The sequence below is a fragment of the Mus caroli genome, unplaced genomic scaffold (assembly GCF_978045245.1).
Source record: "Mus caroli unplaced genomic scaffold, Mus_caroli_1 scaffold_3, whole genome shotgun sequence".
NCBI lineage: Eukaryota > Metazoa > Chordata > Mammalia > Rodentia > Muridae > Mus > Mus caroli.
This window is the reverse complement of record NW_028227258.1, coordinates 34,169,834-34,314,012: the sequence shown is the minus strand read 5'-3', so window position 1 is coordinate 34,314,012 and position 144,179 is coordinate 34,169,834. Positions and strand designations below refer to the sequence as shown.

At 37.4% G+C, this 144,179-nt stretch overlaps 1 protein-coding gene across 2 annotated transcripts; it reads right to left on the bottom strand.

Moving 5' to 3' along the window:
• Window positions 1-43,758: 43,758 nt before the first annotated feature.
• Ugt8 (UDP glycosyltransferase 8) lies at window positions 43,759-110,073 on the bottom strand. Of its 2 annotated transcripts, none has more exons than XM_029475273.2 (6): window positions 109,456-109,681; window positions 86,342-87,165; window positions 57,579-57,721; window positions 56,242-56,318; window positions 53,746-53,965; window positions 43,759-49,580 (listed from the first exon to the last, which is right to left on the bottom strand). In XM_029475273.2, the coding sequence occupies exons 2-6, from the start codon at window positions 87,161-87,163 to the stop codon at window positions 49,217-49,219; spliced, it is 1,626 nt and encodes a 541-aa protein (XP_029331133.1). In that variant the 5' UTR covers window positions 87,164-87,165; window positions 109,456-109,681; the 3' UTR covers window positions 43,759-49,216. The 2 variants fall into 2 exon arrangements, with proteins under 2 accessions (XP_029331133.1, XP_021014185.1); XM_021158526.3 differs by lacking the exon at window positions 109,456-109,681 and adding an exon at window positions 109,877-110,073 and having other exon boundaries at window positions 43,762-49,580.
• Window positions 110,074-144,179: the final 34,106 nt, after the last annotated feature.

Genomic DNA, 144,179 nt, shown 5'->3' with positions numbered 1-144,179 from the left:
GAGGGAAAGAGAAGGAGAGAATGGAGGATGTGATTTAGAAGACAAGAAGACATGATTACTGTGAAGAAGTGAATAGCTAAACAAACCACTATCTTTGATTGATTTAGTTATGAACAAGTACTGTGTTAAACTTATTTAAGAGAATCAGTCTACAGGCTTTTAGTGCCAATTTTGCCTCTATTATCCATCATTTGAAAAACATAAAAATCCAATCCTTTTTTACCCTGCTGATTTTTTGACATTTTCCACTTGGCAAATAGTAATTTCTCTCTCTTTCTGGTTGTTTTAATGGACATAAAGCCATGTACTTAAGGTGATTGTCTTTCTCATACCACACTTGGCACCAATATTGTTTTGGAAATGATGTATACATATTATAAGAACACTTGATAATTTCTGGGAGTTTTACTTAACTTGTTCTTTGTCACTACTAGGCATATGATCTAGGGAAAAAAAGAATATTTGGTGGGTTTGAGTTTTATCTCTGAGTTATTAGAAAAATTAAGTCTTGTTATTGGTAAATCCAGGTCAAGCTATGGGGTCACTATTGTTTACAACTTTCTAAAATTAGCTATGTTGAAAATTGATGCCCTTGCTCAATATTAACCTAGGGAACTGCAGCTGGAATTTTGGGACAAAAGCCCAGCTGGCAGCCCCAACTGGCTAGGCTCAGTCAATGTCTCAGTGCACCAATTAGTCAAGTCATGGTGAAAAGCAGAGGAAGGCAATTTAATCAATGTGCATTGGGAAGAGGAAGAGAAATAGGGCTCCAAAGATCAAAAACATCATCTTCAGGATGCGGACATGAACTTTAGATTTAAACAAGGAACAATGGAAGCAGAGAGTCAAAAGATACAGTTAAGCAGCCCTACTCAAGGTGGCAATTTTGATGATGGTTTCAGCTCTGGGTTTTTAAGATGATCTGAAATACATCTTACTGGAAGGGTCAAGCTGATTCTCAGAAGAGAATGGATCACAGTCTAGGTTGCAGTCCTGACATCATTCACAGTTTCTTTCATATGATGATAGTAGTGGGGTGCTGTTTGTGAAATTCAAGTAACCCTTAGGCTTAGAACCATAACTGAAGCTTTGGTGGGGTCTTAAGTAAGTTGACAGTTGGATGCCTCTATTATTTTCATCTTTCTGCTTTAAGTGTTGTAGGGCAGTGAGATTGGTTAGGTAAGATTGGCTTTCAGGCAGACATTTCTTGAATGATTAGTATTTACACACAGAAGTAAACAGGTAAGCAAAGTAAGGAAGACATGCAAATCGAAGTGTGAGATGCCAGATTTTCTTCCAGCTTCAGTGACCATATGGGCCCCACAGAGGTATAAATTCACTTTCATAAAAGTGTGTTGTCAGGGCTTGTTATAGAACTTATAAGTTAAAAGAATTAGTAACAGCTCTTCTGCTTTAGGTCTGTCAATTGTTCTAGAATTACAACTGGTATCGGTTTCTTAAAGTTCTCCAAAGATCACAGTAACATGTCACTAGACTTTATATTCTAGTTTTGTCTAGCCAACTTTTATGAATAAAACATCTTTAAATATCATTGATGAATCAATAATTTGGAGTCATTAAGTCCAATGAAAGTATCCATTTGGTAGAGTCTTTTGTGGAGGGAAGGCAGTCATGCTGATTTGATATTACAGGCTTACAAAATCTAGATTAGTGCCAGAAGTGAAAGATAAGATCTCAAGGGATAATCTGATAATCTGTAGTTATCATTATCAGCTTATCAGGAAAGAAAAATATACACAGAACCTAGTACCTTCTTATTACATCAACTACAACCATGCTAGCCCAAGCCACTGTCATCTCTTAAGAAAAACTCCAAGTCTCTTCTGTGTGCTTCCTTCCCTATCAAATGACTTTAAAAATGGATGTCAGCTCATGTGTGTCTTCCCATTTCATACCTAATAGGAGTCTAATCCTTCATAAAGTCACACAGGTTTCTCTCCCACACCTTGCTTCTCCCTGCTTCCTGCCCAGCTCTTTTGATTTTTGCTTCATCACTGACAATATATCATTTTCCCATTTATATAACCCTCACTTTTGTAACTCCTTCTATGGGTGTTTTGTTCCCAAGTATAAGAAGAGGCGAAGTGTCCACACTACTCTTCCTTCTTCTTGAGTTTCATGTGTTTTGCAAATTGTATCTTGGGTATTCTAAGTTTCTGGGCTAATATCCACTTATCAGTGAGTTCATATCATGTGAGTTCTTTTGTGATTGGGATACCTCACTCAGGATGATACCCTCCAGATCCATCCATTTGTCTAGGAATTTCATAAATTCATTGTTTTTAATAGCTGAGTAGTACTCCATTGTGTAAATGTATCACATTTTCTGTATCCATTCCTCTGTTGAGGGACATCTGGGTTCTTTCCAGCTTCTGGCTATTATAATAAGGCTGCTATGAACATAGTGGAGCATGTGTCCTTCTTACCGGTTGGAACATCTTCTGGATATATGCCCAGGAGAGGTATTGCTGGATCCTCTGGTAGTACTATGTCCAATTTTCTGAGGAACCTCCAGACTGATTTCCAGAGTGATTGTACAAGCTTGCAATCCCACCAACAATGGAGGAGTGTTCCTCTTTCTCCACATCCTTGCCAGTATCTGCTGTCACCTGAATTTTTTATCTTAGCCATTCTGACTGGTATGAGGTGGAATCTCAGGATTGTTTTGATTTACATTTCCCTGATGATTAAGGATGTTGAACATTTTTTCAAGTGCTTCTCAGTCATTTGATATTCCTCAGTTGAGGATTCTTTGTTTAGCTCTGAACCCCATTTTTAATGGGGTTATTTGCTTTTCTGGAGTCCATCTTCCTGAGTTCTTTATATATATTGGATATTAGTCCCCTACCTGATTTAGAATTGGTAAAGATCTTTTCCCAATCTATTGATGGCCTTTTTGTCCTATTGACAATGTCTTTTGCCTTACAGAAGCTTTGCAATTTGATGAGGTCCCATTTGTCAATTCTTGATCTCACAGCACAAGCTATTGCTGTTCTATTCAGGAATTTTTCCCCTGTGCGCATATCTTCGAGGCTTTTCCCCACTTTCACCTCTATAAGTTTCAGTGTCTCTGGTTTTATGTGGAGTTCCTTGATCCATTTAGACTTGACCTTAGTACAAGGAGATAAGAATGGATCAATTTGCTTTGTTCTACATGATAACCACCAGTTGTGCCAGCAACATTTGTTGAAAATGCTGTCTTTTTTCCACTGGATGGTTTTAGCTCCCTTGTCAAAGATCAAGTGACCATAGGTGTGTGGGTTCATTTCTGGGTCTTCAATTCTATTCCATTGGTCTACCTGTCTGTCACTATACCAGTACCATGCAATTTTTATGACAATTGTTCTGTAGTTCATCTTTAGGTGAGGCATGGTGATTCCACCAGAGGTTCTTTTATCATTGAGAATAGTTTTTACTATCCTAGGTTTTTTGTTTTTCCAGATGAATTTGCAAATTTCCCTAACTCAGTGAAGAATTTAGTTGGAATTTTGATGGGTATTGCATTGATTCTGTACATTGCTTTCAGCAAGATAGCCATTTTCATTATATTGATCCTGTCAATCCATGAGCATGGGAAATCTTTCCATCTTCTGAGATCTTCTTTGATTTCTTTCTTCAGAGACTTGAAGTTCTTATCATAAAGATCTTTCACTACCTTAGTTAAAGCCACACCAAGGTATTTTATATTATTTGTGACTACTCTGAAAGGTGTTGTTTCCCTAATTTCTTTCTCAGTCTGTTTATCCTTTTTGTAGAGAAAGGCCACTGATTTGTTTCAGTTAATTTTATATCCAGCTACTGCACTGAAGCTGTTTATCAGGTTTAGGAGTTCTCTGGTGGAATTTTTAGGGTCAGTTATATATACTATCATATCATCTGCAAATATTGATATTTTGACTTCTTACTTTCCAATTTATATTCCATTGACCTCCTTTTCTTGTCAAATTGCTCTGGCTAGGACTTCAAGTACTATAGTGAATAGGTAGGGAGAAAGTAGGCAGAGGGGGTCTGCAAACCTTATACATGGAACAACAATATGAACTAACCAGTACCCCCAGAGCTCGTGTCTCTAGTTGCATTTGTAGCAGAAGATGGCCTAGTCAGCCATCATTGGAATGAGAGGCCCCTTGGTCTTGCAAACATTATATGCCTCAGTACAGGTGAAACACCAGGGCCAAGAAGTGGGAGTGGGTGGGTAGGGGAGCGGGGCGGGAGGTAATAGGGGGACTTTCGGGATAGCATTTGAAATGTAAGTGAAGTAAATACCTAATAAATATTGGAGGAAAAAATAACCCACATTTTTAATTCTACATAATTTCTTATTTTGATTTCATTGTATCTTATCTCCCCCATTTACATCCAATAAGGCCAGAGACTCTTGTCCATAATATATATTAATCTAATATATAAGGGACTACATCTATTGGTCTAACATGGTAGATGTCACAAGTGAGGAACTATAGATTGAATGTGTAAGAAAGAAATGTAGAGTGTTTTAGGATCATTCTTTCTGATGACCACTGATAATATTTTCTAAAATATGATAATGCATGTTTGGATAGTTGTCTTATGTTTCCAATTAATTTTACATACAATATAAAGAGTATTTCAAAATCCTGGCACCCCCTCCCCCCCAGGCTTTCCTTTTTTTTTTTTTTCCCACATCGATGAAGAGATTTTTAGAGCACAGTAAATTATCTCACTAGAAAGAAAGCATTTACTTTTTAAACAAACTGCTTGTTCCTAGAACTCTTGTCACTCCTTCTATGAAAACACAACATTCCAGAACATCTCCACTTTGGAGGATTTTACTTTCCTAAGTAAAGTTAATATTCCAAAGAATTTGAGAAACATTCATGACTTCCAACATAAGTAAATACCATTGGTCATCCCTTTGGTGACAAATGCAATTGGTTTGGCTAATTGGTCACCATTTTCATTAATTCAGCAGTACAGGCACAGCCTTCAACACTTGGGTTTATTAGTGAAGAACTCAAACCAAGACCCTACCCTCCTGGGGCTCACAATCTCATCTCCTAATTCAGTCACAGCAAACTCTTTCCACTTGAGTGCGTAAAGCCTTTGAGTTTCTTTAGTTTAAATTTGATATTCCATTAAAGGTGATCAGGCAGACTTTAAATGCTAATTTAAATGGTGACTGTGATGGAGACACTTGATCTCATTAGGAGCTGTTATCCCCTAAGCACAAAACTTGCCATTAATAAAGATTCTAGGCCAGTGCATGTCCCAACTTCCTTTCTTTCCTCCTGTATAATGTTAAAATATGACTTCAATTCTCTATACATTATAGTTCCTTTACCCACATAATATACTCAAAAATTATAGTCAGAGACTTATATAAAAATCATGGAAGACAGCTCTCATATCATTAGCCATCAAATCCAAGTTTGTTACTAATCTATATAAAGCATAGATATAAAAAATTTCCCAGTATTATCTATCAGTAACACAAATGCACAGAATGAGTCATCTTTGCTAATGGAGAAAACTCAGCAAAAATTATTAGTTGATAAAGCTACCCAACTGAATTAAATTCCTTTGCTATGTGCCATAAGCTCATGCCCTCTCTCTGTTCTAGAGTGTTTGATGTGCATCTGGCTGTCCTGGACAACTGCTAAGGAATGCCATGAAGTCCTCAACACATAGCTCAGAGCCTGGGATACAACAGGATTCCCTAGATTTCATGTTAATCACAATGCAGTGAAGATCTTGTAATTTGACTCATGAAGTTCTATTTCTATTTTACAGCACAGAGTAAGTCATTTTTAGGCTTCTATTGGAAATAAAAAAAAGAGATACTTTTGGGGAAGTTTATTTAGGAAAGAAATAATCAGTCTGGTCCAAATATCCCAGAACACAAAGCAGGCCATCTGTTATGGCTTAAGCCTTTTCAATAAATTTGTTAGGTCTATAGCAACTTTGTTGATTTGTTTGATATTCTTTGCTTTGTCTTTCCAGGAATTGCCTCCATAGAAGCTATCATTTCTAAAAATGTCAAAGCATAGTCCACACAACTGAGAAAAATGAAATTGGCTTTCTTTTTTTTTTCCAGTTCTTGGCATTTATTCAAACATGATAGAAATACTAAAGTTTAGTGACTACAGTATCAGAGTTTCTAGATAGCTGCAGATGTTTCCAAAACATAAAAAGTAGCAACAATTAAATTTTGATAAATAAGATCTATGCCATCAACCATGCTTTTGATAATTTTTTAATGTTCTTTTTTTAATTGGGTATTTATTTCATTTACATTTCCAATGCTATCCCAAAAGTCCCCCACCCACTTCCCCACCCACCCACTCCCACTTCTTGGCCCTGTCGTTCCCCTGTACTGAGGGATATAAAGTTTGCACGACCAATGGGCCTCTCTTTCCACTGATGGCCGACTAGGCCATCTTCTGATTCATATGCAGCTAGAAACACGAGCTCCGGGGGTGTACTGGTTAGTTCATATTGTTGTTCCTCCTGTAGGGTTGCAAACCCCTTTAGCTCCTTGGGTACTTTCTCTGCCTCCTCCATTGGGGGGCCTGTGATCCATCAATAGCTGACTGTGAGCATACACTTCTGTGTTTGCTAGGCCCCGGCATAGCCTCACAAGAGACAACTATATCTGGGTCCTTTCAGTAAAATCTTGCTAGTGTATGCAATGGTGTCAGCATTTTGAAGCTGATTATGGGATGGATCCCCGGATATTTCTTAAAGAGAAAAGTATGGCACTGTGGTGAGGGAATGAGGGACAAGCCAGAAGTCAAGGACAGAGCTCCCACAGGGCTATTCAGTGTGTCATGTGTACGGGCTTGTGGGAAAGTCCTTCCATGATAATATCATTGATCTCTCATGAGTCCCCTGCATTAGGTTTTAACTGAAAGGCTCATTAGATGGAATTCAGAATGCTTAGAGGGAAACATGCAGCTGTGTGCAGGTGAGATGGATCAGTCCTCTTAGATGTCATCTTCCTCAACATAGGAATTCTTTGTCCATGTTATGCAGAAAAAAATCAACCCAAGAAGTAATTCAAATCCAAATAGTGTTTATTTTTATCTATCTATCTATCTATCTATCTATCTATCTATCTATCTATCTGTCTGTCTGTCTGTCTGTCTGTCTGTCTGTCTATCTATCTGTCTATATCTGATCTTGAATTTGATTTAAAAAAAAAGTTTTCCTGGGTTGCAACCTAGTTTCAAGGAGTTGTTTGTTTTTGTTTTGTTTTGTTTTGTTTTGTTTTGTTTTGCTTTGCTTTGTTTTGTTTTGTTTAGTTTTGTTTTCTTCAAAGAAGTGAGGTTGGGAGGTTGCCATCCTTGTAATTAGGAAAGAACCAGTGCCCTTAAAAAGAAGACATTAATGATAATGAGCACTGCTTCGAACAGTCTAAGACTTTGAATCCAATAAAACAGCATCTGCAGAAATGAGTATTAGCAGTAAATACTCAAAGAAATGATTCTATATCACTTGCAATATCCTTCTAGCATGTATACAGCCAAAGAATTGGTATATATAAATGAAGTAAATTTATATGTTCAGTGATATAACTGACACACTAATAAAATGCTAGATTAAGTTTAAAGCAGGAAAAGCTTCTAGTTATATCATATATGTGAGGTAGTATTAGGGAACATGGGCTATTTAATTTCATAAAATCTCTAGTTTTAAGGAGCTCACAATAATTTGCAAAATATAATTTTAAAGCTTGTCAGCTTTAAGAATATGGTAGGGAAATATTCCACTAGGTTGCCCACATTATCTTGAAGAATAAATTGAATCAAAAGCAGCAGACACTCTAACTTTCCCTACTTGTCAGCACAGCCAGGGGTGAAATGGGGCTCTCCCTTGTGGTAGGTTTTTAAGTAGATCCACCCAATTCAGCAATCATCATATCAACACACCCAAAACATTATCCTTGCCAATACACTATGTGTTCCTTCCTTTTGACATGAGGTATTATGAAACAGGCAGCATGTGATGGCTCATAACCACTGACATTCTGGTAGACTTTGGAATCAATTAGAAGATTAACCTCTTGGCATATGAAGAGACAATTAATGGTTAGGGGGAAGATCCACCCTTGATATGGTACCACTGTTCCATAGTTGGAGTCCTCTGCAAAATAAAAAGCCAACAGCAAGCTGAGCACAGCCAGCCATTCTCCTTTCTAAAGCTCAGACCAAGCTGCCTGCATCATCATGCCTCCCCGACATCGATGGAATGCACTTCTGTCAACTGTAGACCACAATAAACTCTGTCTCTCCCTCGAGTTCCTTCTGACTCAATGTTTAGTTACAGAAAACAAGAAAAGTAACTAATATAGATAGCTAAAAATTTTACTGACAGAATTGAAGTGACATTAAATACATGAAAAAAGTTAGGCAAACTGTCAGAAATGGGGATGTGAAATGACATCATTCTTTTTAAAATATTGCTGCTATCATGCTTCCCAGCAAGTTCCTATTTTCTGAAAGCACTTGGTCTCACCTAAAGTTTCTTTAGTATGAGGGCCATAATCCTTACATTATTGTAAATGAATATTGAAAAAGAAGACATTGTGGATATAGTGTCAAGGCAATAGAGGCAAATGATTCTTTTGCCTTCAGTCATGGGCAGGCTGCACCCACCAGCCGGACCATCACCCTACCTGTTAGCTCAGCTCTCTCCTAAGCTTGCATAAACTATAGCTGTTTTCATCTTTGCCCCTGCCCCAACACACAAGCATTTTGTAAATCAACTGCCTATATTTTGAAGAATATGTGTATATATTGATGGCGAAGTGGGGACTGATTTTACTTCAAGAACAGTCCAGTGCTCATGTTGGTTATATTTTTCATTTATTGTATTTTGATTTAAAAAAAAGTAAAGTGTACATATGGATTGTCAGTGATCATGACCTTTCTTTAATATTAGATAAAAATAATTTTGGTTTTATAAAATCAAAAGTTACTTTTGAACATTGCTGCCCTAAGCCTTTGTTACCAGAGACCTAACTTATGGCTGGTCAAGAGTTAACATTTATTTAACCATTTGCAGGGATAGTTTCAGGCAGGCCTGTATGTGCTGACATAAGCTGTCCTTTGGCCATTGCTGGTTGTAGTTTCTATGGAAGGCAAAAATGGGTTTAAAAATGTTTTGGGTTCTTGGAAAAGGTTATTGCACACCACCAAAACACATCAACACGTCTGTCTGTCTGCCAGCGTGGAAGGCCTGCTGCCTATTTTTAGATCAGGTGATATCAACCCCTGATTTGTCAGAGAGCACTAAGCAGGGTTGATTTCTAGTTGGTACTTTTGACATCAGTTCCAGGCAGAGTACTACTTCTCAGTACCCCCTGCCAGCAACATGACCATCCCTCTGCCAGCCACAAGCTCACCACAGCTGCCTCCTGGTGCTCCCAGCTGCTGCAAGACAACCCCTGCCAGTCACACCCTGGGGCTCTGCCAGCTACCCTGCAGTCCCAACCTGCCACATGGCTGCCACTGTACCCTGCGCAATGATCCTGCTGTCACCTGCAGAAAACTCATTCAGCATATTGCCTAAAATTAACTTTTCCACAGAGCCTATCTCCCTGAGGCTCAGGATTTGAGATAGGCTTTATATTTCTTCCTTTAGACATCTTGCATATTTTGTGCAGGAGGATTCTTCGTCTGGTAGGCTAAGACGCTTTCCTAATCAGAAATCTGATTCCCCTACGCTTGACCATTATCTTGACTCAAGATCATTAAATATAAAAAGCTGAATCTGAACTTCAGAATCCAGATGCACCTAAAGTGCAGAAGCATAAGTATACAGTAAGAGAAATATCAGTATGAGCAGGGGTCTCTAATAGCTCTTCACCCATGAACAAACATTCTGAATGGAAGCAAATTCTGCTACTTCATTCAAAGTGCTACAATGGCATCACCAGTGGGTAGTAGTGGTGTGTGTGTGTGTGTGTGTGTGTGTGTGTGTGTGTGTGTGTGTGTGTGCGTGTAATATGCTAATATGTAAATCAATAATTAAGAACACTAAATGAGTACCCAGCACAATGGAGCAGCAGGTAAATTGCCTGCCTGCCTTCCTTCCTTCCTTCCTTCCTTCCTTCCTTCCGTGTAAGCATGATAATGCAAGCTTGATCCCTGGAACTCAAAGTAAAGGAGAGCATCAACTACTAGGAGATGGCAGGAAGCCAAAAATACAAACAAGAAGTTACACAGGGACTGTGATGTTCTGAAGAATCCATCCCCTCATATGTGCCTACCGTTATTAGGAATTTGTTATCACCCAAGCCAGGCATGGTGGTGCATGCCTTTAATCGTAGCACTCTAGCACTTGGGCGGGGGGGGGGGGGGGAGGAAGACAAGTATCTTTGAATCCAAGTCCAACCTTGTCCACATAGTAAGTTCCAGGCAAGGCAAGCTAGAAGTGCATACTTGGAACTTTGCTGTGCAGTCTCTGTGCAGTCTCAGGCTATCTTGAAACTCAATCTGTAGTTGAGGCTGGCCTCAAATTCAGAGATCTATCTGCCTCTGCCTCTAGAGTACTTGTATTAAAAGATATAGCCACTACCGCCTGTTTTGTTTGTTTGTTTGTTTGTTTGTTCATTTTAGTTTCCTTGCATTTTGTTTGAAGGATTTTTTTGGCATTTTTGTTTTTGGTTTTTGTTTATTCTTTTTCATTGTGATAGTTTTAATTGAGAAACTATCAAAAATTCCAAATACTCAGACAATTATGCACAGAACGATTCTATGCATAAGAATTAGGGATTAGAATTGGAAAAGATAATACGGAAAAGAAAAGGAGAATGAAGGGGAAAAGACTACTGTCCCTGACTCTACAGGCTGGGCTTCTCATCCATGAACCTCAATGTTTTCAGTGTCTGGAGAATAATGACATACCTGGACACTCACAGTACCACCTCCCCACTCTTCTGGGATGAAGTCTGAGTACTTAGTCAAATATTCTACTTGTGCTATGCACCTTACAACCATCAGAGGATTAAAAATAAAACATTCTTGCGCCTCCTCCTCACTGATGAGGATTGCTAGCTGCTAAGTAAGCAAACACAGAAAACAGGATGTGTGTGTATGTGTGAGCAAAGTGGGTGGGGGGGAGAGAGACAGAGAGACAGAGAGACAGAGAGACAGAGAGAGAGAGATCTTTCTCAGAAAATGCTGTGAACAGTTGAAGGAAGGAGATGTCAAGGAAGAAAAGGATTCTGCATTGTATTTTCTCAGCAGGAATGACAACATTGCTCACTTACTGTGTTCAGATCCCTGATTCCATTCCTTTCAAAGAACTCCCAGTAATGCCTACGATTTGATAAGCATCTCTTGTATCCATACAGACATTGACAATCATGAAGTTTCTCTATTGTCTCAAAGGCCTATGGCGATTATTAGTTGTATTCTGGCTTCTATAAATTGTTCAACTACTCTTCTACATATAATTATGATAATTGTGACTTTAATTACATGATAATTATGGCTTTAATATTTATGTATATAATACATACCACACTATCTAGGTAATTTTATTTCTTCAGCAAAACAATAGTTGATTTTAGTGTTTATTTTAATGCTATCCCATATAGTTAATCTTCTGCAATTGAAGCCTGTGCATTCAGAATGATAAAATCCACTAAATAAAATTGGGAAGCAATGTTGGAGACTACTATCAGTAGTCTAAGAATAATTTTATTAATTTTATTTTTATTCTGAAAAATATTTGGATAAATATTAGCCATCTTAATTATATAACCACCTTTGAAGTGCTGTTTTTTCCCTAAATACATTTGACTAATCTCTTGATATTGTTTTCAAGTCATTCATCCAACCTACAATATTAGAACATCATCCTATAATCAAATTTCATTTAGAACACTAGTATAATATTTGGTCAAGAAATTTAACAGAATTCACCTAAATGTTTTTCAGTTGTTTCTGATATTATATAATAATGTATATAATATATTATTATAATCTATCATATAAATATACATATTATACTTTTAGAGGCCAAATACATATTGATCACTAAGTATTTCAGAAAAAGTAGCAAATAAAAATGAAATGACTATAGTTGTTTCTAGAGCAGCAATAGGAATAACAGTTATAGCAACAGAATTAATAAGTATTATTTACTGTGTAATTATTAATACATTATTGTAGGGCAAATATGCTCACACACATATATGTATATGTATATATATATATATATATATATACATATATATTTTTTTTTGTTTCTATGAGCTCCAAAGAAAGTAATACTATTGTTATCGTATAAGTGAGAGTTGAGTTTTGTGCTTAGCTACTTTAAGTAACTTGACCAGGTCACTGGTAAGCGGGACTGGAGGCCTATTTGAATCTATTCTAAAAGCCAGCTCTCTCCTGCATCTCCAGTCACTCATTTCAGGAATATTATCAAGTGTCAGATTAAGCTATGTCAGTGTTGCCAATACTAGTGATCCAGTAGGTACAGTAAGTAAAACAACACAGTGGACAGAGTACAGATTTGAGGCTTCTGTTGCTTCAGGTATAAATGGAGTTTAGGGGAAGAGACTTGGTTTTAGGGGTAGAAACTTCGTGAATGATATCAGATCCCACAGGAAATATACCTAGAAACTTCATGCCTATTCTACCATGGATTCTCCCAGTGAACAGCCAGCCTCCTGTGAGCCAGGAAGTGGGTCCTCCCTGGAAAATTTTCTGCCAGCAGTCTCTACTCTCTATGTGTCTAAGTCAAACAGGACACTACAGCAACCTCAACAGACTAAGATGGGGCAATAGAGGAGAGGCAATGTGTGTGTGTGTGTGTGTGTGTGTGTGTGTATCCATATATATGAATATATTCAGGAAATTATTTACATATGAATTATAACAAAATTAACTTTTTTACAGAAACATATTTAGGAAAGTGAAAGAGTTGAGCAGAGCAGACATAGAAAGCCTTACTAAAAGGCCAGTTCTAGAGGAGATAAGAATATGAAGAAAGTAACAAAGGTGGGAAGGGGGAGGGGTAAGAGTCTGTATGAGGAGACTGTTGATGACTAGACACAATGAAGAAACAAGAGCAAGAAGGTGACTGAGGTGTAATTTGGGTTTCTGAAAATAAAAGTTGATGCCATCGACCCAAGATATGTGGATGAAGGTTAGCGTTTCTGGAGTACAGGTAGGTATAAAGAACTGATATGAAAAATAGTTAATCTCCTGATTCCTGCTTTTCACGTGTGTTTAGGGAAGGCTTGAGAAAAACTAGAACTACTAAGATTAAAAAAAAAAAAAGATAAAAGGTGGGCAGAGTCTGAGGAGCCATATCTGAGGTGGTCCCCTGACCTCCACAAAGATGTGCACATGGTTTGCACACAATTGTGCACATGCAAACATAAATTCACACACAAAGAATCATGAGATTGAGATAAATATTTTGAAATTTAGGTAGAGGTAATTAGAAGGTAACTGGAATGTGAAAGTCAGGATAGAAAAGGTAATACCAACCTTTCTCTGGGTGAACCCTTCTAGTGTTTTAGAGGCTTTGTAACTATGCTTTCTCTGAGAAGTCATCTATCTCTTTTGCAATGTACAGTATGCAGCATATTAAATACTGTTCAAAATCCAAGACAGGTATTTCATTGAGCCCTTTCAACTGGAAATAGTGTACCTTATGGCGAATGTAAAATATATTTCTGACTTCTGTTCTGTCTCCATGTTCAAAGCCACTTTAACATTGCAATAACGATCATAACAACCTGTACCTCTGTTCTTCCCTCCCACTGTACATGTTTGGCCAGATCAGAAAGGAACATCAGGCAATCAAGGATGCTCCCTTTGTTCTAATTGTTTTGTGATCTTGAAAAGGGTGAGCAGGCATCAAGTGTCTTATTCATCAGAATCAAAAGATTTAACATCACTCATCACACCCTCGACTTCTGGATGCTGGAGTGTCTGTGTATTCCATTGCTTACACAGGCAGCAGTATACTCTGAGAAAGTACAACAACTCCCCCTGCATGCTTTATGGTTTTATTAGGAGATTACAGCTCAGCTCAGTTAATCTCTCAGATTTATATTTTTTGGTCTTGGTTTATTTTTTTTAAGGTAGAACTTCAAATTACCATCTGAAATTGAATACATGTATGATATACGAAGTTAATCCCAGCTACACAAGCTGGACCAAACGACAAACTATGCAGCTTTCTTATAAAGAAAACTTATATAAACATTGTCTATTACATTGCTGATATTCAAAACTACGTGTGAAATATTGAGGTTGTCAGTTCAAGGTCATCTGAAACAGAACAGTTTACAAGAGCTTGGCTCCATGTATTTCAATCTAATGAATAAAAAATAATAAATAAATAAATAAATAAATAAATAAATAAGAACAATTAAATCTAGAGGCTACAGCTCAAAGCTGGTGGCATTATGCTACACCGAGCTTGCCTTTTGGGAGGCAGATCAAAGACTCTGATGTGTAAACATAACTGATGACATCTTTAAAATTATTTTTCACTCTAGAGAAAGCAAGCTATTTGTTTTAACCTTTGTTGCTTTACTCCATCCACCCAACGTGAGTACACCCAATTCATATCCCCAGATTTTAAAACACCCAACTCTCAGAAATCACATACATGGGTGAGCTCCACATAAACCAACTGGATGAAGTCAAGCTACATGTATGTTTTCAAAGTGGGTTTATCTCACATTGACAATTCGTTTGATGAAGCAAAGATTTCTATTTACTCAGAGAAGACCTTGAAAAGCGTGTTAAAGACCTCTGTAACAGACTAAGCAAACAACATCTTCTCTGCCCACACTCAGTAAAAGCCAGGAGAGGCCTGAAACCTTACTCTGATGAAGTGGAGAGGAGCACTCAGCCCATCGAGCTTATTAATAATTGATGAGGTTTTGCAGAAATAATTAAAACCTGTGCTTAACCTGAGGTAAGGGGGAAGGACAGCCTCCCTTCTGACATTCCCTGTCACCTTCCGCCATGGCCATTACTGTATCAGGATTTGTTTTACAAGCAAAGATCTGCTCTTTCCTTTGTTTCAAAGCTTCATCCTTTTTAAATGAAATTTACTTTGAAACTGTATTGTTTATTTTACTATTTATTAAGTATACTCATAAAACATCTTGGACAGTTTGACCACTGTAATCCATCTCAGTCACACAGTTTGCTCATTTGGAAACAATATCATGTAGTCCATAGTAAATTATAGGAATAAAGAAGCACACACACTATGAATGTGTAACAGATGTATTCGGTGGAGGTGATCTTTGTTCGGGTGTTACTACTGTGTTCCACAAGGAGGTGGACTTCCAGCTGGGGCAGGGCTGGACGATGTCCTTGAGAAAAATAGCAAAGGGAATGCCATCGTATATGTATCTAAGTATGGAGAATAAAAAGGACAGTCAATGCAGGACAGCGACAGACTTGTCATTTGTAACCAGGCACCTATTTTATATAACAAACAGCTACACTCTACTGTACAATTGTTCCATAGATAGAGTCATGGGTCCACAAAGTTGGACACAACTTTCACCTATTGCTGATGCTTTATCCCTTTGTCATCTGGTCGTAGTAAAGGGCCTGACAGACGACCTAATGACTGTTGAAGCAGTATAAGAAGGATGGTCCTTTGGTAGCTTCAGCAGAGCCTCCTTGAAAACTTGTTTAGCCGAGGAACATTTACGGTAGACTATGTTGGGGTAACATATTTTTCAGATGTTAAAACAGACTGCAGTCTTTAGTTTCATTTTGAATTAGTCTGAAATCTTATTGAATCAGTGTAAAATTGATTATGAATATTCTGTATATATTAATGCCAGAAGTTAATATGGCAGTAGTTATTTCTTGGCCATCTAGTTTCCTAAATAATCCCAAGGAGAACTTTGAATGTGTCAAAGCTCAGGCCTTAGACTTTTAATTAGCTCATCCTGGTTAACCCTTTGCTTTAAGAGAGTGTTTTGAAGTTCAGATCAACTGACTCTTCTTCCGTAAAATAGCCTCATGTTACCATTTGTTTTTCATTCCAAGTAAAATAGGCCAACGATTTCCTACACTCTTCTCTTTTGCACGATTCTCCATCAAATGTATCTAATACCAACCAATAGTCAAAAACAAATGTTCTCTTTTCTAAACCTGTTTTATGGTTATGATATTAGTGGCTGTCCTTACCAGTCATTTTATGTTTACTAGATATTTTACCGTAGTAAAGGATGGATATCTACTGCTGGCCTCTTATATCTGCTATTTATAGTCCATTGCCCACCTAGTCAACCAATAGGAAATGCTTTAGGTTTTATTATAGCACCAATTCCTCTTGGTTTCTTTGATAAATGTGAAAACTAACAGTCATCATAATTAGCATTTAAACTTGATGGATTATCCCATTAAAAAAAACCCTTCTTGTCCCCACCCTGATCTGTGGCATCACACTTGGATGGCCTGCTTCAGAATCCAAGTGCATATCATTTTATGATTCTACTATCCTTAGAGTTTTGGAGTTTTCTGCTGTATTGTATCATCCACATTTGGTTTGCAGATAAAGGCAGAGAACATGAACTTGAGGAAGGAAGTCAGGCATTAGGTACTAATCTTTAATCTCGAACGATATAGGTAAGGCTAGTCAGTAGAAAGAAGCAGCCATGTTTTGAAAATAACTTCTAATTGAGAGGCAGACCAAGTAACAAATCAAAGAAAGACTTGACAGATTAAGTCAGAGAGATAGGATACATCCAACTTTCATGAGAATGACAGAAAAGAGGAGTTATTTAAGAGTTCAGTTTGTCAATGTGTGGAGAATTGAGTCAGTTGAGAGTCAGTTCACTGAGTGCAGTGCACTGGAGTTGAGCTTGTTTGTGAGTTCATATAGTTCAGAGCAGGTCAACAGAGCCAGTTGAAGCCAGAGAACAAGGAGAGCCAGAAGATTAGAACATTGAAAGTGTTTAAAGCCGGGCAGAGCAATTCACTGAGAAGCTGAGAGAAGCCAGATTGAATTGGTCAGCTTGGAGAGGAGTTTGAGCCAGAAGAGATGAGCTGAACCAGCCAGGCAGAGACAACAATTTTACAGCCTCACCTTAATATAAGAACTGAAACATATAAAGGTGTAGAGAGAATGGTAACATGAATTCTAGTTCCACCCGGTGACTTCCTGCCACACATGTTTCGAGTGAGCAGCTGGAAGTTTCTGCTTTAGCTGACCCATGGATGCTGTACCACTAAAAAGTCAAATCCGCAGCTCCAGCCTCAATGGAGTTTAGGGCAACCAATGATGTTCTGTGCCATGATAGAAACATTTCTTTCTGTAGTGAAAGAGATGCTGAGGTTTCTTTTCATACAATCACATTTCTACTATAGAAGAATTCTGTAGAGCTATAATAGGAGATTGGAAACCTAGACTAATTGGTTAGCATTTAGTGTCATAAATTAGCCAGGTGCTGTTGCATTTAGCTCTAGCAGCGGCCATGTAAATTAGGGACTTTTATTGTGTTCCATTCTGACAGGTGAGGAACGTTTAAGCTCATAAAGCTTTAATTATCTTTTCTCTTGGACTATAGTAAGTCTCAAAGCTAATATGCAAACCGAGACATATCTGATGCCAGAATCCATGTTCTTTTTATTAGAAAAGTAGATACATTGGAGATAATACTAGAGATATGAAGGCATTTAGGAAGTTATTTCAACAATTTTTGCAGGAAGGAAGGTATGTAACAGGTCATAATTATGAAGAAAAAAAAAGGGTACTGCATTTGGGAATAACCTGAAAGTATAATAAAAACGACCTGGTCATCCATGGCATAAGTTAAAAGAATGAACTAAAGATGTTTGTCTGTCTTAGGAAATATTATAAAAGCATCTTTTCTTTATGGAATCTTTATGGAATTAGTTTTGTCTTGGTTATTTTGGTTTAATTGGCTTGATTCATCATGTGATATATACTGAACAACAGAAAATTTGGTTTGAAAATAAGAACAAACCAAGTGGGATCTTTCTCTCGGGCCATTGCTAGAGATTTCTACAGAGTCAGTACCCTCCAAACTGCCCCTTCCCTTCATCCTTTACCAATAATGCAGATGGCAGCTATGAACCTTGCTTGAGACCTCATACAGAACATGAGCTTCCTCCCATTGCTCCTGCCATCAAGACCCATGGTAGAGGCATGTCCTTGTTTCTTATTGTAGATTCCAGCTATTTTACCTCCTCACTTCCTGAAAAGAGAAATCCTTAAATCCTTCATCTTGAGGAGACTTACTATAAGTCCTGCTTATTCCTGCCATCTGGTGATGGCATCTACTAGCTTTTGCTCTATAAATCTGTATAATAATCAACCCTTAAACTCAGTTTACAAAACCACTCACTCACTTGTCAGGCACATGCCTGTCTGGAGGTTGGCATTAGCTTTATAAGGTAGAGTTGGGTGGACCTGTGCTTAGGTTCAGGCTGCTGATTGCTTTCAGGTCAGTTTTAGTTTTCTTTACATTTAAGGATTCAGCTGAATGAGGAGCTATAATAATTACATAAAGTTCTTATGAGAGATGTCAAGCAGGAACCCAGGATGTCAACAAATATTGTAGCACCCTTTAAAACACCCATCCATAACCAGCATGCTTTCATTTATCTACACATTCTATCAACCAAAGTGAGAGTAACATTTGCTAAACAGAAAGAAAATCTACTCGAATAGGTCACACTACTTGAGATAGCTATTCTTAGTTATCAACTTGACTACAGCTGGAATTAACTAAAACCCAAACAGCTGGGCACTGTGAGGATTTTTTTTAAATCATTTGAAGTAGGAAGACTGACTTTCAATTCAGATCATTTGAGGTCAGAAGATCCACCTTTAATCAGGACCATAGCTTCTCTGAGAAGCATATATAAAAGACATGGCAGAAGGAGGTTTGTTCTTAAACTGTGTGCTCTTTCCCTCACTGGCAAAGTGCACTTCACTAGCCTTAGAGCCTACTTCTTCAGGATTCTGGAGTATACTGGACACCAGATGAGACATGCAGCTTCTGGATTGAACACTGGATTCTTGCATCTCCTGATAGTGGACAGGCACTCGTGCACTAGTTGGACCAGAGCCTGCAAGCCATTCTTATAAGTTTCCCTTCCATACATAGATAGAGATGTAGATTCATTCTATTAAGGTCTGTTCCCCTGGAGCACCCTGACTTACACGCTACTCTCTATAAGTACTTTACCTCATGGCTCTTTAACCACACTCCCAGGTTGATTTTTGTCATGTATAAAGGGTAATGAAATAACCATTTCAGCAGTCTGACCACCCAGTTGCTCAGATTGTTAATGCTTCATTCCCATGACCAATCTCTACATTTTGACAAAAAATAGCTTCACATTCTCTGATGACCTGTTATCTTATACATTTTCCCCCAATTTCTTTTCATTATCCCTATTACTACTTTCAATGACCCAATGTGCCACAAAGATGCCTGCATTTTAATTCGTGATATGTTACATGACAACAGGAGCGGAAGGTATAAATGTAATTAAATTACTAATCAGTTGATCTTTAAAACATGTCAATTGGAGTGGAGATGTGTTTCAGGCATAGAGCACACCCATCATGTATGTGGCTTTGAACTCTAACCCAGGATGTCAAACAGAAGATAAAGTAAAATACATTTGAAGTAAATGCAATGTCCTGGCTTATCTGAGTGGATGCAATCATGCCTACCTGGGAAAGAAAGCAACAGAAGAGTCAGAAAAAGAGACAATGTCTTGATTAAAATGGAGATGAATATTTCTTCTTTTGAAGATGAGAGGAACCCATTAGCCATGGAATGAGGGCAGCCTCCCAAAGATAGAAAATGAAAGGAAAAAAAAAAAAAGACTGGGGAGACGGCTCAGTCAGGCTGACCAAACCTGAGGGCTTGAATTTAACTTCTAGCAAAAGAAACGACTAATCCGAGCCCTGGGGAAGTGCAGACAGACAGTGCCCTGGGACTTGCTGGCTGTCCAGTCAAGCCAAATCAGTGACATCCAGTTTTATTAAGAGACCATTATAGCCGGGCGTGGTGGCGCACACCTTTAATCCCAGCACTTGGGAGGCAGAGAGAGGCAGATTTCTGAGTTCGAGGCCATCCTGGTCTACAAAATGAGTTCCAGGACAGCCAGGGCTATACAGAGAAACCCTGTCTTGAAAAGAGAGAGAGAGAGAGAGAGAGAGAGAGAGAGAGAGAGAGAGAGAGAGAGAGAAAGGAGACCATTATAAAAATATAAGATGTTAAGGGACTGAGGAAAACACCCATCATCAATTTATGGCCTCACATGAGTATATACATGCCCAAATATTGATGCCGATACACACATGAACATGTATACACTGACACACACAAACACACACATGCACACGCACATGCACACACACACACAATGCAACAGAGTAGAGCTCCCAGAAGTTCAATCATACCATCACCTTGGTTTTAGTCCACTGAGATATAGTTTATGCTAACGTTACATGAAATAATAATTATAATTTTCATTGTTATAAACCAGTAACTTTCTATGGTACCAATAAAATAGAGCCAGAATACTGCCACCTTATTCCAAGTCATTTGCCACTGACCTAGAGATTCCCCATCAGACCTCACCTCTGAGATGTCCCACAACCTTGCAATGGCATATTCATGAGAACCAAGGCTTGTAATGCATGGAAGATTTATGATAAAAACTCTAGTATTTATCCTTTCTAAATTTTTGAACTTTTTCTTTTGTCTTTCTGATTTAAAAACACTCATATTTTGATCTGTTTTCTCTCCCACAACTCCTCCCAGATCCTTTCCTACTTACTCACCCAACTTTATATTCTCTCTCCCTTATGAACAAAAACAAAACACAAGAGAAAAAAAGCAAACAAAACAAAGCAACCCCCACCCCCGGGGGAAGAAACAACAATAAAACACAAAAACTCTAGTATATTTTCCCCATTAATTGATTAATTAATTCACATTACATCCAGATTTTAAACACTCTAGATCTCCTCCCAGTTCATAACACCCTTCTTCCCTTCCCATCCCCTCCCTGTCTCCTCTAAGAAAGAAAAGGCACTCCCACCCTTGGTACCAACCCACCCTGGCACCTCAAGTCACTGCAGAACTAGGTACATCCTCTCCCGCTGAGGCCAGACAAGGCTGCCCATTTAGAACAGAATCCACAGGCAGGCAACAGAGTCAGGGTCAGCTACCAGCACTCACCTACCCCACCCACCTCTCCAGTTGTATTGAACACACACTGGTCCTTATTAACCCTACAGGTCATATCTCAGCAGTAGTTATACTCTCAAGCCAAAGACTTTTATGGCAATTTTTACTCTTCTCTGTCTTTAATCATTACACCCAATTAGTTTTGCTTTCGGGATATGTTCAGAATCTGGCTAACTCTCTCATAGCAACTGATGTTTCCCAGGTGTACCACTGCTGGGATATGGTGATAACGCTATAACTTGCCTTTTCACTGCTATCACCTAGCTCTGTAACCCAGTGGCAAAAGTCAAGGTCCATATGCTGTCCCTTCTTACCTCTCTCGAGCCAAGCTTAGCTCATGCCATTCCTTAGACAATATGTCATCAACCTTCTTTACTTCTAAGGAGTAATACCCCATTACTGGATGCTTGTTAGCATAATAATATCCTTCCCTATCTATTCTACTGATACAGTGGGTTCTTTTTCCACTATTGCCTCCCCAGAATTTCTGTGGCCTTTTGACTTATTTTTCATCACAGCATATTATTTACATATTTTACTTGTGCTCCATGACAAATATGTTTGTCTATCTTGTTGACTACTATATTCTCCTTTCTTTATTTACCTAAAATATAAATTATATCATTTCTCTCCTCCCTTGCACGTATGTCTGTGCATCACACAGGACAGAAGAGGGTGCCAGATCTCTTGGAACTGGTTTTATAAGTGAGTATGACCCACCATGTGGGTGCTGGCAGCCAAACCCTAGTTCTCCATCAGAGTAGCAAGTGCTCTTAATCACTGAGCTATCTTGTCAGCTCCTCAATCCTACTTGATGCACTTAATTTAATTATAATTGACTATTTCTTGTAGAATATTAGTAAACTAACTTGGAGTAAGAAATGCTTGATTTCAGTGTTCCTTTGTTTTTCTCCCCAGAGGAAATACCCTAGCTACTTGGATGTATAAATAAAATGAATTTGCCCATGTATTGGAACTTCATGACATGAAAGACAAAATCATACAGCTATGAAGTCACATTCTTACTTTCTCATACTGTTTTCCTCCTAGGCAGACGTGAATTCTTTGTTCTATACTTTCCATCTCCAGGTTTGTACTTATATTTGGTGCCTTATACTTTGGAATTCCAAAAGCTTGGCTCCAGGTCCCGTGGCAGTGTAGTGCAACCGCAAAACTACCAATTAGTGGGAACAGCGTGCTCTGCTCTCTGTTCATAGGCAACAAACAGCCTGCCTGGGCCAGTCTTTCTCTTGCCTTTTCCATTTGCCTAACATTTGTCCTCTTCCACTAGCCAACTTGCATAAAATTTATTGCTTAGAAATTACCAAATGATATTTATATTATATTATATCCAAAGCAATTCACTAATGGTTTCACATTTAAAGTTTTTTGTTTGGTTGTTTTGTACAAACGAATTATACAAGCCATTTTGGGGACAGTTGTCCAAGTTTGAGAATAGTGTGAGTACTCATTGACAAAAAGGGATGATATTTTTTAGATGTAGCAACGTTATTTTCAGGGTATATGTTCTCATTTGTGTGAACATGCACACTAGAAGTACTTTGAAATGAGATGTAATGTTGGTAATTTATTTCACAATAGTTCAGCAAATAAAAAGGAAGTAATAAAATAAAATATAAAGCTGTTGTCAGTTCTCAGAATAGAATTCATCTTTTTAATAAACTCCAATATTGGCATATATTATTCTAGTAATAAAGTAGTCACTGCTAAATAACTGGGTGCTGATTGTGGGCCAAACACTCTGCTATGTGTATTAGATCACTTAACTGTATGATAAAATTATTTGCTAGGTTAAAACTGTTAAAGAATTCCAGGAAAAAGAAACAATGCATTTAGTTTTTACATGTGGTAGGCCACTACTCAATATGAGTGTTCAAAAGGCCCAAAGAAGGAAAATGGATATATGAGTGAAAATTAAAATAATGGAGATCAATATAGAAAATTGAGCTACTGAGAACTAACATAGATCCATTGTAATCCCTGGTTAACACTCAAAAATATCTAAAAATAAACAAACTTGAAAGTAGTTCTATTAGTTGCCTCACAAAGAAACAAAAGACACCAGTTACAGAAGTCACAGCTGTTTCAATATTTTCTAAGTTGTGCAGTAAAACTCTTGTAAGACCACGGAATAGTTTCCATTAGCTCTATATGACCCAGAGAAGAAAAAGAAAAAGATCTCGAATCATAAATACTCAATGTTTTTCTTATAATGTATCTATAGTTTGGGCACACTTTTATGTAAGGCCCTGTTCCTTCCTGAAGGACTCTCCTACAATAAAACTCCCGTGTCACAGTAGAAATCTGTCACAGTGAAGCCATACTGACATACTGTCATGTGAGTTTTTTGTATTCCTATAGGATTCATTTAGAGTTATAGATTCAGCAAGTTTCCGAAATGTATCACAAATTGTAGTTGTTTCATTGACCTGAAACTCCATCATCTTCAGCTTGCTCATCTTCTAACCAACTGCCAAGCATTGATTGCTTTACTCTCCCAGAAGTTTTGTCTTTTCCAAAATGTGAAATGATTTGGACCATACAGTATGTAGCCTTTTCATGTTGACTTCACTTACATATGGTTTTAATATTCTGTCATGATAAATTCCCAATTTTAATAGAATCCTTAATTTTAGTGCTAGATATGATATTTAGTAAATCTTGGATAGTTTAAGAAGGTGCTTTTCAGATATCCAGATACAAAGTTATCTTTAGTAAATTGAGAATCACTAGGCATCTTAACAGAAAACATATGATGGATGCTTCTGTTTAGAAAGAAGTGCATTACATTCTGCCAACAAAATTAAACAAATTATATACATTACATGTATGATATATACGTATATATTGATATACTTCCATGACACAAGTAAAAGACAGACTTTGTTAGGAATTTTTATTAGATATTTTCTTCATTTCCATTTCAAATGCTATCCCCAAAGCCCCCTATATCCACCCCACGGTCTGCTCCCCAAACCCACCCAGATTTAAAAATACTAATACATAGGTATACCTAAACTAGAGACACAAAGCTACATGTGCTTTGATTTGATAGTAGAGAATTTTACAAATAAATCACACTTATACAGCACAGTTTTGAAGTATGCGTGTTCTTAATATCGGTAGAGACAGATATAGACTTTATACATGTGACTGAGACTCACTACATTTATCTGAGCAACCCCCTGAAGACATCGTCATGCATCCTTAAGTACATCACCTTGGCTATTTTCAGACCCCCTCATCACACCATTCTGGGTTTCTTGGAAGACATCAGATTCTCATCTCAGTTCAATCCAAGGCCAGATTCCTTTGTGGATACTTTTTATTTACTGAAATGTTTGTAATAACTCAACAGATAAAATGGATTTGCTAGTAAAAACCTTTTAAAAACACAGATCTGGTTGAGTGAATGATTGTTATAATCTGGGTGTAGCACTCTACAACTATTATCCATCTTGGCCAACTTCTTGGAAGATATGGAGACACAAAGGCCAGAGCCATACATTAAGAAAATCCCTGAGTATAGCTGCTCTCACTGTGGAAGTTGCCTTCAGTAGGCGGGTTTATGCAGAACAGGCTAGCATCCTTTTATAAAAGCTAGAATTCTGAAAAGGAAGTGAACCTAACTAGAGAGCTACACATTTTTGTTATTCAATGAGTCATAGGTAAGACTGACATTATCATCAGGTATCAAGTCCCAGTGCATTCTCCTATGGTGACAAGTAGACAACTGAGCCCTACAGTCCTTCACTGTGATGGGTGTCTGCAACTTTACTATAGGAAAATGAGTTCTTAATGATGAGCCCACACATTCTATCTCCTACATGCCAAGTGTCAACAAAATAAAAGTTTTGCTTGCTGTAATAACTTTCATCTTAGCATATTTTATTTGCATCCCTTCCTTCTGCCAGAAATTACATAGTTGGGACTATTTTATTTTAAGTCCCTTATTAAATCCTGGTGATAAATGTAATTCATTTTTCTATAAGAAGATGTTACCTTTCAATTGTTACTAGTAGAGAAATGAATATTCATCTTGAGATATAAAATATTTATGGAATGAGTTGAAATGAGGAAAGAGAGTGACCAGAATACATTCTTGCCTTCCTTCCTTTGGAAAGCATTAGCTCATGCATTAATAGCCCATTCCTACTGGCTTTGATCATCCTACTCATATTACACTGTAAATCTTTGGACATTGCCAACCAATCAATTATACCCAGTGTGATGTAATCCTTAATAATCTCTGGCCATGGATTTAAAGGCTGAGAAGACATCAGTGAATCAAATCATCAGTCTTTGGTTACTGTGGACTGTCTAGCACTAAAGTGGTACTAAAGAAAACTGGGGCCAATTCTGGAACAAAAGTGCATGGTTCTGGATGCTGCCCTAAAAATTATCTGTGTGAGCTGACAGATCATCATAGCAAATGAGAAAAGAGCATATTGCAGTATAAAATATTGATAGATGATTTTGGTTGAAACAGTTACATTACAGAAAAAATGTAATTGCAAGATGGCTCAGCAGGTGTAGGCACAGCCACTGAGCCTGACAATGAGCTCACATGGTAGGAGGAAGTGAATTGATTCCACAAGTGTATTCTGAGACACATGTGTAGACAGACACAGAAGGGATCAATGCAAAGAGTTTCTCTAATAGGATGGGCTACATTCAGAGTTAATGGGATAGCAGAATACTGTTTATGGCAAATCAGTTATGAAAAGTCTTAAATAGTCATGTAAGAAAGAAACCGCAGCATGTCTAACTTCCAGTTAATGGCATGCTATTCAGCTCAGCTTCTAGGGGTCTATCAAAAGAGTACTAGGAATCTGGACATACTGGTACATTATATCAAAGAAAAAAATTAAAACCACAGATGTGAGCTTCAACAGTTTACTGAATGGCATGCCATTTGTCTACATTTCTTTTCATGTATTACTATCAAATTTGAGGACTTTTTGAAGCAAGATTGCAAGCATACATAAATTTCCAGTGATTCGAACTTAAGGGATTGCTTTAAATTTGTATTTTTTCTAATAGCTTTCTATTCCAGTTAAAAATTTCTTGAGTACATAGTCTTGTGAAGATCATATACTAAATTAGAAATTACTAATTTCCTACAACATTACACATCTAATTATAAATGTGTTGATTAATTATGAACCACAAAATCCTGAAACACTAATCACACTGTTACAATGAATTTTAATTTATTTCTATGGTTTCCAAAACATATGACCCACATACATGTGTATAAAAAAAGTATCTTATATAAAATATATTTCAAGGAGAATTTAGGTTATTGACTTCCTATAGAGGTAAAGGGAGACAGATCTTCAAGATTCTACAGAACTTTTAAATTATAGTTCCTCTCAAATATCGCTGAAAAGACCAACTTTTTCTCTTAGGGTTCGAGATGTATGAATCTTCAATTGCTTGATTCAGATCTGTATACTGAGTCCCAGGGCAGTGAACAAAAATATACAACTTAAAGTCGTCTTTGAAACCATTCAACGTTCTCCATCTGTTTTTATCTTTAGAAACCCAGAGTTCAGATTTTTGTTTTCCAAATTTATGTATAATATACCTGCTAACTATCTAGTTCACAGTCATGATTTAAAAACTATGAATTGATCAACGAATACTTGAATAAATCATTGAATAAATGCAGTTAATCTGTTAACTATAGACAATGTATACAAGCCTATCTTTTACTCTCCACTGCAATAATTTTAATTTTCCATTAGTTTTTTATAACATATGCATTTTCTTAAAGTTTTCACATTATGGTTTAAATATACTCAATAGAACACATTATTCGTGATTAAAAGGAAAAGAAAAAATAAAAAATCTTGAATTTCACAAACCCAAAGTACTATTTGAAATGGGAAAAGCAGAACAAAAAAGAATAAGATTTGTATATATTTCTGTACAATAAAACAAAAAGTTAAAGAGTTTAGCTAGGGGTATTAGAGTTTTATACTTCAATTTTGTTTTCAGTTTTATAATCTCTCTCTCTCTCTCTCTCTCTCTCTCTCTCTCTCTCTCTCTCTCTCTCTCTCTAGCTGTCTCTCGCTGTCTTTCTCTGTCTCTGTCTCTCTCCTCTTGCATTTATGTTTTATTGATTATATTTGAACATAAATCAATCTGGCATTGGTAGGCACAGTCTTCATAGATATCCAGCATGAGTTAGGTCTGTGCTCTGCAGTTAAAATCTTTCACCAAATGGATTAGGAGCTGTGGGACTGACTGAGAGAGAAAGTACTAGCTTTGCATTAGGACTTAGTTCAGCACCCACATAGAAAGTTGAGTGTGAGTACACAAGTGGCCATAGTCTGGAGATAAGAGGATTTTAGGTGGCTAGCTACCAACCTAGCTATAGGGTCAGTAAAAAAACCTTGTCTCAGGAAATAAGCATAGATCTGGTAGACCAAGTTATCCAACTGGCCCCCATGGGTATATGAGCATATGCTTCACACAAAATCCTCCCCCTGTGAGTACAACACACACACACACACACACACACAAGTCCCCCTTCCAATATAATTCTTGAACTGTTGTTAAAACTGTGTTTGAAAAAGAATCCACTCAGCCGTGCTGGACAACATCAACATTGTATGAAAAATTATTGATTGTCCTGGGCATTCATGACTTGAGAGAAAAATATTCGTCTGCATGTGTTCTTATTTACTACACCAATATCTATCGACCTCCTTTTAAATTACTAAAACAGATATAATATGCAACATTAAAAGACTTCTTGGCAATACTGTGATGTGTTTGTATTTCTTTAACGTGAATAAACGTGGTTTAATTGGCATCTCCATTTGATGTCAGTAATGTATAACTAAAATTTTGCTAGCATTCCTACCTTGCAAGGAAAGAAATTGGTATTTTACCAAGCAAATGCAATGCTTTGTTAGGTACCTTGATATAAACAAGTAGTGATCCATTTTCTTATCCTGGCTTGAATATCTTTGTGATGTTTCCCTTTTAGCAACCCTGAGTCCAATAGGTTCAAAAATGAATGTATTTTAACTGATTTGAAAAGGACACAATCTCTTTGAATACCCTTCAAAACTGCTTACGGGGAGGTCAGTACTTTCCATGTCTGGGTTAGTGAGCAAGTTAAGATGATTAATTTTTTAAAAGGTTAATAATTTAATTTTAAAAGATACACATTTACTCACCTCGTGTGAAATAACCTGTGTGTTGATTTTGGCGGTGGTCGGCAGGAAGCTACACAATGATTTGTAAAGCAGCAAATGGAGGTATATAGGATATCATAATATATTTATTACAGACTAATGCAAACCACATCGAGTTATAGGAAGGAAAATGTTTCCCCCAGTGCTTAGTCTTTACTGCACACAAAGAATTCGAATGAGATTGTTTAGTGAAGAGGAATTTCGATGCCCACCAAGGCAAACAAATAAATCACTACCTATATTCTGTGAATGTTTTCAAACAGACCGTGTTTAATGACATGGACTGTATTTATAACTGAGTTTATATTCACGCCTTTTCTGTTTTACTTTTCAAATGTGTACCTCATGTTAAGACTGGGAATGCCAAATAGACATTCAACATAAAATGATGGGTACCTAGGTAGCTTGTCCTTGAATTGTTCTGCTAGTTCAGGGCCATAGCAGTTGTTCCTCCTAATGGTTGGAATGTGTGTGTCCATAAGTAGCACAGAGTTATCCTGTGGAAGAGCATCTCTGAAACAGTCTCAGCTCCATTACAGTGAAAAGGATGGGCAGACTAGGTAGAAGAAGGAAAAAATCTCTCCAGATTTGCAAATTGTTTTGATGATGAGTTACTTTTGGTTTTGCTCCTGAGCCAGAGTCTTTCTGCTAAATTAATGGAATGCTGAAGCCTCAATAATACAAAACAAACAAACAAACAACAATAACAACGAAAATGCAGGAACTTAACTCTTCATAGAATAATCACTGTCTTGAAAGGGTGAGGCAAGATTTCAAGAAGTTCCTGCAAGATCAACATACTTAGAAGGTAATTGTAATAAAAGCTTTGAAAGAGAAAAATGTAAAAGACAGACACGTAGACTTGATGTTAGAAGATATAAGTGTCGTTTAATGTATTGGAGTACAAAAATGTAGACAAAGTTATACAGCCACTTACTCCATTAATAAATGTCATCAATATTCAAAGCCTGTGACAATCTCAGTAGGAAGAAAATCCTGAACAAGAGACATACATGTTGGCCTTAAACAGAAAAATTCTGTAAGACGAAGAAAGTAACCACGTAAGAGTGAAAGTTGCCATTACATAAATTAATACTTCTGCAATAATTACTTAAAATACAAATGAAAATTGGCACACACGGGAGCTTAGAAAAGAGTTTGGAATAAATGAAATTTACCCTAAAAGTTTGATCTTGCATTTCAAAATATTGTCTGCTCACACAGTGAGAGGATTGAGTTGGCTGGAGCCAGGTTGACTCCATGACAGGCTGCAAGCTGGCAGTTTGGGAGACTAGGCCTAAGTTTCTCAAATCTGGAAAAGTCCAAAACAAGTCAAATCTAGGAAAAAAAAAAAAAAAAAAACACCCCTCACGAACAGCCAACCAGGAGCTGAACAAGCTGCCTCGCCACCCCACCTGAGCCAAGAGCAGAGGTCCTCCAAATCTCCCAGAGCCTTAACCCATCACAAAGGTATATCCCCTGGGGATGGAGCCAACCAGTCACAGGAAAGAGAGGTAAAAGCCGCTCATTCCTACCCTAACAGGCTTTCCATTGACCCTGCAAAGTCCACACCTCTATTCTCCATCTTGATTTACAGTGGACTCAGACTCTCTGCAGAATAAACACACTTTTCTGTTGCATACTATTTGAGTGTGGGGTATCATTCTTCACAAACCATGGATCCTTACAAAACTATGATTGCTGCAGTGGAGTTTATCCAGTACAAAGAAAATATTTTAATCTCAAGAGGGTACAGCATTTAGATCATCACATACCCTTGGTTGTCTGTCGGTGTGCAGGAAAAACTCAACATAGCAAAGTGGAAATTAAACATTGAATTTAATCAACACAGCCACATGCATGTAGACAAATGACACTATGAAATATTGTGTTTGTACTTAAACACTTAAAGTGATTAAATTAACTGGGTAATTATTAAAAATCCAACTCAACTTATAATGTCCACATAACTTATACACCCAGCTGTGACCTCCCTCAACCCCTGCCAGCTTCTTGATAGAATTTTATTCCAAAGAGTAAATAGGAGGGTCATAGAACAATAAAATAGATTGGCTTTTATGCAGTCAGAATTGCTTTCTGAAAATAAATTTGAGATTAAACAATGTTTGAAAACCACTCCTGATTTCTGTTAGCATATGCACCTTTGAAGACAGGCTCTGGCAGTCTCCAGCAAAGTCTTTCCTTGACTGAAAGGTGTTCATAGTACTAAGTGAATAAATTTGCTAAAAATATAGATAATTTTGTTTTTTTGCAGGATGCTAATATTCAAAGATTTTTATCTTATTTTATTTTCTGGTCAAGTAGTTTTATGTTAAACATACCTTAAATGGGGAATAAAACCAAGATAATTTCCTGCCATTAATTGTATGGAAATGGTTTGTTGGTAATTTCAAATAAGAAAATGTGGGTACTGGCACATTTGTGTAAGTTGGGAAATATTATTCAGGGGGATTCAACAAAATCAAGTTGGCTTGAAATAGCACGGCAAGCTTATTCTTAGATTCTTACATCTAGACTTGAAGCATAGTCATACAACTTAAGCATCAGGATAGAAAGAGTTTTAAGGAACAAGTTATTTAAAATTTCCCCTAAAAAGTTTTTCACAATAAACTGTCAACAGGCTTTGTAAATGCTGCTTTTTCTCTTTTTTATTATCAATTTATTCTTAACCATTTTGGAGGTATTTTTGATGAAGCACATAGGATTATTAAATTTCCTTGTTAGGGACTGCATTTCCCAAAGCTTTGGAAAATGTGTAAATAAATCTGTGGTTGACCACTAGATGTCACCAAAGGATTGTTCACCGAAACAGGCAAGAGGTGCCTGTCAGAAAAAACATATCCTCCATTTTTCAATGTAATTGAGAAGCGACAGTCTTAGCAAAATATGCCCTGCTCCTTGGTGTCTCACTATTATGTTTTTATGTGGAAAAGTCTTTTTTTGAAACAGTCTTTAAAATATAAAAAATAATTCAAATACTATAGAGAAGTCATTATCATTTGAGATATAGGTGACAAATGTTATAGCCTTCAGAATTATATATATGTGTGTGTGTGTGTGTGTGTGTGTATGTATATATATTCATTATATATATATGTGTGTGTGTATTATATATATAATATGTGTGTATATATGTGTGTGTATTATATATATAATATATATGTGTGTGTGTATATATATATATATATATATATATATATATATATGAAACTTCTTTCACCACAAGGCAGTTCAGTTGGGCCTGTTCACATCATAATGAGTATCACTACAAGTTGCAAGAAGCACAAGTCTAATTTTACATTTAATTTATTTAAATTATGAAAGCATAAAGTTTAATTATATTTATTTCCATGAAATAATAATGGTATAATTTACAGCATAAAGTTCTGTGGTGGAATTCCTTTAAGAGGAAATTCCATGCAACATGCATGAATAATTTTTTTTTGAAAAATTCAGTGAGTCTCCCTCTTTGATTAGTATGATTATGAGGGAGTTCCCTCAGTTGAATGGACAAACTTTCAACTGAAGAAATCAGAGAAGGGACATTTATGATAAAATTAAAATAATGAATGTGTTCTCTTCGGTGTAGATTTTAATCTTCATAATGTACTGTCTCATATTTCAGTTATTAAATATTTTCTTGTAGTGTGCTATATGGTGTCTGTTCTCAAGGTGTTTTTTTTTTATTTTATCTTTTCTGGGCATGTTTGGTCTTCTCTAAATACTCACTGATTATGCTTTAATCTCTAGGACCAGAATTATTTGTCCTTATAGTTTCTCCAACTTAAAAGTAATGTTTTGATTTTGGAGAGTATATTTTCTATGACTAGATAGAATATTTTAAACCATATATTCAATCACTGTTTCAAATAAAAGAAAGGGAGTTGTATACTTCCATATTGCCATATTTAATGTCTAGTTAAAATTTTGATATTTCTGGTATGATGATGTTGACTATAGTAATAATTATTAGGGCCATTAACAAAGAAAATAGTATAACATGTTTAACCATTACACGCTTTCGGGCATAGTTTCAGACACATAGGTGTGACTTGTATGTATTTGTTGAAGACAATGATACAAGTATAAATGATACATGGCCATTATCTAATGGGCATTTCTATGCTAATGCTCAGTCTGATAAATTTAGAAGCTGCATGCAATATTCACAAGTATAAAATGCTGGTATTGTGTCCTAGTTTGCTGTGACAAAACCATCACCACAATCAAGTTGGAAAGAAAAGAGTTTATTTCCCCTTGCAGATTACACTCCATCACAAAGGGAATTTAGGGAAGCAACTCAAGGTAGACACCTGAAGGCAGGAACTGAAACGACATTCACGGAGCATGCTGCTCACTAGCTTATTCCCTACAGCTTGCTCAATTTGATTTTGCAAACAACCCAGTGTTATCTGCGCTGGGGTGACACCACGGACCATGGGCAGGGCCCTTCCACATACAGGTCATCTTGATGGAGGAGGCATTTTCTCAATCGAGATTGACTCTCAGAAGACCCTAGCTTGTGTCATGTTCAGAAAGGGCTAAGCAGCACATAATATTTCTGTCACATTTGCAAAGAGGCAGAGATTATCATCAACAATCTATACATGGGGGAAATTGGTAATTGTAGAAACTATCATAGTAGCCTAACATAAACAGAGAGAGAGAGAGAGAGAGAGAGAGAGAGAGAGAGAGACCAACTTAGTATAAATAAGAAACCCTTCTCTGAAACTTTAGCATAATATGTCTTATTCCTCAAATCCCAGGGTTTTGTAGTACTCGGGTCCCCTGTGGCCAGACATAAGTTTGAAGGTTGTTCGCATTAAGGAAGGCATCATATACTTAGATCCAGTGTTCTCAACAAATGGAACAAAGGATTAACATTTATTCTCATCCTCCATTGGGAATGTTCCGTTCCGAACTTTGGTTGGTTCAACAGTACTTTTTTTTTTTTTTTTTTTTTTTTTTTAAATAAGGAGCACAAGTCATGCACAGGCCTGGTAACTGGGAACTGGACATTGCTGTGTTCTGCTCTCAAGATCATTGCATTCGTAGCATGAGAACGGCATATGAAGCAAATGAAAAAGAAACTCAAACAAGAACACTAGAGGGTTAGCTATTAAGTGGTAAGAAGAAATTAAGAAAGATCAATTGGATAACCTGTGGGAAAGGCGGGTTGAAACTGAGTGATCAGGAAAGATCTCACTGGGCAGGAATCATTACTCTGTACTAATAAAGATTTAAGGAAATTCATAAGATTTGAACGTTATTCCAATTGGAGGGAAGAGCAGTGCAATGGTTTCTACTATGTAGATAACTTATTGCATCAGTGAAATGAGAGAAAGAGAGAGAGAGAGAATAAGAGTAAATGATTACATTAGTAGTAGCTGCTTGTAAGAATAGCATTGTGCAGACCTTATCCCGTCTTCAGGTCTTGCATTCTATCACACCTTCTACAAGTTGTCTGAGCTACAGAAAGGAAGACTAAATGTTTTGTTTAGAGATGAGCACCTAATCATCTCAGAAGCTTATATAGGCACTGCAGTGCACTGGAAAGAACTCTCTGCCTAAAGCTAAGAATGACACAAGGTTAAGCCCATGAACAGCTAGCTGGGAGAGACTAAGGCCCTATCCATCACCAAAAACCATTTGCTGCTGATAGATTCAGGGAGAGAGGGAGGCATTGCCTTTAATCTTGAATCCATCGTTGACTTCATCAGACTCTAGTTGTTAATCCCAATCCAATGACCACACAGGTCGTCCTTTGTAAGCTACATAAGTCACTAAATAAATCTAAAAGTCATGAATCTGGGGAAAGGACAGGTAGGAAGGAGAAGGATTAATAAGGTGGGCGAGAGCAAGGGAAAACTGGGATAGGAAGTAACTAATACACAGTCTTTAGACGTTTGAGACTGTCAAAGAACCAACTAGGTAATTAAAAAAAAAATCTAGTTAAGCTGAAGCTTACTGAACTAAGTGAAAAACAGCAGGTTAGCAAGCCAAGCATGTTAACAGGCAGCAAGGGACAGATATACAGGAAGCCAGGAAGTGCTGGCAGGAAAGGGGGTCATGAATCACATTTGTAAAGAGGACTCTGTAAAGACCTACAACCAGAATCTTAGAAAGCCAAGTATGGAAGGTGGAGTATCTTTTAGGACCGTTGTATACTGGGCCAGGAAAAAGATCATCATGACGGAGACCAGGTGTAGGTGAGTTAACGGAAATGCCCCATTGGTAGAGCCAACAATAACTGACTGATCAGATATGGACAGCAAGAAAAACACATCCACCAACATGTTTAAGTAACTAATTGTTCATTAATATCATTTACAACATGTAAAAGTTGTTGGGTGAGTTACAATGCTCTTTATTCATTCTAAACTTAAAATGTTGACTAGACTAAAAATGGAGGTGCCAAGTCATAAGGTAAGTTGAGCATTGACTGGCAGAAAAGAAATGAATATGTAAATCAGGTCAACATACATAGATGAATGAAGCAGAGGAGGGAAAGGATGGGAAAGAGGCCTGAGGATGGAGTCTTAGGACATAGCAGTCTGTACAGGTGGAGAAGTAGATGCATAACAAAAGTCAAAATTATGAGGTGGTCACTTAAACAGGAGAGAAAATAGAAAAATGCACTGAGCAATATTAGCTTTCTATTTTAGAACTATTTTCTTCTTGAAACTTATTAAAATCGGGTTGGTGTTAGGGTAATTTCTAATCCTCTTAAAATACATATTAGGTAGATAGACATGGGAACTACTAAACTCTTTATAGAGAAGAGACTAAGACAGAAATTAAAAAATTGGAAATGTTTTAGGAAAGAGAGAAGAATGTCAAATATGACAAAATGCATATTTAGCTAGCCCTTGAAGGGGGCAAGATGAAAGTTACTGGGAAAACAGTTTCAATGGAATGGGTCAGGGTGGAAGTTCCATATATAAGCTGTGTAAAAAAAATAGGGGTAGGTTGCTGACCTGAAAAGACTTGAAGACTCAATAGTGAGAATCTGTTAAAGATCAAAACCTCTCTGTATGTGTGTGTGTGTGTGTGTGTGTGTGTGTGTGTGTGTGTCCCCACAGGCATAAATGAACATGTTTGTTCAGATGGAGGCCAGAAATCAGTGTCTGTTCATTTGATTGTTCTCCATCTTAATTTTTTTTGGAACAAGGTCTCTCACTGAAGCAGAGTTCACCAAGTCAGGTAGACTGTCTAGCCAGGGAGCTCAGAGATCACTGGTCTCTGACCCTTCCTCAATACAAATTGGTTACAGATATGTACCGATGCTTGTCATCAAAAGTGTGCAAAGCACATTGCCAACAGAGCCATCTTGCCAGTCCCCTGGTTTCTGTCTGCTTAAAGAAGTAAGGTGTAGAGTCATCATCTGAATCCAAAGGAAAGGGGGGACTGTACAGAGAGTTATACTAGAATGCAAAAGTAATAATCCTACTAAGAAGGTTAGAGAAGTAAATCACATTGAGAGACCAATAAGGTAGAAGTCCTTAAGCATGAGGAAAGACCTGTCAACAGGTCCCCTAGTAACACTGGAGTGCTGTGCAATAGTGTGATGACTATTCTTCATTGTCATCTTAACTACATCTGGAATGAACTACAACCTAGAAATGGTGGGTACACCTGTTCCACAGTTCTCCTAATTTGTACCATTTATTCTATAAAGAGAAAACAACAACCACATAAACTCTAGTTCTAGAGGTATGAAAATCAAAGTCCATTTAGAATAGGAGGAAAACCTGCCTACTTACAAATCCCTGGTGATATAGCTGTCTCTGTGAGGCTATGCAGTGCCTGGCAAATACAGAAGTGGATGCTCACAGTCACCTATTGGATGGAACACAGGGCTCCCAATGGAGGAGCTAGAGAAAGTACCCAGGGGGCTGAAGTGGTCTGCAACCCTATAGGTGGAACAACAATATGAACTAAACAGTACCCCCGGAGCTCTTGACTCTAGCTGCATGTGTAGCAGAAGATGGCCTAGTCGGCCATCATTGGGAAGAGAAGCCCCTTGGTATTGCAAACTTTATCTGCCCTAGTACAGGGGAATGCCAGGGCTAAAGTGGGAGTGGGTGTGTAGAGGAGCAGAGGGTGAGGGGAGGGTATAGGGGACTTTCAGGATAGAATTTGAAATGTAAATTAAGAAAATATCTAATAAGAAATTAAAAAAATAAATCCCTGGTGAATCTTACACTATTTATAAACTCATGTATAACATGTCAGTATTAACACATCAATCATAAGAAACCTTCAAACATGGAAACATTGATTAAGAAACATTAATTAGCTGACTTTCACAGGAATTGAGGCTGGGATTATTTTGAGTTTTCAATTGGGGTGAACTTATGGGTTTATACAGATTTATGTTTTATAATAACATTTCAGTGACAACTATATGTACACATGAATATATAGGTGTTTATATCACTGTATGTACAGTATTTAGAATGTGTGACAATAAGTATAGAAAAACAGTATATTCAGGTCTTAATGAGTAACATCCAAATACTATTGAGAAGCTAGGAAGAAAGGGAACTGAGGACTGAAGGGCCTCAGAAACAAGATTCTCCTTAAAGGATCAAGATTGCCATGAAGACAGGAAACTAGCAAAAGCTCACCCATTCTTCCCCCAAACCTCCTTGAGAGGAAACTGGTTAATTAGGTAATAAATCCCTCAGCTTCTGCTGAAAGCCTATTCTGTGCCAGACACTGATTGCACATCAATGAACTAGACCAACACATTCTAAGTGGCAATGAATCAAAGCCCATCAGAGAAGACAGAAGAGCACAGAACCAGAGAAAGCTAGAGAAAGCTAGCAAGTGGGTCTTCCTTGAGTTGTGGTATGACACAAACATATTTTGTTTTATCACATACAAATATGGGCTTATTTATACACGAAGGTATAATCCCATTTCTCAACATGTGCTAATATGGGAGCAATAATACAATAAAAGAAATGCTTCTTTTATTCATTCATATGATGATTTTATGTGTTTTTTGTTTTTATTTTTTATTTTTTTGCTTTGTCTCATGATTGTGCTGAGTGCTAGTGATGCAGGTGAAAAAGTCAATAACACAGGTAATTAGCTGAGGAGTGGATATACAAAGAAGCCTGGTGAATAACCATGAGGACAGTAGAGGACCTAAAAGACTGAGAAATCTTTCTCTGAAAGGTGATGTTTAGAACCCTGAGTCCATGTGGGAAGCTCCAACTTAGGAGAGGGCAAAGGAGATGCATGAGAGGAGTGAAGGAAGAGACCAGTGCAGTGAGATTTTCAGAAGAGGGAGAACATACAGCCATCTCTTGCCATCACTGAAGAGCGCACTGTCATACGATGCAAATAGTCCATTTAGATGATGGCGAGGCTGTGAGAGGAAAAACGGGGTTTGAGGATGCAGTTATGCAGCACAGAATGAAGGCTTACACACCTATAAAGGAGCTGCAAAATGATTGAGAAAGAAGAGATAGCATGATCAATTAATTGTGTTTAGATAAGTCAGCCTGTGCATGCAAGGACAACAGATTGCAAGAGAGATATCCAATTTCCCCTTCAAGAAAGGAGGGAGCAGAGAGCAAGTGAAAGGTGAACAATGACAGGGTTTTTGTTTATCACACAAGCACAGCTACTGAAGCATCAGTAGGAACCGAGTGGGACAGTCCAAAACAAAGTAGAAGGCAAGGATGGACATTCGGTTATTCTATGACATCCACATTCACATGCATTTGTGGCACGTGTCCAGCTGCACAAACACACACGCACACACACACACCACTTTCTTTTAAAGGCAGAATGATGTAGAGATGGAAAAGGTTAGGGGAGCCAAGGTGAAAGGTGTTTACCAGCATTGTGGATTGTTTACTGGTATTGTGCAGTGTATACAGTTATTGTGGGGTACGTATTGCCAGGCATTTGTAGTCCAGCACTGTTTCAATTCTTTATCTGAAGCTCTATCACAATAATCCTCATTGGTATTCCACAATCCCTTCTGGATCTTTCTTCCTGGATGACTTGATGATTCCACCACACTAAACAATTGCAAAGTGGAATCTCAATCGTGAGTGATTTGGGCTCAGGAATCTAATGTACATGTTGTTATTTTGTTGTTGTAGATTACATTTTCACTGGTACTGTAATAAAGAAGACAAATGTACATAGAAGGAATACATTCACATTGGCATCATCATTCTCAGCAAGCAATAGATCATCGACAGATATTAAAGGAGGGGGACACATAAAAATAAAAACCAAAGAAATTGGTGACGATTTGAAAAAGTTCTGGAAAATAAGAAAAAAGGAGCTTCAGTGGCACAGATAAAATATAAGACTGGCACCAAGCAATAAAGAAAAGGCTCTTGATTCCTGTTTTGTTTGGTTTGGTTTGTATGTAGTCCTGAAGAACGAATGCACCCAGAGACTCAATCACACCAGTCAACTGTTTATCTCAAAGCTACTCTCTGTTTCAGGACTTGCTTTTAGATAGAGCCTTGCATTTGGGTTTTAAATTCCTGCCAGAATTGCTTATGAATCCAGAGAGTAGCTTGATCTCAGAGATGGCTGGGCTGATCTAGGATCTGTCTTTTGTCTTATGAGTATGGCAAGACAGTAAAGGCAAGGTTTATGGGTAAAGACAATAGAATTGTTTAAGGAGCAAGAGCCCTGATTACCAAATAAGCAGGTCTTTTCGATTGAATTAAACAAGGGTTAGAGGAGTGGGTATCAAGCAGTAGAGGCAATGGGTGCTGGAAAGATAGGAAGCTGATATAGAGACTGAGATAGAGCATAGAACTTTTCAGAAATGAAGATTCTGACCTATGAGAAGTAGCAAATTTTGCATGAGGGTGATGGTCAAGAAGAAATAGAGGAAAGCTCAATTGATTTGACAGCTCCAAGGAAACGAGATACTAATTTGAGCAAGGGGTGCACAAACTGTTTAGAAGATCTTAAGAGACCCTAATTCAAACTCAATCATGATAAATCTTGGCCAAAGAGCTGTCATCATAATAGAATCACTCACCTACAATCGAACCATTTATTGCAAATTCTATAAAGCAGGCCCGGAAGAAGTCAGGTGCTTGTATTTAGGTAATTGTTATTTGTATTTTATTTTTAACTTTATTCCAGAGGATGAAAAAGAAGTGGACAAGCAGAGGGTACTTTGATTTTTCTCTTACATAAACACACGTGTTTGAAACTTTTGGAGGGAGGATAAAGACTATAAAAAACACTGTCTTCTTGACAAGCCTTTAAATTACCTTTCATTGCTTAGGCATAAATCTAGTGGCTTTATCTTGGGTTAGGTTACCTGGGGTTGCTCCATTACACTAGCTTCCTAGCTCTACACCTAAAGGCTGCCAAAACTCTCATGTTAATGGAGTTTGGAGTTTATTATAGGATCAAACATAATTACAAATATCAAGATCTATACTTGGGAATTGCCATGGCTGCTCCATCTGTTATCCTAGCATCAACTTCTAGTATAAAAACCTCTTTCATTTCCTCTCCAAACTGTGTCAGAATCTAGAAAAAACAAAAAACAAAACCCCCCTTTCATTCCAAAAGAAGTGCCATTGGCTCTGAGGATATAACAGGCTCAATGAGTTACAGACAACTGAATCCAGCATTGCAAAGGGGTCTACTTAGTAGGCATCTGAACCTAAAATCTTCTTAACTTTTATATCCCAGCCGGTGTTCTCCATCCACCAATAAAATCCCAAATCTGAGAGTCATGACATGATCAGTCAGATGCAGCCAGGCTTGCCTAACTGACGCTTTGCTTTGCACTAGGCTTCCCCAGTTGTGCTGAGGGTGTTTTGCCTGTTCTTCTCCTCCACTCTTTTGGGAAGCGTCTGAAGGTACCTGTGACATAGAACTTGGGTTTGATGTTTGGATATTTCGTTTGCTGAAAGAGATTAACAAAAACAGAGCAATAACTGTGAAACCCAACCCAAACCTTTTAGGAAGAAACAAATTGGAAAATTTGTGAAATTAGTTTTTAAAATAATTAAGTATGGTTATATGTCCAATCCTATTAGTGTGTTTTCTGTATAGAAAGTCATTACTATGGTAATTTGTCTTCCACCAAAGATATTATGTAGAGGCTAATGCACTACCAATTACTTCCAGGAAGCTGTAATCTTTCATTTGACTATTACTATCTATCTATCTATCTATCTATCTATCTATCTATCTATCTATCTACACACACACAAACACACACAATAATATATATATATATTATTGTGGTGGCACACACCTTTAATCCCAGCACTCAGAAGACTGAGGCAGGTGGACCTCTGTGAGTTGGAAGCCAGCCTGGTCTAGAGAGAGTGTTCTAGGACAGCCAGGGCTACACAGAGAAATCCAGTCTTAATTTTTAAACACACACACACACACACACACACACACACACACACACACACACACACACACACACACACAGTTTGTAGGCATGATATGAGTGTGGAGGTACCTGGGCATATGCATGTATATAGAAACTAGAGTACTATAGTGCTGTTCATTTTTTCTTCCTTCCTTCCTTCCTTCCTTCCTTCCTTCCTTCCTTCCTTCCTTCCTTCCTTCCTTCCTTCCTTTTCTTTCTTTCTTTCTTTCTTTCTTTCTTTCTTTCTTTCTTTCTTTCTTTCTTTCTTTCTTTCTTTTATTTTTTATTAGATATTTTCTTTATATACATTTCAAATGCTATCCAGAAAGTCCCCTATACCCTTCCTCTGCCCTGCTCCCCTACCCACCCACTCCTGCTTCTTGGCCCTGGCATTCCCCTGTATTGGGGCATATAAAGTTTGCAATACCAAGAGGCCTCTCTTCCTAGTGATGGCTGACTAGGCCATCTTCTGCTACATACACAGCTAGAGATATGAGCTCTGGGGGTACTGGTTAGTTCATATTGTTGTTCCACCTATAGGGTTGCAGACCCTTTCAGCACCTTGGGTGCTTTCTCTAGCTTCTTCATTGGGAGCCCTGTGTTCCATCTTATAGATGACTGTGAGCATCCACTTCTGTATTTGCCAGGCACTGGCATAGCCTCATACAAGACAGCTATAACAGGGTACCTTCAGCAAAATCTTTCTGGCATTGTGCAATAGTGTTGGGTTTGGTGGCTGATTATGGGATGGATTCCTGGGTGTGGATACAGAAAATGTGGGTATATTTACACAATGGAGTACTATTCAGCAATTAAGAACAATGGATTTATGAAATTCTTGGATAAATGAAGGTACCTGGAGGATATCATCCTTAGTGAGGTAACCCAATCACAAAAGAAGTCATTAGATATGCACTCACTGATGAGTGGATATTAGCCCAGAAACACAGAACACCCAAGATACAATTTGCAAAACACAAGAAAATCAAGAAGAGGGAAGACCAATGGGTAGATAGAATAGGGAACAAAATACCCATGTAAAGAGTTACAGAGAAAAGTTTGGAGTTAGTTCTCTATTTTTACCTGTATGGGGTTTCTAAGGATTGAACTCAAGTTATCAAGAGGTTTGTACAACAAGTGCGTTTGTGGCCTTGTTTTGATTTTTGAGTCAGGCTCTTTCTATTCAGCCCAGGCTGGCTTTGGCTTGATCTTCACTATCAGTTTTCCAAGTGCTGAGTTTGTAGGTACCAAACAGGAGCCAGCATGATCTCCTAATGTCACTGGTATTCTTGAACCTGGTGGCCGTCAATATTCCTAGGTATTTTATTATGGATATTTTAAGTGGGGGGAAAAGTTTCATAAATTTGATTTTCTGTCTGGGAATATAACTCAGTTGGTAGATTATTCACCTGCCATTCAAGAGACCCTTTTCGGTTTCCAACACTATATAAAATTCGTAGTATTGGTACATACCTGTAATCATAGGTCTAAGGAGGCAGAGGCAGGGCATGAGAATTCAAGGTCCTTTTCAGTTACCTAATGTGTTTGAGGCCAGCCAGGGCTATGTGAGACGTTAAAAAATTGCTTTTGTTGAAATGCTTACATTACCAAAATCTACTCTCCCATATATTCAAATGAAACAAACCAACCAACCAACCAAAAACACCTCTTATCTTTTTTTGTTTTGCACTAGCTAAGGTGCTATAGACAATATTATTTTTGCAGTTTTCATAAAGCCAGAACAAGTAAATGCGAGTGTTATCTTTTGTTAATCCAGTGTAGACTGAGTAAACTACATTTATGCAAACTTAGCCTAAAATTCAAGAAAGTCGATACCAACAGTCTTTAAACATTATATGACATATGACCGGGAATGGACACAGACACCGAAACTGAGCCTCCTGGGGAAAGTTACTGAGTAGCTTGTGCAAGGCTGAATGGTGAAAAAACAAAGTCAAAAGGCATGTTGAAGTCCATGAGAAAACTGGCTTTTGTCCTGGTGGAATGGTCACTTTCTCATCATCACGCACTGTCCAGTCAGACCAAACAGCCTGCAGGTTCCAATGTGTAACACTCTTCCATAATTCAGTGCCTTTGACTGCAGGGCATGCTATTCTAAGATCCTCTCCACCCCTTTTCAGCTTTGTGAATTTCCATGGTTTCTCCATGATTCACCTGAAACAATTCCCATGTGGAAACTCCCTTCACTTTCTTTCTGTTTCAAAAGCTCACTGTCCATACTCATATTACAACAAATATCCCATTGCTTATTGAAACTGGGATTGTCCTCGTGAAGGCAGGGACTATGGCTTCCTCATTCTTGTATCCCTAGTATCACATACAGTGCCTGGCACTTTAGAAACAGAAAACAATGTTTGTTTGTGTTTTAATAAAGGCTGTACTTAGAGCAGTGAGACCAAATGGATAACAATACTGACAAAGGAATATTATTTGGTGGTTTTATAAATTAAGAAATAAGATTTGATTATCTGTGACCTAAAATAAATAGTACAAATGACATCCAACTTAAATGCATGAGCCATGCTAGTATGTTTAAAATTGATAGCAAAATGAGTAGGTATTATTTTTTTGTGTGTGTTGTACTTGCATACAGCATGTTGTAATACTACTCCATTCCCCCACCCCCACCCCATTACTTTCTTTCATTTCTCCTTTCACATTAGTGGATTCTCCTTTTCCTAAATAGACCTTGGAATGTAAAATTAAAAGGAATTTAAAAACATGGATGGTAGAAAATGAATTGTGGCAAGTCAAAGGCTTGGATGGAAAGGACATGAAAAACAAGCCAGTGGCAACTTTTCTGTCTTAGAAGAACTGATGAGTATGTCAAATTTGCAATGGGAACAGATGGTGTTTTATTAAAATGTTCATATTAATAAGGAAACAGGAAAACAATAAAACACTCTGGCTTGATATTAAATCACCACGAGAACACCACCTCAAAGTCAGCTACTGATATGACTGATCAGGCAGACGATAAAAAGAGGACATCAGCTCATGTCAAGAGGAATGGATAGCAAAAACCAGAGTGTGGTAGGTGACCTTGGCATGTCTGAGAAATATAAAGGTCCACTTAATGAAGGCAAATGCTGTTCTAGAGGTTGTAAACATTCAGGTTGATGAAATATACAAAGCTCTCCATTGCCATAGATCTTTAAGTGTTTTTCTATGTGCTGACACCAGAACAAGAACAAGAGATGTTCCATACTGGTCACACCTAGACGTACTTGTACTGTGAACTCATACAAACAACAGTACAGGATCTGAGCTAGATCACCCAACACCTATGAAAACCTCAGAACTGCCTTCTAAACAAGCACAAACTGACATTTCCATCCCCATACATGTATGAAATTGGCTGAGGCATCCAAATAAATGATTCACGTCTCTTAATTTTCTGCAAAACTGCAGGTGGACTAGGTCTCATTATCATTTAAATTCAGTTACAGAAAACACTACAAATATTTAGAATCTACATATGGTTTACAGTTTAATTTTCTGGATATGCAGTTTATCACCTCTCTATACTGTAACTGCAATAACTGCTAAAACTGTCAATTGGTTATGCACCAATGTGCTGGGTTAGATATTAACTGTTTCCTCTTTCTTCAGTTAGCTCATGTTTTAGCAGAAAACTACAGGAATTGAGGAGAAGGAAGGAAAAACATAGTCTATAATATTGTTAAATATAAGAAATTCTTAAGAGGGACTATACATGAGAAAATGAGAAAACTGATGTAAAATCTTTTCAGCTGTGAAAAAAATAGATGTATAAATAAAGGCAGCCTGAGTTGTCTCAGTGCCAGCATGTGTGAACTGCACTTCTTGGTCCAAGTCTTCTTTTCCTGACTCCACACACCCTTCTTTGGATTTTAAATTGCACCAGGGCTGGACCCCAGCATGAACCAACAATAAATTTATATAAATATTTTAATTCTTTTTGAGTATATATTGGGTAACTTTTCCTGGAGAGATGTAATAAAATGTCAATTCAAATCAGCTAGGGACTGATGTATGATTTAGTCAACCAGTGACTTTGTCGGGGTTACTAACAGCAGCATAGTAACACGAAAGCATCATTCAAAGGTCACCTAGTATGGCTGACAGTCCACAAATCTCCATGGTGAGTGAATCTCTTGACTCCAGCAATTGTTGTTGCTTATATCCCTTGAGGAGCATCTTGTGAACCTTGTAATTTTCATGAGCTGTCTAAGCCTTGCATGTTTTGTTTACTTCTTGAGTCTCATAAGCCTTTCTTTAAATATTCAAACTGTTCTCATTGCCCCAGTATTTGTAAGTTCAATCTTTTGATCAAACTAGAAGACAGAATCAAGATTAGAAGTAGAACTGATGGTTTCCAACATGCCATTGGGGACTGCCATTCAGAGCTACCTCAGCACAAAGCACTGCCGAGTTGAATGCTACTTGTAATTTACCAATGGTTTTAAGCCTCAATGTCCCCATTTTCTATAAAAGCATAGAATTATGTGTACTTTGAGACAAAATTCTGAGAAAAACTGAAGGATAATTTTCAAGATAATATAGGTTAGACATTCTGCTGTACCAACTCTAAACTCTATGCTACGTAACACTGTAGTAGTTCCTGAAACTAAAGTGTTACAAGTTCCATAAAGGATGCCAAGAACAAAACTCTTCTTCATTGCATGGAGTTTTAAATTTTGCCTTTGCCTTAAAAGAAAAGATAATCCCAATATTAGAACCAAGGAATGGTTCCACAAAAGCTATCATTTGAAACTGGGTAATTAACACTGGTTCAAGGAAATCTGTGTCAGTTCTGCTCATTGCAATAGGGAATTTTCACTTATAAAAGGAAGATATGAAAAAGTAAAAGTGACAGTGGAAGCTAAGTAGGAGTATAATCCCGTTAACTCTCTACAAGTCAGTGGAAAATTCCATATTAGTTCATAAATGAAACAATTTTCATACATGAAATTTCTCTGTCCTATCAGAAGTATTGTAAATCCATAAGGCTAATGTTGGTATTGGACTTATTTCCATTAACTTACGTTTTCTCATTTTTTAAAATTTAGATATTTTCTTTATTTACATTTCAAAAGTTTTCCCCTTTCCAGGTCTCATAGTATAATTTTGCATGTGGCTGTGATTCATCAGTCAAAGCTTGGATTATACTCTAATTAAGAACTCTTGTCTTAAAAAAAACAAAAACAAAAAAAAAAAAACAAAAAAAAACTCTTGTCTTACAGAGTATATTTTCAAAAATAATTGCAGACAATAATGTGAATTCTTTCTTTAAAATCCATCTGAATGACCCCAATGATGCGATAACACTATCATGTGACTTTTTGTTTCCATACGTACAGATTTGCGCTACCTCCTACTGCTAACATCCATAAGTCCATCCCACAAACACCCCAGTAGCTGGAAACCTACCAGTTTGGAGAGTTTTCAGCTAGATAACCATGTAGATGGTTTACCTGTGTAAACTCCAAGAACTTCTTACTATAATGTGTCAGGAAAAAAAAATCTAAGTCTGCCAAAAATACAAAGAGCATATTTATAGCTAGTAAGTATAGATACTCTAGATAGATAGTATCTTTAAAAGCTGGGTAAAGTAGTCTCGCAAGCAGAACAGGAAATGCTTTAAGACTTATATTGAGGAGATTTTTAACAACAGATTTCCTATAACTTCCCCATTACAACTTGTAAGATTTTGAGTTTTCCCCTTCATATTATTTTTGATAATAATAAACATTGTTAAATGTGACATCTATGAAGTTATTTAATTACTACAGCAGAGAAATTAATTGGCTATACTTTCAATAAAACAGATCACTACATTAAGTACTTGACAATACTTTGCAACTTCCTTCAGTTCTTCTTTGGTGAGTCATGAGGGATGAGATAGTCTGGGGATCAACCCAAGGCCGCAGTATGAACAGTAGTAATTTAGGTTTTAGTAAAAGTCTGAGATTTGAGGAAAATATCTACTTTTCTTCAAGTTCAATAAGATAGTACTACTTGCAGTGAATACAAGCGCTTTCTAAAGATTTATCAAATCTTATCAAAATTCTTGCCTTATGCTATTAATGAGGTATTACCTATTACCAATTTAGAAGGGAAAAAAATCCCAGTTTTCATTTGATAAACTAGCTATGGAAGCACTTGGCTGCTACAGAGACTCTTTCTGAAAAGTAAATGAGTAAGTGCCTTCTTGAAAACTTCACTTCCTTAGAGAATTTAGCCTAAGTATAGAAAATGTTAAATCATCCTATTTACTATAACAGGCTAGTAAGCTTCCTGGGAGTCCGGGGCAGGGGAATGCTAGAGAAGAACAACAAAATGCTAAACAAAACAAAATAAAACAAAGAAACAATGAGAAGAGTTCTACTTAACATTCTTAATTCTGGGATAGAATTTAAAGATCCATGTTGATGTACTTTAAAGGATAAATCCCTGCATTTAATTTTTATTAAATATGTTCTCACATTTAATACATTGTTTTTACATTCATATATACATACAAAAGTTGGGAGGCCTTAGAAACATGTTTATAATGTAAATATACCTTTATATAATACTGTGAAATAAAATCTGAATAAAAATTTTATTCCAACAACATTTCTCTATTTTCAACTTTGTTTATTGTTTTAAGTTTCTTTTTTTTTAAATCACAGTGGAAATTAACTTATGCTTAATCATCCAGTTAGTGTCTATTGTCAACTTTACCAAATGCCAAAAGTAAAATCAACTCGTTCATACACTCTATGCTCTGTTACCACCCACCATTCATTGCCTGTTCATTTTCCTTATTGAATGGCAATGTTGTGATAAGATTGTGACAAGGTGTAACTAACAGGTTTGTATAGATACCATTTCAAGTATTCAGAAAGCAGTATGCTGTATGCATTGTGCAGTAAAAAACTATTGATATTAAATCTAAGTATATGAGACTGGCTCCTGGTGGGAGTGTCACAAAGTTGTATGTCACAGTGTATGACAAGGATTTACAGCATTCTAGATTTTTCACAACTCTGCCATGTTAGTGAGTGACATTAAGTAAATATTTCATTTCTCTACTCTCAAGTGTCAAATATGGGATTTCCAACCACAAATAAATAATGCACACACAGAGCATGTGCAGTGCAAATGCTCAGTAAACAGAGTGACATAGAATAAGCTTACAGTGTCATTTAGTAAGTGGTTCAACATGGAGGTCCTGAATTTATGAAAGTTGTGACTTGTCTCCATGTTCCAAATAGATACTGTCATTGTCCCATGTCAAGCACAATGACAAAAAAGGCTACTGAGTTGGGCTGATGTAGTGAGGAGGGAATGGAAACTCATTTGCACAAATGGGTGGTACAATTTATGTCATTTCTGTGTAGCATATAAAGTCTTATTTGCTGACAAACCTCAAACTCCTGCAGCCAAAGCAGGCACCAAGGAGGAGAACTGCAAATGTTCTGTTTGAAAGAATGATATGTTGGCACCTATATACTATATACTATATTGTGGCCCAGATAATAAAAGGAATGAAAGGTGATTATTCTAAAGTTAAAACTTTAGAAGTGATACCTGAATACTCAAAACTCAAATTATGGAATATCTAAGTCAAATAAGCATTTACACATGGCTCTGCTTCCAAGTGCTATTTAAGCAATAATCTTCAGTACTTTGAACAAAAGTAAGAGCTTTGTTGCTCTGTCCTAATTAGAAAATTCTTCCAGAGAAAAATCATTGGTAGGAGAAAAATATTAGCAAAATGTGAAAACCTTTTCACTCATTTACTTCATTGCATGTTTTCCTTCACAAGTGTCTACAGTTGGTAAGAAAAAAGCATTTACAAAAGAAAAAAATAAAAATGTCTATAGTAAACAAAAATACAAAAATTGTGCCACCCATCTTTTCACTTGCCACTTTACACCGAGTTTAGGAAACAGTTTTTGAAATACTGTTACAAGCTAAATACAAATAGAAGCTAAAACTCAATGACGTAGGAAACATACACACATCTTATCAAGAGAAAAACACCATCCCTCACCTGTAACACATACATAACATTTAAAACTAAGGTCTGACACATCACTTAATTGATTTAAATAATTAAGGCTTCTAAATGGTTCACTGCCAACTCTCTGCATCAGTATTAGAATAAAATACATTTTTGCATTTAGGGTTGTGCTCTTTACAGACATTTTATCCATGGAATTTCATTAATAAGATCTGATGAGGGCATGTTAGGATTGTTTGCTGACATTTACTTTTAGTAGCTGTTAGACTAAAGAATAGCACTACAAACTTGATCCCTTCACCTGGGCTGTTGGCTCATTTTACCTTCTTTTCATGTTTAATATGACCATTTCCTTTGTATTTGCCATTGGGGATTCCATTTTGGTAATGTCCATTAACTGTGCTATGCTTATTTTTAGACCACAGACTTTTGATTTTTTTATAGATAAATTTTGTCACATAGGACAATATGAAGTAGAGTAAGACAGCACCAAGCAGAAGCACAAAGGCAATATCCAGTAGGAAATACTGACAGAAAGAGATCTGATGGACAGCAGAACGGAGGTGATGGGCTCCGTCATGGCGAAGAATGTAGTCTATCCAATAGGTAGTCCGATTGACAGGGTGGCCGGGTTGATCCTTGTGAATTTCCGATAACTTCTGAGCCCTCTGCCGATAACTGCAGTGGGGACAAGCATGATATGATCATGTATACACAGGTTCTGTACTGACTGATATCTCAATTTAGAAATATGATAAATGACTGATATTCCTCTTTAAGCATGTAAGGGTGCTCCAAGCACTGGGTTAAATGCTTTAAATACTTACAACATCTCCATATATTTCAACCTGGTGATAACAAGCAACCCTAGCAACATGAAATCTTTCCCCAGATGAGAGGCAGATTTATATTTCCTGACCCAAGCTCTTTCCACACCACATTATATACTCTCCCCATCAGATGCTTCTAAAATGTTAAGCAAAGTGTCTCTTCAGAAAAGGGACATTTTAAATTCTACAAAAAGGATAGAGAAAAGCAGGGAAATCCCCCCCCTGCAGTTCTTAAAGGAGTAGTGTCATTTAGTTCTTTAACTTAAAGCCATAATAAGGGATGGTGTGTGGTGTTATTTTATACAGAAGAAAAGGGGTTGAGGTGCAGGATGATGTGATGTATGTACTAGAGACGAATGTTGGCAAGAATGTACATGATTATAAACCCTTCTTTGCATGGCTGATTAAAAAGAAAGACAGCTAAAATGATATATAAAGTGTAAACATTTAATTTTAATTTAAAATGTATGAAATCTCCAAATAATTAATTTAAAATGCTATGTTGGAGAATTTTTTTAAATGCATAACTTAACTGAACATTTGTGAGACAATCTGATGGATGTCTATAGTCTACTGCTTAGACAAAAGAAATAAGTTCAACTTCAAGAAAATGAAAATATCACTGAAGATATGACTCTTCCATGGGGTCCTTCCAAGGAAGACAAACGTAGGCACATGTGAAGCCCTGGCATGCTAAAGGAGGAGAGCAAAGAATCGGAAAGCAGGGAGAGGAGGTGCATTCAAAGGTAAACTCATTCCCAAGCAGTGTGTAGTACAAGGGCGTCCCATCAAACAGCTCAAGGCTATACTGAATAACAAATTATGAGTTTAAGTCATAGAACCAAATAGCCATTGTCATAGAAATTGCTAGTTTAGCCAGGCGTGGTGGCACACGCCTTTAATCCCAGCACTCGGGAGGCAGAGGCAGGCGGATTTCTGAGTTCAAGGCCAGCCTGGTCTACAAAGTGAGCTCCAGGACAGCCAGGGCTATACAGAGAAACCCTGTCTCGTAAAACCAAAAAAAAAAAAAAAAAAAAAAGAAATTGCTAGTTTACCAGAGAAGAAGATATTGATGGTAAGAGGTGCATGGCAAACACCATAGGAGTAGTCAAAATGAGAGTAAGGCCAATCAGACTGGGCAGGGCAAAGTCACAGTGAAAAAGTTGGTATGAGTTGGTTAAGAGCCTGGATTCAGCTGGGTGTGGTGGCACACTCCTTTAATCCCAGTACTCGGGAGGCAGAAGCAGGCAGATTTCTGAGTTCAAGGCCAGCCTGGTCTACAAAGTGAGTTCCAGGACAGCCAGGGCTATACAGAGAAACACAGTCTCGACCCCCCCCCCCCAAAAAAAAAAAAAAAAAGAAAGAAAAAGAAGATTCAGGATTCAATGTGAAAGTAAGTAAAGGGAATTCAGAGGCAATTACAATGCTCACAACCTGCAGGACTAGGTTAGATCTAGTGAACAGGGAGTATCCCCCCGAGGTGCAGAACACTAGCCATAGTGATAACAGTGTTGGGTATGAAGAAAGGAGAATCCAGAGAACAGGATGAGCTATCTGATGAGTGTGCCTCTACAGTGCAATCATCAGTGTACAGTGCTACATGAATTGATGTGGTGCTCCTGTTATGATGTAGCTGTAGCTTTAACTATTTAGCCTGTAAGAGACATGGTAACAAGTGAGGGAAATGAATGGAAGGGAACTAGGACTGAGGTCAGTAGCAAGCCAAGATAATCACTTGTAGGATTTTTCTATATCCATGCTATGACAAGATACAGCTTCTAAAGACACATTTACTCTGTTATAACTATCTCCTCTATAACAAGTCCTGATGAACATGACTTAAAATTTTTACCCAAACTTTATAAGCCAACCCACATTTTGCATTACAATATAACACACTTTTTGTCTGTTGCCAAAAGAAAGTGAAAGATTTCTTCTTATTCTATTTTATTTAAAAATGATATATGGATAAACGATTTTCCTTAAAACAGAAAAAAATGAAGCAAAATATTTTACACATTTTCCTTCTTGATTATAATTAAACTACATTATATTTTATGAATTTATGTAAAAGAAACTTGAACAGTAAAAGCTGACAATGACTTAGATTAGTGGTATTATAAGGATCAGTTCATCTTCATTTACGGTTTAGTTATAAGAAGGTAATAGGTTTTCATTAAGCAAAACCAAGGCTCTAGTAAAGGAAGTAGGACTGTAATACATGTAGGTTTTAGGTTTAAAAAGCCAAAACCAACCAATCAACCAACCAAGCAAGCAACCAACCAACAATAAAAATACTTTGTTTAGCAAGATTACTTGAGGTTATATAATGACATCTAGGGAATGGCAGGCACAATGAACATATCCAAGTGTACTTCAAAACTGCAGTTAGGATTTCAGTGCAATGCAATGAGTATAACCTGATCCTTCTCTAATTCATGCTGGCTCACACCTCAGAGAACACTGCTAACCTGAGCTGGGAATGGAGCTCATGGAAGAGTGCTTGCCTGGCATGTGCAAGCCCCTGGGCTCCATCTCTAGTTCCACAGTCAGAACAAATACACAAATTACCTGGCTGAACTACTTTTCGTAATGTTCTTATAGAATGACCCAAAGTTAGTAGCTCTCCAACTCTACCACCCCAAATCCTTCCTTTAGATTTTGAAGGCCTGTGGAAAAATATTTTCCTAAGAACAGTCATGTCTCAAAATGCATGAGAAATAAATATTCTAGAAGGGGTAGTATACAGGTGCCTGAGGCACAGAACACACTGTTCCACATGCCACATTTGTGTCTAAGACACTGACTGATAGATGAGGGCCACCTCCAAGCCTACAAAAGGCAGAATAATGAACCTTGGATGACTCAGAAATTTTATAATTAAGCTTCACTGCTTTTATAAGAAACCATTTTTCCATCAGCATTTCTTATAGCAATGGCTGTCAGCACAGTGTTCAGCCACACCACCTAGGTATAAAGAGAAATTTAGAATACTTTCTTCAGTCATTTACTGTCATTTGAAGAACATGATATACTAAACATCATGCCTTTAAATGAAGAAAATCACTGCTTTGTTTAAAAGTACCCAGGCCAGCTGCCCACTGAGACTCACTTGTGAAGTGGGTTAACTCAGGACACATCAAGAATTTAAAAGGCAAAATAAAGATTCTAATTCATCATTCACATGAGCAAATCCATCTCAGCCACAGCTCGTGCTGGGAAAGCCAGGCAGGATGGAGAGTGCAGAGGAAGAATCAGATAGGTCTGTCTTCTGTTCGGGTTTGAATAGCTGTGTGACTGTAGGCAAATTACTGATGTTCTTTGAGCTTCAACTGCCTCATTTCTACAGTAATAGCCAAACCTCAGATACAAGGCAGCGGCCAGTGATGGCTGATCAGCACTGTCAACTTGGGTGGATTTAGAATTCCTGGAGACACATATTTCTGTATATGTGTGTGAGAACAGTTGGGGATTTGGGCTGAGGAAAATGCAGAAAGTCAGAATGGTGGCACTATTTCCAGTCTGCTTTCCTATCAAGATGTGAGGAAGCTCCCATACCCACAGCTGTAGGCACTCCTGCCATCAGGCCTTTGTCACTGGCACCAGGTTATACTTTCAAACCAAGGGCCAAAATTCTTCTTCTTCCGTGTCACACCTTGTCAAGGACTTTGTCACAGCTATGACATGTATAACTAGTGCAATGGGTATCAAAGGTAAATGACACACCAGAGATTGTTCCCACCTTTGTTTCTCTGTCTAACAAATCTTGGTGGCAAAAACCTCCGGGTCACCATCATGGATGGCTAAATGACTGTTACATTTGACTTCACATTTTAGGAAAACATACACAAGAAATAACAAGGATATAAGAGCTATATCCCTCCATGGCGGAATTACAGAAAACTTACTGCCAATATACTGTGTAATTAAATGTAAGCATGTACGTGAACAATTGTGATAAATGCATGTATACATACTATCATCTATCTGCCTTATATGAGTAGAAACCTTACCTGGGATTATTGATAACTTTCACCAGGGCATCATACAGCTCTCCTTCAGTAACTGTATTCCATTCTAATAAGATCCCCATGCCTTTTGCCTGTACTCTAGTCATAGTATCATAATGGTCTCCAAACAGTGGGATTCCCACTACAGGGACACCATGATACATAGTTTCAAATATACTGTTCAAACCACCATGGCTTAGGAAGGCTCTGATATTTGAATGGCCTAAAAGATAAAAAGGAAAAAAAACCTTATATTATTACTCCATATTTATCCAGAACTTCTTACAAGACCAACACAATAGTAAATTACATTTTAATACATGAATTTTTAAAGAGGTCATTTCATTGATCCATTCTTTATACCAATTAAAATGATTGTTACATATATCAGCTGAAAGTCATTTTAGGTAATTTAAACATATAACATTAATCATGAAATATAAGACATTCTCTAAAGCACAAATTTCACGTGACTAGCAAAACACACTTTAATTGCTAAACATAAACAGAAAGTCAGGACAACAACTATAAGAGATGTAGTATTGTAATATTTAGCTGTCATAGGAATGGAAAGGTTAGCTGGTCAAAATTTTAAGGAGGTATTCCTTCTAGTAAATGGGGCTGTATATCATTACAGAGATGAAAATTTGCATATGAAGTGAAAGAAAAAAGTATGCTTAGGAAATGTGCTGTTGGCCAGTAAATAAATTCTATAAGGATGCAGTAATTCAAACCTATTAAATACCAGGTAGAAAACTCTGTACAAATTCTCATACTAATAGGCTCTCAGTGCCTGTGTCTCTCCTAGTGCTATATAGAGAGTGCCTAGCCCTTACTAAGTAAGGATTAGATTCAAGAGTAGTCTTGGTAGCAGTATTCAGAACAAGTCGAGTTGGTATAGGAATAAAAGGTGGACTAAGGCTGAAGGGAGAAGACAGAAGTTTAGCCTACTTCTAGTCCTGAATGAGTCTTTGACTACAGGATTCATCACGGCACCTGCAGAGGTGTCGCTCAGAGTACTGTGAAAAGACTATCCTTGGAAAAGTCAGAACACCGAGATAAGAGGAACCCGAGGAAGCTTGAGGAGGTCTTTCTCCCAGGACATTAAACAGCTGCACTTAGCTCTTGATCCACACGTAAAGGTCGGATGTTCCTAGGTAAAAGCATCATACTGCTGCACTGAGCTAGCTAATGCTTTACTTTGCTATGGATTTTGTTTTCTTGCTAATTCCTACCTTACATGGATTCTAAAGCCACCATAACAAAGACATAGAAAAGAGAAGGAAAAGAAGGGAAGCAAAGGGAAAAGATTGTGTTCGTTTTTTGCTGTTTCATTTATTAGATTTTTGAATGAGTTAGGTCGAGAGGAATTATGTATAAAAGTTTTTCACCATTTTACAGTGAAATTTTGAAATAGCTGGATTTGTGAGTGGAGATGGTAATGGGAGAATGCTTGTCAATCATGTGAGGTCCTGTACTCAGTCCTCAGTGACGGAACACACACCCCAATTATTTAACCACTTGGTGGTATACAACTATGATTCCAGCACTAGGAGCCAAAGGCAAGACTCCGAAGCTATATAGTTGAGTACAAGTACTAAACTGCTTTTAAATAAAATAATTAATAATAATAATAAGTAAGTGTCTTGCTCTTAAGACTATTGTAGCATCTAGAAAGTATATTTTAAAATAAATTTAAAGTATTTTTAAGGTTGTTACTAGTATTTTAAGATCATTTTTAAAATATGTCATTTTATTTAATACTTATTATTAATTATGCATAAGTGTGAGTCAATACTGCTCAGGTCAACAACTTTCTTATTATTTGTTTATTACACAGAAAGGGTTGACATGGCATTTAATGAATAAATTTAATAAATGAAAATTTTCACTTTTACTGTGTGTACTCATTAAACAAAGTAAAATAACATATTTATGCATAACTTAAAAGATAAGCATTTAATCAATATTATTTTAATTTTGTGTTTAAGATCAAAATAACAACAAATAAAATTTAAAACAAATGTTTCTTTATCAAAACTACCTAGTAATTTAGGAATAATTAAGGCAAATGATCAAATTCAATTTAAATATTTCCCTTATTTTTTGCTTTTTTTCAGATAACTGAATAACTGCCAAATTATCTAAGATTTAGATACATCTGTAAATGAATATAGCATCAGTTATTGTTTGTTTTTGGTTTAACTGGTGTTATAAACTAAGCTAATCAGATATGGCTTTATATATTGCTACTAGCTTACACAATTTAATGTATGTTTTATAGACATTAAAATTGGGTGATTGTTTAAAATATTTCATTAGAGATTTCAGGAGCTGAATTTTACAAATGATTTTACAACAAACCAAATTCTGGATCAGTAGTCTGAATTTTGAGAATTGAAGTACTAGTAAGAATGATGCCGCGCACACTTTCCGAACCACTCCTATACTACCATCATGTTCACATTATCAGTCAAGTGAGGTCAGCTACTGACTTACCAAGCAGGTCATTTTGAGGCAGCCATTCTATGAGCTTAGTGTTATTTCCTAGGTTCTTTGGTTTGGTTCCAGAAAATCTAAAACAGATACCAGACAACGGGTCTTTCAGAAGTGAAGCTTTATAACACACATTAATTTTGTAAACTTAACTAGTGTTATGGTATATGATAAATTACTCATATTCTTCTGAGTAAAGTTTTGGTTTAGTATCAATAAAAATATTACACATATAAACAGATAAGATAATTTTCTCATAAAGTCTATCTATTATTGTAGATGTGGGGACCCAAATGAATATTTGCAAAATTTAATTCTACACAAGTATGCAGAAAGAAGAAAAATAACCCCTGAGCTGTCACTAACCTCCACCCTTGCAAGCCAGTGCCAACACTGAACGGCAGCAGAAAGTATGCTTCATTGCCTTGGGTCCACAGAAATTGGCAGAGCAAAGCACATAGTCAGGCTGTTTCCTATGTGGTGAACATCAAATGTGCCTCACAACTATGAAGGTGACAAGAGTCCTCAATAAGGTACAAGGATGATCTGAATTAGCAAGCCTGACAGCGAAATCCCAATGGAACTGAAGTAAGAAGGGGAAGCTCTGTCCAGTCAATGCCCATTCCCTAGCCCAGACGTACACACTGTGATAAAGCCTAGACAATTCAAAGTATATATAATATCTCGGAGATCCTTTTTCCTTTTTGTGGAGTTGTATTCACTAATATAACTGAGCTCCAGGACTACAAATAAATGCATGCTCAATGAAGTGTGCAGGCTTGATTCCACGCTGCAAGGCCTTCGGTGGAAGCTGGAATGTACCTGAGTTTATCTTAACCAATATTAATTAGCTGGTGAGGTACTGAGAGTTTTAGAAGCTCAGTCTCTCAGATTAAGAGTCTGGAAATATTAATAGACATGAGACATTAAAAGTAGAGTACAAAGTACTTGGATTAATGAAGTATTTAAGTCGTTTACTCATGCATCATTAACTGCCTTATTCCAAACTGATTTGAAAAAATATATAGACAGGCATGAAATTACAACTAAAATTTAAAAACAAGAAAAAAGTGGAGGTTTTAGCTGGAGGAAACATAAAACTGACTCTAATATAGACTATCTCATTCCACAATATATTCTGAATATATTCTATACAGTTATCTTATCAACTACAGACATTTATGAATAAGTTTTACATTTCAATGCAGTAGAAATACAATAAAACTTCAAGATCATCTAGCCAGCGAATCAAGGTGCTAGGTTCTACAAGGGTATGAAGACTAAATAGGGAGATATTGGGTTTCAACAGTAAAAGCTACTCTGAATTATCATGACCTTACCTCCAAATCACTTTTTGAGGCAATCTCCCCAGAGCTCCTGCCAGTTTGTTGGCAATGTCTTCTGACAGATACTTGACACCAGCTCCAAAAGACACCAGGACAAAGCCATGTTCCTGAGCACCGTTTACCCACCTCTGCAGATCCTGCAACAAAAATATGGAAAACAATTTTATGAAGACCAATACAAGTCAGTGCCATCAAAAATGTAACTTTGAAAAGTCTTCATATAATTTCCTTATACAAACAACAACAACAACAAAGTAAGAACAGCACATGGAACTTTCCTCTATAAAACTACAAACTGGTTTAAAAGGTTTATGTCAGGAGACAGAGAAGTTTTGCAGCTATTACGGATTATGAACACTTACCACTCTTGCAATGGACTTGAGTTCAGTTTCCAATCCATACATACAACTCTGTCTGTAACTATAGTTTCTAGGACTATGGCAATCCCTTTTGATCTATACCCATAACAGGTATACAGGTATGTATAGACTGTGCATACATACATACATGTAAGAAAAACAGTCATAGTCTCTGTCTCTGTCTCTGCCTCTCCTTCTTCTTCTCCTTCACTAAATATCAACTCAAAAAAAAAAAAAGGAAAAAAAAAAACAATAGCTGAGAGGATCAAATCCCAAAGGTCAGAACATTTTAATCGTTAATCTATTGCTGGTTAGAAATGTGAGAATATAAGCAAAAGATTCAACTGACTATGTGCCAACACTTCCAGCTATACTCTTCGGTGAGTCTTTTCAAACTTTGGCTGGGGTGGTTGATATGCATAAAAATGAAAGCAGTTCCTTACATGGGTAGCACTCCTGTTAGTTATGTGCTGTAAGCACAAGTTTTAGGTTAATGCAAGTCTTCTTGAATGAATCTTTCTCCAGGTTGTAGAGGCTGTTACCGTGTGAACAGTAATGGGTCCAGCAACATTTGAGGACACAAAACTCCCTTAAGGACAACTCTGCTATCTACTGGATGGTATGCCATTGGCTGTCATCAAAAGAGGGTGGGGCTCAGTTTTGTAGTAGTATTTGTGGTCTAGAGCCTCCTATCAATGCCACTATGTAGACCCTGCCTTTCTGTTCAGTATCATTGGGTTGCAGTCTTGTGTTGTTGTAGTTTTACAGTTTTACACCACTTTTTAGAACACACTAAATCACAGCCAAGGAGTACTACATGGTAAGAGTCATGTCACACAGCAGAGCAGTGGTGACGCACGCCTTTAATCCCAGCACTTGGGAGGCAGAGGCAGGAGGATTTCTAAGTTCAAGGCCAGTCTGGTCTACAGAGTGAGTTCCAGGACAGCCAAGGCTACACAGAGAAACCCTGTCTCCAAAGGGAAAAAAAAAAAAAAACAAAAAAACAAAAAGAGAACATGTGACATACATTTTTCCTTATTTAATAATGTTTGTATAAAGGTGCGTTATGACATTTCATTCCTAGAGAAGGAAGGGATGGAATGCAGTTTATATCCCAAATGAATTAGAGAATCAAAATCCTGTAAGAAGGAGAGTGAATGGTAGAGCCCTGTAGCCAGTGAAGTAAGAACACTTTGATTGTTGGGTAAAAACCTATCTTAGCATTATTTTCTCAGAAACTTGATTTATAATTGTATAAAAGAAACAGAGCCTACCTCAATTTCAGATTAAAACTAACATTATCTTACATTTACCAAGCCTTATTTCACATGATGAAAACTTAAGCATCATATCTCTAGGTTCTAAGTAAGAACAAGAAGCAAATCTACTCACAATTTAAATTTTATGCACAGTTCTGAGGCAGACATATCTGAGACATGTACAAAGCTTCGTAGAGAACACAGCACATTTTCCTTGTCTTGCCTTCATTTAAGTTACAACCTACCACTCAATTTTAGGATCAATACTATTTGGAAAAAGTTTATCCAGATTCAGGAAGCTTCACAGAAATGAAGTAATTTCTTTCACAAAGATTTGAAACATCCCAGAGTTTTAGTAAACTTTAGTTTAAGTTTTTAAAAAATACTTCTCTAGTTTTTATTTGGCATGAAGTGAAATGAAACACACACACACACACACACACACACACACACAACTCAGCTATTAAACACAATGACTTCATGAAACTCTTAGGCAAATAGATGGAACCAGAAAATATCATCCCGAGTGAGGTCAAAAGCTCAAAATACCCAAGATACAATTCACAGAGCAAATAAAGCTCAAGAGGACCAAAGATCAAAGTGTGGATACTTCGGTCCTTTCTTCTCAGAATGGCTAAGATAAAAAATTCAGGTGACATCAGATGCTGGTGAGGATGTGGAGAAAGAGGAACACTCCTCCATTGTTGGTGGGATTGCAAGCTTGTACAACCACTCTGGAAATCAGTCTGGCGGTTCCTCAAAAAATTGGACATAGTACTACCAGAGGATCCAGCAATACCTCTCCTGGGCATATATCCAGAAGATGGTCCAACTGGTAAGAAGGATATATGCTCCACTATGTTCATAGCAGCCTTATTTATAATATCCAGAAGCTGGAAAGAACCCAGATATCCCTCAACAGAGGAATGGATACAGAAAATGTGGTACATTTACACAATGGAGTACTACTCAGCTATTAAAAAGAATGAATTTATGAAATTCCTAGCCAAATGGATGGACCTGGAGGGCATCATCCTAAGTGAGGTAACCCAATCACAATAGAACTCACGCAATATGTACTCACTGATAAGTGGATATTAGCCCAGAAACTTAGAATACCCAAATACAAGATACAATTTGTGAAACACATGAAACTCAAGAAGAATGAAGACCCAAAGTGTGGACACTTTGCCCCTTCTTAGATTTGGGAACAAAACACCCATGGAAAGAGTTACAGAGACAAATTTTGTAGCTGAGATGAAAGGATGGACCATCTAGAGACTGCTATACCTGGGGACCCATCCCATAATCAGCCTCCAAAGGCTGACACCATTGCATACACTAGCAAGATTTTGCTGAAAGGACTCAGGTATAGCTGTCTCTTGTGAGACTATGCCGGGGCCTAGCAAACACAGCAGTGTATGCTCACAGTCAGCTAATGGATGGAACACAAGGCTCGCAATGGAGGAGCTAGAAAAAGTACCCAAGGAGCTGAAGGGGTCTGCAACCTTATAGGTGGAACAACAATATGAACTAACCAGTATCCCCGACCTCGGGTCTCTAGCTGCATATGTATCGGAAGATGGCCTATTCGGCCATCATTAGGAAGAGAGGCCCCTTGGTCTTGCAAACTTTATATGCCTCAGTACAGGAGAACACCAGGGCCAAGAAGTGGGAGTGGGTGGGTAGGGGTGTGTGGGGGGAGGGTCTGGGGGATTTTTGGGATAGCATTTGAAATGTAAATGAAGAAAATACCAAATTAAAAAAAAAAGAATGACTCTGGGTATATGCTAGCTGCCTATGTATTCAAGTCAACAAAAGAGCCGGTCTCAAAAGATAAGTTGAGGCATGATTTATCTGCAATTGCATGCACGTTTATTGCACACATACCTGCACACACATATGGACAAATAGTGCACCACACAAATAAACTCATTTAAAAAATGAAAATAAACAAGAAGTCTAAGAACTTTGGGAAAGGACAGGCAGTTTACTTTTCTAGGTATAACGTGTCCCAGAACCTTGAGCAATTATGTCTCTTAATGTTAGCAAACAGGACGGAGCAATGAAGGTGGCTGATGGAGACACACTGTTGTCAGCTGTGAGCTGGAGATTTTCACCTGAGAGTAAGGGAGTTATAAAACTACAGGTCTAGGGAACATATGAGTTTCTATACTCTCACAGATCATGAATTACAGAAGGATAAAAAAAGGTTAAACGGAATTAAAAAGATGATTTATCTGTAGATACAAAAGAAGCCATTAGTTGTATTCTAGAATGGTCTTCCTGAGTCAGAGACAACAGAGGTCACAAAAGAAACAAGTGGATCTCACTAAAGATCAAACATCCCACAGAAAATACAAGGGATGAAGCAATAAACTAGAAGGAATTTAGAACATACTATGAAGAGTTAGTATGAAAACCAAATAAACAGAAATATACATAAATGACTTGGAAAAACTGGCCCCAGGGAATGTTTTATTGCACAAATATTCCAGGAAAGTGTTTCACCTTATTTCAGAGGAACATAAACTCAAAATGTTCATATCATCTACAAGCATTATATGAAATGCTAAGGGGCTGGTGAGACGGCTCAGTGGGTAAGAGCACCCGACTGCTCTTCCGAAGGTCCAGAGTTCAAATCCCAGCAACCACATGGTGGCTCACAACCATCTGCAACGAGATCTGGCGCCCTCTTCTGGAGTGTCTGAAGACAGCTACAGTGTACTTGCATATAATAAATAAATAAATCTTAAAAAAAAAAAAGAAATGCTAAGACCCAACAATGTAATCCATTTAACCTTAAACATTTAAAGAAATGGTTTTAATGTTCACTTACTAAGTGTTACAGTTTTGAAATTCTCTTTCAACTTCTTCTTTTTTTTTTCTTTCAGAAAGAGTATAATCTAAGTGGCCAAGTGGCCTCTGGGTATCCCAGTAGTCTTTTCCCACTGTAAGATTAACACTCAAGTGATATTTTTCTTTCAGTAATTCAGCAGTATGAGCTCTTTAGTGTATTAATTTTCCATCCATCTAGAACTTTAGAGATTTTCCATGGATCTAGATTTCCATGGAATAATAAGACTGAGTACTATAGTCAGTTTTGCTCCTTTTTTTTTTTTTTTGGATATTTTATTTATTTACATTTCAAATGTGATCCCCTTTCCCGATTTCTCATCCCCCCTCCTGCTTTTTGCTTTGAGGCAGGATCTTGCTATGAAGTTCCCGTAACTCTGAAACTAGTCATGTAACTACATCTACCCTCAATCCACAGCAATCTCCACATGTTAGCCTCCCAAGTGCACCATCATGCCTGCCTTCATCTTTCCATCTTTTTGTTTGTTTGTTTGTTTGTGTTTTGTTTTTCGAGACAGGGTTTCTCTGTGTAGCCCTGACTGTCCTGGAACTCACTCTGTAGACCAGGCTGGCCTCACTCAGAACTTCTCCTGCCTCTGCCTCCCAAGTGCTAGAATTAAAGGCATGCACCACTACACCCTGCCCATCACTATTTTTAATTATCTCATTAGTTTGCTTGCTCAGTACAATGTATTGAATATTTCATCTTCTCAATGATTCAAACTGTCACCATCTTGCTTTCTAAATTCTGCTCTGTTCTACTTATCTGTCATTCCTGATAATTCTGAAATTTATAGCTATTTTATAATATAATTTAATGTTTGCATGGTTCCATTTTTCTCATTACATTTATTTTGCAATTAGGTTAATTTTACATTTGATACATTTTAATTACTTTTAAAGTCAAAACAATGTTACTTTTATGCACTGTGAGTATTTATGCACATATGCATAGACTATGTATTCCATTTCATACAAAATGTAAATTTAGAAATCCTAACCATTCCTTTATATTCAGATGTCAGTACAACACTCTATACCACCAGGTGGCATGGCAGGCATAGAGCAGAGATGCTTGGCTTCAAACATCCCTATGTCTAAGACTGATACTCAAATCTAAGGGTTCTGGGAATCAAGCCCCCAGGGGAATAACTCTCCAATCTGGAAATGAAAGCTAATGATCAAAACAATGCAACAAATATTCTACATGAACATAGTAACACAGATGTTAGAGGCTACCCCACTATATGTGGATAAATAATTTCATGTCTACACAATTTAATTGCCAGATCTGTGCTAACCCCTCTCTCCCGCTCTCCTCTCTCTCTCTCTGAATATGAACATTTTGGAAAGAAGACCACAAAATAAAATAATCATATTGTCTTCTTACAGTGTTAAGTAAGTTTCCTTAAATTTTTTTACAGGAAAATATTCGTTTGTTTATAATAATCATTGCTATGTGTTAAGATATCTGCCTTGTTTAACAGCTACCACATAACTATGTAGTGATTTGGTTTCTATCTGCCAGATTCCTTTCTCTGGATCAATTATATACCAAATGGCTTGACTTGGTCATAAGAGACAGAAAGAAGGTAGTTGTATATGCTGTCCTTTTACTAGTCCACCTACTTTATCTAGTGTTGTTCAGTATGAAGGAGTACAGTACATGGGCTCTGTGATAGGAGACTGGGTACAATGAGAGTTAAAGAATATAGCAAAGTGGTGATCTACAGGTACAACAATTTCAGTAGTTTTAGGTAATACTGATGGATGTTGAAAAGTCATGGACAGTATAGGAATCTAGGTAGTTCTTCAACTTTTCAGAGACCATTACTGAATAATTGATGTTCCACTCTCTATCCAAAAGCAAACAGAAGACTGCTATTAATTTTAGATCATGTAAACCCTCAAATAACTCTTGCTGAACCAATAAAAGACTAACTAAAGATCTGATGGTGCAGTCTGCCTCTGTCTTCACTGAGGCTTCATTCTGATGGTATGAGAATCTTCCAAACTTAGAAAGGATACTCATGTCTGATGCCTGGGAACAGACTGGGTTGCAGTAGCTAGCTCTAGCTATGTCCTGCTGGCACCCAGTGATCCAAACCTATACCTTTTTCTCCACCCAAAACTGGGAGCCTGGAGAGAGGGTCAGCACAGGCAAGAAAACTTTAACACTGTATCCTTTGTCAGGCCCATGCATTCTGAGGGAAAGAATGCCTGGACTGTGAGGGAGTCCTACACAAAGATGGCAATAGAAGAAAAGGGGGAGGGAGCTGAGAGCACTTTTGTTGTTACCAACACCAACATCAATAGGGCTTTTTTTCCACTCTCTTTTACCATGTCTGATATAAAGAATGTTCTGCTTAGATCAGGTGGGCTGCAAATAATTGAAATATTTATTTTGTAAAATTCAGCAACTAGAATAACAGGAAATATTTTGATACAAAATCTTTTAAAAAGAGCTCCAGGCATCATATGATTTTGAGTACTACCAGAATAGTTTAACAAGCCTTACTAAATAAAAATTAAAGATTTAAAAAAAAAAAGAATAAAAGTTAGGGCTGGATAGAGAGCATGAGATAAAGTGCTTGCTGCATGAGGAACAGAGTTCAGGGTCTCAGCACTCATGCAAAAGTCAGATGTGCCAGGACCTGGCTGTGACCCCAAGCCTAGGGGATGAAAGCAGGCAAATCATGGCAGTCAGCATTGCCAAGACGGTGATCTCTGAGCTCTGCATCTCTAAGAGACCATGCATCATAAAACAAAAGGCACTGGATATCAATCCCTGATCTACATATACCAGCACCAGTAAGTATATACAACACACACATATACAAACACACACACACACACACAACTCAAAATGAACATGTACTAGCCACTCTTTTATGTTTGGGAACAGATTTTCCTCCAAGTCCATTCCCACTACTTGCTATGTGATGTCAATCAAGTCACTAGAAGTCTGGCTTCTTCACCTCCGTAAGTGCAGGTAACACATCACAGGACATGGAGATCAAATGAGATCAAATATTTTAGAAGTACTTTGTCAGCCAAAAACAAGCTTGTTCTTTTTCCTAGATGAGATGTCTAACAAGTAATATACAAATTAAGGGACGAAAAAGACATGCATTTCAAGGAAAAAGAAGATAGGAATAGACAGTCCTCCTGAAACAAAATATTTTCTCTATATTCTGTTACCATATTTTACATTCCTCAGCATAGAGCTAGCTAGAATAAATAAATAAAGGTAAAATATTACGATGTTTTTCATGCAGTGTAAAGTTGTCAAGTTTTCTAAAACATTCAAATGCTTTCCAGGTTTATCCAGGAATTTAAGCAGCAACTAACCTAAAGATGCATTAGAGAGATCAATGTCAAGGTGATGGCTAAGTCTTCCTAACACTGAACAATCGAGAGAATAAAAAACCCTGAAAGAGGCATTCATTCCCACGGAGATACTGAAGTATCTGTTTTCCTTTCCAGTAGGCTTATAATTTTGACCAGCACAGTTACAATTAGAAGTAAGCAAAATTTGAAACCTTTTGAGGAAAGCTACATTTTCAAGGTTCTTCAGACCTTCAACAAACTGCAGACAAGCATTTCTGACATCCAAGGATATGAGCACAGCAAGGTGCTGAGAAGCTGTGGAAAGTACACTGGGTAAGCAAAAGAGCAGATACCAAGCAAACAAACAAACAAACAAACAAAAAAAACAACTAGAAAAGCAAGTCTCTCAAAATGATATGTAAATCTTCCTTATGTTACAAGAGTAAACGAAGAATCCAGAGATGTAAGAAGGCTAGTGATTTGGAAACAGATTTGAAATGAGCATGTGTACAAGAGAGAAGAGACCAAGATGCATATGTGGTACCTTTCTTCATGAATGAGTGTAGAGTATAGCTCTGCAGCCTAAAACATATTCCCTAATCTCCTGCCAAGGTAAACAGCAAAATTATGCTATAAAACCATGGACATGTGTACTGCTTACAGTTTCAAGGCAAAGGACACAATGCCTTTATTTGCTCTCCAGGTATATTTATTTCATCAATGATGCAATCACTGTTAAACAAACTTGTATCGGCCACATTTTATGTGTGTGGGACTATACACTAGGAATATAAAAGAGCAAGATATGGTTTCCTTGCCTGGAAGTACAAAGTCCAACCCAGATTCCTGGCCTTCACTAGCAGGGAATTAACACTGCCTTTGCTGCACTACTTCCTGTGCTGACCAAGTGGATTCCTTGGAAATAAATTTTTTAATTTTAAAAAACTCACTTATGTTAAATACCTGGGAGCTACATCTTACTTTTCTACTGATTTCAGAGTTGTATTGCTGGAGAAATAATTTGATGACAATCAATTCCAGTTTGTAGGCTAAATCTTTCCAGTATCCATTAGAAATACATTTAGACTTAAATAAAATAGTAAAAAGATACTGGAAGCATAAGAACTTCATCATAAGTATTAGAAATTATTTTTCTAATATTAAGACATTGGTATTTAGTGTTTCTAAATTATAAGCCATTATAGAGCAGAACAGAAAAGTGAGAACTTGTTTAAAACTAGTCTAACACATAATTACCAAGGTAATCACTTAAGCAGTTCTTTCCAGGTTGATGGTAACAGTTAAGTTAGTTGCTCTCAAATGCTTTATGAAATAGCCCATCTTCTGCTGTACAAAGGCCATATATCCATGACTTCATGGATATTTCCATTAGCTCCTGTTCCCGTCTAATCATATGAACACTGTGTAAACTTAAGAAAGATGGAGAAAGCTTTGGTCTACTTTTTGGCAAGAATGACAATGTAATACATGCCCGTCTCCCTCTTACTCCTCACTTAGATAATAGATTTATCCAATTTTCCAGGAAGTAAACTATCTTATACAATAAAGTTAATGACCCAGCAGTAATGGTACATTGATCTCAGGATGGGTAGTTGGTCATTTCAGGGGAAGCATGTGTGCTTTGGATAGAAACACGCTGAACAGTAACAGCCTGCTAAAACTGTATATCCTTCCATGTATAACCTTATATAAAGAAAATAGTAAATGTTACTCTATTGGAAAAATAATAGGATGATGAGGCAAAGAAAAGAATGCTATCTGGATTGAGTCATGGCTATATAAATAAAGAATGAACTTCAGCTATCTAACATCACTATAACCCCAACTAGTAATGCTAGATTCCCTAGGGAAATGGATGGAAAGATCATGCAATCAGTATGTACTGCACTGCCAATTCTATAGCACTAAAACGTGAATTAGTCTCTTCTCCTTATATTCCGTGGCCAAATCATTTTGTGAATAGTGTAGGGGAGATAGAGAAGTCTATGTGAGAAATTATCATTGAGCAGACGATAACCATGGGCTTTCTCACCTACTTCCTTAACTTATTCCTGGGCCTTCTCATGAAAGTTTGCTTCCCACTCTGAAACACTATATTCGAAAGTTTTATTCGATCTTTAATCCCTACCTGATGCTCAAGTTCTCAGTACTTCTTTTTATTTCATAAGAACACTTAAACCTCTGATGGTTCGTCCAAAGATCACAATCTGTACGCCTTATTCTAAAGACTGTCCACTCTCTTAGCTTATTCTGGCTCTGCTAACTTGGGTCCTCTGCTCACAGCTTCTCTCCACATGAGAGTACATTCATCTATTCAAACTCAACAAATCATTCAAGGTCAGCTCCTAGGCTACCTACTGCACCAGTTCTTATCTGATTTTGCCAAGATTAATAATGCATTCTTCATTTCTCTTCTTTGCTACATATATCTATGGCACTATTCAGACAGGGACAGCTTATACCAAAGAAAAGAGCACGATCAGTTAAAAAACAGTTTATAAAGCATTTAAATTTTTTTAAATCCCTGAATTTATTAAGTAAGTTCATTCTGGACCCCCTTACCTGACAAATACTTTCTGAAAACTGAGTAATCCTCAAAATAAATTTAAAACTCTACTAACAGAAGTAGAAAGTACCACCAGGGCAGCAACTGTAATAGAACTAGAAAGGGCAATCGTAGCATTAGATATGCTTTTCATTAAAAGGTAAAAGCATATATTTTAAAGTAAAAATGACTTTATATATTTGTAAGAGGTAACAACAATGGAAAGAGTGTAAGTTTTTAAAATCCATCTCAAACAAAAGAAGGTTTGGATGTTAAACTGCAATGGTCCCAGAGGACATCCTGCAGGTGAGCTTATAGGCATGGCAATTCCAAAGGCACTAAGTGTAACCACTCAGCTAATCACCACAAATCCTTTGGCCCCCTGGGCAGAGGGAATCAATGATCCTAAGGCCTAAGGTCCTCTGGGGTATAATCTCTGCTGTGAACTCATCTTGGGAAACTCTCTCCATACCAATCAAATGTGGCTTAAAAACCCACTGGTCCAAAACACCACTGCTTTAAATGAATACTTCACGATTTTGAACCATTACTCACTGAATAAATTACTGTTCATTGAATTTAAATAACTGTATATAGAACAGTTCTCAAAGTGGAGGAAAACAACGTGTACTAGTACAGCCATGACTAGTAAAACGCAGCAAAAGCCATGAAGTCAGAACAGCTGTTGACACAGCCCAGCAAAGCTGAGTCCAATGTTTTTGCTACTGTGCTCCCTGTCTTTCACTTTGGGTTTCTGATCCCTACATGATGCATTTGTGGGGAACATTTTACATCATGATTCATTTATGTTTTTTTCCTCAGAAAATTATTTCTGCTCTCAAAAAATAACCTTATCTGGCTCTCCTCAGGATTCTTCCTTGCCATGGGCACTGTGAAAAGCACACAAAAAATGATTATCCCCCAATTTTTTTTTGGCACACCTGCCCCTAAGCAAACTCAGAAACAAGAGATTTGGTAACAGATCAGACTACAGGCCTCTTCCCATGTCCAGTCCACAGGACATTGCCCCCTGAAAATAGAAACTTAATAACAAGGTTACTTTGCCTAAAACAACATTTGATAATATGATATAAAATTACTATAAAACATAAGAATTTGCCAATCATAAGGACACTGGTAAGCTTCAGTGAGGTCTTTTAACTAAAAACCAAAGAGAAAATAAATGACTTGAACAAGTCAGCCTGCCGCCTGGGAGAGTTTTCAAACTTTAAAGCCAGGCTCTCACAAGTTATACTTCTATCACTGTGCACTGTTTAAGGTTTGGAAACTCATCTAGATGGACTCAGATACTTTTCTATCTGTTTAATGATGAACTTTCCTGAAGAATAGAATGTCATATGTCATAAGTGCTCACAGTCTAAAATGATTTGAGATGAATAATAATACCTAATATCTCTGTAATTGTAACACTTGTCTAGTAACAAAGTGATATGATCCGTACTTCTTTTGAAATGAAGTTTGTCACTTTTGTAGAATCTGTATAAAGAAATATCCTGGTTGCTACTCAGTCAGATGCAAGATTCTTCCAGCCATGGTCTCTGATTACCCCCTTCCATCTGATCAATGCAAGACAGCAGCCAAAAGGAGGCCATTGGAAGATGAATATCTCTTAAATTCCCGACCAATGGCCTTTATTATAAAATGCTGATGTGAGCATATAATCTATAAGACAATCTAAAGACCATTGAAAGTTTCCCACCAGAATTAAGTTCCCTACTGGCAATGATGAAGAGAGAACAATGCTGTATAGGAAGAACTTTCAGCCAGTGCTGCAGTGTTCCACTGTTTCCTATGATACATTTATATTCTCTCTCTCTCTCTCTCTCTCTCTCTCTCTCTCTCTCTCTCTCTCTCTCTCTCTCTCTCTCTCTCTCTCTCTCTCTCTCTCCCCTCTCTCTCTCTCTAAGAGGAAAGGATTTATTTTGCTTACACGTCCATATCTCATTCATTCTGTCATAGAAGGAAGCCAGGTCAAGAACTCAAACAGGGCAGAAACCTGAGTACAGAAATAATGCAGAGACCATGATGCTGCTTAATGACCTGCTCCCCATGGCTTTCTCAGCCTGCTTTCTTATAAAACCTAGGATCTCCTATGCAGGGGAATTATTACTACCCACAATGGACTGGGTCTCCTTCTTCTTCTTCTTCTTCTCCTCCTCCTCCTCCTTCTTCTTTTTAAAAATTAGATATTTTCTTTATTTACATTTTAAATGTTATCCTCTTTCCTAGTTTCCCCTCTGAAAATCTCCTATCCTCTCCACCTATCCCTCTACTTATTGGTTGTTCTTTGTTGTTGGTGGTGGTTTGTTGGGTTTTTGTTGTTGTTGTTGTTGTTGTTATTTGGTTTTTTGTTTAGTTGACTGTTTTGTTATGTTTTCATACTGCTTTAATCCAAAGATAGTATTTTACTTTCTATACTGCTACTTGAGTTTAAAAATTTGTTCCTTCTAAGTATTTTTTAAAGATCAATGAAATACTGAACTAAACTGTAAGTAAACCCCACTTTTGTGCCATAATGGCAAGATTTAAAAACTAATGTCTTTCCCTTAAACTGCTGCACAAAATCTAAATAAAAATCTCATTATACACTCTGGATCTGACTTAACTAAGAAGGAAAAAATGAGGAAGAAAAAAACTATTTTATATAGACTGTTACTCTATAAAAATGTATGTAAATCATTTAAATACTAATTTCTCATTACAAGCAAGACATTTGTCATCTTCCTTGTGCATAAATGTGTCACTTTGATCTGTTCAAACTAGCTTCAAATATGTGGCAATGGAATTCCATCCTACATATGAAGAATAAAGGGACTCAAACAGGAAATCATAGACTAGTCTGGAAAAGGCCTCAAAAGAAAGGCACTATTAAGTTGATGCTACAGACTCTCCCCAGAAAGAGAAAAGACAAACAAGACTAAGTGGTACCTACTAACTAGTCTACAAAGAATGTCCTCTGAGATGCTTCAGCAGTAAAAGTCACTCGTTGCTCTTACACAGTACCCAAGTTTGTTTCGCAGCTTGTACATTCTGTCTCCTGCTCCAGGATATAGGATTCCCTCTTCTGACATGCATCTGGTGCACATAATTACACACAGGCAAAATATATAGACATAAAATGAAATATAAAAATTAAACGAAACAAAATCCACTGTTATACTTAAATTAATCTCCCTCCCACTCCCCACCATGGAACCCTAAGTGATAAAAACTATTGCTGGGAAACTACTTTGCTCATTAAATCAGTTTTGCTGTGCTCTGCACTTTTTATTGCACAATCAAGTGGAGCTGAGGTGTTTTGTACTACACAAATAATGTATGCATGCATTCAGTGAAATTAAATGAGAAGTTACCATTTTTCTAGTAAATTTCACATAGTTAATGTCTTTTATCAACTTTTATTACCAGTAAAGAGAAAAATAAATGGACTTTTTCACACTAAATGGCACATTTGTTTTAAGTCACTAATAAAGTTCATGGGAATCTCTATTTTCTTTTACTTTTAATCTTTTATAGGATGTCTTACACTTACCTTGTTGACCATACTAGCCTTAGAATCACAGCTTTACTGGCTCAGCTTCCTGAGCACCAGGATTCTAGGTATGTGCCACTAAAACTTGGTAATGGAAAGCCCTCTTTAAGGATCACATTACATGTTTGCTTCTTCAAAAGTAGCAAGGGAACTTTAAAGCACAGCAGTTAAGAATGATCAGGAACAAAATACACATGGATTGGGTTACAGAGACAAAATTCGGAGCAGAGCCTGAAGGAATGACCATCCAGAGACTGCCCCACTTGGAGATCCACCCCATAACCAACCACCAAACCCAGACACTAGGCAGATGCCAACAAGAGCCTGCTGACAGGAGCCTGATTTAGCTGTCTCCTGCAAGGCTCTGCTAGTGCCTGGCAAATACAGAAGTGGATACTAGCAGTCATCCATTGGATGGAGCACAAGGTCCCCAATGAAGGAGCCAGAGAAATACCCAGGGAGCTGAAGGGGACTAAAGCCCCATAGAAGGAACATCAATATGAACTAACCAGTACCCTCAGAGCTCCTTGGAACTATATCAGCAATCAAAGAAAACACATGGTGGGACTTGTAGTTCTAGCTATATTTGTAACAGAAGATGACCTGGTTGGTCATCAATGGGAGGAGAGGCCCTTGGTCTGTGAAGGCTCTATGCCCCAGTATAGAGGAATGCCAGGACCAGGAGTGGGAGTGGGTGGGTTAGGGAGCAGGGGGAGGCAGGAGGGGATAGGGGATTTTGGGAGGGGAAACTAGGAAAGGGGATAACATTTGAAATGTAAATAAAGAAAATAGCTAATAAAAAAAATTGATCAGGAACAGAGCCACATGAATGACACTTTCGGACCTTTCCCATAAATTCTGCCAAACAGTAAAATTTAAGTGCCTCTACCAGAAGCATCTCCGAGCTAACTCTCTTTTAGAGATCCACTGTAAGTCTCCTGTAATATTTCTTTTTATTATTCATATTAAATATGACAAGGAACATTATCTTTGTATTCATGTGTGTTTACAACTAATTCTCTCCTAAAGAGCTCTTTGAAGGAAATGTATTATTCTCTCTTCTGTCTCTCAAACCCTGTAAAGCTCTAGCTCACAGGAAGAAATTAATAAACTCTTGCAATGTTTCTCTATCTGACAAAATGACAAAAAATTACAAATGCATTCACTCACGTAATAGGATTTTACTATGTATATGGTATGTATGTGAAAAGAGTTCAGAAATACACAAGGAAATAGAGAACAGTACTCTAAAATAATGTTACCTAAAGCCCTTCAATATTATTATTATTATTATTTTTATCTCCCCCCCTTCCCTTTTCCCTCTTATTCTGGCCCATAGGTTTTGTTTTGTTTTCTTGTTTTTTGTTTCTCATTATGGGTGGTTGTGAGCTACCATGTGGTTGCTGGGATTTGAACTCATGACCTCCAGAAGAGCAGTCAGTGCTCTTAACCGCTGAGCCTTCTCACCAGCCCACCCTTCGATATTATTAACTTAACATGTAGTGGAACATTTTTCTCTAAGCTTCATATGTGCCCTCTTTATTAGAACGAAATGGAAGGCAGAGAACTTACAGACAACTTCTTGTCATTGCAGAGTTTAGTGCTATTTGTCAATGATACTCTTGCCTATCCCAAATAAAAGTCAGGTTATTCACAGGTTGTATCTCCGGCTACTACTTAATAACTATTAAATTCCAAAATATATTTTAACCATTAATTTCTGTCCTTTTGAATAAGAAAGCCATTAGACAAAGCCATTGTCATCATTTTGTATAAAAACATCATTTTTAATATTTAATATAAACAAATCAGAAAAAAAAATCACTCTTAGCAACAGAGTCCTGCCTTGGCAGTTTCTAACTTTAGATTGTTACCAAATATATAAAATAACACTGAAGTAACAAGCACAAAAAAGGTGTTCTATTCTCATCCTTTAAAGAGAATGTCTAGCTTATGGTAATGCTTTGCAGTTTACATAACAAAATAGAGTAAGTTCTAACCACAATATGTAAAGGCATGGCCAACACATATTAGTATCATATTAACAAGATGTACATATGATTATAATTTTCAGAGTAGAAGTTTACTGATGTTTTTCTCTTCAGTATAAGGTTATACTACCAACTCTATCGTTATATCACCTTGAGCTGTAAATATTTTGCTGCCTCTACTTTCACGTGACTGAACAACTGTATGTTGTTGAATCACCTAGCCAGCACTGACAGCTGAGTAAACTCAGCACTGATCCTTTCAATAAGTAGAACTTCAATTTACTTGCCCATCCTGTCACAACTATTTAGTTTGTAAGCAACGGGATTACAGTTTATTGTTTGACTTTTGTTGGTGTATGATAAAGAACGTATTTATTTTAGTTCAAAAGGAATACACTGCTTTCAAGGCTCTTAAGGGGGCAGATAAGTCAGAGGAACAGAGTGTAATTAATTGTTTAAAATTGTTGTAAGAATAAACTTGTATTTGACATCAGTTGAGATGTGAAGGTACTAGAGACTATTTTTCCGTGTTTAAAATAGTATATTTTTCCAAGTCTAATATTTTAAATTTTAAAATAACTTTCTCATTACTCCTGCAAATTGGAATCTATGATTTATACAATATAAGTTAAAGTATGGATTTGGACTGAGCAGAGAGACCACATTGTATTTTGAAGTAACACAATTATTTGTAAAGCTATACTGCCCAAAAGGGAATAGGGGCTGGGGATGGAGGGTTATACCATGATTATCCAAGGACAAAATTCATTACAAATTAATTTGCCTCAAGTACCACTCTCTATTAAATTAACATTTTTGCCTGTCAGGTTCTTTGAACAATATTCTAACATTTATCAGAATTCTTGGAAAGAAATTATGCTAATAGTGAGATCAATGAATAAACTGTCACAAAAATTAGTGTTTTGTTTTAAGATATGCATAGTCTATTTTTTGATGATATGTTCTAAGATATATTTTCAACTTTTCAAAGAAATTTTGGCAATTATATAATCTGGAGTAAAGTTATATATTTTTTAATTAGATATTTTCTTTATTTACATTTGAAATGTTATTCCCTTTCCTAGTTTCCCCTCTGAAAATCCCCTCTCCTCTCCCTGCTCCCCAATCCACCCACTCCCACATCCTGGCCCTGGCATTCACCTATACCGGGGCATAGAACCTTCACAAGACCTAGAACCTCTCCTCCCATTGATGAACAACTAGGCCATCCTCTGCTCATGCAGCTTGAGCCATGGGCCCCACCATGTGTTTTCTTTGGTTGGTGGTTTAGTCCCAGGGAGCTCTGGAGGTACTGGTTAGTTCATATTGTTGTTCCTCCTATCGGCGGGCTACAAACCCCTTCAGCTCCTTGGGTACTTTCTCTAGCTCCTTTGTTGGGGCTGCCACCCTGAGGATCCATCCCATAAACAACCACCAAATCCAGACACTATTGCAGATGCCAACAAGATATTGCTGACAGGAGCCTGATAAATCTGTCTCCTGAGAGGCTCTGCCAGTGCCTGGCAAATACAGAAGTGGGTGCTCCCATTCATCCATTAGATGGAGCACAAGTTGTGTGTTTTTAACACTTGAATTTTTAAGTTTTGATGTGACTAGGTCAGTTACTATAAATGTATATCCTCCACCCCCAGAAAATATTGTAGAATTAGGACCATGAGGAATTCTCTTCTAAGAAATATTATTCTATGATATTTTAACAGTGACCTGGAAAGTACACTAGTATGATGTGCATTAATAAACCCAGCAGAACACTGTCCTGTGCCAGCTCCCTTCTTCTATGTGATTGTCCTGCCCTGTTTTGGAAAGAAGCTGCTTGTCCGTCACACAAAGAGCATTCACTGTGCCAGTCATTCAACAGAACTCATCTTCTCTATTTTTACAACAGAATTGTTTTTCTTACTTCAGTGAGAAAGGCATCACAGACCAAGAAAATAAAATAACTTTGCAATGATGTACAACTAATAACGGTGAAGTTACTATTAAAGCCCATGCTGGTCTGTGTCAGTCTATGCTTACTCTAGCACCAAGCAGTCTCTGCTCATAGAGATATTAAAAATAAATCAGATGCTGGAATGGGGGGAGGGTAAGAGATATGAAAAGAGCAGGAATACAAAATGAAAAAAAAAAAAAAAACAGGGGAAAATCCATGACACAAATTCATTGAAAATTAATAAAATCCCAGAAGCTACCTTTTTCAGGTTTCATGAGTGGTATTGTGCTAAGCAAAAGAGCCATGGACACTGGGATGCCCATAAGGTCAGGCCTAGAGATAGGAGGTTCTCTTCAGACCTTTTTGAGGACTGTAGTTAATTCCTCATTCAGCAAAGGCATCTGGACTATAGGCTGACAATGAATATGCATCTGTTGATAGTGGATGGTAGAAATGAGCAGAATCTGGTAGAGAAGGTAGAAGAGAGCTAGAGACGGCTTTTATTTTCTCTTGTTTCTCTTTACAAACTAGCCAACATTGGAATCCTAAAGAGTTAGAAACTGTTTAGATCGCATGTGAACTCTTTGGAAGCTTCATGTACTAACGCATCTCGTTCTGTATTCTCAGTATCTAGCAGTCTTTCATATGGAAGCCTTCAACAAACATCGTTTAAAAAGGAGATGGACTACTACAAGGATGTATATATGAAGGGCTGGTTATTTTCTTCTATATGTAGAAGCCTCGGGAAGATCGCCTTCAATATAGAACTTGGTACACCTCAGTGACCATGGATTGGAAGCTAGAAAATTTACAGTAAGAGACACATGAGGGTAACAATAGATTGGAGAAAGGATGGGGAATATTGTTGAAGCCCTGAAACCAACTAAAAATTTCCAAATAATAGTTTTAAAATCCAAACAGCAGCTACTGAGAAAGATGCACTTTCACATAAAATAGAAACTATTCAGCATGAAAAAGATTAGAATGAACTAAAATGTCAGCCATAAGAGTATCTGGAAAACTCCTTGCTCTTAGTCATGGGAAAGAGCTTTTGAATAGCAGAGTGTTGTACATGGTGACTTCAATGAATTATAATAGAAAAGATGGAATAAGAAAAAGAAAGAATGAGTTAGGATATAGCAACATCTATAATGCCTACTGGATTACATTTGTCACAACTTGTTCCACCCCACTGTCACCTGGCAACAGGCAGATAGGCCTAACCCATTATAAAAGGGGCTGCTTTCCCCCTACTCCCTCTCTTCCTCTTATTCTCTTGGTTTCTTGCCTTCTTGCTCACCCCCTTTCCCCATACTTTACCACACCTCCATAGAACATACCCCCTTCTCTCTTTATCTTTCTATAAACACATCACAACTCCCTTCAAAGACCTTACTATTCTACTCAGGATCTTTTTGTCTAGCCTAGTATGCTTGTCTACCATTCAGATCCAGAAGCCAAGGACACAAGTAGTATTGAGAACATCCCAGGACCATCACAGAAAAATCTCATCATAATCCCTGCTTATTCTCAGTTGCTCTTGATTAACATGTCACATAGCTTCAAGTCTTCAATGGAAAGTTAGGTCACTACGTACAATGACTCAACTGGGAACTGCATAAGCTGAGAATTTACTTCCTCCAATAAATTCCAATTATTACAGGATAATTGGATAATCTCACCTGTAATCAGTCAGAAATACTGGCATCGAGGACACCTTGAGTATTCTACCCAATTGTCCTGAATCACCATCTCCTACCATTTACCTTTCAGCCTAATTACGATGCTGCTATTGATTATTCTGACTCAACACCTCACTGTCATTCAACCTCAAATTTCAGCATAAAATATTTACTACATCTAGAAAGGTAATACATTAGGTTGTTCTCAGCCCTAACCATATTGCAATACATGAGCTGAACTGCTGTTCCTTTGCTATAACTTACTGCATTCAAGGATAGAGATTTGGTGGGACAGAAATATGGCTAAGGCTAGTTTTGTTTTAAATAGAACATGGATTTCTATGAAAGGATTATATTGATAAATTATTAGTAGCAAGTTAAGATAAATTGTTAACATTTGTCTACTTTATACACTAGGCACAAATACTTATTAATGAAACCCTTCATGTGTGAAGATTATTTATTTATGTTTCTCAAACAAAAATGGTATTGTATCCGATTCACTGGGTGTGCTTTGTCCAGTCTGATTTTCTCATTAGCAATTCTCTGCATGATTAAATGCTAAATACACAGCTGTGTAAAGCCTCAACTGGTAGTAACCAGTAGTGCCTAATACTGCTGTCTTAAAGGAATAACAATATAGTCAAATACTGGATGTACAAGCTTTAAGGCCCCATTCAGCTGAAAGACCTGGGGTTATCAATGTAAGTACAGATTATACATACAGTATGTGAATAAAGCTAATGTAGTACTTTTCATCCCAGTTAAAAACTTATGTGGGACAAATAGAATATAACTCCCGCTTAAGAACTTATTCTGTTGAAATGGCAAGTAGGCTAAATCACAGTATGAATTCCACTAGATGACAATTTTTAATGTGTTTAAATTTATTCCTAAGCAGATCTAGTGTAATGAACCATATTATATATTCAAACATCATTATTGCTTTGAAAAATAAGAGCAGGTGTTTGGGGCATTCAGCTGAAAGAGGGAAAAGGCCACACATGTGCTAGTACAGAAGTGAGTTCTTTTATCTTTTCCTTTCTTCTTTGTAATGGTTACCACATCTCAGCTGTTAAAAATAGCATCTTTACAGCAGCAAGTGGTTCCAAATTACACATCACATTAATTACTAATCTAAAAATGAAAAAAAAAATCTCTTAGACAAGCTTTTTTACTTAAAACTGAGTGTAAATAACTACAAGAAAAATAAAATATGCATATGAAATTTACCAAAATAAAATTTAAATTTAAAAAATATTAAAGCATTTCCCTATATTCTGAAATTTAGCTTAAAAGTAAAAATGTGAATATTTTACACAATCTTATTTTAAAAAGCCTCTATCATACAAAGATGAGATACAATTTATTTTTAAAAAATTAAATTTCATGTGTTTTTGTGTGTGTTAGAATTCTCTTTTAAGAAGATTGATCTTTATTTTTATTTATTTGTAGATCTGTGTGTGTCTTTGTGAGTATACAGAATGTGTGTACCCTTGAAAACCAGAAGAAGACACTGAAGTTATGGGCTGTTATACTAAGCGGGTGCTAGAAATCATTTGAAGTAACTCATTCATAATCACAGAGATAGCTCTTCAGCTCCTCTAAAACTTTGTTTAAGATGGCATTTCAAGAAAAACTCATGAACACTCCTTTGTGTTGTAAAAATATAAAATTATTTTTCTTGATTACTCCTTTGTCACATCTCTAATTAGGTACTTTGTTTTGTATCTCTGAGTATGTGAAACTACTAGGTAGTAGTTCTTAACCTTCCTAATGCTGCAACCTTTTAATACAGTTCCTCATGTTGAGATCATAAAGTATTTTGTTGTTACTTCATAAATGTACTTGTGGCACTGTTAAGGATCATACTGTAAATACCTGATATGTAGGATGCCCACAGGCCGAGAATCAGTATACTAGGGATTCTTTAGCTGTTGATCTTCTTTAATTGCATGGTCACTACCGAGAATACACTCACTTATTTCAAATTTTCTACATTTGTTGAGATTTCTTTTGAGTTGTAAATATGGTCTGTTTTAGAGGAGCCTTTATTGGCTCTAGTAAAATGTATATTTTTTAGTTTGAGGTTTAATATTCAATAGGCACCTGTTAGGTCCATTTGATGTACTATGGCATTTAATTCTGTCTCTTCATTTATTATTGTCTAGATCACCTGTTTATGGGGAAATGTAGGGTAATGAAATCACTTACTGTTACTGAATTGCAATTAATCCCCATCTTGAAGCCCAGTAGTACACTTATTATGAAATTGTATGCTTGAGTTTGATGCATACCTGTTTGCCTAAGTAATGTCTTCTTGGTTAACTTAGTGGTTTCAACTTGTAATTAAAAGTTTTAAAGTTACTTTATTTTCTATTTAAAAATTTTTATAAAATATATTTTGATTGTATTCTTTCCCCTTCCCCAACTCTTCCAACCTTCTGAACCAACCAAATTCATGTTATTTTCCCTTTCTCAAAGAAAGAAACACACACACACACACAATGAACTAAAACAAAAAATAAAACAAATAAAAGCATACAAAAAACATGGAAACTGTATGCAAAGCTATTCCATTCTACAGGTATTTATTTAGAAGGTGTTATATTTATTGAACTATAAAATTAGGCCAACATCAGTAAGTTTATTTTACTATATTATAGATCCAAGGAGTTAAATGAAAAAAATCAGAAGGAAATAAAGGGAAAATATTATCTATGAAGGAAAATTGGTTTCTCTCTTGTAACTGAACATAATAATTTTCCTTAAGTCCCAATCAAAACCAACTCATGAGACACTACATTTAAGTCAATGGCCCCTCTCACAGAAGGAAAGACATGCTTATTTGTCTTACTCTGATCTCAACACTCACTTCTCATAACACTTTCCATAATGTATTCTCTGTTAACCAAATAATAACTGACTACTGGTTGAATCAGAATACTTACATCTCCCAATAAAAATGATTCCACAAATAGCTACCTGTGCTGCTTTACTAATTATTCCTTGGCAAGCCAGGCATGCTGGCTCCTCCCTACATACCCAGTATTCAAGAAACTGATGCAGAAGGACCATAGCGCTGAGACTACCCTGGGCTACACAATAATTTCTAAGTCAACTACAGACCTTTGTCCCCCCACTACTTCAGTAAGAAAACAGATATAGGGGTCTAGATAGACTGAATAAACTAAAGCCATAGAAATTTACACTTTGCCCTGTAAAGTAGAATTTAAGGTCGGAAGCTTAAAGAGAACAGTAAACAAAGATTGAAATAAGGGGTTTAGGTCTTCACATTCAGATGCATATATACATATTTTGGTATAGGAAAGCAAAAAAAATCCATATCTAGCAGAAACGATGTCTAATACAAAATCAGTAAAAATACACAGATCCCATGGGTTGAGAACCATTGGATCTCAAGAAGTAGCTTGTCTTTCCCCACCAATAGCTTTGGATCACCAGGAAACCTGAACAATTTTTTGAACATCCCAGACTTAGTAAGTTGCCTGCACTGGTGTACTGACATGAACATCAAGCTGAGTGGTCAACACTTAAGAGTTAATGAGAATATAAAGAGTACAAATACACATTCTTGCATGAATGCAAGAATTCATAATGTAAATTTGGTGTGGCTAATGAGTCTGGACCCTTAATCTTAGTAAAAGGAATATACTTACTGTTTCTAAGGTTTCTGGACTAAAATAACCAGTTTAAATATAATAGAGAATTTGGTAGGATTCCTGTCTACATCATTAATGTGCATAAAATTTACCTCAGCTTTCTCAGGTCTGAGAGGCACAAAAAGGGGAAAATGGGCATGTGTGGAGCCAGCAGAGAGGAACCTTAAAAAACAAAGATCATGCCTGAGAAGTTAAAGAGTCTAGTACCCTGAAGCACCATGCCAGTACTCTCCCATACTTAAAGCTATTCTAGAAAGTTGTCATTTCTGCTCATTATAAAGTCACTTCTGGATAGCCTAAGGACAATGAATCTCATTTACTGTTTTTTTTTCCTTCTACTTTAGTAAGAAAACTGATATAGGTTACTAGATAGACTGAATAAAAATAAAGCCAGAGAAATTTACACTTTACCCTGCAATTCCATGGCTCCCCTAAGATTAAGTATGGCCATGGGTGGTTGTCATCTACTAACACACATAATGTGATAACTGCTGTTTTTGCACTAATAAAGTTGAAGACATGGCAACAACAGCATTAAAACAATGGACCATCACCTACTGAAAATTTCATGTTATGCAATTTTCTATTTGGTACAATATTGTCAAATAGTATCTGGGAACTTAGTATAAAATATTCCTCAAACACAGCCAAAAAGTAGGTTGGTAGGCCTTGGAGGTACTGATTTTTCACAACTCCAAACTTGCCCTATTCTATTTGTTAAAATATGAGCTGAAAATGAAGGATATGCATTAGTCTACAATTTAGAAAGCAGACCTGAGCTATGAAAAAGAATCTAAAGCTATTCTTCCTAGTTTCGATTCTATCAATTACTTCCTTCCTGTCTTTGGTGGATAGGTGAATTCAACTTTCTGGTTATTGAAGTAGCAAAAGAACAATTTTGCATTCTAAAATAATCAAATATGTGTTATTTCTGTGAGGCAGTGACTGTAAATTTGGGCTTTCTTTGTATTGCATCGACTATAAGTGTAGTAGAAATTAGACAAGACTGGCTACTAAACCTGGCATTGCAATCAATGTGGAATATAATGGCTATAATCTCACATCTCAATCTTTAAAACAATAACACAGGGTCAGATGGTGATATAGCATATTATTAAAACAGCCTCAATTTTAACAGCTCCCTGCAATTTGATCAAGCCATTTACCAAAGAGACACAAGTAGCAACATCACGGCCTAAGTTTAAATCATTATCATAAAGATTCTGAATCGATGGAGGCTGAATACGTTTTATGAAAAAACACTGCTTTCTTTCATTCTGCTCATAACTAGATAACCTTTCAAACGACTCAGAAGGCTAAGCTATTAAATCTGCTACTCAAGTCTCTTTTTCCACAAGGCAGTTCTGATAAATGACCAGGCAACAATAACCCTCTTCTTATTTCTTTCCTGTAGCCCTCTCCATGACTGTATTTCTATAACTTAAAAAAAAAAAAGCTACCAAATTGGTAAATTGAGGACAGTAGTATTCTTTAACTGGAGATAAAATAATGCTGAGGTGTACCTAAGGAGCAGCATACCAGCTAAAGTCATCCTTCCAGGCAGGAACTAAAGGTCGCTTTCACTACCAATCCTCTTTATGAGTGTATCCCAAATGAGCAGAGAAACAGTTTAGCTCACCAGTTAGGTGTTATCAATCAAAATCATTAGTACACCTATTTTTGTTCGCTAAAATAAATTAGTCTGAAAGTTTTAGTTGCTTTGCAGAATAATATGTACATATAAATTTGGAGCAGACAGTGGGTTTCACTCTTTAACACTGAGCCATCAGCTGAATAATCTTATCTTTTGGCAGCTACTTCTACTGGCTTCACCTAATATAAAACATCTATTTAGAGCCCGGTACTGTTCACACACTCAGGGTACACAAATGACACCATTTGAGGTATCTACTCTCATGTTAAAGAAACACAAAATTTGTCAAACTAACAGTGAAGGTCGAATAGTTAGATGCTGCTAGAATTCACTACTGTAGAAGCTGAAAACCGACAGAGATCAACAGCCTGGCAGAGCTAGACAACTTCTTCTAATGATAAAACATAAAAAGTTGTCATAGGAAACATTTCAAGTTAATAATAAATAGACTCCCAAAATAAACATGTCTATATCATCCAATAAAAATACTACAAGTTGCATTCACTCCATATGCCATTATTTCATTTATATTTAATATTAGAGGGCCCCTTTAAGTAGAGCTTCATTCAAAGACCTCTTTCTAGGCAAAAGCAAACTATCTTTTAGAAAACTGGAATCTATGTTTTCTACTGACTCATAATGACCGCAGATAATCCTGGGTGAGGATGTGACCTAACCTAGATGTCTTCCCTGTAATCTAAGAGATTTATGTCCCTACTGTGGACAGCCAAGCATTGATAATATAACAGAGGTAGTTTCTCTGGCCACATTTCTAATGTCTTGAATAACTTGGATATCCAGGTAAACAATATCTTCACACTATATCAACACAACATTTTATTATGTAAATGTTGTCTATGTTTGTATCAATATAGAATCTCTAAAACATAAGAGTACAAATAGTTTCAACTGGTTCTCATACTAAGCACTCAAAACCACTGATGTCAAATTTGACTAAAGAAACAGCTGTCTATGTACAGTCATGTATACAATTACATGTAGAAATGAATAATGTGTGTTACAAAGGGTATAGTCATTTTGACAAACTAATCAATAACACAGCAATTCACACTACAAGTGGATTGCCAGACTCTGGCCTTCAATGAGTCTCTCAAATTCTTTAAATCTATCTGACACGTGAATGAATTATTCTATCTATTCTCTGTATTTTGAAGACAGAAAAATTTACTGAATGGAACTGATCCATACACAATAATTTCTACATATTCAAACATCATAAAAGTTTTGAATAACATCTTTTAGAATTTTTTCTATTTCTTCCTCCCATGCTACAAAAGTCAAATCTTATTGTCAAATCATTTTCAGACATCTAGAAAATGAAATAAGTTCTCAATCTAAAAATATGAAGGCAATCAACAGCTGGATAGTTATTATTGAATAACATTTCTCGCCAGCTGTTTGCTGGACCGTCTTGGTTTAGTGTCATAAACATGTCTGCAACACTATAGACACTTGAAAAACTCATTAACTTTTATAACGCTATTGTATAGCTTATCTCGGATATTAACTACAGAAATTACTCAGTAGGAAGACATATTCGATAAGCATACAAAATTTCAACAGAGTAAGGGGAACCAAAAAAAGTAAGATATACTTTTATCAAAATATTCATCTAGAGATGGTACACTGAATCTAAACCTCCCATGTTACTAATCATGTAACAGTATACAACATACGCCATGAATGTTCAACTGTAGGTGTGGCCAAGCCAATACACATAAGAAACTGCTGCGAAATGGAAGGACAATTTCACTATATTCACTGCAGAAAATCCAATGAAGAAAAATGAAGCAAGAAGCTCATAAAGTAGGTCAGGCAGTGTTAACAAGTTAAGTCGGAAACAATTTTGACTAACACATACTAGGTCAGCTTCAAGAAAATCCAGGAAAATTGGCTTTTAAAAGAAACAAGATGGTCTAGAGGTAGTGGTTAAAAGCATTGACCACTATTCCAAAGGACCATAGTTCGATTCCCAACACCACTTCATCTGTAATTAATGCATATAGTACACAGACATATATATATAGCCAAAATGTCCATACACATAAAATTAGTAATTTTTTTTTAAATTTAAAGAGAAACACAATATTCAAGCTAGCAAGATATCCATGAACAGAGGGGAACCAAGGTAGTAACAATAAGCTCAGATTATTGAAAAAATGCATATATTCTACATGTTTTAATAAAAACAATGCAGAAAAAAAAGGCAGCATAAAATAGTCTTGTATACCTATAGTTGGTTGTTCAGGTTGATGCAACTCTAGAAATATGCACAGAAATTGAAAGAGGGAGAATAACAATCAGCAGCTCTTTCTCTAATCAAGAGAGTGAGGAGACAAATAGAGAAAGTACTCAGACCAAAAGTGATGGACTGTTTTCATTGGGAAATGATGAAGCTGTGGGAAGAACAAAGCAATGTCTGGGACATTATAGATGACCATCTTAAGGTAAAGACAGATTTGCTCATAAATCCTCAAGAAGTTGCTTCTAAGATCTGACTTTAACTATCTTTAGGAAGAAGAGTGATATGTCACAAGGTGACTCTGGCAGGGGAATGTTTAAGGACTGAAATCTGGGTCAAACAAATTCATGAATGGCTGAGATGAGCTAAGGTTATTTCTCATCCTCTACAGTTGTTAAAGAGTCCAGCTGTGTCCTCGACACTCCAGTAGCTTCAGCAATTCAAGCTGCTAACACTCTACTGTACATGAAGGCAGCTATTTCTGTTTCCATGTCATACAGACTATACCACATTACCTCTTAAGTATCATTCAAATGGTTCTCTCAGAAAGTCTCACATTTACATTCCAGTCACTACAAGAAAATACTACCTAGGGATCATTTTTATGTAATACCTACAGGAGGCAATCTGAGTTTTCTCTTCATTGAGGGCCTGATAGACTTTTGAATTACGGTCCACAGTAGAAACTAACCATTTGTGCAGGTATCTATTTTCAGAGATGAGAGCAAGAAAATTATATAAGCTCTAATACTGTTATAAGTGGTATTAAGCACTGAGCTACCCTGAAATTAGAAAAAAATTTTAATTCATATGTAAGTGACCTATGGTAGTTTAAGTAGCTGATTAAAACAAAGTAGGATGGAAAAGAGATTTCTAAAGAACAATGACTTTGTTGATGGTTCTACAAAAAGAATGTAGGTTTGAGCAGATGGATGCTTTTAAAATACCATTAATTCTGTTTTTCAAATTAGACTGCATTAGGGCATGTTACATTTGTTATTAATTTAAATTCATTGTTTTCCTACTTTGAAATTAATGCTCATTTCAACTATAGGATGGAAAAGTTCCCAATAGGTGCTTTTCAGAGAAAATATATTTTAGCTTTCTCTGGCTTGCTTACCTTAAAAACTACAACACAAACTTTTACTAAATGCCTTCCAGATAAAAGGTAAAAATAAATATGTTTTATTGTTCTCTTTAAAGCTGTACAAGAATCAGTAATTCTGAATGCCCAGAAAAGTACCTTTATTGTTCAATTTTTTTCCTAGTTTACTAAACACAGAACTCGGCATACTATTTGTGAAGAACAGAGTCTTTAATTAAAAGCAAAATAAGTTATGCTTGCTAAAACTACACACAGCTAAGTATATTCAGCTCATAGACTGTAGTTACTTAAAAATCTAGTTCCCATTCAATTTGTTGACTCCGCAGAACAGAGAGCCTCTTGATACTACAGATACACTCACCAAAGCATATGAATTCCAGGGAGAAAAAGAGAGCTGTCCTGCTATGGGCTCTTAATGTGATACTAACCAATACATTTTCTATCAGAATGAAAATTAACCCTTGTAATTAAAAAAAAAATTACCAAGGAGTTCAGCAAACCTTACTTCTGGCAGTGGGCTGGCCGGCTTTGTCAGGATTCCTCCAACATACACAACATTAGGCAGCGTGGGTCTTGGAAACTCCAGTGCTACGTCAGTACATAACATCCATAGGCTGGACCCATGAACCAAATCATACATGGACTTTGCAGGCAGCAGGTTGTACTTCTGCATTATCCGCTCATATTTCGGGAGAACCAGAAAGCTAACCCCTATTCTGGATATGAGGTAAACACCAGTATTTTTCATCCTTTCCAGGAAGTTCATGCGGTCTGTGAGGAGTGAGTTAAACTCTGGGACATAAGCTAAAGGAGCAGGTGCTCCTACTTCAGCAGGATACCAAAGGCCAGTAGAAAATACTGCATACTTAACGCCTAAAAGATGGGCGATCACAAATCCACACATATCATTGGGGTCAACCAGTAGCAGGTCAAACTTTTCTTTTTTTAAACCCTCGATTAGGGCTTGGTTGCCAACCATCATGTCACAATTCTTAGTATAGTGATCCAGTATGTCAACCAGTTCAACTGCTGTCAATCTCCCAGAAAATATATTCCTCATTTTAGACTGCAGGAAAGCATCTGAGGTGGTACTGTTGAAGATGCCTGGGTACCGCTGGAGGCTGTAGTGATTAGATGGGGCAATGTCTCTGCCTTCTGAGAGGAGGAGCACGGTGTGATGGCCTCTCTCGTGCAAGGCCGATGCTAGTGTCTTGAAAATGTACAAATGGCTTTCAAACATAATTGGCGGCACAATGATGATTTTAGCAGCCCTTGCTATTCCAACAGCACTCCACAGGAGCATGAAATATGGAGTGTAAGACTTCATAGCTGAAAAGACAACCAGAAAATGTCTTAGAACATTATAGAGGGTGGCCATTCAAAACAATCGCAAATAGTTTATTTTCTAAAATATCTAATGATCCAATTCCTTTAAAAAAATTAGCCCAATATGTATTCAAAAGACACGTCACTTAAATAAAACAACAATATTATTATGGACAGAATTGGAAGAAATTGATATATAATACATATTAACACCAATATGAAAATTTGTAACTTTATCAGTAAAAGAAAACTTTTTACCCAGACAATAACTTCCGAAAAGCCTAAAGACACTTAATATTACTTCTTTGAATACTACCTATGAAATAGTACTAATAAATTCTTATTCTTAATAAATGTCATGCTAATTCCAGGAAAATTGGCAATTTCGATTTTCAGGTATATCAGTAAACAATTGTTACTTAAATCATTTTTATTTAGTGGTAATATTCCAAATTGTGATTAAAGGTTTCCAAGAGAGGACACACTTCAAAAAAATTAAGTAGCAGTTCAAAAATTCTGTAGAATTTTACCTCACAAGTAAAGTTAGCTTTATTATGTTTTTTATCACTAAGTACACTAAATATTCTGATGGTCTATATTCATGCAACATTTTATTTGTTATGCATTGTATTAATTTAGGGCATCATCTAAATGAATGACTCTCAAACTCCAAGAACATACTGAAAAAGAGTTTGGTGAATGAGTAAGTCCCAGACCATACTATATATGTGCCACCTTCAACCAGAGTATCAACCTCAAGGCAGATGGATGTACACTTCAAGACAGACATTTCTCCTACCCTTTCTGGTTAACAGGTTAAGAACCATGTCTTACCCCATATTAGTGAGAAATAAACACATTATGTATAGGAAAGGTAATAGCTGTACACAAAGTCTATTCAATATAATTAATCTAAGCTCTAGGTTAGACCCCAAAGAGAAAAAGATTCTGAAGAGTTTGGCACAGAAACTGGACACTTTGATTTCAAGGAACAACACAAACTATATTTAGACATATTTGACAAATAATGGTTCCCCTGTGCACTTTTGCTCATGACTGTATATTATCCATATTCTTTAGCCAAATTTCCACCATCTAAATATAATTGTAACAAATATACTTTCCCAATATTTAAACTCTGCATTAATCAAAAATAATCATATGCTTAATAAGCTGGCTTCTTCCAATAAATAAACATACTATATTTTTAGCTGTTTCCCCTCTTACTCCCCACAAAAATAAAAATGGTACATTCTATAAATGTTATAAATATTAAATGTTGCTTAGCATATTACATAGATTTAGAAACAAATCTATAAGAAACATTGTTTCCACAGTGAATTTTTCTCTAATTACAAGGTCTATATAGGGTAAAATTAGTAGTCAAACTTGGAAGAAAACATGCTTTTTAGGTTTTTACTGTATTATGCTTTTGCTTCATACCAACGTGTCTCTCTAATGTTACCTTCTTCTAATCTTAAAAACATTTAGAGGTTTTGCATTTGCATGTTATAAATTCTGAGTGCCCCCTGTGCCACAAGGCTTTTGCCAAAGAAGGAACACCTGCAGCAACAAGGAAAACCTGCAGCAGCATTTTAAGGGCCAGATTGGCCTGGGGGTGCCACAAGGATGATGAACCACAGAATTACCCACCACCCTTGACCACGACTCCATCCCTTGCTGGCTTGACCTCTCACAATGGCTACCTGGGCACTTTCTGCCTCTCTCTAGTTTGATATTGGGAGAAATCAGCCTCCACAGGACCCCAAGTCACTATGAAAGTGCACCCTGAAGAGGAGGAGGAAGAAGAGGAGGAAGAAGAAGAGGAGGAGGACGAGGAGGAGGACAAGGAGGAGAAAGTGAAGGAAGAAGGGATATCTACTATACCACAGGCTAAATGTGCCATAGAATCCTTGTAAGAGGGATGAATGGCCAGGCTGGAGCAACTCAAGGCCTGAGACACCATGCCAAGCAAGAAGGAAGCACATACAACATTGGAGTTTGGGTCAGTGACGCTGACCCTCCCAGAGCCTTCATTCTAATCCTAAACTGAAGTTTGAAGGCACAGGCTTTCTAGATTGGGGTGATCATGCAAGTAGTATTAAATGAAACTCACTAAACACATACACACACACACACACAAGGAGTGGGGAGGAGAGGGAGGGAGGGAGGGAGGGAGGGAGGGAGGGAGGGAGGGAGGGAGGGAGGGAGGGAGGGAGGGAGGGAGAGGGAAAGAGCACAAAGGTGGGCTCCCTATCCTCAGTTGCTACTAAGGAATTGAAAAAAATAATCTATCTCTGATTTGTAGGGTCACTCTTTGACTATATAGGTTTCTAGGAGACTAGGGTTTAGAACCAAAGCCTTGTCATACACTTATGACCTCCGGATTTTGGCTGCCTCTGAGTTAAAAGGACTGGGGTGGCAGGACTAGACCTGTAAGGATGGAGCCATCCTAGTCCCTCTCCACCCAGTTCCAATGCTGAGTCACAGGGGCTAGGAGAAGAAAGGGGCAAGGTGACCGGATTGTTTTGCCTACCCTTGGGGATAGCAGAAGAGTTCTACCTCTTTCCAGGGATGGGGATTTCTTGTTCCTGTGATCCCTCCTTAGGGTAGGAAGGCAGTGAGGGCTGGGCCTCTTACCCTCTTCCTCTCCCCATCTTCAAGCCCACGTGCAAGTCAGAACTGTCTCTGCTACATTGCTGTCCAAGGGATGGGGAGTGCAAGGGTGATGGGCTGAGGGAGCCTTGTGGGAAGTGGGGCAAGCCAGCACCATCTGGTGGTCATGCCTGTAAGAGTGAGTGAACCCAGGGATCACTTTGGTGATCTAGTGTCATATTCTGCCATCATGATAGCAAGGCTAGGCAACTCACTTGCCCCTGAGAAAAAGGAGCTGCCTCGGAACTTGCCTTGGACTGAGTCCACCCCCGCCCCCTTATGTACCTAGCCACTCCTGAGGTGGGGAAGAATCTTTACCCATAGCCCCTTCCTTGCTGGGTGCTAAACCCCCAATGCAGCTTGGGCTCTGCCTTGCACTATTTCCCCCTTTTGGCCTGGACCCTCCTCCTCCATAAAAGAGGCAGGTTCAGAGGCCCATTGCTCTCCTCACCCCAAGCACTTCCCATGACCATCTGCACAGCTGCCCAGGTACTCCCAACAGTGGGGAGGGGGACAAACAAGAAAGGATGGCAGGACAAGACCCCATATCTATTTTAAAAGTGATGATGTAATATATTAGGAGGAAGGTAAGGTGCCCTGGGCCTCATCTTATGACTTCAGGTGATAGGGGACCTCAGGGCTGGAAAATTCTGAGGCTTAGTCCCGAAGAGTGGGGAAAATGTGGCCTCCACTCTCTCTACTTGTGGCTTTCCCCCTCAGTGCCTTAGTGAGGGAAAGCACTTCCCCCCTCTCCCATTCCCTTCATCTATCATGACCCAGCTCAGATATAAGAGGAAGGAATAAATAATAATAATTTAAGATTCATTTTTAATAAAACTTTATAGGTAGAAGTTTTATTGACAAAACATGATGTGGTACTAAATCCCTTATCTATAGGCATTTACAAATTTTATGTTCCTCAAATACCTTGAGTAAGTATTGGTTGACTCATACATTAGAATTGATGATTCCAGACCATTGTCTGGGGATTTTAGAATTACCATGAATATAGATTAACTATGACCCACCAATTCCAATGTGTGACACATGACAGCCCTTGACATTTTATATTGCAAAGAATAGTGATTTGTTTGACAGTAAGCAAAACAAATAAACAATTATACCAGAGCAGGTTTGAATGGAGCTGTAAAGCACTGTCAATAACTTCAGATGCCACTCAAATCATATATATGGTTATTATAAAGACATTTAAACATACCTCCCCCAAAGCCCATACCCACACTTGGGTTTTGATTTTTTGTTTTGTTTTGTTTTGTTTTTACCCCCTTTTTCTGGCACCTATTAAACCTTGTGCCTAAATCATATTAAAATCTCTTTCTAATAAACTCCAACTATGCTTCATAGTGACTGGTCCTAAAATGATTTTCTATAGCAAGGTCAAGTAGCCCGAGCTTCACCAGACCATTTCTGAAGACAACTCCAAAGGCTACTCCAAGGAAGCAGTGTAGAGTTGTGTTTGCAGCCAATAGTCACATTGGTGCTGACAATTAAGAGCCCTTCTTTGAGTTTGGAGGTTCTACTTTTCTTCCTTAGGTAACTAGAATAATCATGGCACTGCTATAGATAACCAAGAGAATCACCATTACACTCAATCACAATAGCAGTCAATTCACTGAAAAATTCTGTGACGAGCTAGATGCTGTACTGAGGCATAAGAGGAGGACTGTGGCTTCTGTTCTTTTCAAGGAATAGCATCCTCTCCTTCAACTTTGTTCATGGACAAAAAGATAAAATGAGTATTTCTCAGCATCTAGTTTCAGTCATATACATATTTTTTCCTTACAGGAGATAGAGTAAAGCAGGGATCAAGAAACCTCTTTTGCTAAAAAATCACTGACTCCTCTTTGGAGCCACAGGTAGTGAAACAGGATGAAAAGCTAATATTCTTGTCATTGTTTTCTCTGTCTCTCTTATTTTGATTTAAAATGGTATCTTCTGGTCACTGTATTCCTGTATAAAATATAGACCCCTCCCAAATAAGGTGGGAGCAATGGTCTAGGACTGACAGCCTCAGCCTGAAATGGAAGTAATCATTACCTGAAGAACTTCAGCCTCTCTGGCAATAAGAGTTTCTTTCTGAGATCACCTATCAAGACCTGATCAGAGACAATGTCAGCCAGCAACCTTGTTCTCTAAATCCAATGTTCCTGTGAGTTTCTTCAAAAAAGAGGGACACTGTACCTGCTTACTAGTTCCTCTTCTCAAAATAACCACATTGAACATATCTCTGCTTTCAATTTCTGTCTCTGTAACAAGTATATGGGGACCAGTGGCTGAGCCCAGCATGTTGGGGCTTTTAGTGTCCAGGTTTCTACCCTAAAAGCTCCTATTATAGGAGGATAAATGCTGTGTGCTATTTACAATTTTACCTTGTTATCACTCTTACATGCCTCCTATATGGAATGAGATCGTAGTAATTATTAACACTCCAGACAATACACTCCAAAGAGGAAACCTGGAAAAGTGTAACTACAAAGATGCTTAAGGTTAGAGATGCCATTCCTCTCTGGTTATGCCAGATTACTGTCTATGAGGAGCTAAACTACCCTCACAAGCCACTATACTGTCTCTGTTTATAACACCAGGGTAATGAATCATCAAGGTCTTGGCAAATCGAGCAAGTGGCTCGCCTCATAGCTCTAACCTTGTAGTTCCTTTCTTGTGCTCTTGAGACTGAAAAGCGTTACTTCACTTACACTAAGACAGTCGCACCTGTTTTGTGAAATAAGGCTGAAAAGGTTAAAAACCTGACAAAGGATAACACCAAGAAATTAATCCACTTTATCCGGGTACATAAAGAAAGGATGAAAGCTCACATACATGCATAAATGCATCTCTCTCTCTCTCTCTCTCTCTCTCTCTCTCTCTCTCTCTCACACACACACACACACACACACACACACACACACACACACACACACTGGTTAAAAACCAACTGTATTTCATTGGTTACTACTTGCACATGACAGTAATACCTAGTGTTCTAAAGTAAAGTAAATTATGGGTAGCTGTTTGCAAAAAATGCTGCTGACAGTAAAAATCCTGTCACAGCACAGCAGCTTCTCAGCTTGGGGTGGGAAGAGAACCCACTATTTAGAAAGGTATGGTCTGCACTATCAGTTCGCTCCCACCTTAAAGAACAGAGGTGGGGAAGGAGGTCTAGAAAGATTGCTCAGTGGTTAGGAGCAGCACTGCTTGTACTTCCAAAAGACCCAGGTCTGATTCCCAGCACCCATGGGGCAGCTCACAACTGTCTGTAACTCCAGTTCCAGAGAGGTCTAATACCCTCTTCTACCTCTTTCTAGAGCACTATGCGTGTAATGTGGTTTTTAGACAAACGTGAAAGCACAGTACCTATACACATAAAAATTAAATTAAATTATTTAAAAAATGTATGCTGGGAACTCTGAAATAACTGAACTGCAATCTGGGTGAAAGTCATATACTGGCAAAACTCACGGTGACCATCAGCAGGTAATAAATAGATAACTAGATTTTCTTTTTTTTTTTATTACGTATTTTCCTCAATTACATTTCCAATGCTATCCAAAAAGTCCCCCATACCCTCCCCACCACTTCCCTACCCACCGATTCCCATTTTTTTGGCCCTGGCATTCCCCTGTACTGGGGCATATAAAGTTTGCAAGTCCAATGGGCCTCTCTTTCCAGTGATGGCCGACTAGGCCATCTTTTGATACTTATCCAGCTAGAGTCAAGAGCTCCGGGGTACTGGTTAGTTGATAATGTTGTTGCACCTACAGGGTTGAAGACCTCTTTAGCTCCTTGGATACTTTCTCTAGCTCCTCCATTGGGGGCCCTGTGATCCATCCAATAGCTGACTGTGAGCATCCACTTATGTGTTTGCTAGATTTTCAAAATGTACCACTTTTCTAAGCTTTTGTGTATGTGTGTGTGTGTGTGTGTGTGTCTTGTTTTGATTTATTCAAAAAACAAAACAACAACAACACATTTGTATGCTTGTTTTCATATAATTTGCAAGTATGTACAGTTCATCTACAAATATGAGACAAAAACTCTGGAAAAAAAGGAAGAATGTAATTCATTTCACAAATGTAAAGAATAAATGATTTTGAGTTTTCCTGACAGAAGTTTCTAGTGAAAATTCTTAACACAGTCACTTTTTTTTTTTTTTTTTTTTTTTTTGAGGCAGGGTTTCTCTGTGTTCCTGCCTGTCCTGGAACTCACTCTGTAGATCAGGCTGGCCTTGAACTCAGAAAGCTGCCTGCCTCTGCCTCCCAAGTGCTGGGATTAAAGGCATGTGCCACCACTGCCCAGCAACACAGTTACTTTGAAAAGAACAAAAATTATCTGTGATTAACAATTTGAAGGTCCTGATGAAAATATAATTTTCATAAACTTTATTATCCTTTATGCTAACATATTCTATTATAGAAAGTCAGAATGATATAGCTATTTGGAAGTACTACAAACTGGCAGATCTTGTTTTATATAAAATGAAATATAAAAAATATTAAATATCATCGGTACCTTTTAAAATCGTTGTATAGAATGCATTAGTACTATTGCTTTTATAACACCCCAAGCTAGACAGCCTCACCACTCCTCACTATAGCTACCCACAGTTATCTCTCTCCTAACATCTACAGTACAGGTGGCAAAGCTGTAATGAGAAACTCAACCCTTTTCCTTTATCAGTAATAGCTGGCTCCTGTCCACATGGAGGATTTTTTTTCTCAACCACCAAGTGGAAGGAAAAATAAAAGCAAAGTTATGAAGAGGACAAGAAGATAGGACAATATGAATATCAACAAACACTGTACTTGAGATCTCATATCCATTTATGCCTGATCACGGTAAATTTAGCTACTTAAAAGTCAAATTTTAATCACCTAGGTCAAATTATCCTCAAATTTTAGGGCCCAAAGGGCTCAAGTGCTAAACATACAGATTCCAAGGTCTCTTTAGCAAATAGGCTGTGGCTTAGGTAGAAAAAAAATCTGTATTTTAAATAAGCAACTGAAGACTTGTATGGTGTTCTCTATCAGACTGACTGGTAAGAATCTAGCACCTAACACTTCAGTGCAGAGTTATACAAGTAACACTACTGAAGAAACTGTAGGTGTAAACTAGCAAGGCCTGAGTTAAAAATTAGCTCTTGAGGAGTTCAGAAAAATACAATGTATATCCTGGATCTTAAGGAACACAGAATAAGCAGTTGAACAATCTCAAAACATTTACAAGCTCCATTCAGCTTAGATTACCTACAGTCTCCAAGGGTATATGAATAATGCCTTTAGTATTGCTATGACAGTTAACCCTTGGCCAACCTGTCATTGTCATTCTTTTAGGACTGGGTTTCCCCACTCTCATCTAATTCATTTCACAGGCCCTATATTAACTTATGTTGTTAATGCATAATTTAAAATGGATTTTTTCTTTTTTCTTTTACTCTTTAATATTTTTGTTTTAAACAACAGCTGCCAATTGTGGAGCTTTCAGTAGATATGAGACAACACGCTAAGTACTTACAGCAGCTTTAGCACAACTCAACATGGAGCTCATTAGCACCCATATCAGAGACAAGACAGCAGCACACTCTGAGGAGCACATTTGTTTTTACAAAGACACAGAGCAAGTTGGAAAAGCAACACTGCAGTGGTTTGCAGATGACATCAAAACCCATTTAGAAATTTAATTAAAATAGTTGTAAATGGCTATTTAAGATTTTGGCATGGAAGTATATTCTAGAACCCAAGATAGCTTTTTAGTTAGCTCATATTTGAAGTATGGAAACAGTATTCTAACCATTTATTATGAAAAAATAAAAAGATCATGTACCCATAAATTCTGTCATTAGCAATCTTTTTATTCCTTTGAGCCTACTTATCTAACCTACCAAGTGACACTATCAAATTGGAAGATCATGAACATGCTTTACTATTATAACACTTGCCCAAACGTGGATTTATGAATAAATTCAGAAAGATCTAGGAAAATAACTTAACATGCATCGGAGGGTGGGGGATAAAAAAGAAGGAAAGGAAGGAAAAAGTGTGAGTTTAACAAAATTGATATGCTATCATTTGGTTCATAAAACAAGATGAAGTCAATGGAGTAGTAAATTTACAAATAAGAAATTAATTCAAGTTGTCTTCCAAATTTAGGTTATATAGACTCTTCAGTATGAACACACACTTCATCAGACATGTTAAAAGACAAATTATGTTTTGACAGATCAGGAGTAGGAGTCCCAATCTATGTAGTTCTGAAATAAGCTCCCTAGGAACATGGTACGGTTGATAACTTATATAAAGTAAGTACACTGTCAACATAGGCCAGGATCTATCCAACATGTTAACAGTCCTAAAACAGACAAGACAAGATCACACTCAAGCAGTCAGCAATGCAAACCTACAAGGAAGTAGATTATCTTTCAAACACAAATAGACAGAGGACAATTTGCTTAAAATAATGTAAGTACCTAATAGACTTAATATGTAATGTTTTAACTGGCTGGATAAATAGCTAATCTTTAAGCATGGCTACAGTTCAACTATAAGTGGACACTGAAGATGTCTCAATGCTAAAGATGGCTAAACACTTGGTTGTTACAACAATCAAGTCCACAGAATTTCTGCAGACCAGGTCCTCCTAGGGTTTGTTGTTGTTTTATTTGGTTTTGTTTGTTTTTCTTTGACAGGGACCCCTGGCTGTCCTGGAATTGCTTTGTAGACTAGGCTGGCTTTTAACTCATAGAAATACTCCTGCTCTGCCTCCCAAGTCCTAAGATTAAAGACAGGGACCATCATGCCCATCTGAGGTTCAGGATTAACATTTTGTTCTGTTCCTGTTATCCTGTGATAAAATTAAGAACTACTTCTACTGGGTAACTACAAGTACAAAGTCTACAAAATGCCAACAAATCTAAGGTTTTAGATGAAATAATGAGTAGTCATGTATTAACTGAACTAAGACTACCCAACCAATTAATAAGTGAAAGTATTATACGTTTAAGTTATAAACAAATAAACAGGAACTGTTGATGAATAGATATCTTAAAACCTGAGCCAAGCTGTTCATCTCAGAATGAACACCAATTTTCTCCACTTGGGAATATGAACCAACGAGGCATCTGGTATCAGATTAGTGAGCCTCAAAAGTAGGCAGCATCAAAAGCAATAGGAAGGCTTAAGGAAACAGATGCCAAGTCTGCCCTCAAATGATATGACTTTATAGATCTGGGATGAGCCACAGATTATGTTTTTAGCAAATTCACAGGAGATGCTGAAAGTACTAACTCAAGAGCCATTTTCTGAGAATCATTGGTAATGATAAAAACACAACTAGAAACAATGTTCCTTTTTATTTAAACAGAATGTGATTAAATCATTTTGAATGCTTATCAGGTCCTAGGTATAACTAACTCTCCCCTCCCCAGACACACACACACACACACACACACACACACACACTCACACACACACACACATCCTAAAGACTTAGGTTTCTTTTATACAATTCTTCTAAGACCAGACTAGCTTTGTGTTAATTATTTCAATGCCTCTGCATGTGATCAACACCCAGCAAACACAGAAATTCTTTGAGTCTGACTACATCCTTAAGTAAACAGCAAAGTTCCTAACTTAACTGAGACTAAGGTTTAAACTTCTAACAAGTATTTATAATTTTATAACGCATGCCTTATATTTTTAAATGCTGTGGTATAACATTTTATAGTTCTTTAATTAGGATTTGTTGATATAATCAAGTGCATAAAACTCACAAAATTATTCCCTGTAAATAAATGAGAATCAGAGAAATTCATTGGGTCTTCTGAGGAACCTACTCAAGTCTTTGCCCCTGGGGATTAATGCAACTTTGCTCTTTTTCAATCTAATAGTCCATTATAATTTTTGTTTGGAGACAAGTTTTCACATATTAGCACAGTCTAGCCTGGCATTCTATATATTAGTATTTCTTTGTTTTATCTATCTATCTGTCTGTCTGTCTGTCTGTCTGTCTATCTATTTACTTTTAGTGGAATACAGCAGGTAAATCTTAAGGAAATCTAGGTCAAACTTTGATCTTCTACAATGCAACTGTACACATGTAAATTCTTTCCAATTAGCAATTACTTGGAAATTCTTAATGTTACAGAAATGTATGCATGGGAACCTTTCTTCTACTTCTCAAAAATATCCTTTATTTCCTATTACTACATAGGTTTTTAATTGACCTAAAACCTAAATTCTAGATATTTCTGTACTTTATTCCATGAAAGTCTTCACTAGTAATCGAATAACAAACTTGCCTGTTTTCATAAAATCCCAACACAGGCAGTGTGATAGGTTCATTATACACTTCTTAAATGGATTGAAAAATGGCAAACTTGTATGAATAGCCAGGGACCAAAGACTTGGGAAGGGCGCTTCTCTGATGCTCCTTTACAAAACCGGGAAAGCATGTACATTTTTGTGTCATTTATGCATCTAAGGTTATACAAATATATCCACAATGAACATGTGCTGAGCAGTCTTTAGTATAACACTGCTATCACATTGGTTTTGCAAAACTAATGTAAACACACTTAAACACAGTATTTAAAATATTTTCGGTAAAGTGATCTGAAATACATTAAAAAGTGTTTTCATCTAAAAATCAACTGGAGTCCCAATTTAAGTACTAAATATAAGTGAATCCAAATTCTGGTCTATATAGAAATAGGAACAATGTCTCTAAAGTGTACTTACATATATAGAATACATGTATGTAGATATATTTATTATATGTGTATATCCACTATGTATGTATGTTCAATGTATGTATATATGTATTTAGAAAGCATAAAGTGTTCATGGTCCATAAAAGCTGCATAACTACTATAAAGGATCCAACAACAGGTCTCCGGCCATGTTCTTGGTCCTGCAACCAAGCTGTAAACCCATCAGTAGAATCTGGCATAAGGACTCCCTAAGAAAAAGAAGAACTTTATCTTCAAAAGGATAATACACAAATTAAAGAGAAAAGATCAAAGCAATGATATCCAGAAGCACTTGTTTGTATGTATTGAGCACAGTTTAAAACATTGGAACAACATTCTAAAATGGGCTTATTTAAAGGATAACTGTTTTAAGTAATAGTTACCCCTCAGGTCTTTAAGAATTATCAAAATGACACATAACACTTTTTGCTTTTGTTATTGTTTATAATCACTTAGTTCAATTAGTATTAGCTATATGTGCTATCCACTAGGGCACAAGCAACCTACCAAAGGTCACTCCCTTTCCCCAACGAAAAGTTACTCCCCACCTAATAGCCATCAACCTCCAAGAGCTCCTCAGCCACAGCTGGGGCCTTGGTAGGCCCTCCTCCATCCGTTCTGGAATTCTGTCTGGCTTATCTTGAGCAGGTCCCATACAGGCAAACAGGTAAGTTTATAAGAGCTACAGCCATATCATGACTAAAGGGCATTCCATAGCATTCTTTCCCATTCTCTACCTCTGTTCCCTCGTCCACCCTGTTCCATGAGTCCTGTGGATAAAGAATTTATATATTGAGAACTTACAATCATTATTCTCAGCACTTTGGGTAGCTATTAACCATTATCTCTGCATTAACCATTACCCAGTGCAATAAGAAATATCTCTGACCAAGGTTGAGAGTAGCACAAATTTATAGCACAAATTTATGCACATAAAGTATTTAGAAATTAGTATGCCAGAAATGAGCATTTATCAAAACAACAATAGTAGGTTCCTGCTGGAGCCTATAACCTCCCTAGCCATAGGTTTTGAGAATGTTTACAGTAACAAGTATGAATTCCATCCTGTGGAACTGACCTCAAATTCAATCAAGAGACCTCTTGGTTAGTCCAGTTACAGTCTACTCACTACTATATCAGTGCATACATCTTGCTTTCAGGTTGCCACAGGGACCAGTATGGGATCACTGATGTCTTCTCTCTTTTATTAGCCTAAATACTAACTTCTAGAATTATGGAAGCTAGTCTGGAGGAAAAGAGTTCCCTAGTTACTTTCAGCGGACAGGTAACTTGTGTAAAAGGTTTAATAGTCTCCATAGTTCATGCTTTTCTTTCTCTATTTTTATTCCTTTTTATGCTGAGCTAAAATATATTCAAAGTTTGTCTTAATCTTAAACAATATCTTTAATCCCATCCCTTCTCCTACTGCTTTGTCCAGAAAGAAATGGAAGGGGAGTAATTTTAAACAAGAACTTTGGTAATTACCAAGGGAGATACTTAGAACAAAGAAAGGGGGTAAAAGAGCAAAAACACCCTAGCTGGGTAATCTTTTCAACATCTGCAGCAATTATAAAAAGTCTAGGTGAGGGAATTAGAGGGTTGCTAAGGCTTCTTTCCAGTACATGTAACCCGAACTCCCAACTTACATTTTATGACACTGGGCACACTTACTATCAAATATAAATATGAAACAAAACCTAATTCCTTTAATTACTGCTAATTATTTCTTGTTATTAGCCTCATTTAGAATTACTTGGAAATACACACTGATCTACAAGAAGCACCACATAAATTCAAAGGAAAATGCCCACACATGAATGTGATATTTATAAAGACTTCTGTGACATGACTTTATAAGACCTTCCCACTATGACTGACTATATAGAACAGAGGTCTTCAAAATACTTAAGAGTTCTTCACAGAAAGTTCCCAATTCCAAAGAAAGAAACATTTCATGTCTGAATGGTCTAGCCTGGGAGAAAACAGCAAAAGTATCAATATATATACAGAAACCTAGGGCAACTCTCTTCCTTCAGTGCCTGTGTGGAGCTAAAAATAACATCCAATGATGATTGAATATTGTAGTGTATCTTTAGTGAGAATTTTTTATCCAAGGTAATATATGGATCTGTGTTCTCCTTAGAGGAAGAAGGTAGACAGAAGTAAATGTTAAATTGTCATCAATATATGCAGAGTAAAGTTTAAAAAATAAGTTTAAAGATACAATGATACTATAATCTTTAATTGACTCAAAGGTCAAAAGCTTGTCAGATGAATATCTGAAATTATACAGGAAAAACTGAGGGTGTAGTTCAGTGGTAAAATGTGTGTCTGGCACAAAGGTAAAGTCTTTGGTTATAGTCCCAAAATCAATCTCAATCTCTCTCTCTCTCTCTCTCTCTCTCTCTCTCTCTCTCTCTCTCTCTCTCTCTCTCTCTCTCTCTCTCTCTCTCTCTCTCTCTCTCTCTTCCCTACTCTCTAGTCCCCAGTTCTCCTCATTTCATTCCTCTCCTTGTAGCCTCCCTTTGCATAGAAAGCTAGGGCACTTTAGGACTTAAATGTCTCAAAGCAAATGCCTGAAGGGACAGATGCTGTAAGTCTCATAAGTGTATTTAGAATATAGCTAGACAATGTGTAGGCATGAACATTGGCTAAAGGCTTGGTGTTTTCAGATGAAAATAAGGGGCACAGTCAAATAGCCCTGAAAGAAAGTAAAGGATACACAGCAAGTAAGCAGATGGTGATGACATGGGAACCAAGGCAAAGGTGGGAGAGCAACAATGATGTGTCACAGTTGAGGAGTGAAGAGACTACAGGAAGACAGCACAAGTTGAATGAGTTTCAAGCAATGTGAAAGGAGGTCTTTATTAAAAAGACAGAATAGAATAATGAGCCAGACTCAGTAAGTGAGACAAAAGGATACTCAGAGGTAACTCTAAAATCTGCCACGGCTGATGCAGATGGGGTACCAGTCATAGTTTGTAATTTGTGTTTCAACACTTAAGTTTTTCAGTTTGATGAAAAGAAGACATAGTTGGACCTCCAGATCATGTATTAGATAGAGAAAGTCAGTCTCTGAGCATGAATAACCCTCGCTGAAGGATTGAAGAAAAAAAGAGTTAAGGTTTGAGAATTTCTTTCTAAGTTCTGAAAAATGCCCAGAAAATACAGAGGAATGCCCAGAAAGACAGATGAAAAACACTGTCATAGACTAGGGGCAGAAGTCTTCAGCTCGAGAGAAAGGAACAAACACAGTGGGGGGGCGGGGCAGAAGAGACTTGATCATGTAATTTCCACATGATTTCCAAAAATGAAGTATTTGGTATAGCTCCAGCACATAGCTCTCAGCAAGCCCTTATATCATGCTTATGGTAAAATTCTACTACCTCCTGGCAAGATACCTGAGATAGGTCAGGAATACAATGATACATGTAACAGTTTTATAAGCTTCAGAAAGACAAATACACTAGTTTGGAATAGTTACATATTCTCCTTAAATCCTCCCTCTCCAGGAAGTGGAGATTGGAGATCAGCAGCAGTTCAATGTCATCCTGTGCTAGTTAGTGAGGTTCAAACACCCTGAGCTACAAGAAACCTTGTTTCAAAAACAACACAAAAATCTGCATGAATATAGTTATTTTATTATTTTCCAAAAGATAAGGGTAGAGTCAGAGCTGCATCCCATTCACAAATATCCCTAATACAGCTCAAACCTGGGATAACAGGTCCCTGCATAGGATGCCAATACCACAGGCAAGCCTTTGCTTTAATTGCATTCATCCCCAGATCAATACTCTGGTTTCTTTGTGTGACACAGCCAGCTCACAGAAAGCATAACACAGAGTCCAGCTGCTTCTCTTTGAATGTCTTCTTGTTCCAATACAGTTTTCATTTTCTCTGTCACCCTAACTTAGATCTTATTGACCGCTCCTTATTTCTCTTTCTCGATTTCCTCACCCTAATCATGTCTCTATTAAGACATGTTCTTAACATATTTTCAAAGTCAGGAGAAAACAGAGTTGGTGATTAGCACTAATTTCCTTAAAACCACTTCAGCCTTGCCCTTATCCCTAAAAGCATATCCTTTCCCTGCTTCCGCCATCCCTGTCAAATAAACAGGCAAACCTGTTTGACTAGTTTGCTCTTAAGCCCTACTCAGTAGAAAGACCAAGTGGACAATAGATAGAGCTAGGGAAAGCACACAAGCCATTTTTCTTGGGGAAAGTTTCACAAAACCTGCAGTGTTGAGCAGGTCTTTCAGAATACTGACCTCAGCACACTCTCACTTATGTCATTGCCAGAATTAAAAAGGAAAATCCCCTTGCTATTCTTCTACATTAGCAATATTGTTATGGTAATGGCATAGAATGATAGTAAGATTATTCGAAATGGTGTTTAAACTTCATAATGTAGCTAAGTGTGGGGACACATGGTAACCTGGAAGCTGAGGCTAGAGGACTACAAGTCTGATATCAGTTGTGCTATACAAAAAGACTGTAAAAAGAAATCTGAAGGTTGAATTACATTCAATTATAGAGGTGTGCCCTGGTGTTTTTGCTGTTGTTGTGTGTACTTAAGCAGAATAACAAGCTTTGGATTTTAAATAGGTTTCTCAAAGAGGGTTCTTCCCATGGATGTACTTTGTTGTTGCTTTGAAGAGCAATGTCCTTTAGTTTATTTATTTAAGATATGAGGTGTTTTTAAATTATCAGCTACATTTTCTTCTACTAGAAACAGTATTTATATGATTCAAAAGATATGTAACTAGTATAGAAAAATATCAACTATGTTATTTTAAAAATCTGTGTTTTTTATATATATATATATATATATATATATATATACATATACATATGTACATGTGTATGTATATATATATATAGTGTATGTGTGTACCTGTGTTCCTGGCACATGTGGAAGTCAGAAGACAACCTTAGATTTCAACCCTCTCTTTTCACCTTGTTTTAGATAAGGTCTCTTGGTTTAGATTTTGTTATTTTCTAACTTTGTACATCAGGCTTAATAGCCTGTGCATATCCAGGCTATCCAGGATTCTCTTCTCTCTCCTTCCCATCTCACCATAGGGATGCTGGCCTCGCAGATACACGCCCATGTCTGAGTATAGGTGCATTTTAGATCTGAACTCAAGCTGAGGTGTGTGGAAGAAAATCTTACCCTACTGAACTATCTTCCTAGCTCTTAAATGTATTTGCCCTATATCCTTCAGGACTTGAAAAGATTAAAATCCATAGGATTCAATTTACTCAACATAAAGAAAATCTTACAGAAAGTGTAGCAAATTTGTACACATAATTTTACTTTTTAATACTTGGGCACACACTTCAATTTTTTTCACTTGGAGAAATATTAATCTCATAGTTTCCTCTTATTAAAACATGGTATACTTAATATAATAGTTAAAACATGACAGAAGCTTGAAAATATTTTATGCATCAAAAATTCATATAAATAATCTAAGGCCATAAAGAAGATCTCCAAAATGCCCCTACTATACAGTCTTTCCATCTACTAAAATATTTTAAAACTTAGGCAACGGCCCAGCCTAAAACCAGCCACTGACTTATGCTATCATAGACACCATACAGCTCATCAATTCAAAACTAGCAGTTTTTGTTCTGGTTATTATAAAATGCTTAATGCCTATCTACATGTACCACTCCTCTCTAAGCAAACTTCAACTTGGATTTGCTGTCTCTCTAAAGGTGTACTAAAAAAAGACCATAAAAAAAGTTTCAAGTGAGAAAAATTAGGTTTGTGAACAATACGAAATAGAAAAAAAAATCTTAAACTGAAACCACACAGTTCTCTACTATTTGCAACTAATAGGACTGGGTACTGTATGGTAAGGAGAGTGGGGGGAAAAAAGGAAGCCATGGAAAGTCAACTATGCCAAGGAGAGGCACTACTGATAGCAGAAAATGTGGCTAGAGACTTTCAAAGAGAAATAGCCAAGCCATCAGCATCACTAATTGCATTTCAAGTTTACATTAAACATTAAATTTCATTAAAGTTTTACATGTTCTAAAGCCACATACTACAGAGAGTACTATACAAAAAAAAGTGAATTAAACATAGGATGGACTAAGGTTTACTAATTTGAGCTAAATATAATTATATATTACAAATAATAGCTATTATGCCTTCCAATATAAACAACGTGTATTGTGTTCAAGTATTGGCTGGTTGCCAAACCAATTCATGTAAACATTTTTGTCCCAAAGTACTCACTAGCTACAAAGCAAGATATTTATGAATGTACAATGCAAATTTAATTTTATGTGTTTATCATGGATATGAGATATAACTACTTCATCCAAGTAGAGAAAAAAAGACTAAGATAGAAAACAAGGATATTTTACATTACTATAATAAATTTCAGGGGGAAAGGGGAAAGAAAAAAACCTCAACTATCATCCTTCCATGGTCATCATTACTTTTACGTTACAGGCCAATCGTTACTTTTCCACAATGTTGAGTTTAAGGCCCCTGATAACTGGGAGATATCTTCTGAATCATCTGGTACAACATTATCGCTTGTTAAGTTTTGATATCGACCTTTACTTTTGTTTCTGCTTATAGACTGTATTAAAATAAACAACCAATATATTGTGAGATCATCCAAGGCATAATTAAAATACCAAGAGCCATGGTTTAGGAGACAGGTGGTGTTTAAACACAGTTCAGCTGGAATAGAGTCTGTTCTGGAAACTTAGCATCCCCCTAGAACTCTGGGATCAACTCCTACCCCCTCTTCTTGGACATAGATGAGCTCACTTCTCTGCTCACTTCAATTTTTTTCAGTGTCTGTTAATCCATTGGCTTCTCAAATAAAGTAGTATAAATTGATCACCTTATAAATGTTTTTGAAAAATCCTTGTCAGCTAGCATTTTGTAAAGTAAAAGTCACTATGGGTCTTCTAATGAGAAATCCAAAGTCTGTCTTCATTAAAACAAGTAGGTAATCTTCTAGGCATTGGGCTTAAGCCCAGTCTTTGATTCTCACAGAAGCCTTATAATGCAAGTGCTTTGATCCCTATTTTGCAGATTAAAGATAAAAACTGAACTGAAAACCCTGAACACAGGAAAACTGAGTGAAGGCAGAACAAGACTGTCTAACACGTCTCCTTTGTCTCCTAAAGGCTCACTTCTTGGGAGTTCTCTCATTTCCCCTCATTCTGACCCACCTTCTTGTTTTCCACATCATTTTTGTTACTTCCCATTTCTCAAACCAGTTTGCCAAGTTTTATGTTCCCTCTAATTGTCTATTTTCCTCCCAAATTTTGGTACCTTTCCTGGTAAGTCCACCAACTTTTAATGTTTACAATTATGCTACATCATTCATCCATTAATCTACCTACTTACTTTCTAACCTAGGAACTGCCTTCTCAAAACTTTGTTAAATAATTCATTGAATGCACATCTATAGTGAACTTAGCACTTCAGAGTCTCTATAGCCCAAGCTGAAGTTGACACCACTGCTTCTCAAATCTGCTTCTTATCCCAGCCTTCCTCCATATTCCACCATCACATCCACCACCCATTCTTCTAGACTCTGCCATGTTATTACTTCGGTACTAGTACTCTCTCTTCTTCATTCAAGTAACACTTCCAAAGTTAGGTCCTCTTATCAAGGTCATCCCAATACCTGACAGCTGTTCCTGTCTCAGATGTCTGAGATCCATCACTCTAGACTGCTATAAAGTTGACCTTTCACTACAGCATACCTCTTTTAAAAGGAATTCTGCATAGAGAGAGAGACCCACACCCCTCAGGGTGTCAAACAAACATGCAAGATCTTTTTTGTGCTACTCTGGACTTCAGTCCCCTTCTAGAAATCCTTTCAAAGGCTCTTATTTGCGAAACTCTGTCTGGACTTCATGTCCCCTTCCAGGAATCCTTTCAAGTTTTCCTGAATTGATAACTAGCCATTTCCAAATCCTGACTCAGGCACTCTGATCACACTTCTACCACAGCACTTAAATGACAGTATTCTATTGTATTAATATTAGTTTCCTACTTTATCTCAGATGTGCAAAACATGTTATAGTGTATTAAACTGTTGTTCAAATGTCAAGACACTGTACTTCACTATAACTAAAAACAAATGTCCCTATAGCCCTTGATCATGTACCAATAGATTTCCCTCTTAGACCAGTAACTACTTCAGTTTGCATAATCTGCATAATCTCAGTGCACAGATTGTAATGCTGTTAATAAATACTTGATGGAGGGAAGAATATATGTTCATGAAATGCTTCACAATAAGAACCTATGACTGCCACTGTTTTTTAAGACTAATAGACTTTTCTTTTCAAACTGATTTGATTAAGTAGCTCCTCCTTAGGCAGGTATGCAAAGTAACATTTAAAATTTAACAAGCCTCCAGGATGGTTAGCAGGACTATCAAATTACACTTTTACTTAGCTTCCAGGGTAGGGAACTATTAACACTACACCAAGTTAATGAGATTTAATGGCAGAAAGAAGTACATAAAAGAAAAATTACCCAAGCCATTTAAATTTTTTTAAATAAAGAAAAAAGAAAAAGAAATCAAAGTGCTGATTCAATTAACAAAATAAAAACAGCCAAATTGTCTAGAGTGAAGATATTCTTCTAAAGATCTCTTGCACAAAATTTTCTGTATACAAACATTAAAATCTTTCATACACAGGTCACTCTTCTGAGGACATCAATCATTCAGCCCATGGTACAGCAAAGAGCACATGAACAAAAATTATCTGTCATGGAATCTGTGGGCTTTGTACTTGGCAATAGATATACCATTTCAAGGGGACAAAAAAAAAAAAAGGCAAGGGATAATACAGCATCAGGACCCACTCCCAGTCTGACAGCAGCAGTAAGTGATAGCTGATAACAGAAAGGGAACCCAGACAAAGCATATAAAGAAGAATGGTACTTCTGTCTCCATTTTAGTACTTCAGGCCACTAGGCAAAGACCAGGATGAACTGCAAACAAAATAGTTCTGTCTGTATACCTCAAAAAATGGTACTGTTGGCTCTGCTACAGATTCACACTTAAAAATTTCGGACACCCAGCTACCACATACATACATACATACATACATACATACATGCATGCATGCATACATACATACACGGCATATCCAAAAACTTCTGAAGATAGAGTAAGGTTTGCAAAATGCTTATTTTATCCCCTAGCCTTTATGAAGTTCTGGTTATTAATATTGTAGAGTAACTCAGAAAAGTTTTGTAGAAAAATAAGCACTAACTCATATACTGTCAAAATAAGGAAACAATAGTACCCATGGTTATGTGTCTTGGCAATTTTCAGGTGTGCTCTGGAAATTGAGAATTAATCAATAAACTTGCATTATTTGATATCCAGGTCTATAAATTATTTTGAAAAGGTGTCTGAGAATTGATGGTAAGCTTTACAGCAATAGTTAAGTGATAACTTAAACTCACATCTGCTCACGGGTACCTTGAAATGCCCCAATTTAAATAATAGAAATCTGAACTACAAAGCAACTCTTATCAAAATTAGATCTTACAAAATCTTCTCTTAAATATATTTACTGAATTTGTTTACTATAACAGGTGTTCTAAGTCTCAGTATAAACACAAAACTATAAAGCATGAACTCAAAGAGTTCAATTATCTCCAGTAGAAAAAGGCCAGTTTTATGTGCAGTTGTTCAGATGAGCCTAACAAAGCCGGGCTGTGGTTCTAAATGTCCAGACACTGTTTCCCTATAGTTTAAAAGGGTTCCTATAGCGACAGATCAGACAACACTAGACTTGCACTTAACCTTGCCAGTGGCAGGTAAATCAGGCAATGCTGACCTAGTCACCATCTAGGAGAATTAAGAGTTGCTGAGCAGACATGGTCACTGGAAGGCCTCAAGCAAACCAGAAACCGTTTCTTCTTTAGGGAAAATTAAACTGCAGACTCACGGTTAATTTGATTAACAAGAGTTCTGTTCTTACCACAAGCTTAAGTGTGATTTTTTTTCAATTAAAAAAAAAAAAGGCTAGGAACAATATGTGACCCTTAATGCTATTAGAATCCTGATTAAGCAAGAGTTTCTAGACTGTCTCTAACGAATGTCTTTTTTAATCTAGGCTCATGGGTTAGTAAGCCTGCATTCAAGTGGGTATTTGTTTGTTGGGGGTGGGGGATGTGGCATTATAGATTGAAACAAGGGCATATTTGGCATCTAGCCAAATTGCAACACATTCCTATCATAAATTTAAACGAAGTTGTACAATTTGACAGCCTAAGATGATCCATTCCCGCCCTGCGCCCACCCACCCCCAAACTTAACTGTTTTTCTTGGAATCTTTTAACAGGGCAGACAGCCTTATGAAATAGAAGTTTGTGCCCTGTCTTGACACTGTGTCACAACGGTGGAGGCTCAACAAAGGGTCAGGGTTTCAAAAGTCAGCCCTGCCTTCCCTTGTTCTAATTCCTCCCGCAACAGAAGAGTTTCCATCTTTTCTTGAGTTTGGGAGACTCAGAGCACTCCCGTCCCTCCATGCCCTTCAGAGCTCTAAAAGATGTTGCACGCCTGGGTACCGCATCTGGGTACTGGGGGAAGCGGTGATCCTGTCCCTAAGTGCTGCAGAGTGGCACGTCCTCGGTACCCAACTTTTGAAACCCTCAAAGCCAATGCCCCGGAGCGCACAGGTCAGGTGCTGACTGGAGGAGACACCTCTGAGCGTCCTTTTTGCCCGGACGCACTGCACCCTGGAGCGCTCAGCGCCGCGCTCCCCGCCTGCAAGCCCGCAGCGCCCATCCCGGGCCGCGGCGCTCCTTAGCAGCAGGCGACTGCCCCGCACGGCCCCCGGCCCGCCAGCCTCTCCCCTCCTCACCCGGCCCCGCACTCCCGTCCGCCTTCCCCGGGCCACGAGCGACAGTGCTGTCTTCTGTCCACTACTGCGGTCACCGAAAGGTCCCGGGTGCTCGCGCAGCCGGGGACCGTCCCTTCCCTGCGCAGCCCTCAGGCACTTTCAGACAGAACGCGGCGAGCCGGAGAGTTCCAGGCGGCCGCCGCAGCCGCCCATCCCTGCCTCAGTCAAGTGCAAGGTCCCGCGTCGGGACCGACGGGCGCCCCCTTGATTCGCTCCCGCCGCAGGGTGACAAGACCGAACTCTCCACAGCTTCCCAACGCCGGTCGCCTCAGAGGGCGCCGGCGCTCCCTCACCTCGGACAGAGAACAACTGTGCATCCCGGAGCAGCTCCATTCCCCGTCCCGCCCCCTCCCCTCCCCGACTGCGGGCGCCCGCCGCTTACCGCGTCCTTCGGCTGCCGCGCGGGAGTTGGAGAGCGCCTCTGCCGCCGGACGGGGTCTGTGGAGCGCGCGTCGTCGCCCTCGGAGGCTGGGCGTGAGGAAAGCTGCGGCGCGCCTGCCGGGCTTAAGACGGGCGCTCTAGGGCAGGCGATGCTCCGCGGTGCCCTCCCTCGGGGCCGCAGCGCGCCTGCTCCTCCGCCGGGTCCCGCGCGCCCCGCCCCCTCTCCCCCTCAGCGCGCCACTACTGAGCGGGAGCGCGCCCAGGCCCGCGCGCGCCCCCGGCTTCCCCCCCACCCCCACCCCCACCCCGCCCGCCCCTCAAGCCGTCACTCAAACCACCCTGCCGCGCGCTGCCTAGGCCCGGGACACCGATGCGCACGCGCCTCGACGGCGGCCAGAGATGCTGCGAGGCTGCACCTGCCATCAAAGTCTCCGCTCCAGACGCGCCTGCGCCCAGCCTCCTCCTCCTTCTCCTCCGCTTCGTCCGCCGCTTTTTTTTTTTTTTTTTTTCGTCCCCTCAGGCGCTGGAAAGGAGCGGAGCCTGTAGAGCGCCGGCTGTTGCCCCTTCCACTTCCTGTAGGTTGGCCCGAGAGAGCCGCTCCGTGAGGAGAGCGGTAGGACTGGGCGCACTCGTGGAGAGCCCGGAAAACGCCGGCCAGGGGCACCAGGAAAAAGCCAACCCGAGCTTCTTCTGAAAGAGCCCTTTAAAGTTCTGTCTGCTTGCGTCCTAGCTTCCTGATTCTGACTGGAAGTTATTACTCAAGATGGTGTCCAGGTCAAGAAACCAACTTTGCCCAAAGAGCTTGAGGCCTCCGGTACCCCAGACACCGGAAGCCAATCCATCCCTTTGAGTATCAATGGCAGAGTTACAGTTTCAGAAAATAGGAAAAGTTCCTTTGCTTTAATTCGGAACCCGTTCGGCAATCTATTCTACACCCCCCCACCCCACCCCACCCCCACACCATACATACATACATACATACATACATACATACATACATGTACATACATAAACATATATACATCATTCAGGTCAAGCCTAAAGTCCAGAACCTGAAAGGCCTCCGTGCAAATTTTGTGTTTAAATGTTCAGAGATGAAAACAGGGTGCCATCAATGTTATTTCCTTGCTTCAACTTGAGAGTCACATTTGGGACTTGGCCCTCAAAGGAGAAAAAAAAAAAAAAGGACGGAAATTTCTGTAATGATAAAGGAAAAATATACTCTTTATTGTTGTTCTTTTTAAGTCTATTTAACAAATGTAGTGCCCAAAGGTCATACCTATTTCAAAGGAGATAATGCACGTTTCTTCTTTTGTAAGTTGAAATAAGGAGATTAATATAGTTTATTTATTTAAATTGCACTAGAAAAGTGTAAACAAGTATTGAACATAACAGATAATAAAAGTATATGAGCTGATCATGCTGTAAATTTTTTGTAAAACTTGCAGATAATGAAAAAGGCATTCAAAAATATTTTGTGTAGTTATCTTTTTTTTGTATCTATGATCTGGCTATTAGTTGCCTTATTTATTACAACTCAGCACTGCAAGGGCATCCCACAACTTAAATTTAGTATGCCCTTTCATAAATTAGAATTGAATTATGCTTTTGTCAATGGAAACAAAGAAATTATAAAAATAAAGCTCACTCTCTGTTTTAAAATACTCTAGCAACTGGCACTTATATGACCAACAGGATGGTTAGATGAAATGAATGATGTTTGAAGGGAGCATGTTTTTCATGGTTAATCCATCCTTCAAGTTCCCATCCAAATTAACAGCAAGTGTCCGTACAGTTCAGGTTACAAAATGTTGCACTGGATAACATATTTGTGAAGGAAGTTTCAGCCAGGGTAAATTAAAATTGCCTTGTTGTTGTTGCATACTGATAGGCATTTTTCTTTCCTTCAGTGACTCGGATATAGGCCAGATTAGAACAGATTAAAAGTAGATAAAGGTGGGTTTGCTGGAAAGTAGCTCTCAGGTAGGTTCACCCATCTCACAGGTGAAGTCACATCATCTAGGCTAAAGCAAAGGGGGTTTATAGAGATTAGGAGAGGATTGATCTCATGCCAGCTAGGAGCTGGGATTGTGTTCATAATGGTAAAAACCTGAGCTTCTGGGTGGGCCCTCTTGGGTGGGTTGCCAGAAACAAGAAGTGAAATGATGGAAGTTAGCCTGGTGTTCTCTCCAAGTCAGTAGGAGAAAGGGGAGGCAGGTTCTATGTGGGGCAGGGTTGAAGGAAGGAGGGTAGATGGGATTTCCCAGCTTGTGTAGAGGATAAGCAGGGGTTTTAGCCCAACATATACTACATTCATCAACTCATTCTATTATTAATTTCAAGGGCTTGTTATAATTCTAGAGACTTGGACTCACATTATTTCTATGGGAAATAACAATGATTCTGAGAAATAATAACTTAGCTGGTAATCATTAAATATTAACTTTTTGCCACAACTTCCAAGAACTGAACTGAGTTTCACTATTCATTAGCAGTGTTTGCAAACTACTGTGTGCCCTGTTTTCTTTACCAACTCTGACATTGGGCTGAAGAGAGGGCTCAGAGGTTAAGAATGTGTCCTGCTCTTGCAGAGGACCTAAACTTGATTGCCAGCAACCATGTTGGTTGGCACATGGAACTCCAGCTTTATGGAGATCTGATGTCTCTGAGCTCCATGGGGACCTGTCCTCATGTGCACATGCCCCCCAAAATATAATGTACATAATTAAAAATGATAAAAATAAATCTTAAAATGAGTGTGGCAACATCTATTTCATAAAGTTATTGTGAGAAGTACCAAAAATAAAATATGAATAAGACAGGACAGAGCTCCTAGCCCTTGGCATTTAAGAAATATTAATCTGGTGCTGTCTATCTGTAATTCCAAAAGTTGGAGAATTAATCACCTTTATAAAGCATTCTTTTATCTCAACAGTACTGGGGATTGCATCTAAGACCTCACACATAATAGGCAAGTGTTCTAACATTGAGCTACAACACCAGCCTGTAGATCAAATTTAATGATTTTTTTTTCAAATCCTTGAAGCAAAACACTAGAGCAGAATATGTTCTTGTAGGTTCTTTAAAATAAGTCTGAGTCACTCTTGAGCTAAGTCTTCCTATAGCACACATCCAAGCATATCTTGAAGCCAAATTTTAAATTTGTTATATTTATCTAGTAGACCAACTTACATAAAGTTTGATAGGAACTGTACACAATTTATATCCTTAAACTTTGGCAAGGGGTTTCATGGATCCTGACCTTATTTAGAGAGAGAAGGAGCTTACAAACACTTAAGAAAATAAGTGATTGCATAGGTATAAATTATTTCAGTATAATTAAGTATGAGGTGCATCATAAGGAGAAGGGAAGGGAGGAGAGATTAATATGAGTTAGACTTGTTATAAGCAGTATTGGAAGAGTTTCTGTCTGTCTCAAGGCAAGAAGAACAGAGAGTTTGTCAAGAAGTGAAGAGTCCTTTGTGGGAATAGTAGAATAATCTATTTTAAATCGACTACCTTAAAGTACTTAGTACTAAAAAATTAAAACTTTTCTATCTCAAAATTGAAACCTATTCCTTTTTTCCAGTGTACTTTTCACCTTTTTGGTCCTGATGAACAAGTGAGTGTCCATAGGTGCAGAACCTGCAGTCCTGCTCAAATGTGAACATAGCCCAATTTCCTGCTGCAAAAGGAACTCAGCTGAAACATCAAATTACAAAGTAATCCTGTAGGTATGACAAAACCATGGAAGGGATACAGAGGGGGTTAGAATTGGGTAAGAGTGTCCAGGAAGACTTCACAAACACTTGACAGTTAAGCTGTTGTAATTGATGAATAAGATTTTTAACTGCTGAGCCACCTCTCCAGCATTTTTTTTTTCAAAAATATTTTGGTGATGGGGATTTAAGAGAGGGTTTCTTTGTGCAACCCTGGCTGTCCTGGAACTCACTCTTCTGATTTTTTTTATTTGGTTTATGTTTATTTCATGTGTATTGGTGGTTTGCTTGTATGTATGGCTGAAAAGGTCCTGAGGATTTTTAAAGATTAAAGTACAGATTTGGGTCAGAGTGACAGGGCGTTATGACCAACCATGTGGGTGCTGGGAATTCAAACCAGGACCTTGGAAGAGCAACCAGTGCTCTTAAACTACTGAGACATCTAGGTCAACCATAGAGGACACTTTTGACTAGAGCAACTGCTGTAATTTTTCTCCCTAATTAAGCCCATCCATTATTACACATATTGTCCCACTGATTCCTTTGCATTCTCTGAAAAAAAATCACTTTTCAAGTTTTCAAGTAGAAATAACACAGACAGCCCTTCTTACAAAACACATGAAAGAAAAAGCAGGAAGTGTGATGTCTAGATACATATATGTTATATAACTTTGGATATAATTAACCTGAAGTCTTTGGGGGAAGTTATTATGAACATAGATGTCACTCTTCCTCAGGAGATTTATAAGTGAAAGTGGACTGCTGTTTCTTCTGTAACTCAATTTTAATTCTATTCCCAGAAAACTATTACCTTGATATACTTCCCATACACTTTACCCACAAGCTCAATTTAGAAAGAAAGAAAGAAAGAAAGAAAGAAAGAAAGAAAGAAAGAAAGAAAGAAAGAAAAAAAGAAAGAGAGAGAGAGAGAGAGAAAGAAATAGTATGATACAGTACAATTCCAAAGGATGACTGTTATCTTCTGTGTTGAAATTATAAACATGTAAGTTGTGAAAATTCTCCAGGTACTGAATATGCCTTCTAAAACATTTGGAACCATTCACAATATCTCCTTACAATTCCATTTCAAGAGTTTTATAACATGTAATGTTAATTAAATATCTGCCATCATAAGTCCATGACATGCTATAGAGTCTTGGAAATGTATACACTGCCCTTGTGTAACATCAAGGGCTTCAAGTTTTCACAAATTAATTCAGTAAAAAATACTATCTGCATTTACCCTCTTATAAGCTCCCTTTAAAGAAAAGATGAAAGTATATTTACAAGGAATATTTGGTCGTGTTTGCTGTTGTACCTTCAGTGCCTTACAACACTAGCTGGTTCATAGTCTGCTAAAACGTGGAGGAAATGGATGAAAAACTGAAATGCATGTGGCCACTTTATTTCCTAGAGAGTAATATCTTCCTGACACAGCACAGATCTCACATGACTTCAAGTTCGGCTAGAGTCAGGTCGTTTCAACTTTAGACATTTGCATGTGGCATGGTGTCCGTGAAAAGTTTTAAGGAATAAAAGGGATATGATGATGAGAACAGGTAATGCATAGTACTGACAATCAAAGCTGAGGAAAGGGCAAGTAGACCCACTTCTTCCACTAAAATCCCCACAAATATATGTGTTTGCATGCCTTGCAGTGTGGGCAAAATTCATTCACCATCATTTTTTTCTATCAGACAGAAAGACAATGAACAAGATAGAAGCTCATTAGCATTCAGTGAAATTTCCCCAAGCTATAGCCTGCATTGAGTGTAACCCACTACTCAGTGTTCTCGGTAGCATGGATAAGTGTCTAAGCTTGGCAGTGTGTTGGGTGATAGAAATAAAATAAAACTTTAAAACATACTTCTGTTTCCATTTTTAAAATCCTGTCTTGAAATGCATGGTGTTTTGATGGCTTTCCTATGGCACTCTGCCCTCCTTCATGTAGTTATAACTCTTTGACTAGATATTTCTCCTAAATTAATTGTCATTTGAATGTGAATTTCTTTTAAACACCAATAATAGCTCCTCTTTTCCTTGCAAACATATACAGGAGGACATATGACTCTATTAAGAGGATGCTGAATTAATAGTATAATCTCTTAGCAAGAAAGAAGATTTTAAAATTTCCAAAATAAGCTGGGCGTGGTGGCGCACGCCTTTAATCCCAGCACTTGGGAGGCAGAGGCAGGCGGATTTCTGAGTTCAAGGCCAGCCTGGTCTACAAAGTGAGTTCCAGGACAGCCAGGGCTATACAGAGAAACACTGTCTTGAAAACCCAAAAAAAAAAAAATTTCCAAAATAGTAAAGAATGCATGAAATATTATGGATATGTGAATTTTTATAGCAATGTAAAATGTTTAAAGCAAACTAGAGAAAATACACAACAAATAGTAAAATTGTGTTAGATAAGTCATAATGCAATATTAACAACAATATCTGACACTAGGAGATGCATGTTTAGTCAAATGTAGTAAACCTAATTCTGATAACTATGAAGTCAGTATCATTGAATATTGTCAAAATACATTTTATGATCTCCTGAGAGATGGAGCATGCTACCTGTCTATTATACCAGAAAGGATTTTGTTTTCATCTACAGATATTGTATTTCCATTAAATAATAGCAGAAGTAGTAAGAATCTTATCTCTTATGAGAAGACACCTGGAGGTTTGTAGCCTTGTGCATGGACTCACAGAGCCATTCTATTATGGGTTTTATGTGTTTTGCTTTTGTGGTTTCAGTACGTTTAACTTTGCTGCATACATGGTAACCACGAGAATACAAGAAGCAGATATAAACCAACATTTTATGCTTTATTCTTTCTAATACAGGAAAACCTTTATTAGAACATTCTCAGTAGATTTCTTATTTCTCAGTGGCCAAATGAGCTCCAGAGATCAGTCAGTGAAGTAGAGGAAAGCTATTGTCATGGTGTGCTTTTAGCTGCTGAAATTCATCCCTAGACTTGACATATCACAGTAAACAGAGTCAAAATTCTGTTAAAATGTTGGAAATAAGTAACTTGGAAAGGAGTCCATGAAATAATACAAAGACAGTGTCTATAATAATTGTGATAAAGACAGAATTGTTGGGCTTAGTTACATTAATTAGTGTAGGTGCCCAAAAATACTTAATTACTTTAATATTTAACTTTACATAAAAATCAAATCTAATCTTGGAGAAGCTTGGCCATCACAACCTGTGATGTGATTCTACGAAGATGTCTATGTTCTATGAAGTCTGCTTTTGTCTGTAAATTTGGTTGTTAGCAACTTGTTCCATTTTGAGAGAACACAAAACAAAACAAAAACAAAAAAACTGGATAAATAGTTATGTTCAATAAAGCCATAATTTGGTCAAAATGCAATGACTACTAGAAATATCTTATATGCATATCTTGCTTAGTAGTATGTTTTAGAAACTTTCCTAAATGGGAACTTCCAAGCCTATAGAGATGGCTCAGCAAATCTGCCTGCTTGTTTCTCCACCAGAGGACCCAAGTTCTGTTCCCAACATATATGTCAGGTACTTCACAACTACCTGAAACCACAACTCCAGGGGATACAGCACCCTATTCTTTCAGGCACAGGCGCCTCTATACACAGAGAGACACAAAAGTAAAAATAATAAAAATTAGTCTTTAAAATATGAAATCATATATATCCAAACAGAACCTATTTTTACTGTTATATATAAGCTTTTTACAAAACAGAAAACTTGTATTTTTTTAATAGAAATTTGAAGTGAGATAACTAGTATTAATGACATTTATTATGGATGTTTGAGACATAACATGTAGTTAATAAAGGCCTCTGGGTAATTGCATGATATGATCAATCTCAAATAAACAAACTTCAAGTCTCTGAAGAAAGAAATCGAAGATCTCAGAAGATGGAAAAATCTCCCATGTACATGGATTGGTAAGATTAATATAGTAAAAATGGCCATCTTGCTGAAAGTAATCTACAGATTCAGTGCTATCCCCATCAAAATTCCAAATCAATTCTTCATAGAATTAGAACAATTTCCAAATTCATCTGAAATAACAACAACAAAAAAAAACCTAGGATACTGAAAATTATTCTCAACAATAAAAGAAATTATGGGGAATCACCATGTCTGACCTCAAGCTGTACTACAGAGCAACCGTGATTAAAAACAAACAAACAAACAAAAAAACCAAACAAACAAAAAACCCTGCATGGTATTGATACAGTGACAGGTAGGTAGATCAATAGAATAGATCCAGAAATAAACTCACACACCTATGGTCACTTGATCTTTGACAAAGGAGCTAAAACCATCCAGTGGGGAAAAAAAAAACCAACATTTTCAACAAATGGTGCTGGTTCAACTGGCAGTTAGCATGTAGAAGAATGCAAATAGATCCATTCTTATCTCCTTGTAAAAGCTCAAGTCCAAGTGGATCAAGGACCTCCACATAAAACCAGATAAACTGAAAGTAATAGAAGAGAACGTGGGGAGGAACTTCAAGCACATGGGCACAGGGGAAGATATCCTGAACAGAAAATATGCTTATGCTCTAAGAACAATAATTGACAAATGAGTAACTCACAAAACTGCAAAGTTTCTGTAAGGCAAAGGATACTGTCAATAGGAGAAAACAGTAACCAATAGATTGGGAAAGATTGTTACTAATAATCTTTAGTAGGAACATGTAATAGAGGGCTAATATCCAATATATACAAAGAACTCAAGAAGTTAGACTACAGAGAATCAAATAACCCTATTAAAAACAGGATCCGGAGCTAAACAAAGTAGTCTCAACTGAGGAATATCAAATGGACATGAAGAACCTAAGGAAATGTTCCACATCCTTAGTCATTGGTGAGCTGCAAACCAAAACAACTGGAGATTCCACCCCACACCAATCAAAATGGCTGAGATCAAAAACTCAGGTGACAGCAGATGCTGGCGAGGATGTGGAGAAAGAGGAACACTCTATTGCTAGTTGGATTGCAAGCTGGTACAACTACTCTGGAAATCAGTTTGGCAGTTCCTCTGAAAATTGGATATAGTACTACCTGAGGACCCAGCTATACCATTCCTGGGCATATACCCAAAAGATTCTCCAACATGTAATAAGGACCCTTGCTCCACTATGTTCATAGCAGCCTTATTTATAATAGCCAGAAGCTGGAAAGAACCCAGATGCCCCTCAACAGAGGAATGGATAAAAAAATGGTACATTTATACAATGAAGTACTACTCTGCTATTAAAAATGATGAATTCATGAAGTTCTTAGGCAAGTGGATGGAACTAGAAAGTATCAGCCTGAGTGATGTAACCCAATCACAAAAGAACACATATGGTATGCACTCACTGATAACTGGATATTAGTCCAGAAATTTAGAATACCCAAGATACAATTCACAGACCAAATGAAGCTCAAGAAGAAGGAAGACCACAGTGTGGATACTTTGGTCCTTCTTAGAAGGGGGATCAAAATACCCATGGGAGGAGATACAGAGACAAAGTGTGGAGCAGAAACTGAAGGAAAGGTCATCCAGTGACTGTCCCACCTTGGGATCCATCCCATATACAGTTACCAAGCCCAGACACTATTGCGGTTGCCAAGAAGTGCTTGCTGACAGGATCCTGATATAGCTATCTCTTGAGAAGCTCTGTCTGTGCCTGATAAATATAGAAGTGGATGTTCGCAGCCATCCTTTGGACTGAGCACAGTGTCTTCAATGGAGGAGCTAGAGAAAGAATCCAAGGAACTGATGGGAGCCCCATAGAAGGAACAACAATATGAACCAAACCAGTACCCCAAGAGCTCCCAGGAACTAAACCACCAACCAAAGAGTACACAAGGAGGGACTCAGTGCTTCAGCTACATGTGTAGCAGAGGATGGCCTTGTGGGACATTAATGAGAGAAGAGACCCTTGGTCTTGTGAAGGCTTGATGTCCCAGTTTAGGGAAATACCAGGACAGGGAAGGGGGTGTGGTGGGTTAGTGAGCAGGGGGGCATATATGATAGAGGGGTTTTCAGAGGAGAAATGAGGAAAGGGGGTAAAATTTGAAATGAAATAAAGAGTATATCTAATAAAAAAAAAGAAATGTACATCTTCTGAAAGAGTATTTGCAAACTCAGCCAGGGAGATACTGCCTACTTATAATAAACCTATGTTGTGTCCTGCCTGCTACTGTAATTTTCTAAGACTCACATTTCTGTAGGAAGCTTCACGAGTTTTTATAAGCAATGTGGATCACAGATATCCATAATTACATTTATGTCCTTGAAGCTGACATGCAGGAGTAGTGTAACAGTGAAAAGGTCAGAGAATACTTAATCACAGCCTTGCTTGGCAGAGCTCTCAGGAGTTAAGAACATTATTTCTCTGAACTGTAGATGTTATAATTACTGAAGTAAGTGATTAGAAGTCCATGACTATTTAAAAGTTTAAGTGTCTTCTTGCACGTCTTACCAGACATGCTTACTAAACAGGGTAGGTGTACTGTATCTAAGATGTGAGTAAGTGTACTGTATCTAAGAACCCTGTCCTATTTAATTGTAGCTACATCTGCTAGAAAGGAGACTCATTCACAAAGATAGGGATGGTGCTATATTTGAGTATACCTCCTGGATGTGAAGATATTCCTGTTCTTAACTAAACATAAGATTTAAAAGGTGAATGTAAAATAGTTAAGGAGAATTTGATATTTTGGAAGCAAGTATAAGGATGCAGTATTTGGTTGCATTACTTATGCTAATGTTATTTTTTTTCTATTCTAACACAATATTTTTCTATAATAGATCTTTCAAGGGTCTCCTTTTCATTTATTAATTGTTTGTTCTTTTACATTGTATTGTTAATTTGCATCACGTAAAGTTATTTTAGCTTTTCTGTTTATATTAGAGCATAACACATCACTCTGGCTATCTCAGAATGGTGTGTCTTTGTCACAAGGACACATAATACAGTGGAAAACTATGGAAAGTTAGAAACTATACTAAATTGTGCATTCCCAAGGAACTGGAACTTGCACTACATTCGTAGAAAGGATGTTTGATACATGCTGAGTATTTGTTGGTTTTATCGGGGCTAGGAGATGAACATCGTTCTGCCATCTGTCTAATTAAATGAATTTAGAAAAGAATGGCTTCAGCTTTCTAAGTGTTTATTTAATTACTTAATAAATTAAGTATATTTTGAGGCTATCATGATTAGTTATTTTTTGCAGTTTTATAAAGTCTCTACTAAATTTAAGAGATTCTTAATGTCTGTGGTTTAGAGTTATCTATTACATGTTGGTTTCTGCTCAACAGGTGGTTGAACACATATGTGCATCTACATTTGTATATTGATATATTTCCCTTTTCACAGAATGTATTATAGACTATGTTTATGCTTATGGGAGTTTAAGAGTGATGAAAGTATGAAGGACCATTGTCATTCATTCCCATTATATATACAGGGCATGATTTAATGACTCAAAATAAGAGATAAATAAGTGTGGGACTGGATTTGAGCAAAGATGCTAGGTATCCTGCCAATGATATCAAATAGCATATAATGTATGTGATATTGTATGTAAAAGCAAAACACAGAACTTTAAACTATTTATGAAATTAAGTTACTTCAATGGAGAAAGAAGCAGAAAAATATGCTACAGCTATCTAATGTGAAGTTTTCCTCTGCAGAGATATTCGTATCAATAGTTCTCTCAACTTTCCACATAAGATGTACAGTTGTAGCTAAAAATCAAAAGAGAGAAAATGGAGTACAGCCTGGTTTGAAGCCTTATCCCAATGCTACTGATATAGGAATGTACAGCTGTTTGCTAATCTGCTATAAATAATACATGTGTCTCACACACACACACACACACACACACACATATATATACACACATATATGAGACATAGGGCAGAATTCTGAAAGTATGCCATAGTATGTTATATATGAGCAATTGAAGCAGTCAGCTGAAGTTTCCAGTTGCTAATGTTCTGCACCAAGCAGAACAGCATTGGGTGAGGCTTCAAATAAAGAACAAATAACAACATAAAAGTCACATTTTCCAAATCATGACCTTACAAGCATTCAGAAGAAACCAACTGGGGAAGTTGAGGCAGTCAGCTATAGTTCCCAGTTGAGCTTTGGGTCCATGGATGAGTTTGGCCGTGGGAGAACTTCCTACTTCTATTGCCCGTGGTAGACATTTTTATATCCTAGGATGGGCACTACTGGAAACAGTTTAGCCATTTTCAAGGGTTCAGTGTTTTTATTGTTGGATTGCTTTGCACTTGTTTTCCTTCTCTGTCTCACAGTTAGGATGAACAGCCCATCCTGAGTCAAGAAGTCTCAGGGTCTCTCAACACAAACATGCTTGGATCTGAAGGAGCCAGAGGGCAATCCTACTTTCAGTGCCATGAACTCAATGAGCTCAAAGCACATGACAATCTATTCCTACAATGTAAATTGCACAGACATACCCTGCGCTATAATGATGAAAAGCCACAGAAAGGCACTCTGCAACAAGTATACACTTTGCTTTAACTCAGCACCTCATTCAGTTCCCTGCAAAACTGGAAAGGAAGCGTGCAACTAAATCTTACCATCCAACAATGTGGTTTTTCCATGGTCACTAATATCACCTAACCTGCAAATCTTTCACTTTTAAGTTTTTTTTTTCTTCTTTTTCTTTTTTTTAAGTCTAAGGAAATCTGAGGACATGGCTCAGTGGACAAGAGTATTAGCAAACATGAGGTCCTAAAGTTAAAATCCTTGATAGCCATGTAGGGGGCCTGGTGTAGATACTTAGAGGCTTCTAACCCCAGTGCTGGGGAAAACCAAAACAGGAGGCTAGGTGGAGCTTGGGGCTGCCAACCTGGCTTCAGGTTAAATGAGAGATCTGTGTCAAATAAATAAGGAAGTATGTGATAGAACAGAACACAAAACAGTTTCTGCTGGGCTCTTCACAGACGTACATGGGCACATTCATGCTCACAAACAAGCGTGCCCATATACCATAAACATATTTGTAAACATATGCACATAGGACAATGTTTGCCTCTCATCTCAGCAATTTTTACATGAGTATCCATTATTATCTTAACTTAAGGTTTTCTTTTGTAAAAACAAAACAAAACAAAACAAAACAAAACAAAACAGAACAAAACAAAACCAAACCCAAAGGCTTCCAAGCTTCCCCTATGATAGCCCTTATATACTTCAATTCTACTTCATTAGAATTTTTGTGTTGTCTGTATCTCCATCTAAATTGTATGTTCTCTATGAGAACACTAAATGCTAACCACTAGGCCACTAAAGAACATTGATAATTTGTATTCATAGGGACATGAAATATAATAACATGATGAATTAGTTAAAAAATTATGAAATTTCATTAACTACTTGTTTAAAATATATATCTCCCATTCCATATATGTTACTATAAACCTAAAATTTCCCTGGTAGAGAATTGGATTTTTACAATATAGTCAGAAAATTTTGCTTAAAAAAATAATCAAGATACTGTCTTAAAAATAAGTGACTACTGGTTACCACCGCCTACACATTTCCCTGTGCTCTGACTTCTATGTTTATATTAGCAAGTTTCGTGTTAATGGTGTTCCAGTTTTACAACTAAGACAAGTTGACCTAATCAGATATAAGCAGCCAAATGATACACATCCTAAGTGATGGCAGCTGAATTAAATTTAGAACATTTTACTAATCTTTGTGAAAAGATTGCTTATCTTTACTAAACAATAGCAATGATTATAACACTGAGAAGCAAATGGTAAGTAAATCGAAATACACCTTAAAGCTTATAAACTCTCAATTTGGAATCTGCATTTTGATACACCAGCAGTTAGACATCGATGAATATCCTTTTCCATTCTAATGTAAGTAGTTAGATAGGTAGACAGACAGACAGACAGACAGACAGACAAACAGATAGGTAGATAGTGTAGATTGATAGATTATATAGATGAAAGATAGATAATTAGGTATGTGTGTAGGTAGGTACATGCATACATATATACATACATGCATACATATGTAATAGCCATAAATAACAGAATATATTTTTGTTATTGTATTTGACAAGGTGATTAAAAATATAACTTTTCACATGTAAAATATGTATATAGAAGTGAGCCCCTTTTGTATTGCAAGATTACTGTAGCACTAATAGTATGATTTTTATCTTTATGCTCTTACTGTGCAAATCAGATAAATGTTTCAGTTTTTCATAATCTAAGATGCTTTAATGACTGATACAGTTTTCATTTGATTTGCAAATGATTGCTTAAGTGCTAGATGGCTTATATCCATGTACTAGCTCTTTGAGACCCACAACAATATGAAGGTCCTGCTAGGTCCTCAGAATCTAGTGGTGTAGATATACATTAAATAAGTAAGTGAATTTTTTATATAAAATATTCAATATTGTGCCATTTATTTTAGTTTCAGTTTAAATGTCTTATGCCCTAGTTTGGTTTTGTTGTTGTTGTAATTAAACACTGACCAAAACCAACTTGTGGAAAGGAAAAGGTTTATTTGGCTTACAAGACACAGCCTTAGGATAGGCAGTGTTCTCCCACATCAATCACAAATACAGCATATTCCACACAAACGTGTGCATAGGTCAATCTGATATAAGCAATTCCCCAACTAAGGTTGCTTTTTTCCAGGTGACTTCTGTTTGTAGCAAGTTGATAAACCTAACCAGCTCATCTCGTTTGTATGTGTGTGCTCACGTGCATTCAAATGACAGGCAACAACCTCCAAGCTATTCCTCAAGATCCAACCACATTGGTTTTTGAGATATTGTCTTACACTGATTCAGAACTTACCAAGTTGGCTAGTGAACTCCAGTAATCCACCTGTCTCTCCTTCCCCATTTTTCTCTCAATCACATCGCATTTTATAACATGAAGCTATGATATTCTATAGAAACCTTACACATGAAAAATGTGTATGACTTCTGACTTAATGTAGATGCACTGTTACCTAAGAAATAAAGTGGGCTGAATGTAGACATAAATGTAGGTTTAAAAGGTCTATAATGTGTTAAGTGTTATCCCCAAGAACCTAAATTCAACCTCCAGAATTCATGGACAAAAGTTGAGTGTAATGGTGCTTACTAAAAATGAGAAAACTGGCAGGAGAGGATTGTTTACCCTTTGAACCTCTATTATTGATCGTTTTCTCTTTCTGTGGGTTCTGTGAAGTTTTTTAAGATATTTTTGGAACACTTGTGTAGATAGGAATCATCCAGATTTTTAAAAGTGCAAATTCCTGATCTCTTCTCTCAAAAATGGCAACCCACTGTGTCTCAGTGCAGGACAGAAGTGCCACAGTAGGTGCACCATTAAAGGAATGTAATGTGAGGCAACAGTAAGTGAGTTGAAGATGCATTGTGTACATCACAAGGAGGCAGGGGTTGTAACACAATAAATAAATACATAAATAATCTAAAGATATTTTGAGACGTTATTGTTTATTAAGAATGCCTGGTGGCAAAGAGAACTGACAGTCTTGCCAAGCATTTAATTTCTGCCTTGATTTCATTGAACAATGTTTCCTGATTTTCTCTGCCCAGGAATTCTCTAAAGGATATTTTAAAATCTAAATATCCAAACTACACTGAATGCTAAACCAAAGTATCTGGAGCTTAGCCCAACATACAATGAGCACACCTCTTCCTTCTTTTCTTCCTTGCTTGCTTGCTTGCTTGCTTGCTTGCTTCCTTCCTTCCTTCCTTCCTTCCTTCCTTCCTTCCTTCCTTCCTTCCTTCCTTCCTTCTCTCCTTTCTTCCTTCCTTCTCTCCTTCCTTCCTTCCTTTCCCCTTCCTTCCTTCCTTCCTTCCTTCCTTCCTTCCTTCCTTCCTTCCTTCCTTCCTTCCTTCCTTCCTTCCTTTCTTTCTTTCTTTCTTTCTTTCTTTCTTTCTTTCTTTCCTTCTTTCTTTCTTTCCTTGGATTTCAAATTTTAACAAAAGTTTTGAGCCACTGTACCAGAGATTGATTCCCAAAGTCAGAGATACCTATGAAAAAGATCAATAAATTTTTAGTGAAAGCTCTAGGTGCTTCTTAGGACAAATTTTGAAGATTTTTTAAATTTGACACATAACTATCAACATCAAGTTATTTAAGAAAAGAACCATGCTTGAATAATTTTAAAACATAGTACAAGGGACGACTTGTGATTGTGAATTTATGTTTATGATACTAACTTGCTGAAATTGTATCTATATTAACAACTATATCACAGAGAGAGAGAGAGAAAGAGAGAGAGAGAAGGAAGTTTATTTGAAAAGTCCCACAATCCACTTTCTACAAACTTTAGAACCAAGAAACCCAATGGCATACTTGAATAGGAATCCCAAAGTCCTGAAGGTAAGAGATCAATGTATTAGTCCTCTCCAGAGCCCATAATCTAGAAAACCAAGAGACATGATGTAAAGATAAAGGCAAATATCTCAGTTCAAAATAGACCCCAGACACCTCTCATTCCTATGATACCAACCATACAAGATAGGGATAGATTCTTCACACAATTCTCCAATCTAACTGCTAATCTTTTCCAAAAATGCTGTCATAATAGCCACACCTAGAGTTAAGATGCCTGGGTATCCCCTACTCCAATCAATTCTATATTTAAAATGTATCATCTGTAGGTATATGTGCAGAGACCAGAGAATTTATAACATTATATGATGATGAAATGAGTAAACATACAAATGTTGTTACTATTTTTTTTTTAAAGATTTATTTATTTATTATATGTAAGTACACTGTAGCTGTCTTCAGACACTCCAGAAGAGGGCGCCAGATCTCATTACGGATGGTTGTGAGCCACCATGTGGTTGCTGGGAGTTGAACTCTGGACCTTCGGAAGAGCAGTCGGGTGCTCTTACCCACTGAGCCATCTCACCAGCCCCTGTTGTTACTATTTTAATCCACTTTACTACCACCCTTACTAGTGTAATGAATTACTATTTACCTGAAAGATAATATCCAGAGTGTGGGACTTAAATTTCTTTTCCTGGATTAAGTTACTATTTATCCCTGGCAAACCTTTTAAATTCCCAAGTGGAACAACTTGTTCTCAACAGGAAAAAGTGCTTATTCTAGCTTCTAAACACTGGGTTATTATAAACCTGCTACTGAACGGTGGAGAGTACAGGAAGATTATCCATCCTCAACCTGCCTAGGAGGACACAGGATGACAAACAACACCTTACTGATGATGGCCAGCAACACGGTCACCAGAGCTACACTGTGGCTCTATTCCTCAAGCCTTATTTTTAATGCATCCTACCACAATCTGCCATCAACTCACTTGGTAAACAAATCGGAACAACTGATGTGGGTTTTTGTGTTTGTTTTTCTCTTTCTCTTTTATTGATTATTTTATTTATTTACATTTCAAATGTTATTCCCCCTTCCCTCGTTCCCCTCTGGAAACTCCTATCCCATCCCCTCTCCCTCCTGTTTCTATGAGGGTGCTTCCCCACCTGCCCTAGCATAACCCTACACTGGAACATCAAATCTTCACAGGACCAAAGGCCTCCCCTCCCATTGATGCTAGATAAGGTAATCCTCTGCTCCCTATGCAGTTGGAGCCATGTGTAAAATGCTTTATGGAGGCATTTTTTTCAACTAAGTCTCCCTGCTCTCTGATGATTCTACCTTGAGTTAAATTGACATAAAGGTAGCCAGTACAAGGCTCAAGTCTCAAAGATGAACACATGACCTATGCTCTGACTATAAAAAAATTTCCATTCATTTGACATAAATTGTATTATTTCTGCTTGTCTTGCTTCTGGCCTAGCCCTAGTAATGTTTAAACCTCATAAAGATGGCATATGACCCTTAGACTGGTACTCTGTCATCTAAGGCAGAAAACTTCCAAATGATACATATCCTTTGCTATCCAAGACAAATCCTAAGGAGTTAAAGTTGATTTATCCATGCCATACTATTTGAATGGCAATCCAAGCCCACTACCCAGTTTCAGTCCACATTTCTTCCAGGGGACTGTTTCATCCAGTAAAGGTTACATAAGACACTGGAGGTAAAAGGAACCAAGCCAGCCTGAGCATGGCAAACATGGCTCTGATATGCCTTACTCTTCTCCCCTACTCCATTGCCTTGCCAAAAGCCATTAAATTATATTCCTGAAGCTGAGTCCCAGGGTCTATCCCCTTATTTGGACAGTTCTTCCTTCTGAGGCTATTCCAAGGTTCAGCTATCAAAGAATTGAAGTCTAGTTATTAAAAGCCCCCTTTGGCTCACCCAATTAACATGCTCAATTAAAAAGAAACACTTTATCCTGGCACAGGTATCCCTTTGTACTCTTATAAACCACCACTTTTCTGTGGGCCCATGTCTGTCTCTCTTTATCTAGAGGCAGTACCCTGTGACAAATGTCCCTTCCCCCCTCCCTTGTTTCCTCCCCTTTCTCCCTCATGCTCTATCTCCTAGCTTTGTCTCTTATTCCCTGCTGTATTAGTTAGGGTGTGAACAGACACCATGACCATGGCATGGTTCGATGTCTTCATCCAAAGGCTGCTAGTGGAAGATTGACTTCCAGGCAACTAGGATGAGAGTCTTAAGTCCACACCCACAGTGACACACCTATTCCAACCAGGCCACAGCTCCAGATGGTGCCACTCCCTGGTCTGAGAATATACAAACCATCACACCTGCCCTCTGTCCTTCTGGGGCAAATAAATCTCCTTTGTGCTGAGAACTTGGTCTTGGGGGTCCTGAGATGATACCTCTTACTTTAGGAGGAAGAAAGGATTTATAGCAGATGCAGTAAGGAAAAATGGAACAATAACTAAGTAAAAAGATACAGGGCAATATCTTATTTAGTCAGCTGTATTTTTCCAGAATTGGCTATTTTGCTGGTTTGGATCTAAGCTGAAGGAATAACCTTAGACAAAGAAAGACTGAGCGTGAGAACTGCTACAAAGAGTGAGGGTTGCGCTAACTAGGAGATTCACAGAATTAGGAAGCATTGTTCAAACGTGTAATGAATGGAGATTTCAATGGCATCTCAGGTTCTAAATGGAGATAAAATATTACTGCCATCCAAATGACATAATTTGCTTTTTTTTTATCAAACTTACTCCAAGTTTGATACATGACCAAGACACTCTGAAACTTGACATATTTTTCTGTGGCATCACTTCCTTGAGTCCCTGCTGTCTCAGATACGTCAAGGCCCTTTCCACAGCACATGGAGGCTTTCCACTCTTCCTGGAAAATGTTCTTAGTGCACTACTACCTTTCATTCTTAAAACTGGTTTACTTTTATTCACATTTTTCATTTGATCATGCAGTTCCCTCTGTTACCTGGCAAAATGTGGAATTGATTTTTTTAATTATCAAATCATTTTTCAAAGATTGATAAAAATATTCATCCTGCTAATGTTTAAAATGTTTAAAAACTGTTCCTTTATTCCCCCAGTTGTCTTCTTCTCTACCTAGTATATGTGTTAATCGTGGCACTGGATAGTAAAAGCAGCTTATAAAATCCTTCCAGAAAGCTTCTGCACATTAACAGAAATGCCAGAATTAAGTACAGTGAAAGACAACTCATGCCAAAGGTTATATTGTAACTAAAAGAAACACTTGTTAATTAAACTTCTTTTTAAAACATTGTTTGAATATTAAACTAGCCAAACAAAATGCATCCGAGGAACATGATCTCTCTCTCTCTAGTTCACGGGATGATAATTTGGAAATGTTAATATCCTTCATAAGGAAATAAGGGTCTCTTATGAAGCTTTACCCACCACAGTGAGCCAACTTAAATTGGAAGTGAAAGGCAATTCTTTCTGTAAAACTATATGGCACAACGAATTGAGTCAATTGATCACATCGTCTGCTCGGTGTGGTTTTTACTCTAAAAGACACAAAGAAATCTAGCAACACAAAGTTCTTCCTAACCTTATCAGCAATGAGCTGCAGATCAACTCAGGATATAGAGACCTATAGAGTTGTCTTCTCATTAGGTTCTTTCCCCATCCCTTTTTCTTTTACAATCTCTGAAGAAAATGTGATTTTTTTTCAGAGCTATAACGTACCCCTCAATGATTCTCTCCTCAGTTTATAAACTGATTAGCACTGGCTTTACAAGAGGCACCTTTGAGCCTTGGTGGAAGCTGGCTTTGTAGGTGTACTTTCAGCGGGTATGTTCTGATGGCTCACAGTCTTTTATATCCTAATGAGAATTTTCTCAAAGATGTACCCAAGTCATGGTCTATAGTCATTATAAATTCACCATTCTTATAATCAAACCTGCCATTTCTTCTTGCCTTTCCAGAAACAAAGAGATTATTTTTCTATATGATAGATCTGGCTGCCCAGTGCAGAGACCTGCTGATCATTCTGAGGAGCTTCAACTTTCTCTACTTCCTTATGCAACTGATTAATAGGTCTTACACATTTCTTTTTATATCTACCTCAGATACATACCCAGCAATAAGCTCACAGCTTAACTCTAGGCTTTCCAAACCTATTCTTCACAATGTGTTCTGTATGCTCTTTCCAAAATGAAACTGTAATCGCTCTGTCACCTGAAGCCTTTCTGATGATGATAGAAACACCTTCTGATGTCCAAGAACACTTCATCTTGTCTCCTGGCTAATGGTGTCTCTCTTTTTTCTACATTCTGCCTCACCTTCCTGCCATTCATTCTTCCCTTAAGTTTATTCCCATTTTGTATCAAAGGGTATGAACAAAGCAGGAAGTAACTAAGGTGAAAATGTTAAACACCCCATGTTCACATGTAAAATCATATACATAGCCTCATGTTATCTTAAGCACTAGATAGGAAGGGTAGAAGTTATTCTGAAAGATTATTTTTGGAATGATTATCAGGAACACCACTCATATTATTGGAGTATGGCATTCCTAAAATAGTCTATATTTTCATGCCTATCTTTGTCTATAAGCTCATACTACCAGTACATTTGTGGCTTGGGGTATGTACTATTTCTTCTAAGAAGTTATCTCTGATACCCAAGGTCTGAGCTTGGTATTTCTCAGCCCATGCAGTGTCCTTGTCGTTGTAGTTCTTGGTTACTTTTCAATGGTTCAGAGATACAGGCCTCTGCTTTCTCCCTGACTTCCAGCACAGCTGATGGAATAGAGCAGATCCTCACTCAGCAGCCCTTGACCAATAAAAAAAAAATGCTGCTACCAGAGACAGACCCAGAGGCTTAAATCTTAAAAGTTCTTTCTTTCCAAAAGAACCCATATCTCAGTCCTGTATGTGTTAGTCATTTGGTTAATTATGCCTAGCCAGAAAACTCCTGCATCTCAGACTAGCAAGGTGATTGGTAGTACAGACCGAAGGCATCTGATATTGGCATCTAGTTATTGACATCTCAGCCGCACTCACACATGAAGGACAAGAACTTTATGTACTTACAATTTCCTTGATTTGTGGGAATTCATGAATCTGAAAGAGTACAGTAACTCTAAAAAAAAAAAAGCCTCTCATAATCATAAAAGATGCTCACTTTGGAAAATACTTCTGAATAGGAGGCTTTATGGAGACTTGTGATAAGATTAATGGACCACTCCTGATGTGGTGATAAACCCTCTTAATCCTAGTATTCTTGAGGCAAAGGCAAGCAGATCATGTACAGTAAGCTTCAGGCCAGTGAGGCCTATATAGTGAGACTGTGTCTCAAAAAACATTAGAGAAAAATTTAAGAATCATTGTTCATAAAAGAGTCAGCAGGTGAAGTCAATTATGTAAAAGGAATAGATGAAGTTCATAACTCAGGTGATTTTATTTTTGAATCCAGGTGTGTTATGAGTAGGCCATCTGATGCAAATTTTTTACCAGCTGACATCTGCTTAAACAAATTAATACAAACCGGCCTGTTTCCATTGCTCTTGCATTACTTCTTGCTTTGCTATCTGGGTACCAAGTCACTGCAAGGCCTGTATCCCTGGAATCTCCTAGAGACCTTGGAGTTCTGGAGATGCCCCCATCCCAGTGCTGCTATTCCTCCTCTATCAAATTCTAGTCCCCAGGCACGGTCTACTCCACTCATAGCTCCCACTGTAAGCCTCATGGAAACCATCTCCACTCTTTCTCACTGCATGCACAAGGTCTATGATGTATCTTGTATGATTCTAATAGAACTCCTTGCAAGGAAATGAAAGACAACATGGTGAGAAGGCAGACCGAAATGTCAAGAATGATCTCTTAAACCCAAAGATGAGAGTTACAAAGAGCACATTATTGTCTGAAGGAATTTTTTTTTTAAAGATTTATTTATTTATTTATTATATGTAAGTACACTGTAGCTGTCTTCAGACACTCCAGAAGAGGGCGCCAGATCTCGTTACGGATGGTTGTGAGCCACCATGTGGTTGCTGGGATTTGAACTCTGGACCTTCGGAAGAGCAGTCGGGTGCTCTTACCCACTGAGCCATCTCACCAGCCCCTGTCTGAAGGAATTTTCTCCAGCCTTTACACATGCTGATGCTTGGAGTGTCTATTGAATTCCCCCAGTATCATGTCACTGTATGTATTTAAATCGTATCCATATCCACTTGCTCTACTGCCTATCCCACCACAGAAGTTCTTTTGTGTTTACTCAGACAGATGTTATCTTTCCCTGCTAGTAGTAGACTCTATAAAGCACATGATTACAAGGGATGGGTTTCTTGAGGGATTGACTCATTACGTTGATCATAAATATGGATTAAATGAATAAATAAATGAATTACATAATTAAGTAGACCAAATAGCTGCAAATATTTGGGACATTGGAATCTTTAATTTTGACATGGAAATATCATTTGAAGCTTTATCTAAGGAGCTAGAAATTTAATTTATACTTTAGAAATTTTCAATGATTTCATAGCCTTCTCTTCTTCTCCCTATTTTTCTATATAGCGCTGCTGCTTGAGCTAGCTATATCTGATCCCTTTTGAGTTTATTTATGTTAGTTCTTCCCAGTCCCCAGGATTCTGCTTTTCCAACAAATGGTGATATAGTTGGGATGTAAGCATCCTCTGGGCCAAAACTTGGATGTTTACTGAAACCTTCCAATGATGGCACAAAGAGGTAGAAACTTGGTGATTGGATCATAATGGTTCTATCCTTATGAGAGATGTTTCTGTTTTCCAAACAGATTTGTATTTATGAATAGTGAAGTTTGAGTTTCATATGTCCCAGAATGTGTTGTGGATTGCAGTTTGCATGTTCTGCTCTCTCAAGAACCTTGGTGGTTGTGATTCTCCCTTGGATTTTTCTTTTTTTTCAGTTAAAATCATAAACACTATTTTTTCATTGGAACTATACAGTACCAGGCAACAAGACCGGATTTGCTTATGGACTACAGCTTTGACAACTGCTTTGTAGGCCATTTAAATGTAATCATCCAAAATAGAGTGAACATATAGAATTCTGGAGCAGAGCATCCTAGGCAGAGGAGTTCAGAATTGCAAAGAGTCAAAGACAGTGCCATGTTTGTGTTTGAGGAGCAGACTGTGGACCAAGGCATTTGAGGAGGCTAAGTTTGAAAGGGACTTGGGGAACAAACACTATTTAGAACTGAAAGTATGCTGTTTAAAGACTGACATTATTGTTTTCAGATTAATATGGTAAACTAGATGATTTTGATCGGAAGGTTTATCTAGAATCAGGGAAAACAATTAAAGCTTCTTGTGGGGAAAAAAAAACAAAAAGCTTAAAAGATTATCCTGTTAAACGAGTCTAAGAGCCAACTCAGACCTGGAGTTGTGTGCTGTCTCTTTCACATAAATTTTGGATCAATTAGTGTGCCTGCATAAATGTAATGCTGCAGGTTGCCATGCGTTCTCCAGCCTCATCTATTCTTCCTTCACCAGTTTACTAATCTGACAAAATAGTTTATGCTATTCAGTTGCATAATAGATTTAACAGTTTTACCTAATTAACATTAAGACTCCGTCTTGATTAGTCACTCACTGTATCTTTTCTTTATTGTTTGTTTTAGACACATTTTCTTTATAAAATCAAAATATAACTACATCGTTTCCTTCCTATGCTCTCCTCCCTTCAACTCCTCTCATTTATTTCCAGCCTCATCCCCTCTCAAATTCATGGCTCCTTGTTCTTTGTTGTTGTTACGTGTGTGTGTGTGTGTGTGTGTGTGTGTGTGCGCGCGCGCGCGTGCGAATAAATACATGAATATAACTTGCTGAGTCCATCCAGGGCTGCTTGTATACATATAATTTTAGGGCTGACCACTTGTAATTGATAAATCAACTATGAGGCTCATTTCTATTCCTCTCTCAGCAGTTCTTGATTGTCTCATAGACTTTGTCTACAGGTAGAACCTGTAAGATTGTCCCTTTCACTTTTTTCATTTAATGGAATGATTAATGTATAGCTCTGTTACATGCAGAAAAGATATTAAAATCAAAATGTGTATGGCAATAATTGTTACCAATGAAAATTTTATCCCCTTAAATGTGTTTAAGCTAAGATGAGACTATAAGTCTCTTAACTTTTTAAAGAAGAAAACTAAGGTCAAGAACCTTCCTCAGATGGATCTCCCGGCTGCTTGTAACTGGAGTTGCACATACACATCTAAAACTGTTAACACACTACAGTCCTTAAAATTATACTAAGGTTATAATCACAGTCATGGTGCCATTGTTGCTAAAACATATTCAGGTGCAAATAGACCAGAAGGAAGAATCACAGCTTCTACAAGTTCTGTGCTGAACTTAAAGCTGCCGTTCATTCTGGTTCTTTCTGTGCATTGTAAGGATGTAGAGGGGGACTTTGAGCTGAGCTACAGTGATGACTAATGAAATTTTCATTCTTTTCAGTAAGAAGGCCTTTAACAATTAGGCTGTGTTATCATGAAATGTTCATTTGTCCAAAGTCTGATTCCTGGCCCATCAATACTTCTTTGTGAGAGGTACGTCCCTAAAACATGCCTTTGTGTGAAGCGGAATGCAAACAGAGGCGTTTAGTTAAGGAATCAGGGAAATGAACAATGGGGCCTCAGAAAAGCTAAAAATCAAGAATATATATATATATATATAAAATCACCATGTGCTATTCATTACCTGTTCAAACAAATATTTCGACTAATAAAACAAAACTTCAGTTTAATATAATCACAACACTGATGAAAATCCAAATTATGAGTGAAGCTTGTTTTATATCCTCAGTGGGAGGGTAAGGCTATGTGAAAGCTAATTTCTTGTATATTTTTAAATAATTTATACTGAAAATGCTCTGCTGCTTTTAAACATCTCCTACCCACCTAGAAACATCTTAGTGTTATATTTTGATGAAAAGTATCCATGCCCTTTAGCTGATGTTTACAATGCAGGCCCAACCAGTGGCAGTCCAGCCTTACAACTGTCATCTTGTTCTTTTGCCACGTCATCTTCTTTCATTAATATTTAACAGTTGAGGAGAACCAACATAAGGTTGGATACATAATGAACATGAATTTAGTGAACTCGTGCATCCAACCTGGCAAGAAAGGACCGTGAGTATATGAAGCCTCCATGAACTACAGAAATTTAAATCAACGTAAAAACTCTATAACTTGTCTCTGATTCACCAAGAGCGCTGAAGGGAAACATTGCCAAGGGTATTATATGTATGGAGTACCATGGATGCTGAAGTCTTTGGAGAAGGAAGTAAGGAAATAATGTACTGGGAGGAGGCACTGATGAGCTGATGAGAAGAGTCCATAGCTCTAGTGATGTCTTTATCACAGTAGTGCATGTCCAATTCACGGATTGATGAACAACTGATGAGTCTTTCATCTTCTTTCTCTCATCATCCTCATCTTGAACCCAAGTTGCATTGTATGATGAGATACTGGAACCATTGGACCTATTTCAGCTTTAATTCATGAGCAATGCATTTATTTACCAAGATTCCAGTTTCTTGTTTCCAGACTAAGATCCAACTTTTTCTGCCTAGCTAATTCTAACTATCCCTTCTTCCTTGAGACTCCAAAGGTCACCTGTTCTGGAAAGAAAATACTTTAGGCACCCAGAGTCTAAATCAAATATTCTTTGTTTTAATTCCTATAGTATATTGTAATTTCTCCTATTTTTTCCATTTTTTTATTAGGTATAAGTTTCTATAAGTTTCAGTGTCTCTGGTTTTATGTGGAGTTCCTTAATCCACTTAGATTTGACCTTAGTACAAGGAGATAGTAATGAATCAATTCGCAATCTTCTACATGATATCTGCCAGTGGTGCCAGCACCATTTGTTGAAAATGCTGTCTTTCTTCCACTGGATGGTTTTAGCTCTCTTGTCAAAGATCAAGTGACCATAGGTGTGTGGGTTCATCTCTGGGTCTTCAATTCTGTTCCATTGGTCTACTTGTCTGTCACTATACCAGTTCCATGCAGTTTTTATCACAATTGCTCTGTAGTACAGCTTTAGGTCGGGCATGGTGATTCCACCAGAGGTTTTTTTATCCTTGAGAAGAGTTTTTGCTATCCTAGGTTTTTTGTTATTCCAGATGAATCTGCCGATTGCTCTTTCTAATTCGTTGAAGAATTGAGTTGGAATTTTGATGGGGATTGCATTGAATCTGTAGATTGCTTTTGGCAAGATAGCCATTTTTACTATATTGATCCTGCCAATCCATGAGCATGGGAGATCTTTCCATCTTCTGAGATCTTCTTTAATTTCTTTCTTCAGAGACATGAAGTTCTTGTCATACAGAACTTTTGTCTCTGACTTTATTTGTGTCTTCACCTTTTGTCCTTGGCCTAGCTAAAGGTTTGTCAACTTTTTATCTTCTCAAAAAAGAAATTATGCATAGGTTTAAATATACATTTTAAATTAATTCTAGACCCTCTTTCATTTAAATCTTCTCTTGTCTTAGTTATTTCATTTTTTCTTCTTCTAATTTTGAAATTAGTATCTTTACCCTGTTCTAGTTGTTTATTTAAGATACTATTTTTTATGTTCCTGTAGAACATCTATTGCCAAATTTTCAGTAAGTCTCGTGTTGCTTAGGTACAAGTCATCCTTGTCTTTGGATTGTAACACCTCTTCTTTAATGCATGGGTTGTTGGTAAAGTGTCGTATGGTGGAAATTTTGTGAATTTTTCTTCTATTATTGAATGTATATCACTGTAATTGAAAAATACACTTGAGATAATCTTACTAAGTTTATTAAAATCTTTTTATGGTTTATCATGTTCTCTATTTTGGTCATGCTCCATCAGGACTTAAGAAATACATGCTGCCATTGGATAGAATTTACTGTCTATTTGTCTCTTTTAGCTCTCTCCCACTTCTGCTGGCCTCTCTGTTAAAAATTAAATTTAGCTATTTGTCAAGAAATTCCTAAAGTACTCCTTAAGTTGCCCTAAATGCATTGTCTTTTGGTAGTACTTACATTCTTGATGAGATAATAGTTCCACTTCTCATGCAACCTTTGCCAGAGCAGAAGAGATAACACAAAGATAGTATCTCTTTTTTCTAAAACCAGGAAAAGATTTCTAGTGACTGCTCTCCATGAATGCTTTAGTAGAAATAGATGAGATAAATGACACAATAAAAAAAAAAAACAGACATTAACAAAACCACAGAAGCTTTAGTTTATCTGAAAGTAGTACTACTTAGAAGATAGTTAGTAGATGTGGGAAAAATGTCCCAAATCATTTGCAGTTCCAGGTTTTCATCTCTATATAAAATGATTCAAATTTTAAACTATATAGTTTCATGTTTTTCAGAAATATTTAACCAGGTACATTTTGCAGTAATTTAAAGAAGAGAATAGACACCATGCAGGATCCACTCAGAAGATCCTTGGAGTAGATGGTCCAGTAAGGGACTAAGACGGGCAAAAAGAGACATTGAAAGCTGATAACATGTGTACAATGGTGGAGTAATGATTAATATCTGTCAACTTTACTCATTTCACAAATCTGCTTAAAGCTGAAAAGACAGAAAATAGAAACTTAGAAAAAACTGAATGGAAATCACAGAAGAGTGTTACATTGGAACCTGAATCCTAAATGACTTTTGGAATAGGCTTTGAGGTCTAGCATTTGTGATTGTAGTAACTCCAGGGAATATGAAAGAGAACAAACACACTTACCAGACTGGGCGGGGGGTAGTTACAGACATATGCACCAACAGTTGGTTTTACAAAAATGTAATAGAAGTTATAAATAGTAAATATTACTCCACTGATAGGCACTGGTTCAGGGATCATTTTATCCTCATCACCTTCTTATTTGGCACAATTTACCATCATCTGTGCTTTACTAAAAGGGAAACTGATACCCAGGAAGATTAAACAACCTGTTCACACCACAGCAAATGAAGCAAATTTCAAACGGGGCAGCTTTGTTTCAAATGAGGCTTAATTCCATACCCATTATCTTATGTCACCTCTCTAAAACTGTGTTTTAACAGACACACACATGGAGAGAGAGAGGTGAGAGGAGGAAAGAGAGACAGAGACAGAGACAGAGACTGAGACTGAGACAGAAGGAGAGAGAAGAGACACACAAGAGAGACAAAGATAGAGATAGACAGACAGACCAAAGAGACCAAAGAGTGGGGAAAGTTTTGGGATAGCATTGAAAATGTAAACGAGGAAAATACCTAATAAAAAAATAAATTAAAATTGAAATATTTATAAGGATTCAGCACAACATTTTACATCATTCCACGAAAAACTTCTCTAAGAAAATAGATAAAAACAAAACAGAAAGGTTCTCTAACAATCTCTTAGTTTTCTATCTAGAAATAAAACTGTTCTTTCCCATAATCTAGAATATCCAAGACATTACTGTAGCCACCTTGTATATAAGCCTCATGTTACAAATGACATGTGGAAGAGATCCCATGCCATAGGAAGATTTTAATCATGACAATGGACATATTTGTTTTGTCACACATTTTGGGTATAAATATGTCTGCAAATAGATGTGACAATAACAATCTTCTTGCTTTTCAAAATGTCTTTTAATACGTTTTTATATATTTATTGGATATTTTCATTTCTTCAACCCAGAAACCCGTTATCCCATTCACCCCTTTCCCTGCTTCTAAGAGACTGTTCCACCACCCACCCACCAACCCACTCCTGCCTCCCCACCCTGATATTCTTCTATACTGGGGAATTGATGGAGCCTTCACAGGACCAATGGCCTTCTCTCATAGATGCCCAACAAGGCCATCATCTGCTACATATGTGGCTGGAGCCATGGGTCCTTCCATATATACTGTTTGGTTGGTGGTTTAGTCCCTGGGAACTCTGGGATTTGCTTCTTGGCCATTTGATATTCCTCAGTTGAGAATTCTTTGTTTAGCTCTGTACCCCATTTTTAATAGGGTTATTTGATTCTCTGGAGTGTAATTTCTTGAGTTCTTTGTATATATTTGATACTAGCCCTCTATTGGATGTAGAATTAGTAATGATCTTTTGCCAATATGTTGGTTGCCATTTTTGTCCTATTGACAGTGTCCTTTGTCTTACAGAAGCTTTGCAATTTTATGAAGTCCTATTTTGATGTTTGATCTCAGAGCATAAGTCATTGGTGTTCTGCTTAGGAAATTTTTCCCTTTTCCCATGTGTTCAAGGCTCTTCCCCACTTCTCTTCTATTAGTTTCAGTATATCTAGTTTTATGTAGAGCTCCTTGATCCACTTGGACCTGAGCTTTGTACAAGGAGATAAAGATGGATCAATTTGCAGTCTTCTACATGCTGATCAGTAGTTGAACCAGCACCATTTGTAGAAAATGCTGTCTTTGTTTGTTTGTTTGTTTGTTTTTAGAAAACATGGTTTGTTTGTTTTCTTTTTTTTTTGAGCTAAAACTGTATCATATTTTTATTTTAGGCTATAAAAACAAAATTAGGCAAACAAACAACAGAAAAACTCAAAATAGGTTCAAATGATGTATATTCATCTTTTCCTGGAAAGCAGAAGGTAGTGCCTACCACAAAGAAAAGATTTAATTAATGGAGGTTAATTTTCAAAATACATTAAATACTATCAACTTCTCAAGAGAACCTAGGGTTTGTTAACCTTGCTATAAATGAGTTGACTTTTGTTTATATCATCGAAAACATAAAAATGCTTTCATAATCTCAGTTATTAAGTTTGATCTTACTGGAAATTCTTAACCACAATTTTCCTCCCTCAAATGATGTCATTGTGCCTTGTGTGTCCCTCTAACAACATAAAGGAAACCACAGCTAATGCAGGCAGACTGCAACCTGTTCTACCAGCTGAAAACAACTTTGGTTCTTTAGGAAAGAAACAGCTACTCCAGTTATGTTCAACATGTCAACATGTTTAATAATTAATATGTCAATTTTTAAAAGTCAACCAAATTTGAAAAATAAGTAACAAACTAGAACAATATCTTTTTTACTGACTACCGTAGAAAACTACTGGCTTTTACAAATAAAATATTTCACTTAATATGGAACATGAACTTCAGTTCAAGTTACAGACTAACTGGAGTGGTAGTAATTATTGGCTCTTGACTTTGGGCTCCTGGAAATGTGGTTGCTGAGTCAATAACTTTTGTCTTATTTGTTCTCTACTGTACTACCAGTTTAGAGAACAATTTCTGAGATTCCACCTCACACTAGTCAGAATGGCTAAGATCAAAACTTCAGGTGACAGCAGATGCTGGTGAGGATGTGGAGAAAGAGGAACACTCCTCCATTGTTGGTGGGATTGCAAACTTGTACAACCACTCTGGAAATCAGTCTGGTGGTTCCTCAGAAAATTGGACATAGTACTACCAGAGGATCCAACAATACCTCTCCTGGGCATATACCCAGAAGATGTTCCAACTGGTAGTAAGAACACGTACTCCACTATATTCATAGCAGCCTTAAATAGCCAGAAGCTGGAAAGAACCCAGATGTCCCCCAGCAGAGGAATGGACACAGAAAATGTGGTACATTTACACAATGGAGTACTACTCAGCTCTTAAAGACAATGAATTTATGAAATTCTTAGGCAAATGGATGGACCTGGAGGGCATCATCCTGAGTGAGGTAACCCAATCACAAAAGAACTCACATGATATGTACTCACTGATAAGTGGATATTAGCCCAGAAACTTAGAATACCCAAGATACAATTTGCAAAACTCATGAAACTCAAGAAGAAGGAAGACCAAAGTGTGGATACTTTGCTCCTTCTTAGAATGGGGAACAAAATACCCATGGAAGGAGTTACAGAAACAAAGTTCAGTGCTGAGATGGAAGGAAAGACCATCCAGAGATTGCCCCCCTCCCCCCCCACACACACACTGGATGGTTTTACTCACTGTTTTTTTTTTTTTTAATGAAGCTCTTGGAAATATTTTGTTACAAATCTGTAGCAATAGTGCTCCCTGAGGAAATATTCACCAGTCCTCTTCATTGCTACTAAAAACAGTTCTGCACTGGAGTATTTTTCTCCATCTGTTTCTGTGCTGCAGGGCCATGGTGATCTAATGAAGTAGCAAGCCAAATTCATCCCCATCCCCATGGAACTGGTAACTTACTGTGAAAAGCTGATAAGGACAATCTGTATTTCTCTGCGTCCTGACAGAGGACAATTTGCAGAACTGCCTAACTAGGCCCCTGGATGGATTGACACTTAGAAGGTTTCACACAGCCGGTCAATACTTTCTGAGCTTTGTAACAAGCTATATTTGGTTTTGTTTTGATAAAAGATGGAACATCTACATTTCAAAAAAGTCTCTAGTCATTAAAAACTTATTCAAGGAAAAAAATATCCCATAAAGAAAGCACATGTAAAATATCAAATTGCTACATCACTCATTTAAAAAACAAAAACAGACAACGACAACAAAAAACAACAGAGACTTTCAACAGAATCCCCACTCACTCTCACAGTAATTTTGTACAAATTATGAAAAAATTCGATTACAAGTTTCTGTCTTCCTAAAATTGTTCCTATGAGTATTAGAATATTTAATGACTATGATGGAAATATTTAGACAATTCTCAACTTGCACAGTCACATGTACCACCTCTGCCTGATTTTAGTTTTATGCACCCTGTTTCTTTGCCTAGAATTCTCTCCCTCTTATTGTTTTGGCAGATCCATAATCATTTTCAATTCCCAGCTAAACACTCACCTATTTAAAACCCATTTTCTGACTTTTCTTGTAACATTTATCCATATATCTATATTTCTTCCTACTTTGTTTAAAATTTGGGTATTTGCAGTATTTCTGGTGTTCTCCCTAAATTACTTCATTAGAAATTTTTATCTTTAATTCTTTATATGGCATCAACTCCTAACAGAGCACTGAGCTTGAAACAGTGAGAATGATGTTTAAGGGAAAGAATATGTGGAAAGAATATTCAATTTTTGTGTCACATAATCCAAGGTTTTAAACATATTCTTGGTTCAGAATGTGATATTTTAATCTGTAGCATAATAACTAGAAGTTAGCCCCATATAGAATAAGACATTAGGTTAAAATACACTATTGGTCTCTGAAAAAATAAGTGCACAAAAAGACAGTCATTCATATTCTATAGTTATGCCAGCATATCACAGGAAACTTCAATATAAATCATATGTATAAACTAACAGGGTATAAGAGCTGGGAAGTTATTTTGTTTGCTCATTTGTTTGCAGTACTGGAAATGAAAAGCAAAATGCCATGCATGGTACACAAGTGCTCTCCCCTGAGCTGTGTCCCTCAAGAGAAAGGTTCTTAAGTATACTAAGTCTAAGATCCAGATTATATATTTTAATATGCACACAATTTGACGTTAACCATTTTCACTTGCAGACATTAGGCTATAATTCATTCTGAAATTTTGACAAAAAAAATAAAAAAGAAATAGAAGCAGTAATAGCAATTCTATTAATCCATCCAATTGTCAGATGTCTGTATGGCACTTTTTTAAAAAAATGCAGCTTTTTTTCAGTCAGTCACTTTTCCTCTGTTCCATTATTTCCTACAGAAAGATCCCTGTATCCTCTGATGTTAATGAATACTACTTTAGAAGCCATTCAGAGTGCTCTATTCTAAACCTGATGACTCGCTTTGTACACATCTTCCTAACTCACCCAAATATAGTCTTTTAAAATTCAATTTACTTCTATTTCTATGTAAATGTCTGTATGTATGTATGTACTCATGTGTGTCCGTACCCACAGAAGTCAGAATAGGACATCAGATCCTCAGAAGCTGGAGTTACCAGCAGTTCTGAACTAACTAAAATTTAATATGAACAATAATAGTTTCAGGATAGCTCCCTGAGTGTCCTTTGACTGGCCCACTTTCTTCTTTTTTACCATTTGTAAATCTCAAGAATAACTGTGCTAAAAATGCAACAATCTGAGAAATGGATGGACCTACTTACTTTCCCATCCCCACCAAAAGCAGGGTGGTCTTCAACATTTTCACCCAGTATGCACTATGACTCTGGTATTTAAAAAAAAAAAAAAAGGCAGGCTATGGGTCTCTATCCCAGGGTCTCCAGGCTACAGATGCCCATTCACATGCTCCAGGCAGCTTTTCAGACCTCTAGAGAACAGACTCAACAGATGCTTGGGGTCTTTGTCCTTGTCTCCTCTAGCAGAGCTGCCTACACAACTTATTGCATGTATGGGCTTTTCTGCCTTTCAGGACTCCAAAAACTCAGTGGTCATTGAAAAAAAAAATGAGCTATCTTAATAATTAATATATCTGTTTGATATACACCCCCTTTAGTGATATAATATATGCAATTGCAAGAGATCTGAGTGATGGTTATCACTTTTTAAAATCTTTTTTTTACTGTTATTTCTGACTTTAATTGGTGAATAGCTTCCCTGTAATGTTAAAAGAAAACAGTTTTTCACAAATAACTCATTCTTCTCTGCCCATTCTGGTCCCTAAATGGATCCAGGTACTTGCTTGAATTATAAGTACATAAATGAGTCCCTTTTTCCTGACTTTTCAATTTCATATTTTAATATCACCCTGAGCGAGAATTCCCAAAGACTTACTGAAAGTACTCTTCAGGAGCAGGCTCTTCTTTCTGTCCAGAGCTTTGAGATGATATCTTGGGAGCTAGTGAGGTTTGACTCTCCTTGGGGCTTGTTTACAATAAGTACTGGTAATGACAGATCAGACACACCTTAAAGGAGTCAGGTGGCTCTCCCAGAAGAGGAGCCCAGTGGAATTCTAAATGAAATATTAGTCTATGTGGTTAGAATTAAGGGATAAGGAAAGGAATACCCACTCAACTGTTTCCTTCCTAACTTGTAAATCCAGCTAGCCCTGCCCCTCTAAAATCATGCTTGTAACTATTGTTATTTTGAACTAAACAATCAATCTTCATTTGTGACGTTTAAAGCCTTTAAAGCCCATAATAGTAAATGATGCAACTTTAAAAATGAGCTATCTTTTGTTTGGAAATCCTTTTTCATCATAATAGTTCAGCATAGCCTCTATCAGGTAATGTGGTACGAGACTAGCGTGATGAAAAGGATACAGGAAAAGGAGGGGTTGAAAAATGTCCAGATCATTCTCTTCTCTCCATGAAATTTTGTTTAGAATATTTCTCAAGGTGTGTGGAGTATCTGGACATACATCCA

Bases quoted from the DNA above. Each gene is read 5' to 3' on its own strand.
- Ugt8 (XM_021158526.3), bottom strand. From the start codon at position 87,163: ATGAAGTCTTACACTCCATATTTCATGCTCCTGTGGAGTGCTGTTGGA. The intron at 57,722-86,341 runs GTAAGGTTTGCT...TTTTTGTTGCAG, and splicing joins CGGCCAGCCCACTGCCAGAA to GATCTGCAGAGGTGGGTAAA. The intron at 56,319-57,578 runs GTAAGGTCATGA...TATCTGTTTTAG, and splicing joins CCTCAAAAAGTGATTTGGAG to ATTTTCTGGAACCAAACCAA.